This window comes from Onychomys torridus, chromosome 10, assembly GCF_903995425.1.
Source record: "Onychomys torridus chromosome 10, mOncTor1.1, whole genome shotgun sequence".
Classification (NCBI taxonomy): domain Eukaryota; kingdom Metazoa; phylum Chordata; class Mammalia; order Rodentia; family Cricetidae; genus Onychomys; species Onychomys torridus.
In genome coordinates this window covers 34,699,824-34,827,310 of record NC_050452.1, presented here as the reverse complement: position 1 = coordinate 34,827,310, position 127,487 = coordinate 34,699,824, and the positions used below count along the sequence as shown (strand labels likewise).

Below are 127,487 nucleotides of genomic sequence, written 5' to 3'. Positions count from 1 at the left end.
ATGCTAAGATTAAAGGCTTTAGCCAAATGCCCCCCCTATACTTCAGATTTCTTTCTTTCTTTCTTTCTTTTTTTGCTTTGTTTTGAGACAGGGTTTCTCTAAAACTGTCCCAGCTATCCTGTGACCTCAAACTCACAGAGATCTGCCTGCCTCTGCCTCCAGAGTACTGGGATTAAAGGCTCCACCACTGCCTGGCTTTTTTATTCTTTTCTTTCTTTTTTTTTTTCTGTAGACTTCTTATCTACATTTCCCTCCCTAGTCCCAGGATTACAGATGTGCACCATCCAGTTTTATACAGTGCTGGTGACTGACCCCACGCATGGAAGGAAGGCAAGTAGACCCCAACCCTCTACATTCTATTGGAAAATAATAATAATTTGAGGATTAGGATTAGAGCAGAGTGGCTAAGCACTTCCTAGCATGACCCAGGCCCCAAGTTCAATCCATGGGCACACAGCCACCCTCTCCTCCCCACACACAGAATATCTACCCGTTCAATTAAAGAACAAAGAAAAATCACTTTACTGGAAGGTATACTGTTGAAACCTAAGTGAACATTCAAGAAGACCATTAAACAAAACATATAAATTAATTAATAGTTTACATTTTGTAAGATGAAAGATAAAGACAAACCCAAGTTAGAAACCTCAAAATAACTGATTTCTCTCTCTCTTTCTCTCTCTCTCCCCCCCCCCCCCACATCCCAATCTTCCTCACCTCTCTAGTGAGTGCTGGACACTGTGGTGACAGTTATCTGACTAAAATAAAAATGTGATTATTCTGATGCCTTATGCAAAAGCCTTAAACAGTTCACTCTTATCTAAAAATACTATCTGACCGCCATGGGGCCCTTGGCACTCGGGACCATTCTGATTTGGCTGTAGCGTAGCTTTCTAGCCTCATTTCTTGCCAATTCCTGCTTCCTTTCACTTCTCTCAGCTCTCATGAAGCTTTAACTCCAGTCACAGCAGACCTGGTCATGTGGTGTGCATTGCCAAACTCTTCTGCGTAAATGTTCTTCACTATTTCACCCCTCAACTGAATCAGCTTTCCAGGCCAAATCACAGTGGCCAACATCTGCCCTCTGCTCTCTGTGTCACACACTCTCAATGGAGTGAGCTCAGCCAGATCCAGACTGCAGCTGTCTCTCTGTGGCTGCTCTCGTGCTGAGCCCCAGGCCTGCCTGCCTGGCTGGATGCATTACACTTCTCTCTACTGTCTTCCTACTGAGCTTGCCATCTTTGAACTCATCCTTCCCTGAGCTTCCTCATTCCCTTTTCAAAATCTTATCCCACCTGGCCACTTTAGAGTCTTTAGTAACTGTCCTCCAGAGGATGAGGGCTGCATTTCTTGGCTTATAAAGAATGTCACCCACAAGGCTCCATTTCCCTATGTGTGCTGACTCTCTTGTTCTTCACATTCCATGAGCTGTGTCTTGTCTCAGGCTCTTTGCAGGGGTGCCTCCCACTGTTTGCCCAGTCCGCCCCTCTCCTTTCTTTTCCCCTTGCCTGCTTCCTGGTCCCCGCAGAATCAAATGGCCGCCACTTTGAGGAAGTCTCTTGAGATCATCACTACATGTATGGTTTGGATGCTCCTTAGGCTTCAAATGTCATCAAGTGAGTAACGACCAGAAGACACGTCGAAGGCGTTCTTGCCACTCCCATGTGGTCTTCTTCTTCTGTTGGAAGTTTCCTGGGGTCAGCCTCTGAGGTTCACCTAACTTTGTTTTCCATGTAACCCACACAGTACATTTGGCACACCGAAGTTGTTCAATACACACTAGGTGAAAGCTGCATCAGAGACCATCCTCACAAACCATGAGGTGTTTGGTTGACAGGGTGTCTCACAGTGAGGGTCATAGATGCATGTCCTTAACTCATGGCCAGAAGACTTTCAGATGACCATTGACAAAGCAAGGACGATTGAGTAACAAAGTCGGGAAGGCTTATCCTGTTGGTGGAGGGGGCACAGCAGCGTTCAAGGTCCCTTAGGGACCATGAAGATGAAATCGATGACCGGGGTAGACCCTAACATTCCAGATGGGCATGGCCAATGACTTGGCTAACGGGCCGCCACACAGAAATGTCGAACTGCTCCTAGGAAAGCAGGACCACCGCCAGGAAGGTAGGAACATCGGCAAGAAGGCAGGACCAGCCCTAGGAAGGCGGGTTCTCCTTAAGCCACGCTAAAGAGATAGACTACTTATCCCTTTAGTAAGATAATGTACTTTTTCTTCCTAGAATTCTCACCCCCTAGCTCAGTCCCTACAGGGTCACAGACATGTAGCTTTGTAAATCTTCCAGAAAAACATGGTCTTTTTTTTTTCCTTTTCTGTTTTTCTCCTTGTTCTTTCTTTCTTTCTTTCTTTCTTTCTTTCTTTCTTTCTTTCTTTCTTTCTTTCTTTCTTTCTTTCTTTCTTTCTTTCTTTTTTTAGCTATCTCTGTAGCCCAGGCTGGCCTTGAACTCACAGAGATCTGCCTGCCTCTGCCTCCCGAGTGCTGGGATTGAAGGCGTCTGTCACCACTGCCCAGTCACCACTTTTATAGAAGAGGCTGATGGGGCAGAAAAGCTGTGTCTCCACTGGCAGTGGGAAGCTGTAAGCCTGGCTGCCTTGTAGATACAACACCAACTTGAGCAACACAGGAAAGTATCCGTGAAGGATGGAGGTGGTGGTGGGGGGGAGACAACCATTTTCATCCAACACGTGTACACACACCACTGTCACAACCGCTTTTCAAATCCTGACAACTTGGAGTCCTTGGACTCGAGAAAGTCCGGAATGCAAGCATCCTGGAGCCTTTCAGGTGCAGGCACAATCAATTCCGGTTCTTTGTTTGCTTGTTTAAATCGGTTTGAAATGTATTCCCACAGGCTGCAGCCAATAGCCTCTCACTAAAATAATGACGAAGACAGTAAAATATATAAACACACAATCATAATAGCATCTATGGCTATCGCAAAATACAGTATGCAACCTCTTCTCTCTGAGCAATAGAACAGTTCCATCTTTGAAAATGCTCAGTTGGACAGTGCTCATCTATAATATGCTTCATTCCCATAGCCCTGGGCTAATGGCACCTTACACACATCTTCTTGCAGTACAGAACAGGCAGGGGGTACTATTGAAAATAGCTAACAACCCTAAAAGCACAGGTACTGGAGGCTCTCTGCTGTGCTCAGCATTCAACCTGTAATTGCTGCATCTAAGGAGATGTGAGGTATCTCAGGAGCAGGTTGGAATAGGGTGCCACTTAGGATGTGTTTAGGGAAGCATTTTTTTTTTTTTTTTAAATCAGACCAGTAAGATTTCAATATTCTACCAGTCAGCCAATATGGCCTTGTTGGGGTATACTGGCTCAATGGGAGCTCTGTTCTCAGATATTGTTGTTTCTTATTTGAGAGACTGTTTCCGCTGTTGCACTGTGAATCCCTATAGGTAGGGATTTTGTCTTATTAATTTGTGCATAGGTCTTGGTACCAACAGGCAAGTTCAGGGCATTCGATAATGTTTGCTGAGTGATAAATAGGAATGACAGTTCAGAGTTGTATAATTCTCCATTCTTCTTTTATTTTTTTTTTCTCTGATAGAAATGTCTTGCCTGGAATTAAATTGCAATATGACTTCTTTTCACCATATTTCTGAGATGTTATCCTCTCTGTCAGGTGACTGAAGAAGAAAATTGTAATTTTTCTCTCTCAGGAGTAATGTTGATATTTTAACTCATAGTGGCTTTTTTTTTTTTTTTCTCAACACAGGATGGATTTAGAAATAAATCGAGATCCCAGAAATTTAGGATTGTTTGAGTGGTATTGCTTACCTCTGCCATCCCAAGAATAAAAGTGTAGCTTGATGCCTCCCTGCAATGTATGACCTGAACTGTCTGCTAGGACACTGGGCATGGGATTCTACCTGGACACTAAGAATTCTGAGAATAAGGCCACATCTACTCATAGCACTTAGCTCCTCCTTGCTGCCCAGTAGGCACTTCAAAAAATCCTTTGGCTGGCGGTGGTGGTGCACGCCTTTAATCCCAGCACTCAGGAGGCAGATCCAGGAGGATCTCTCTGAGTTTGAGGCCAGCCTGGTCTACAAAGGAAGATCCAGAGGCTTCAAAACTACATGGAGAAACCCTGTCTTGAAAAACCAAAAACTAAACAAACAAACAAACAAAAAAACACCCCGCTTTGAATGAAGGGACAACTGAAGCGGTTTCAGGAGAGGCAGTTATACCTGGATGACTTGATCATCCTCTAGTACTGATAAGTTTGTAAGTGAATAGCTTTAAAAATCTATTTTCTGCCGGGCGGTGGTGGTGCACGCCTGTAATCCCAGCACTTGGGAGGCAGAGGCAGGCAGATTTCTGTGAGTTCGAGGCCAGCCTGGTCTATGGACTGAGATCTAGGAAAGGTGCAAAGCTACACAGAGAAACCCTGTCTCGAAAAACAAAAACAAACAAACAAAAAACCCCAAACAAACAAACAAAAAACTATTTTCTTAAGCCAACATAGGTCCTGTCAATATCCAAAAGGACACCTTCAATATTAAATGAAGTCAGAGAGCTGAGAAGCGATATATTATTCTTATTTATTTATTTATTTATTTGAGACAGGGTTTCTCTGTATAGTTTTGGTGCTTGTCCTGGATCTCGCTCTGTAGCCCAGGCTGGCCTCGAACTCACAGAGATCCGCCTGGCTCTGCCTCCCAAGTGCTGAGACTAAAGGCATGTGCCGGCACTGCCCGGCGATATATTATTATTATTCTTGATTACTCAGAGTAAGTGATTACTCAAAGAGGCCACATGTATTTAAATTGTTATCTTCCTGATGATCATCTCCCTTTTATTTTCCTGCTTGTGGGCATGGGTCTGCCTTAAGCTCTCTGTAGGGGTGTTTTATCCACTTCTCAGAGTGCCAGTGAGACCACTCTGGGCACTTGCCACCAAGCTAGATGACTTGAGTTTGACCCAGGATCTACACAGTGGAAAGAGAGAACACACTCTCCAAAGTTGTTCTCTGACATACACATGTGGCACCTTCAATAAATAAATTAGCAAACACATAAAAATTATAAAAGTAATAAAGAGTATGTAGGGCAAGCACAATACCCAGAGGAAATCTTAGAATGAGGCCTCAAACTCTAAATCTCCCCATATTAGCTGTGTAATCTTGGGTCACTTTAAGAACTAAAATAATAAATGTTGTTCTCCCTATTTCACAAAGTTAATTGTAAGCCTGGATAATAGGGTACAGAACTATAAAAACCCTATACAGGGGGATTGTGACCACCATCCACCCATGGATAGCCACAGTGACTGTAAAATGCTCCCAAGAGGATGCTGTCTTAGCAGCATCACTTTAGGAGCTGGAGAGATAGGTCACTGGTTAAAAACAAGATGAGTTCAGAGCAGTTGGGCTCCTTGCACCCACAAGGTGAATCACAACCATCTGTAACTTCAGTTTCAGGGGATCTGATGCCTTCTTTCTGACATCCCTGGGCACTAGTCACACATGTGGTGCATATACATACATGTAGGCAAAACACTCATACACATTAAAAAAGAATCTTTAAAAGAAAAGATAATTATTTTACTTTTATCTTGCCCCTAAGGCTGGCCAGAACAGGAGAGAGGTTGGGGGAGTGTGGGGGTGTCGGGTGGAGTGGTGGTGGGTTAGATTAAAAAAAAAAAGCCCAAAAAAGAAAAAGGCACCCAAATTCGAGTGGGCTTTTAAAACCATGTTTCCAAAGCTAACTACTTCACAAGAAGCCTCTCCACACTCCACTGGCCCAGTTTCCACAAGTCTCAGCAGGAGCTTGGCTGGGCGGAGGTCCACGCTGGCCAATAGAAATCAGCTGTGTTCTTACAGGTTTCGCAGCAGGTGGAGAAACTGAGCAAGAAAAATTACTTAAACGTGGACTCAGCCTTTTCACCGCGGTGCAGGGCGCCACATTTGGTCCCCCTCTGCTATCAGGAACGGAGAACAATGTTGGGGACCCAATTTCCTAATCCTTTCGCCCATCAATCCCGATTCCTATCAGTTCCACTGCGGGCCGAGTAGATCCTTCCCGAGCCAGAGCGTGCTCGGGAGTAGGGGAGGGGGGAACCCCTGGGGTTGTCCTTTATTGTCTAGGGAGCACCTGCCAGGTGGCTGGCCGGTGCCTAATGCGCTCGTGGCGCCAGGCAGGCTTCACAAAACGCGGGCAGCACCTGCGTGGCCAGCGAGTCGCCTGGGGCGGGAGGACCACCGCTGTTGGGAGAGGGCCGGGAGGAAGAGGATCCAGGATGGAGGGAGGGCCTATGGGTGCTCCGGGTCTCGGAGGGCACAGCGCCCCGGGGCTCAGCATATCCCGAGAGTCCCGGGCACCAGGCAGCGGGAGGGAGTGCGACCCGGGAGGGAGGAGGGAGGGGCGTGGCCGCGCGCTGGGGGAGGGCTGGAGGAGGGGCTGTCGCGCGCCGCTAGTGGCTCTGGGGGCTCGGCTTTGCCGCGCTCGGTGCACTTGGGCGAGAGCTGTAGCCGAGAGAAGAGCTTAGAGTCTAGCGCAGCCACCGCGATGAGAGGCGCTCGCGGCGCCTGGGATCTGCTCTGCGTCCTGTTTGTCCTGCTCCGCGGCCAGACAGGTGGGAGAGCGCGGCAGACAAGAGGAGGGCACCCTCCACCCGGTGGGCGCAGTCCTGGGTCCGGGAGGGGTGCCACCAGCCGGGGTGCGTCCAGAGTGGTGGCTGTTGGCTTTTCCTCAGCCTGTGCGTTACCGCCAGTGCGAAGGTGGCGGGCGGCGGCGGGACTCTGTTGGCCCGCCTCGCTCACCTGCGCCAGGAGCCGGCAGCGGCGGCCGGTGGAGACCCGGAGCCGAGAGTCTTCCGGGAGCCGGGGCCGCGGGGCTGCAGGCTGCGGGCGAGTTTGGCGATGCTTTTGTGCCGGCTGAGCCCGGGTGGCAGTGGCGGCGGCCTCGGGCTTCGCACCGAGAGCGTCCCCTTTCCATGCGAGGCGCGGCCGCGGCTTCCTTTTGTTAAAAGTTGCGTGTGGGTGACCGGCATCCGCGGGGACCAGCCCGCGGGTCCCCGGACGCGCGCCGGGCAAAGTTGGAAAGCCTTTTCTCTGCTCTGCGGACGCCGCTTCCCCGCCGCGGGCGCTCTTTGTGCATAGGATTGGGGATCCAGCCGCAGTTGCTCTGGTCGTGTGCGGCGCCACCCGCGGAGACGAGTCTCGGGCTTGCTTGTGCTCCCCGCTCCCCGTTTTTTTTTTTTTTTTTTCCACGGGGAGCACGCGGCGTGCGGCTCTGGGGCAGGACCCGGCGAGCCTGTAGGTGGCGGCTACGGGGACAACTTGAGCCAGGCGTGTGGCGAGCAGCCGCTAGGTTGCAGACTTTTTCCTTTTTGTAAATCTCGTGCGAAAGGCTCGCCCCTCTCTGCAGTCGCACGGTGTTCATTGCTGCCACGCGCCGGGGAGCTGCTGCAGCCTACGTTGGCCGCCAGCTCCTGGGAAGCGGGGACCGCGTGCGGGGACGCAGCTGTTCCTTGCTACCTCGTGCGCACAGTATGAGAGACGAGCCAGCCCGCCCTAGCTTTGGAACCCCCGGGTCTCAGTGTAAGAGACTTGTAATCGCAGGTGGCCGCTTTCTTTGGGAATCCCGAGATCTAGACACCCCCTCCCACGTGATAGCCACCCTCTGGCCGCATGGGGTGGGGCAGGGGAAGAAGGGGTGAACTTCCTGCAAATCCCATTTGTTTCTTCAAGCTGTTAGGAAAACCATGGTACCTCTGCACGGGAACTTGGGTTTCCAGGTGAAGGAGGATCTGCAGGCTCCTTAGCCCTGCCCCTTTCTGCCAGGTGTCGCTGGTGCGCTGCCTATGCGGGTCGCCTGGCTAGTCCCTGAATCCTTGGTCTCTCCCGGGTCGTTTTTCAAAACAAAACCCAGAAACCCTTTAAGGTTACCCTGATGCTATAGGGTAGAGAGAATCTGCTCTCTGGAATGAGGCGTCCAACGGCCAGCAACGCTGTGACCTGTTTGGAGCCCACTGCAGGTTGCATTTTTCAGATCCCACTCCCCACTGATGCTTTTGAAAGGGCTTTCCTGTGGGGAAGGCCTTGCATCTGGACCCTTGTGCCAGAGGAGGGGTCACTAGGGATCACAAATGAGTGTCCAGATTCCTAGGCGTATTTGGCTGCTTAGCTGAAACTGACTCCTACGATTTTTATATTTTCCGCCTTGTTCTGCTTTAGACCAAGGTGGAACGCCAGAAAGATCATAGTTCCTCCTTAAAAACTGAAATGAATCAATGGTTTGCATCTTCCTCCTGATTAGTGTGCTCTGACCAATAACTTTTCGGCAAAGGGAATTGGAAGGTCTGTTTCCTTGGCAGGCAGTGTGTTCTAATGACAAACCCTTGCTCTGCCCCTCCAGTTTCAGGCCCCCCTTTCAGACCTACAGCCTCCTTGGTTTATGTGCCCTTGGGCAGGTCATTTAAATTCGGAGTTGGGGGGGGGCTTCAGTATCTCTGAAGGTACTAGAAGACATTGCATCATGAAGGATGTGGGGGGGAGGCGTGTTTCAGAATTCTAGAAAGCTGCTTTCTTGTTGAAGGGTCTCTGGGGAGTGTGTGTGTGTGTGTGTGTGTGTGTGTGTGTGTGTGTGTGTGTGTTGCTGTTCTGCTCCTGGATTAGCAGGAAGCAGTTGTGTGTTTTTGTTTATGTTGTAATCTCCCTTTGGAGGGCTAGCAAGTGCCTGCTCTGTAGTAACCCCTCCTCCTTCCCCCGGGGCATTCACAGCATGGACAGCTCAACAGGATGGTCCCCAAACAGTGAATCAGATCTTTCCCCTGTTCCTGCAGGTGCAAGACCCTAGTCATTCATGCACCTGGCATTCTGGCTTATGATCCTACTGGAAATAATCTGATAGTTCTGTGATTAAAGAGATCCCAGATAATTTCACTTCCCCCACCCATCCACACATTCTTTTTCTTGAGACGTTTTGAATCATGCATGCCTTGCTTTTGCAACATGCTTTCTAGTGTGCCTTAAATATCATATCATGGATGTGCTTTGTGCATCCATGGGGCTTTATAATGAGCAAGTGTCTGCCTGGCCCCATACTGAGGGTTTTTCCTTGCCTTTCACTACTCAGGGGGCCCAGGAGGTTGGACCACTACAGCCAGCCTCTAGTATTTTCCTATTGGAGAACAAGTCACTTGCCCAAAATAATCGGTGAAGGAGCCTGAGCTCCGCTCCATATGCCCACTGTGTATCCATTTATACAACTCGCCAGAATCTGTTGTAAAGTAAGACACATACAAAAATATTTAATGAGTGCCTACTATAAGCCCAGCCCTGTTCTGAGGTTCTGAGGCTACAGGACTGCAAATGTCTTACAACATTTGGGTTAGTTTTTTTTTCAATTTAAGTGAGTTAATCCGCCAGGAGGATTCACTGCTGTATAGCTTGGGCAGGGGCATTTGAGCCTATCATATGAGGGTTTTGGGGGCGGTTAGCTGGATCCATCTAGTTAGGCTTCCTCAGAAAGAAAGATAAGTTATCTCTAAAATGAAGTTGAAAACCATTCCCAGCCCCCCTCAAATGAAGATGACTATAAGCGTTATATATTTGACCCTGATAACTGGCGGATCTCAGAGGTTGTTTACTCTGGCTGAGCACGGTGAAATACAGTGACCATTTACTGCACTCCCAGAAGAAATTCTCATCAGAAATGTGCCAAGTGTTCTGTGGGCTTCCCTTGTAGTGCACCGAGGTTGCAGATGTTGTTTTGGTGATGGATTTTGCCACTGTTGTTGACAGCCCTTAGAAGTTACTCCTAGGATTTTGACTCATTTCCTCTAGCCGATTAAAGGACACAAGGAAATGAGGCAAATAGCTATGGTATCCAGAGCAGGATTCTTTGCTGGATCTAGGTGTGGGTGGGGTTACCCCCACGGAAGCAGGGGGCCACAGTCTCATTTCTCCAGAATGAATTAGGTTCAAGAGTTGGCGGGTGGGCGAGCGGGTGGGGGTGTGGGAAGTGCTGTAGTCATGTGTGGTAACTTTTCCAAAAGTGGGATTGGAAGACATTTGTAGGGATCCAAATATGCAAAATTTCATATGCAGTTTCAGCAGCACCCGCCGCTATTTTCCCCCCCGGCTGCAGCTCTGGGGTGAGCGGAGCTTGGAAGGGAGTCAGTGGTAGGGAAGTGTTTGAATCAAGGACAAATCCAGCATGGCTCCTGCTGAAAGTAGGAGAGACCTGGGTGCAAGCCTGGCCTCCTGGCTCGGATTGCTGCCGTTATGGGGGCATGGATGTGTGGTTCATCTTTGGACTTAATTCTCCAATAAATGAGTCGTTTTAAGCCCGTAGCCAGCCCGTGGGCATGCTTGTTTGGCTGACTGGATGCTTCTAGGAAACATGGAAGAAGGTTCCAACTAAAATGCTCCGGCCTGATCATTTCCCATCCATCTTATGCTTCGGCCGCTACCATTTTGGCCATGAGAGACACCTTGACAGAGTGTAACCTTTAAGTTCAGTTATTAGTTAGGGCGATGGCATCAGAGTTCAGAGCTTGGTTTCTGGAATTGACATCTCATTCTGCCACTCACCCGCTGTGAGATCAGGTACCAGATCCTTAACCTCTGTGTGTGGGAGGGGTAACAGGGTCAGGGTGCAGAGACTGGGGGATTGACTGCAGGAGGTTCTGTACACGGTGTGTTTAGCAAGGAGCCGCTCTCAGGAAGTGGGTGGTCTCCACTGTGCTGGGACTTTACAGGCCCTCCCCCCCTTTCAACTTAGTCTCTTAGAGGAAAAAAATGCAACTGTGGAACTGGTGTAAAACCAGATTGCACTGGTTGTTTTACGTTTTTGGATTTTTTTCTTTTGAATTAAGATGAAGTTCATTCATTGAATGACCAGGTTTTTTTTTTTTTTTTTTTTTTTTCCCCTTTTTTCCCCTGAGACAGGGTTTCTCTGTAGCTTTGAAGCCTGTCCTGGACTAGCTCTGTAGACCTGGCTGGCCTCGAACTCACAGAGATCCATCTGCCTCTGCCTCCCTAGTCCTGGGATTACAGCTGTGTGCCACCACCGCCCGGCTGAATGACTAGGTTTTGCTGCCAGTGGTGATGCATGCTGCTTTTCCTGGCTCTGTAGTTGACCTCACCTCCTTTGACTTCCCACCAAAGGGCTTACAGAGTTTGGGATAAAAGTTTAGGAAGTGAGAATCCAGGTTAATAAGCCCCTCCTCTGGTCTCAAGAGCCCTTTTCTCTACATAAAGGGGCTATGCAAACACAGGACCATAGGAGTTTTTTGGAGGGACTACTTCCCGGAGTACCCCCTGTGTGGGGGCAGGGTAACGGGATCTTGTAAACCTGCCCTTGGCTGGGTTCCGACCCACAGCAGCCTGGAAACTGCTGCTTTAACTGCCGTTCTTTGGACCATGTGTTGAATACACAGGCAAGGCTAGTGAACACTGGACCAGTTTAACGAAGTTTATCAATCCCTCACTGTGTCCTCACAGAGACAGCAGATAGGAGCTCTGGTGGGAGGGACGAGCTCAGAGTCAAACTGGGGGTGCAGAGGCATGGTGGGTGGGCAGTGTTTTCAAAGAGATGCACCCAAGTCTCATCGGGAGGGTGTTAGCAGAGACGGGGAACTGTGGATGTCCACAGAGGAGATCTTACTTTGAGATAAGACTGGACCCCGCAGAAGGGGAGCAGAATATCTGTAGTTGTGATAGTTGGGAGAATCAAGAGGAATGTGGAGCAAGATGTTCAGATCTTACTTGAGGCCCATCCAGTCTTTGGTCAGATGGCTGAGGGTAAGGAAGTGGAGGGCACAAAGGCAGAAATATTAGATAAGTCTCAAGGAACAGGGGAGGGAGGGGGAAGGACAGACGGACGGAGGGAGGGAAGTGTATTTAGTGTTGAGCTTGGTCCAGATTGTGAAGAAGGCCTTGAAGGCCAGGCCAAGGTGGACTTGACAGGGAACAAGGTCACCAGCCCAGGACCACCTGCTTTGCCTTCTGTTCAGTTAAGCAGAGCACGGAAACCAGTGTCCCCTCCTGCCCCCAGACGTGGGATAGCCTTACTCTAGGCAGTCAAGAAGAAGGGACAGTCTTATTTATTTTTTTACTTTTAAAGTAAACTTGTATATCCTAAAGCTGACCGCTTTACCACTTTGGAATGCACAGTTCAAGGGTACTAAGTACATACACATTGTTACAAACCAGCCTTATCGCTTCATCTTGCAAAACTGAAACCTGTACCACATTAGAGAACTCCTCCCCACCCATCCCCTGGCTATTACTGCCTCTGGAATGGTCTCTCTGTCTGCTGTGAGTAGACCCCACCATATTTGCCTTCTTCTGATTGGCTTATTTTAGTTACCATAATGTCCCCAAGGGTCCTCTGTGTTGTGTAAGGCCAGAATTTCATGTTTGTTTGTTTGTATTTTTGAGACAGGTCTTGCCGTGTAGACCAAACTGACTTCTTAACTCTTGATCACCTTGCTTCTGTCCCTCTGTCTGTCTGGTGCCACCACACCTGGCAGGATTTCCCCCTTTTAGGACTGGCTAGTAATGTCCTATTGTATGTGTACTCTGCATGTTGTTTCTCCCTGACGGGCAAGGGTGTCTCACCTCAGAATGAGAGCCCTGCATTAGTGGAGAGCTGGAGAGAGAGAAGGACAATTTATTTCGGCTCTTCAGCAGTACTGGACAAAGGGTGGGAAGCCCTACAGCCTAGGTATATTCTGGAGACAAGGGAGAGTGCCCAAGAGACCAAGGTGGATAAAGATGGCATCCAGTTGGCACCACCTGCTAGGTATAAAGCCTTGGCAAGGAGAGTTGGATCTCTGCTGCTGTAGGTGCCTGGGAGTAATGGTTAATGGTGGGTGTGGGATTCACAGGACAGCCTGGGAGTGGGCTCTTGGTAGGAAAGAGCATGGTGCCTGGCTTGTTCAATCATCACCTCTGGGTTGCATTTACCGGAAACTCAATTTCACAGACACAAAGCTCTATATCAATGAAGTTTTTTTTTTTTTTTTTTTTTTTTTCCCTCCCTTCAAGTCAGGTCCATGTAAGAAATAAAATTAAACCCCAAAGTCTCAAACTCTGGCTCAACACTATTATGAAAGGATTTGGGGGATTATAAAGAATTCTGTGTTAAGTGTGCACCAGCCGTAGGATGAAAAGAAAGATGTCGTGAAAGGGGCTGTCCAGTGGAAATGTGAATAAGGTGGATGCTTTGGGGTGGAAACGCAGACACAGAGCTGATGAGCACTTTGGGGGAAACAAGGACTTTGAAAGCAACTTAAAGAAATTGGATTTATTAAACCTGGCAACGATAAGGTGAGGGAGGTTGAGTGACCGTCAGTCTTCAAGTATTTGTAGTCTGTGACAGGAATGGGCAAGTTGCCGGAGGGCATGTATTGCCCTATCTGGGATTTTTTTTTTTTTTTTGAAAAAAAATTCTTTAATTGTGGGCTGAAAAAGACCACAGCTGGTTAATGGATCTCTGCAGGAGATATGAGACAAGCCAAAGGTCATTATGATATGGTCCTGTCCCACCTAACTCAGTTGGCTTGATGTTCCTTTTATGGTCAACAATCCTTGATAATGTTATTTGGAAATGAGAAAATAACTGGCCATGTTTGTTTCCTTACTCTGCTGGTGTGGAGTGGAGTATTTCTCTCATGTGCCGTGTGGCCTCATAGGTTTTGGCTCTATGGAAAACAGCCAGTGAGGAAGCCACAGCCTAAAAATAGGTTATTGATCTGTTGGGGTAGGTCATCTAACCACAGAGCAAACTGTGCTGTGCAGTGAATGGAGTGTCAAGATAAGAGAACTGAGGAAGTCTGAGGTCTAGAGAGATCCATCCTCACCTAAGGGTGGTTGGTGTGCTGTGGGGTCCCATGTGCTATGGGGCCACCCTGCCCTGTGGCTAGGTAGAAAGCTTAACTGGGATGCAGAATGCTCTGTGGAGACCAAGGATGGAACACCACCCTCCTTCCCCGCTTGACTACTCAGGGTGGATTGCTCCTTCTGTGGCTCACCCACTACTCTTCCTTCCCATCTGCCCATTCCCTTTGGTCATTTCACAGTCATGGTTCAAAGAGACACATCAGATCAACCAGGGATCTGCAGCAAAGTGGTAGAAACCGCGGGCGGCTCACCAACTTCTTTCTTTTTTAAGAAAGGATGATGTGTAAGGTGGGATTCCTGGCTCCAGGAGCTGAACTCTACAGGAAGGTCAGTGCTAGGCAGACCTTCTGGAATGTCATGTGTCATGAGACTTAGTTGACAGTCTGGTCATGTGCCTTACAAAGGGGTTGGAGGATAAGGCATCACTCCTTGAGTAGAATGGTGGGTTCAAAGACGTTTTGGGGACCAGAAATTAAATCTTTTGAAGAGTGGGTTGTGATTCAGTCAGGGTCTGAAGAGCAAAAGTGAAGTGTTGAGTGGTCCCTTAGGCTCCCTTAGAAAGAGGCTCTGGAGAGCAGAGTACAAGGTGATATGGGCTGATCTTTAGGGCACCTGGATCCTTCAGAATTCTTCAGAAATTGAAGCATTTCCCACAATGCCATATGCGATGAGATTTTTGTAAATGAAATCTGGTCCAGTAATTGCCTATTCAGAGAAATGGCTTTAAAAAATGGAAAAGCATGCATCTCACTTTTGCGTGTGATTATGTCTGTGTGTGCATCATGCAAATCCAGTTCAGGTATGAACCGAGTTGTTTTTAAGTCCAAGGCTAATTACACTACTCCTTTTCCCCTCTGCAAGCCACCCCCAGCCATGATTCCAAATATCTGAACATCTGACAAATGGCAAGAGGTGACTTCCCATTCTTCACTCATTGACAATTTTAATCTTTAGTGAAATGAGAAATAGGGTATTCAACAGGCTTCCAAAGCCCCCCCCCCCCTTATGTAAATTCTCTTGATCTAGCAAAACCAGGGATGAGCAAGACCTTGGCAAGGTCTCTGAAACCAGGGATGAGCAAGACCTTGGCAAGGTCTCTGCTTGGGCTGGGACACACAGGTTCTTTCCAGATTCTGTGGCCACTGCTGCGGTAGAAGGCTCTTAGATATACTGGTGGGCCCCCAGTATAGAAACAATATTGGAAGAGCCTTAGGTCTCTGGCAGTCCCTATGTTCAAGAATGAACTCTTTTCTGGATGTATGGATTGTGCTTTGGAGCTCGGGGAATCAGTTTCCTTTGGACCTGATGAAGAGCAGGTGGCTGTTTGTGGTGGGTGGAGTACTGGCGCCTAAGGGGAGGTGTGGGTCCTTGATACTTGCCCTCACCTTGACCTAGTGGGGGAAAGATAAATAGAAAAATGAGAAGGGCAGAAACTCATCTCCTTTGCCCGTGTCTTTAAATTGTGAAGCAAAATATTCAGCTTGCCTCAAGTGACTTGGGGTATTTCTAAGTATTAGGAAGTGGGGACTCCCTGATGTTCTGAAACTACCAGTAATTTGAAAATAATAGTCTACTCTTAAGCGATTTCTCTATGTGTTGAGAACAAAGGAATGGTGGTCACAATGGATTTGGCAGGGACTTTTGGGAGGAAGTACTCACAGAATGGAATCCAGTGCCTGTATTAGATTCAGGGGGAAAAATGTCCTGGGGATCTTAGAAGTGTGGTGGCATTGGCTGTCATTCTACAAGGCCAGCGTATGCTTAAAAAGGGAACAGACTGTATTTTTAAGGTGGTCATTAGGTCGTAGAATATTTTAAATGCATTTCCACTTGCATCCCAATTGTCCCAATGTAGATTTCCTTCATTGTTTGAATCCACAAGATCTCACTGTGGCACTCAGGCTAGCCTGGTACTTACTGTGCTGCCCAGGTGGACCTCAAACTGATCCTCCTGCCTCACCCTCCCAAGGGCTGGGATTGTAGGCATGCTCCAAACAACCAGCTTTGTTTTTGTTAATGTGAAGGCCTTAGAGGAGCTAGTCACAAATTTGTCCTTGAACGTTCTTGTATTTATTTTCTTTTAATACGTATGTTTATTGCAGGGAAATAGTAGGTACGTTTTCAGCTGAACCAGAACCATAAAGCATCATTTTGATAGGAGAGGACCAACCCCCCCCTCCCACTCCCCGTCCCAGTTTTAAAATAAGCTAGCATATGTAGAAGGGGTTGTGAGTTTTTTCCTTCAGATCCCAATGTGTTGCCTAATTTACATTTCAGCATTTTTAAGGGACATTTATTTCAAATGATCATCCAGCTTAGAACCACTGTCTTCTGAAGGGGCTGGGCGAGTGAGGTGCCCGTGGGCGAGGGGCCCCTCCTGACATAGGATGCATGGTGGGGGAGCAGGGCCCCCTGCTGTCTGTTGTAGTATGAAGAGCTATTCAAGTGTCGGGTGGAGGTGTAGCAGTGAACGTCCTTGACCTGGGGCTTATGTTCTAGTGAATTCTTTTCTTCCCAAGAGCCCAGAAAAGCAGAGAAGGAAAGAGAGTAGAAAAAGAAATTTGAAGGCCTGTTGTATAAAAATCCATTGTTTTTTGTTTAGATTTAATGACCAGCTGCTTCTGGCCAATGAAGGGAGAAGCAGAGAAAGGTCAGAGAAGGGCAGGAAAAAGAGACGGGTTTGCAAAGATGGTGGGGAGGGGACAGGATAGGGACCCACCCGGTCAGCAGGACGGATGTTTTGGGTGATTGGGGGCCATTGCCTTCCCAGAAAGGACTGACCGTGGGTTGTGGTCCCAGTGGATCGTGGTTCTTAATTCAGCTGGCGCTCATTTGACAGGGACCAAATCCGAACCGAAACACTGGGTCAGCCCTCGGCTTCAGGGCATCTTTAGTGTGCCAGGGCGACAGGCCAGGGTGCCTTGTCAGTCTGAAGGTTTGGAACCCTTTGTTGTAGAACATACTACCAGAATGCTCTTTCACAGTGGAGGGAGGTGTTGCAGGGGTCTAAACACACTGCCCTTTGGAGCTCTTAAAGGCTGGGGGTGTTTGTGGGGGTGGGGGGGGGGAGGCTGGTTCTGTACCACAGTTAAAAATCTTTTTATCTTAAGCCGGGCGGTGGTGATGCACGTCTTACCAGCACTCAGGAGGCAGAGGCAGGTGGATCTCTGTGAGTTTGAGGCCAGCCTGAGCTACAGAGTGAGTTCCAGGGAAGGCATAAAGTTATACAGAGACCCTGTCTCAACCCCCCCCCCAAAAAAAAAAAGCCCAAACAAAAAACAACAAAGAAGTTCCTTCATCTTTTTCTTATTAAGAACTTTGACATCATAACCGTATTAAAACCTGTACAACTGTACTTGGATGATGTGCAGCTTAGCCACCGACAGCCCTGAAGTTCCACTCTAGTGGCTGTGTCTGGTCTGGGTGCAGTTCCCTGCAGGGAGATGACACAGGAGGGAACATAGTGTGATTTATTTATTTTTTGCATCCTAGCCTTTGGAGCGAGTGGCCTTTCAGACATCCAGAAAGTGACCGTCTCCGAGCTAGCTCTTCAGTTTTAGAAATGGGACTTAGTGATCGGAGAATCGAGACTGGAGAATCGGGACTAGCAACTCTTCTCTGTCTGCCCTTGGATGGTGGATAGCTGTCCTCGGGGGGGGGGGGAATCTGTGGACAGATAATGCTCCCCCCACCCCCTACCCCCTCACCCCACCCCCCATCCCCCCACTGGAACTGGGAAGGAGACCCCTGAGTTGACCAACCCTGTTGAAGGTTTTAGGGAGGAAGCCTGAGGTGCTTCACCTGTGGCATCCAGAAGTGTTGAGAAAAGTCACTGGCTTCGGGCACGCACATGTGGGTTTTTACTGGTTCACAACATCAGCTGTTTGAAACGCTTGTTCCTTTTGATCCAGTGTAATTGTCATGGGTTAGACTACTGTTTGGGGCGAGAATTTCAGGGTTTAACCTGTGTTTAACCTGACCTCTGTTCTCGCTTTCTATTGTGATAAACACCATGACCAAAGCTACTTGGGGAGGAAAGGGTCAGGTTAACAGTGGGTCATCCAGGGAAGTCAAGGCAGGAACCTGGAGGCAGGAACGGAAGCAGAGACCTTGGAGGGGTGCTGCTTTCTGGCTTGCTCAGCCTGCTTTCCTTACAGCTCAGACCCACCTCCCTAGGGATGGCACCTCTTACAGTTCCTGGGCCTTCCACATCAATCGCCAATTAAGAAAAAAAAAGCCTTATAGGCACATCCACAGGACAGTTCCTCTCTCTAGGTTTCCTCTCCCCAGGTGACCCGAGGTTGTGTCAAGTTGATAATAAAAACTAGCCAGTATAACCGTGTTTAAATTTACTGTCTCTTGACTGGGAGAGAACAACAACATTTTAAAAAGCAGCAGGGAGTCAGTCTCTGATTTATACTGTTCCCTGGCCTGTTTGAAAACCTTTTGGCACCCATTTTTCTTTCAACATGGAGGAGCAGACATTAACTTTATGGTTGCATTGTTTTAAGACATTGTTTTATGTAACCCAGGCTGGTTTCAAACTCAGTAGGTAGCCAAGGATACCTCAAACTCCTCATCTTCCTGCCCTCACCTCTCAGATTTTGGGATGACAGGTGTGTGTCACCACACCTGGCTAACATGTTTTTATCAAAGGGACATCTCAAGAGTGAGCTCTCAGATCCAGTCTTTGGCCTTTCCCCCTTCCCAACTCACCTGCTCATTCCTATGAAGCTTGATTTCATCTATAAATATTCTCAGTATGTAGCTCTGAAATCCCGATTCTGTCTCTGATTATTGCACTGCCCCCCTCCCCCAAAGCCTTTAAGACATGGGGGGGGGGGGCTTTATTGAGACTTTATTGAGACAAGCCATATCTCTACCTTGCCTTGGAGTATTCAGTACTCACCTTTGTCCTGTTGCAAATAAGTAAGATAAAAATATAAACAAGTTTGTAAATGTTGGACTGAATTGAAGCGCGAGCCTCGGCTGGGGGGTATTCACCATTGCTTCTTAGTAGGGCTCACTCAGCCTTACACGCCTGTGGAAGGGGTTGTATGTTTGCCCTGTCACCGTCTGTCAGTGGGAATTATGCTGATTGCATTCCTGCAACAATTAGCATGTTTCGGTCCCTGCATTTCCGCAAATTGTTGATTGAGTGGTTTGAGCATGATCAGATTTTGTTTTTAAAGAGAATGCTGGATAGATAGTGTGTTAGTGTTTTCGATGACAATAATGGTCTTCTAATAGGTACCTTTAGACAGATAGCTTAGGTAGCCCTTCTTGTCTGCTTTTTCTGGGAGCTGTTTTCTATTCGTTTCCTACCATGAGTGACATTTAAATTAGCAACTAGTCTGCTGTCTGTTCCTTTTGTGCCAGGAGCTGGGGATTTGAAGGAGTAAGTACCCATTTTGCCCTCAGCTAATATCTGTTTGCGGAACTTGCTCTCTCCCGTTTTCTAATCAACTCTGTCAGTGACAAGGACTCACCTCTTCTCCACCATCACTTACTTTTGGTTCTGCAGGCCAGTGTGCACCTGGTGCTGGTGGAGATGTTCTGTTGAGCTCCTCCTTCTGAAGGGATGCTCCGGCAGCCATCCCAGTGATATGTTCATAGCAGCTTGCCTGCAGTCTTTATTCTAAAGGTCAGGTGTCTGATAGGAAGCCCCGGCCATCATGTCTTTGCTCAGTATTTTTGCTGTATTGTCTTTTTTTGGTAACAAAGTGCTGTCAAAGTCAGGTGCACTAATCTGATTGTCCTTGCCTGTGACTTGGCTACACCTTTACCTAGACACTCACAGGAATGCTCTATTTACCCTTTTGTAGCATAGTAGTTCCAAGTGTTGGACTATCCCAAGATGTGATTGCTGCCTTGATAAAGAATCCTAATCGAGGCTTTCGTTTTCCCTCACTAAAGAGTTGTTGATGATTAGAGGTTTCTATTCGTTCTATTATCCATTGCCTTCAGAGCCACCAGCATGCATATGTTGGATCTTCTTTGTCTGTTTTCTAGACCTTCTATTTTCTTGGAAATTCATTCAGTTCCTTTATAATTTGTTTAGATTCAAATCATCCAGTTTGTTTGAGGTATGCTGCCACCCCTGCTCCGTCCTCAGTATTTAAAACACACACACACACACACACACACACACACACACACACACACAGCCACACACACATACTGCACATACACACACATATACCCTGCCACACACACATACACACACACTGCCCTCCCCCCACACCACACACATACAAACACACACAGACACATACACATCTTGCCACACACACACCACACATATACACACATAACCTGCCACACACACATAACACACACACACACACACACACACACACACACACACACACACACACACAGCTCCTGCCCCTACTATATTGCTGCCATCACCACCACCACCACCACCAAAACAAAACAAAACAAAAAAATCCCAGGGTCTTTCTGTATAGTCCAGGGTGGCTTCAAATTCTGGGATTACAGGAAGGGCCACACTGTACTCTGCAACATATTCACTTTTATTTGTTCTTGTATTTTGTATTTTATTTCTGATTTTCTTTTTTAGTTCTTCATGTCCACTTTTAAAATTTTCATTTTTCTCAATCTTCCAAGTTTTAAAATTATTTGCTTGTGTGTGTCTGTGAGTATATGCATACCTACATGTGTGCATATGTACACGTATGCTTGTGAGTGAGATCAGAAGAGGGCACCCGGTGTTCTCTGTTGTTCTCCACCTGTTTATTCCTTTGAGGCAGGGTCTCTCCCTGCATCTATAGCTTGGATTTTCTCAGCTGGACTGCAGTAAGGCTCAGCGATCCTGTCTCCTTCCATCCCCCCTTAGGCTGTGATTACAGGTGTGTGCTGGATGCCAACTGTTACTCTCTAGAGGTGGTGAGACCTGGGAATGTGGAGCTGATAAATGAGGCAGACCAAAGTCACATGCAGTAGTCAGCTTGCTTCAGAGCCTCGTGCAATTTATACTCTAAGGGTTAAGAAGGTCACATGGGTAAAGTTCTCATAAGTTCAAGCTGTATCAATCACAGGACAAGATCTGGCTTTCCTTACCTCCTGAGTGCTAGGATTAAAACTATGCTCCACTATGCCAGTCGTGTGTGTGTGTGTGTGTGTGTGTGTGTGTGTGTGTGTGTGTGTGTTTTAAAGATAGGGTCTTATATTTCCCTGGCTGGCCTCAAACCCACTATTTAGTTGTGGCTGGCTTTGAACTCTCGATTCTTTGCCCCTCACCTCCTGCATACTGGAATTGGGGGGTGGGGTGCTGCCAGCTGAAAGACTTAGTTTTCTACACTAGAGATGTTATTCTGCTTTTAGTTTTTCTCTCTCCTGCTCTTTGAAATAGGCAGGCCAGTACTGTGTCCTAAGTATTGCAGGCCCAGCTATCCGCTCTTGTTGTCACTCAACGGTAGCCTTACTGCCATCCGGGCCTGTCCCCAGCCACTCTGTCCAGGCCTCTCTTTCTATTTCTTGCCCCTATTCTGTTAGATCCCATCCCCACCATTGTCTCTCTCGTTGGGCTTTATCTGGGGTTGTTAGTTTGTAGGGATGGAACCTCCCTCCCTCCCTCCGGAATACCCCGGCACATTGGACATGGCTTCACAGTCTCCCTGCGCTCACTGTGTCTTCTCAGAATGAGCTGTGTGGTTGAGCTACGTTTGCTGATGGTAGTTTGTCCCCACTCTGCACACTCTGGGCACCACACACCAGATCACAAGGGCTGTGATGTCATACTCTGGGTGCCCTGCCCACCGGGTCACGCAAGGCTGTGATGTCATACTCTTAGCACCACACACCAGATCACAAGGGCTGTGATGTCATACTCTGGGTGCCCTGCCCACCGGGTCACGCAGGGCTGTGATGTCATACTCTGGGCACCACACACCAGATCACAAGGGCTGTGATGTCATATTCTGGGTGCCCTGCCCACTGGGTCACGCAAGGCTGTGATGTCATACTCTTGGCACCACACACTAGATCACAAGGGCTGTGATGTCATACTCTGGGGGCCCTGCCTACTGGGTCACACAGGGCTGTGATGTCATCTAAAGTCTGGCTTCTGCTCTCTACCCAGTGTTGTGACTACCCCTGATGCTGACTCTGGGGCCCCCTTTTACCCTACTGTTTGTTAATTTATGGATTTGCCAGGCCTGGACCAAAGTGAAACATTAAAAGATTGGCTGATGCAGTTGAAAACACAATCTCCTTTTTAAAGTACAATTTAAAAACATTTGTCGGAGACAAGAGTTGCGTTTGTTAAACTATCTGAAAACAGATTAGTGTGGAAACAAATACTTCCTGGCCTCCTGACATCAGCTGTCTAAGCTTATTGTTTACAACAAAACATGGCAGTGGAAACCATCAAGGAGCAGGAAGCTCATTCCGGAGCTGTTGTCTTTGAGGAACGTTTGTAAGGTCTGACACTGCGTTTGTTGGTCTGTCTGGGAGCTCTGAAGGAGACAGTCATTTTATAGTCTTCAAAGCATTAATGCCACATCTATACTTTCAATGCCATTGAATACAGGTATCACTGCTACCTAATTGGGTGCATTTTTCCTCCCCCCCCCACCCAGTAGAAAATATTTGTGTATTTCTAATTATAGCCATTTAAAAAAAAATTGTTGCCAGGGCTTGAAAAATTACCAAATTTTTCTCCCTCCAAATGTGGTTTCTCCTAATTGTCGATTGATTTCAATCATCATATGAACAAGTAACTAGCCAGGCATAGGGGGGAGTGGGTGCATGCACCCTTGCATGACTTTAACCCCAGCACTTGAGAGGCAGAGTCAGGAGGATCTTTGTGAGTTGGAGGCCAGCCTGGTCTACATAGGGAGTGGCAGGACCGAATAGAGAGACTGTCTCAAGCAAACAAAAGCTTGCTGTTTTAGACTTGGCCTCTCTTCCCAACCCTCAGTCTATAGCCGGCCATAGTCTAAAGCAGTGTAGGAAGGGACACTTTCTCAGTGGACATACTGGAAGGTTTTGTTGTTGTTTATTGTTGTTTTTCTCGATTCTGGGCCAGTTTCAGGCATTTACTCTTGTTTCCTGCAGGCAGTGAGATCATTTTACACAAGGGACCCACCCATTAAGAATTCCTTCCAGAAGGGAAGCAGGCTTTAATGTGTTGCTCCGAGAGAATGTCACCCCAGAAAATTTAAGAGAAAAGTGAACACTCATTAAGCAAATTGACCAGCAAGCCTCCCTGATGAATGTTGAATCAAATTTGAATACACCAATTTTGTCCATTAGTGTGCTTTTAAACCAATGCAATTGTTTGGGTCTAATTATTTTCTATTCTGTGTATTTGAATGTAGAATGGCTGTAGAATTAACTGTTGCAGGACAGTTATCTGATTAGCAATGGAGGAAAAACAGTGACTGGTATCTGCCTAACCAAGAAATGCTTGCTAGGTGATGAAAGGTATCGGGAGTAGAGTTCTGAATGGACAGAGACAGATTGTTGAGGGCAGGAAGTTTATTAGACAGGTTAGCAATGCTACAGACAGACAACTGCTTGGCAAGGGCTCTGAGGAGAGTTCAGCGCCCCCCCCCCCTCCGTGTTGTTACACCAGCATGATGGGGCTCTGAAAAGAAAGTAGTTCCATATGGCAGCCGGGGTCCCTTAGAGTTCTCTGAGGAAAACATCAACTCAGGTTCTGCTTCTCCAGCAGGTAGCAGTTATTCCTATTTGCAAGAGGTAATGGTCTTGTTCAAGAGCATGGTCTGTGTAAGGGACCCCTGTCCTCCTTGATGGAAGAGAATGGGTCGGAGGTCCCCGGGGCGGGGGCGGGGGCATGGGAGGATGGATGGAGTGCCAGGCCCTCTGACTCACTGAGCCAGATTGAGGTCTGATGTGCTGCAGAAGTTGTCTTTGTCACCAGTGGCACTGTTCTGGAGTCCTGACTGGTGCGTTCTGCAACATTTCCCACTTGAAAGCTTGGGGATTTGAGAAATCTGTGCGTGACTGGCTGCCAAGGCTTGTCAGGGGGACCCAGTGCGAGGCCGATTTCTAGGTGTAAAAGCCAGGCAGATTCGCTCACTCAAGAAAATCTGTTTCTGCAGGTTTGACTTGAGTTCCAAGATAGAGATCCTGGTACAGTTTCTTGCTACGCTAATGGCCCGACTCTGGGTTTCTTCTTCTGCTAGCTGTCTGACTACTGTGTAGGGCAGGGGGCTACCAGTTCTCCGATTGCTGTCAGGACCAGCCACATCAGTAGCGCCTCGGCACCAGGTAAAGATGCCAGCACCCTCCTCCCCCAAACCTGCTGCATTGGAAACAGTAAGAGCATGGCTCCCCAGGCCCTTCAACAAGGCCATGGGGGAAGCCGTTGCAGGCTGAAGGTTGAGAACCTCTGACTACGCGTGTTAGAATGGCTGGGCTTCATCGCAGCACAGAGCTCAGAGCCATTTGAGTCCCTTGAAGTTCAGCCAGGGTGCAATTCTCAGTTCTTCTTCTGTCAGCCTAAGAAAGATAGATAGGAGTTTCAGTTAGTCCAGACAGGAAGACAGAAAACTGAAGCACTGAGGACTGAGTGTGCACAGGTTCCAGAAGCACGCATGTGCGGTGCCGGAGAAACCGAGACCTTTCTAGAGGCGATACTTTGAGAGGATAAATAAGATTGACACCTGCCTTGATTTCAAGCTTTTGGAGAGTCCTCCCCCCCCCCCCGCCCCAATTGCTCACATACATGGGGACTACAGACATCCTCTTGGGTAGCCTGGTTCTATACTGCCACACCTGCCTCCTGCTTTGCACTCAAGAGTTCCCTTGGCTTCCTCTAAGGTATGTGGCTTCCTGCCCTCTGCTCACGGCCTAGGGCACAGAGGGCACAGGGCTTCTCCCTGGCCTCCTGGTACACCCCAGTTTCCATCCCGTGCATCTCCCCTTGCTCTTCCACCCCTAGGGTGGGTCAGGCCAGCTCACTTGTGCTGCCCGATTCTTCACACTTTATCGCAAGGTAATTATACAAATGTATAATTATCGGTCTATTGCCCAACCAGGAGCTCAGTATAACCTGCACTGATCGGGGTGGGGAGGTCTTGTGCACTGTTGTTCCACGGGCCTAGCCCATAGCAAGACTTCAGTGTGGTATTTTTTGCAGGATTGAATGATGGGAATGGAGGTGAAGTACAGTCTTCACAATGATTTAAGGCTGCATGCTAATTATCTGATTTTTGCCCAGTTTCTTACAAAAGCTGGTCTAGCTTGACTGGCAGCTGGCCCCATTACGGTAGCAGTTTCTTCCTTGGTTTTAACCTTGGTTCTGGCCACGGAGTACCTAAGAGAGCACATTCTGGAGTGTCAGTCTTCCAGGGGGATGGCAGAAGGAAGAGGTTACTCTTGAGGATGACAGAGCGAGTTCCAGGTCAGCCAGGGCTGTTACACAGAAGAACCCTGTCTCCAACAACAGCCCCCCATCCCCTTCCCAAATCCCGCTGAACAAGCCACTGGAATAAGTTAGAGGTGTGCTGGTGGTTGCCCACTGTGTGCTGACCATTACTACGTGTCTCTGTTCCTCTTGTGCAGCTAAAAGCACAGAGGCAGAGAGTTACAGCCTAAGGGACAGCCATACCTAGACACACCTGCAGTTCCATCAACACCAGAACTTTAAGGAAGGAGTCATGACACAGGGCCAGAGGCCAGCAGTCTGCACCGGAAAAGGTGCGGGCAGGTTTTCATAGAAATGAGTGCTGTCTTGTCTCCCCCAGGGCTTCTGAGCACCGCCTCCTCCTTTGTGCACAGAAGTGGGGTGTTGGGGTGTCCTGTTCTTCCCACACAGTGATAGAAAAGACATGCAGGGGCTGGAGAGATGGCTCAGTGGTTAAAAGTGCTGAATGCTTCCCCAGAGGAATCAGCTGGATCCTAGCAACCAGCTCTGGTGCTCACAAACACCTCAGCTTCAGGGGATCCAATGCCCTCTTCTGGCTTCTGAGGTGTCTGCACACAGACTCACACACACACACACACACACACACACACACACACACAGACACACAAACTATACACAGACAGACAGGCACCCACACCCACACACCCACCCACCAGAGACAGACAGATATACACACACAAACTATACACAGACAGACAGGTATACACACACATAAACAAATAAAAATGAAAAGAAGAAAGATACACTTCCTCGCCTTAGTTTGTTTTGTCCTGGCTAAACCTTTGTGTTCCCTTCCTTAGAAGGTGATGGCTTGTGAGCTACATCTCAGCGACAGCAGAGCTCAAGATGGGGGCATTTGTCTAAAATAAGAGACTCGGCTTCATTGGTCTTTATGCGAAGAGTTGCCGTAACATTCACGCTCGTCATTTACAAAAACAGCATAGCCTTAAGCCTGTTTTTTTGAAGATGGTATTTCAAGACCTATAGAGTAAAAATTCTCATGCACTTGTGGGAATCTTGCTTTGGGTAGAGAAACTAGAAATCTGTTGACTATTTGAAGATTACTGGAGTGTGTGTATTTTACATTGCGGCTTCTATATACTGTTTTTGCAATGCTAAGGATGGAGCCAAGGGCTTTTAGTGTGCTAGCCAAGCCCTGCGACACTGAGTTACACATCATAGTCACCTCACCATACTTTCTTATACCTGTTGTAAACTTCCACTTGATTGAGTAAATTTAGGAACGAAAGCTCAGGTTTTTAAGAATTGTATAATAACTGTAATAACTGTGGCGTACATAGCTGACGAGGGACACTGTTACCCCAAAGGCATGTGATTTTGGTTCCTGTGTCCTTTGTTTTAGTGACTTCGTCCATCCTCAGGTACCTCAGTGCACTCTGAACCACCGTTCCCACCCCATCTTCCTGCTTGTCCTGGGCTTAGGGAGTGGTCTTCTTTGTGATTTTTGTGAGACTTCAGGTCCCTTAGCCTTTGGCTGTCACATTAGTGATCCCAGCAGCAACAGTGGGAGCTTTAACAAGTATAAGTTCTTAAAGGACTTAGGGATGATAGAAAGATCCTGAACAGCCCCATGCATGACTTGCAGACATCGCCATTGGGGCCTGAGAGGCCAGTGGGCTTCCCCAAAGCTTTGTTGCCTTGGCTTGGGATCCCTGTGTCTGGCTCTAAAATCCTCCTACCCTGAGTCACTATATTCCTGTGGGTGTCACCTGCCGTCCCAAGCTTAGGGCAGCACCTGTCACTTACACCCTCTGGTCTAGACTTTAAAAAGTGCTGTATAAAGTTACACAGTTGGACCCCGCCCTCCGCCCCTTAAAGTTCTTTATTTAGGTGGGGTGAGGTGGATAATTGCAAACGTACAGAAAAGCTGCAAGATGAGCGTAGAGAACCCCAGGCTACAACTGCTAACATCTGATACTTGCTTTTTTCTTTTTCCCGGGGAAGAGCGTCTCATCTGCTGGTTTCACGGGCACGTGCAGGCCACCCAGGCTGACCCTCTGTCCTCGACTAGAGGGTTGCTTTTCTTCTTTCTGGGAAGGACCAAGAAAGGTGCTTCCTGTTCCTTAGGGAGCCCCTTAACTTCTGTAGGTTCTGATCAGGCTCACTGTCTTCCTAGAAATCTCTCTAGCACCGACAGAACAGACTCTCCCCTTTGGCAAGGTAACAGGAAGGAAGGGTAGAGAGGGGATACCCAATGGGTCCCTGGGGAGATGCCCCAGCCTGTTAGCCAGCGCCACAGGGCACTGTTACCCTTCAAGGAACTGAAGTCTGGTGGCAGAGCAGTCACCACTGCCCTTTGCTTCAGCAACTGCCTCAGATAAAATTTCTTGTTGAAAACATTTCTGCTTTATTGCCCTCCCCCCTCCACTTCTGGAAAATGACATCTTGACGGTTGCAGTAGAAGGGAAATTTCCTGTTTGCTGTATTGTGCAGGAACAGGGAAGACACACTTTTCCTTATTTGACAGGTCCCTCAAAAGTAGATTTCAGAGTATGTTTATGAGTCAACTGTATTGACTTGCCCATTATGAAGAAAATTAGCATATTCATCTAGTTAAGTCGAGTATAATTAATTCCTAGCATCTTTTCGAAGCTAGCAAAATCAGAGAGGCGTTTCCAAAGTGTTGATCATAGTTGAAAATGCCTCAGGGAAACCGTCCAAACGTCAGGATGAGTAGGGAGAAAGAAGTGTGGCACATACATACGTGCCATGGAACATTATTCGGCCTTGAACAGGGATAGAGTTCTGACACGCCACAGAGTAATGACGAGGGAAACGAACAAGTCACACAACAGACAAGTAGTGTAGGAGTACTCTTCCTCAAGGTCCCTAGAATGCCAAATTCATGGAGGATGGAAAGAAGCTGGGGGAGAAAGGAGTAGAGAGTTAGTGGCTATCGGGCAGTGTTTCTGTTTGATAAGACGAAAATTTATAAAAATGAACGATGATAATTGCCCAACAATGTGAATGTAGTTAATGCCATTCAACCTCATACTTACAAATGGCTAGACATCATTAATTAGTACGCATATTTTATCTAATACATTTCTGAAATGCCCCAGTTGCCATATGCATGTGCATATGTATGTGTGCACACACATACACACGGATGTGTGAGCCTGTTAATCATTTCTTACCTGATGTCTCCTTGGACACCATAAGAACTTGATGCTGTAGGATTAGAACTAGAGCCTGGGGTCTCCAAAGCTTTATTTGCAAAAGTTTCTGTTTGTCACGGTCACCACCTTTCCTTTCCCTCCTCGGCCTGCAGAATTGGTATTGGGCAGATTCTAAGACTCCCGAGGGAGCACACATGCCGGGAGGGTACCAGCAGTGCTGTATCCGTGTGCACAGGCCACTCCTGCCACAGTGAAGACAGACAGCAGTCCTGACCTGGATCTGTGGCAGCGCCTGCATTGATCCCTGCGGGCATGTTTGTGCAGCTTGGGAGGCTGCTGGGAGCAGGCCTGTGCTTGGAGCTGCCTGTGGCTTGGAGTCCGACTGCCCTGTGACTCTTGCCTCTCTTCTTGACCCGTTTCCTGCTTTGCTCTTTAAGTTAAGGAAGTTAATGTTGAAAGAAATGGACGGCCCTGGACGCCATCCCCAGCTGTCTGTCTGTCTGAGCAGAAGGCTGGGTCTCTTTTTAGGGTGTTTATTAGAGACCACTCCTAACGCTTCTTATCTGGTGCACATTTCAGTGAGTGCTTTCCAGAAATCAAAACACAGAAACCTCCATATTTATAGCAGGAGCTGGGCTGGATGGGGGGTGTGTGGGGGAAACCCAGTGGAAGTGAGAAAGTTTCTCCTCTTTGTTCTGTGATACATCCACATATGTCGTCCTTGTCAAACCCAGGGCTTATCTGACTCCCCAAAGACCACGTTCATAATGACTAAGGAAGCTTCCTGTCTTTGAGTCTTTGAGATGGGGGTGGGGCGGAGCGGAGGGTCCTGCTTCCTCAGACACCCAGTTAGATTTTTCTTAGGATGACTGAGCAGGGACTATTTTAAAGGAAAATATTTTCCTAGGAAAGCCTGTACTTCTGCTAACTGTATATTTGGAAGAAGTTCTAAAAAAAACAATTAAGAATCTTCGCTGAAGTGTGGGTGTGGACCAGGAATTACTGACCTGTGGCCCTTAGCTGTGCCACAAGGCATTTATGGACCTTCTGTGTCCAGCCCCTAAGTCTTTAAGGGGAGTGAGTTCTTTACCTCTACCCCTTAGGTTCTAAGTATTTGATTATAGGTCCTGGACTTTGCAAAAAAAAATTTTAAAAATTATATTTATCTTTAATTTTTATTTCTTTACTTTGTGTGTGGTGTAAGGGCATGTGTGTGCCACAGCACATATGTGTGGAGGTCAGAAGAGAACTTCCGGAGTCAATCCCTTCCATCATGTGGGTCCCAGGATTGAATTCAGCTCACCAGGCCTCCTGCAAAGCTCCTTGCCTGCTGAGCTGTCTTTCTAGCCCCTGGAATTTTAGGCAGACACCTTAAGAGCAACGATCTAAGTTTTCTGTACCGTGAGAATGTTAGACAAGCTCTCAACAAGCCCAAGGTGGGCCAAGGGCTGGCTGAGGTCAGGGATGACCTTGAACTCCTGACTCTCCTGCTCAACCTTTTGGAGGGGCTGGGTTTCCAGGCTTGTATGCCCCACTCCAGTATAAGAGGTACTCAAGAGTTGAACCCAGGACCTTTGGCAAACTAGGCTGACATGACCCACTGAGCTATGTCCCCAGCAGACCCTGGACTTTTCTTAGTGCTCCTGAGACTTTTGAACTTCAATTCTTAGGTGAGGAGAGTTTGGTCAGGAAAGGTCAGAACATCTGTATGTCTCTACCTGGTGCATTCCCTATGATCCTTCGCTAGTTGCTTGAAAACAGACAGAGGCAGTTATTTGTTTTATTTAAAATGTACAAATATTAAATCACAGCGAAACCAAACAGTCCACATTTTGGCCCATGTCCTTCAATCAGCGCGAGGCTGTGCTGAATGCCGCAATTGTAAAAACCTCCCGGTCCTTGTCAGTCCCTTGGTAGCAGCAGAACATGTGACATGGCTTTGATCTCGGGTCTGCTCTTCAGAAGGCACAGGCAGCCCGAGGGCATCTTCTTTCTTTGCCACCAGATAGCTTGCTTAGGATTTTGGGGTGGGGGGGGGGCGGGGCACATCCCGCTCCTATGAAGCGCCCCACAGGGCTCTGTGGAGGAATCTGAGTGGAGAAATACTTAACGGCAGAGTAGGCGGTCTGCCCTGGGATCTGGAATGTCATAGCCAGGAGTTCAGCCCAATGGTGCCCGCCTGTAGTCAGTCCCTATTGCTCAAGAGACAGAGATGGAAGGGGGGGGGGGAGGTTGTCACCTGAGCTCTGGCATTGGAGACCAGCCTGAGCAACATAGCGAGATTTCATCTCAAAGGATTAAAACAACAACCAAAACAAAGCCCCATATCCCCCAGAACCAGAGATGCAAGACTACATGAACCTTACAGGAAAGGCGATTTATTAGCCTTGGACTTGTTCATGTGGTTAAGGCAGAAACTGGGGGAGCTGCTGAAGCCGAGTTCCTTCGAGTTCCTTCTCTCAACAGCCAAGGCAGGAAGGGCCCAAGCTGCAGGTGGACCCACCTAGCTGAAGTCCCCATGCAGCTGAGCAGGTAGGAGGAGGGAGGGTGGAGAGGGTAACCTCTTAGCCCTACCTCTTCAGAGCAAGGGCACTCCTGTTTTGGGTGTGTGTGTGGGGGGGGGGGGGCTTCCTTTTCTAGCCCTGGGGAACTATGCTTCTTCCAAGATCCTTGGGTCCCCCATCTCAGCCTTTTAAGCAATGGGACAGCAGGCTTGCCCCACTGGGCCCAGCTCCCCACTATTTTATGAAATCTGGGTACATCAGCCAGGCCTCATCTCCACTGTCATTTCTCCACTTGGATTCCTCTGTAGGACCAGGCAGAGAGCCTCATCTCCCTTGTACCACAGATATTTTCCTGAAAAGACTGGGTCTAAACAGTGGGAGGCTTGCCACAGTGTCGCACCCTGACTTTGGTGCCCTTGAGCCGTTAGGGACTCCTGTACCCCTGGGCCTCATGCGGCAGCCCGGGAGTCACTCTCTCCCAGCTGCCCCTGGAGTGTCTCTTCCATGTGCACCATCCACCTGAAATACCCCATCGTCAATCTCCTCCCTCCTTCAGTGTCCTTGGGTCCTGCCCTTGATAGCACGGGCCTCTGTAGTCCTCCTCCCCCCCCCCCCCCCCCCCCCCCCCCCCCCGCCACCCCAGTGATTTCACAGATACCCTTAGTTACTTTCTGGGCCAGTAAGAATGAGTGTGCCCTCGCCTCTCCTATGCTCGAATCTCTAGGGCCTGGCCATCTCACTGGTTCAAATGTTCCTAAATCTGTTTTCTTCTAATTACTTGGCACGGCCATCATCCTACCCCAGAGGCCTAAAACATGAGTGTTGTCTTGTCTCTTCACTGTCCAGGGCCAGCCCGCCTGGAGTCCCTTCAAGTACCCAGACATACCCGTCTCACCTGGCTGTCCTCCTATGGACTGCTCATGTCTCACTGGCTGTTGGCTAGGCCCTTTCTTGTTTCTAAGCTGGCTTTGTTCTAGTCCTGTTCCTGGAGTGGCAGCTAGGCTTGGCTCCCTACCCTTCCTATGGAGCGGCAGGCCCTGGGATGGCCTTCCCAGCCCTAACTTCCAGCCAAAACTCTCTTCTTCTAGAGGCTGGCTCACACTTGAGCCCCTTGTTACCCTCTGTCATCCCACCCTCAGCCTGGACATTTGCTTTCTTCCACTTGAACTCTGAACCCTAGGAACCCCTTTCTGATTTTTGCTGACACTCCATTTCTCAGGTCAATTCTCTTGAGCGTAGCTATTCCTCCAGTTACAGTAGTTATAAAACCATTAGAAGTTTCAAATATACCTGATTAATATGCTCAGCCTATCATACATCTAGCTTAGCTTATCCTATCTGAGACTAAGAACCCTGTTAGCCCACAGTTGGGCAAAAAGATCTAATACAAAGCCTATTTGATTTTTAAGCAACAATAACAAAAAATGGTTGTCTCTCTCAGGTGTCTGAGTCCTGGTAAGAAAGAACCCTACTAAGAGCCAAAGCTCAGTTTCCACTGAGGATTGCTTCTGACCCCTCCTAAGGTGAACCACCGACCATGCACAGCCAGTCCTTTGACCAGCACTAGCTTCAGGGTTTGGTAATGACCTCTGGCTGTGAGTCTGCCTCCTGCCTGGTGGGGTGTGGGCGGGGTGTTCTTGGCCCTCAGCATTCCCCTAGTTGAACAGAGTTACTGTGGAGACACAGCTCACACCTGGTGCATTGATGAGCCACGTGCCCATTTTATTATATTTAATTTCTTCCCCTTCAGCTCTCTTCTGCAAACAGGCTCATCTTTAGGCCAACCTTGACGCACACTGCCGTGGGAGCTGCTTTTAAAAGTATCCTGCCAAGATGCCTTGTCGTTTTGTGAGTTTCAAGCCGACTTGCAAGTGGTTGCATTTCTATTGCTTGAAACGTCAATTTGGCTCATAAATCCGGCAGACTTTGCACAGACTCTAAATATCCCCCCTCTAAAAGCTAAACAGAAATTTGATTTAAACAAAGGGATTGTTTTCAGGGCCTGGGCCTAGGAGATGATATCTAAGTTTATTTACAGTATTGTTTAAACCTACGTGACCTTAACAATGATTCTACCAGTTCCGCCATTATCTCTGTATGACTGGGTTGAATATTACCCAGAAAGTGTGTCCGTGTCTAATGCATGTGTGAGTGTGTTTCAGACTTGACCAGGAAGATATTTTGTAAAGTCCTAGTGGTTGGGGCATAAAGTTGTTAGTTCTATTTCAAAGTGCATGCTACCCCCAGGTACATTTGATTTTTTTTCTTATCTTTTATTGTGTAATATGTAAAACAATATAAAAGGATAAAGTTATTCGCCACAAATTGGAGCTGACCTTCAATAAACCGTGAGCAAACACACGCACTGTGATGTGCCTTCTCATTTCCCTGCCCCTCCGTGCATTTATTGAGCACGCTCTTGTCCCTGATCTCTAAGAAACTTGAGGCTGCAGAGGCAGAGAGCTCCCTGCTGAGGGCTGCTTCACATTCAGGCCCTCATAGGAGTAGCTGACCCTGAGTCCCTGGTGTCATCTACTTTGAGAAGTCACTCTTTTCCTGAAATGCATGTGCCGATTCCCCAGACTCAGATGTCATGGCCCCTTCCCCTGGAGCCTTTCTTGGTCTATCTGGGGCAGCACAATAGTCTTCATTCAGTGTGTGACATGTAGCTCACTCACCTCCTGTCTTGATTTCATTCATATTGTCTGGCTCCGCACAGGCCTCTGGGGGCCCCATCAGCAGCGAGTTTTAGTTATGCGCAGATCTGTGCCGAAGGAGCTGGCCTCTGCATACAGCATGCAGAGAGTCTAGGCCCTGTGTGGCCTGGATTCCCTTAGTTGTGTGGGTGAACCAGAGTCCCCCTACCCCGGGAGTGGTTTGAGGGCCCGTGTGACATTCACTGAGCTCTTCCTCACTGCCCCAGCTTTGTTCTATTCCCAGTATCATCTTTGTAAGGTCTCCAGGGTGTTGTGGGCAATTACTAGGATCCTTCCATCTCGGATCTTATCATGATATTCCTATGGGGCTGTAAAAGTATGTCAGAAACAATATGACACACACATCATTAGTGTTTCTTTTTATTATAAACTGTAACCAAACAGTACAGAAACTGAGGGGCAGTTGAACTACAAGGTAGAGGCTCTGTCTTCTCTTGGCCTACTTCCCCAAAACTAGACGAGGCCCCTCTGTGTGGGTTTCCTTCCAAACCATCATTTTACCTGGTTCCTTATATTCACCTCCCAAAGGTAGAAAGACTTTGAAATGACTTCCCCACTTTTAACCCCAGCTAGAAATCCAGGCTTTGCAGGCATTGTCCTTTGTCCAAGAATAAGGCCCTAGAAGTCAAGGCTAATAGGAGCCAATCACTACCGTAGGACCGGGGAACCAGCAGGCTTGGTCAGTCCATGTGGACAGTCTGGACTTGGTTTTGTTAACTGACACATTGTAACAAATGCAGCTATGCCTCAGGCATTTTATTTTTCTTAAAAAAATAAAATGAAAATGGATATACGACATACCGTATCTTCAACAGAGGACGCAATAGAGGAACAAATTCTTTTCTTTGAGATTTGGGTTGCTTTCGAGTTCCAGAGAAATCCTCAGGAACCTTCTGAGTAGCCACCCTCACAGTACATACACCAGGCTCTGGATGTTAATTTAGTTCCCCCAAGTCCTCTGCAGACACGCTGAATGCAGGCTGCAAGTTGGAGGCCCCTCTAATCATAATCTAATCTAAACGTGTCACCCACATTAAATCCAACAGTAGATCTGCTAGTGGAGGCACCTCTTACAGGTTCTACTAATCATGAGCCTTCAGCTGTTTCTCCCTTACACGCATGCCCACATTTGTGTGTGTCTGTGTGTGTGTGTGTGTGTGTGTGTGTGTGTGTGTGTGTGTGTTTACAGCACGTACTTCATACACGTAATTGATACACTATCAGTACATATCCTAAGCAGGTTTGGGGGTAAAGAGCAGGTGACCCGGGGCAGTGTGAGTAGCAGTTGGCTACCCTGGGGCACAAATGCTTTGGGCTCCAGCCTGTAACAGGGTCACCGTGAGCTTCCGGGTCTGCTCGGAGTTAAAAGAACTGTGATCAACACTGGCTACTTCCTGGAAGGTGCAGTGTGAACGTATGTGGGCAGACCAGCAGGCAGTGAGGAGTTCCATGGTTTTTTGCTTTTGTTTTTAATGACACAATGGAAGCCACACACTGGGGGCCTCATCAGGCTCCACCAGAGGTGATAATGTCATGTAGGAAAGAGGCAGGGCCGCCGGAGGAGAAAGGAGGCTTAGATGGTGCTTGTCAAGGGTGTTTGCTTGTTATGTTTTATTTTAATTTTATGTTTTTGTTTGTTTTTCAAAACAGGATTTCTCTGTCCTGAAACTGACTGTAGACCAGGCTGGCCTTGAACTCAGAGCTCCGCCTGCCTCTGTCTCCCGAGTGCTGGAGTTAAAGGTGTGCGCCACCACCACCCACGGCTTGATTTTAGGTTTTTTTTTTTAAACAAAACAAAACAACGAGGATACAATATTTATGACATAGAGTGTGTTTCTTTAAGTTACCTAGTTCAGCGATGATGAGAGCGAGTAAACAGTGTGGGACAGTCACCATTCCGTCTCAGTTCCAGAACCTCTTCATCCTCCAGACAGAGCTGTCCTCTGTTAAATGGTCTCTTCATCCCCACCCCCCTCCTCCATGCTACGGTCTGCCTCTGAACTGCCCTGCTCCGTGTACGTCATGTAAGGGAGGTCATGCATCCATGTGTGTCCTCTCCCATGTTGTGGTGTGCGTCAGCGCTGTGTTCTTTTTTTTTACGGCTTACTAATATTTCGTTGCACCAACACCCAACATTTTACCTGTTGGTAGACAACTGTGGTCTTTTTTTGCCTTTTGGCTCTGCTGAATAGTGTTAGGGATGTTGCCGTCGAGTACATTTGAACCCCTGCCTTCATCTGTTGCCTTGATTTTGGGCAAATTTTGCACAGATAATAGGAAAAGACACTGTAAGCACTTGAAGAGGCTGTGAGCAGAGGAGGTGTTGACATTCCTTTTGCACTGGTGTCTTTTCCATTGCTGTCTGTTTATGTACACACACACACACACACACACACACACACACACACACAGTCGGTCCCTAGGGTGGTGAGTTTTGTTTTGTTTTTTTTAAGATTTATTTATTTATTATGTATACTGTATGTATGACTGCAGGCCAGAAGAGGGCACCAGATCTCATTACAGATGGTTGTGAGCCACCATGTGGTTGCTGGGAATTGAACTCAGGACCTCTAGAAGAACAGTCAGTGCTCTTAACCTCTGAGCCATCTCTTCAGCCCCAGGAGTGATGAGTTTTATCATAGGTCATTTTCTTTTGGTTCATTAACATGTGCCGGGACAAGAACGTAACTCTATCTCCTAGTCACAGCCACCTGAAATTAAGGATCACATTGGGTGATAGGAAAATCCCAGTGTAGACAAAAGATGGCCAAGTTGACAAGTTGTTCAGAGTGGTTTCACAGCTCAGTTGTGTGTGTGTGTGTGTGTGTGTGTGTGTGTGTGTGTGTGTGTGTGTGTAAAAATGGGCACATACACCCCTGTGCACAGAGGTCAGAGGAGGACCTCAGGTGTTGCCTTTGCTGTTTGTCATCCACTCCCCTGAGATGGTCTCTCACTGACCTGGAGGCAGCTGCATGGGCTAGGCCAGCCGGAGAGTGAGCTCCTGGGTGGGATCTCTGCCTGCCTTGCTGGAGCTACAGGGGCAGGCGCTCTTTCATGCCTGGCTTTTTATGCTGTGCTGAGGCCTCAGACTTGTTCTACAAGCCCTCTTATCCCTGAGCATCCCTGTAAACCTGGAGTACCTTTCTGAGGGATGCTCCTTTAATGTGAATCTCTATTTCTCTAAATCTGAATCTCTGTTACTACATGATAACAATATAGAATTTAGTTTGGAAACAAAGCAATCTAAATATTACCTTCACTTGTACCCTAATAAAACTTTTTATTTTATATTGTCTATGCAGGTTGAACTTACAAGTCATTTTTGGAAATAAAACTTGAATACTTCTAGTGGCAATGATTTTTAAATTTCACAAAAGGATGTAAGGCATCAACTAAATTTTTTGGATTAAATTTGGTGTCAGTGCCTGAAGCATGCATAGTCCATTCACTAGAGCTAGTTCCTCCCTCCCTCCCTCCCTCCCTCCCACAAGAGGCTACATAAATTGGGATATAAGTAACTGAAACAGTAGCACCCCCCTTTGTGGCTACCTCTACTTTTCTTTTGAATGCTCCCCAGGCCTCTGATAACTGTCCTCACTGCTCCTTAACTGTGTCCTTAAGCAGACTGCGCCCCATTGAGGTGTGAAGCCTGGTGGCCCAGGGAGGCTTTGTCAGCCTAGAACAGCTCTCTGGTTGCTGATGCTTAGTGACATCTGATGGCTGTAATCCCTGTCATTGTTGTCCTAGGCAGAGTCTTTTGCTCTGGGGTGACTTTGGCTTGACACGGTGGGACCACAGTTGCTCTTCCAGGTGAACCGCTGGCCTGGATTTAGACAGGGGTTGAAGCTGATTGTGCATTCATGAGCCCGTAGAGTACAATTTGAGCCTTTCTCTGCAGTGCGTCCCTTCCTTCTGTGTGCACATGTGCGTAGCCCGCCTGAGTTCCTTACTTTACAGGTGTCTTCACTTGTACATTTAATTTTTTTTTCTCCAGTCTCCTGCCATGAGGAGAGCTCCGCACTTGAAGCTGCCTGCCCCAGCACAGGCAGAAATTCCCACTCCACTGAAATTGTGCCATTGAATTCCAGGAGTCTCAGGTTGTGCGTGCGTGCGTGCTGTATTTACTTTTGTTGTTCTGTTTTTGTTGTTTGAGACAGGGTCCTACTATGTAGACCAGGCAGACCTCAAATTTACAGGCATCCTCCTGCCCCTGCCTCCCAAGTGCTGGGATGAAAGGTGTGTGCCTGGCCAGCTCCCAGGAGTCTCTTTGTAACTGGCTTAGAGGATGAGTCTCTTGTCTGTGGTCTCACCATGTGGTATCTGCCTCAACCCCACCTTTTCTTTCTGGCGCTTTCTAAAGCACAATCTTGCCTTGATCTCTCTTCTCTTTCCTTCCCTCCCTCCTTCCCCCTCCTTCCTTCCTCCTTCCACCTCCCCTCATCCTTGGTGATTTAAAAACAGTGACAACAAAACCAGCTTTTTCATGACTTCCCCCACCCCCGGTTTTTGTCTGGTAGAGCCCTTGCTGTTAGGGGTTCCGTCCTGAAGTCATTCCTGTCCAGTGATCAATCGTCCTGCAGGTTGGACCAGGCTTATGCCAGGTGTGGGTCTTCCAAACTCTTCAGCCTTCCCTATCAAGGACTGTTTTCCAGCCGGGTGCTTCATATACTGGCTTTCTGGAGGCCTTCCCCCTTGCAGCCTAGTCCTCTGCAGTTTCGACCTCCACCTCATCTGATGGGGTCAAGGTCCAGCCCACCTCCTTTTCTTCAGTCTGAACTTACAGCTGTATTTCACTTAGTCTGTGCTTGAGCAGAGTCCTTTTAAAACATTTTTTATTCATTATTACTGTGCACGCACGTGTGTGTGTGTGTGTGTGTGTGTGTGTGTGTGTGTGTGTGTGTACATGCATGTACCTTCAGAGGTCAGAGGGCAACTTTTAGGGATTGGTTCTACCCCTCCACTTTTAGTTCCAATAATTTTGGCAGTGCCTTTCACCCTGGCTTCTGGAGCGGAGAGTTTTTTTTTCCTTAACTCTGAGATGTGTGTCAAAATCGTGTGCCGCACCGATGTGGGCTTCCTGGGCATTCGGTTGATCAGATTGGAAGCCGACATGTGAGGCAAACTGTCTCAGGGTCTAATCCGCAAGATACGGTCATCATTTTTACCTTGACATTTGGAGATGTGTGGATATTTATTTCTGTGAGCATTGTCACGTAAGGTGTATTGTTTGAAAATAGGTGAATTCCAACGCTTGAAAAACAGAAGGCTGTCTTCCTGTCATGTACACTCTTATTTTTAATGTACTTTTTCACAGACACATATGCACACGCACTATATATATTATAGTGTGTGTGTGTGTGTGTGTGTGTATTTATCACACCTGCCTTCTGCTTCCCCGTCTCCCCTCTCCCATTCCTGTCAACCTCCTCTTCCCTAGCCCCCCTCTTACTTATACAAAGTCTTCCTAGTTTGTCTTTGGTGACCCACTGACTTTAATGAGGACAGCTGCATGAGCAGAGCTCGCTCTTGGCTTGAGGGAGGGCAACGTATCAGTGGTCACATCACTGAGGACGCAGTCACGTCCATGCTACCCACGAAGTAGGCAGCGGATCGTTTTTGTTTCTGGTTTCCACTGTGTGAGATGTTGCCGTGTTTTTTAAGGTGAGCGTTAGCGCAGCAGTACCATCAGGACAGACCGTCAGCAGTCCAAGCCCTGTGCATGACTGACCCAAAGAAAGCACATCCAACACGGCAGCCTCTACACCAACTATGACCCGCAGGACTAATTGAAGGCTGCAGAAAATAACTTTATAGATGAATTTAAACTTTAGACAGAATTCCCTTTCCAGCCACAAATAGCAGGGCTATTTTTATTGTAGCGTACACAGAAGATGGAACTCAATATTAGAAGAACCGCTTTATTTCGCCAAGACAGCTCACACTCAACACAGTCCTTGTTTTTCTTGGCAGGAACTTCCCAGCCATCTGTGAGTCCAGGGGAGCTGTCTCCACCATCGATCCAGCCAGCACAGCCAGAGTTAATCGTCGAAGCCGGCGACACCATCAGGCTGATGTGTGTTGATCCTGCCTTCGTCAAATGGACTTTCGAGACCATCAAACGAATGAGTGAGAGTCAGCACAATGAATGGGTTCAGGAAAAAGCGGAGGCCACTCACACAGGCAAATATACGTGTATCAACAGTGCTGGACTCAGAAGCTCTGTTTACGTGTTTGTTAGAGGTAAGTGCTGGGCTTCCTGGGTCGCTGTTCCTACTTTAAGGTGACAGGTTCTAGAAGGCTCAACGTAAATGTTTTCCTTTGCTGGCCTCCTCCATCTTTAGATTCACAGTGGCTTGGAGTGTGACCCCAGCTGGGGGTTTGCAAGGCCATAACTGGATTACAATCTGGTTAGCCCATTTGTCCTGGTGCTTGGAGTCAACCCTAAGAATAAATTAGGCCCTTTGGGAAAACTGCATTTTAATGCCTCGAGATACTAAATATTCCCGCTTTAGTAAAAACACTTCAGGGAACCAAAGGCCTCTAAAGGCCTAAACAGACTAGCACTTCAAAAGACTTGGCTCACTCTTCAGGGAGGAAACCCCAGAAAACCAGCTCGGACAGCTAAGCGTCCCTTATCAGCTGTAAGTTCTTCTGGGGTCAGTTCTTCTCAACAATTACAACCTCTCGGAAACAGAAGACAAAGAGACGTGATAGTTATGTTCCTCTACCTCATTTTCTAGACCAATTCGGCAGTTTGTGTGTGTGCTTTTGCCGGGATGTCAAGAACCCCTGGCAGGGCTGTCTCCTTGGGGTGATGTAAAAACAAAGCTAATGACAGTTTAAGGGACACATGAGAAGGCAGGAAATGAAAGTCCTGGTTCCAGCACCGGTTGAGTTGGGACCGGGCCTGCCATTTATAACGTGCTCTCGGTTCTGTGAGCATACAGCAGATGTATTTCCTGTGCCTGGGAGATGTGCTGCTGCCTAGCGAGCGCCTCCATTTCTCACTGTGGTCTTTAGATAAGATGAGCAGCCCCCCTTAGGGGATTGTGAGGGGGACACAATTATACAAATCTTAGCGCGCTCCAACAGGGGTTGATAAAGCCGCCTCACAAGATTGCCATGAAATTGGCTGTGCCTCTGCCTGTTCTACCTCTCGTCCTTCCGTAAGTGGGCAGCTGAGGAGACGTGCTCAACTGAGAAGCCACAGTTGAGCTTCCGAATGGTTAAGCCCACCCCCGAGCTGCTGGTGACATTGGAGAAGGTGTTCTGTAATTTCCACGTGGTGATGAAAGCACCATTAGGCTTAATGATGGGCTGCACAGACACTTGCGTGTCTGACGAGGCTGCTGAGTTAGCCGAAGCGGTCAGAGCGCACACCCTTCCTTCACATTTAGACCCTTAGCTAGTCTGTGCCACTGTGAGGCTGGGATGATAGCTTGTTTAGTCAAATGAGTGCTTGCCACATAAGCTTGAGGACCTGCCTTTGATCCATAGTACCACAGAAAAGGCCAGTGTGTTGGAGTCTGGAGAGGAAGCTCTGTCTTTAAGAGCACATGCTGGTTTATACTGGGATTGCAGTTTGGGTCCCAGAATCCACTCTGGGGAACTCACACCATTTACAGCTCTAGCTCTGGGAGATCTGACACCCCTTCCCGTCAGTCTTCAGTCTGTGTGCACATGGTCCACATACAGACAAGCTACCACATACTCATACATGTAAATTAAAATTAAAAAAAAAAAAATTGAAAGCCATTGTGTTACATAAGCTTGTAGTGCTTTAAACATCCTTTAAAAATATTTTCCTTTGGTGGTGAAAGCCTTTAATCCCAGCCGAGGCATGTAGATCTCTGTGATTTCGAAGCCGCCCTGGTCTACATACAAGTTCCAGGCCAGCATAGTAAGACGCTGTCTTACTTAACAAACAAACATGTCCATGTCCAGCCATGCAACGCGCTGACTTTTTGTTCTGTTTCATAGATCCTGCCATTCTTTTCCTGGTCGACCCTCTCTTGTATGGTAAAGAAGACAACGACACACTGGTCCGCTGCCCTCTGACAGACCCACAGGTGTCCAATTATTCCCTCAGGGAGTGTGATGGGAAATCTCTCCCTAAGGACCTGACATTCGTCCCCAACCCCAAGACTGGCATCACCATCAAAAATGTGAAGCGGACCTACCACCGGCTCTGCCTCCGCTGTGCTGCCCATCGAGAAGGCAAATGGGTGATGTCAGACAGATTCATCCTGAAAGTGAGGGCAGGTAGGGCTCCTTTCTTACATCTTGTGGGAGACGGAGACCCTGTTCATGCGGCCATCTTCTCTCCTCCCTCTTAGCCTAGTGCATCAGGACATAAGCTACTAGTAAGATTACCAGTTTCCAAAGTCATGCCAGACTTTGGTGGATTCCCCCGAGTGACAGGTCCATGGCTGGTGCTGGCTAAGCTGGTCATTAAACTTGCTGGTTTAGGGCATCCCCAACTGACATCCTTGCCAAAAGTGTCATACTCAATGGGAAGATTTAATTTGCCATTAGTCTACAAGGGGTTTATTCTTTAATTTGCTGTGGACAAGTGACTGATTTTTTTTTTTTTCTTTAGCTGATTGATTTCTAATGCATTCCCAAGCCATTCAGGCTCTGGGAAAGAAAGTGCCCACAACCCGTGGTACTTTTCTGTGGTGTCCCATGAACCTCTCAGCAGCCAGAAGATAAACTAGGCCTGTATTTGAGACTGTCTAATTCAGCCTCACTTTGGGATTCAAGTGATGAGCATTTTTAATCTGCTTTTGAAAAAAAATGTATTCATTAAAATGAAGGGAATTTTAATTATTTAAAACCCAGAGTTTTCAGAAATAAGCAAGGTGTGATTGTATAATATATGCGAAAGAGACTCATTGGCTACGAGAATATTTTTAGTTGTAGGCTAGGTCCTCAAGAAATCAAGTGTGTTCCAGGTAAAGGATTCAATCTACTTCACTGTGTTAACTTCTCCCACCCGACTGGAAAAGCCACAAGTATCTATGATCTTCTAGTGGACACGCCTATCTTTTTTCACTCATCGTGGATGAATATACTTGTGAGATGAATGACTTAATTGGTGGTATATTTAGATATGCAAGCAATACAGATAGGTTAGTAAGTATTGTGTTTTGTATGTTATTTGATGATATAATGCAAGCTGTGCACAGTCAAGAAAAAACATGTTTGGGCCTAGAGAGGTGACGCAGAAATTGAAGGGCTTGCTGCTCTTCCAAAAGATCAGTTCAAATCCCAACCCTGACCTTGAGTGGCTTACATCTGTCTATAACTCCAGCTCCAGGGTATTCTACACTCTCCTTTTGGTTTTCTCTGATACCCACACATGGCATATACTTACACACACACACACACACACACACACACACACACACACACACACACCAAATCAAAAATAATATATATAAAGATAAGAAAAGAAGATAAGAAAAGAAGGCGTATTTAACTGATTCAGGTCCATATTTCTTTTAATTCTAGCCATCAAAGCTAATCCAGCTGTGTCTGTATCCGAAACAAGTCATCTCCTTAGGGAAGGGGACACATTTACAGTGACGTGCACCATCAAAGATGTGTCTAGTTCCGTGGGCTCGATGTGGATAAAGGGAAACACTCAGGTAAGGAGCTCTGTTCATTCCTCATGGTTTGTGGCTGTCCCTGTGTGGGAGATTGTACAGGTTCTCAACAAAACTGGTCTGTGGGTGACTCTGCTGGTAGACATGGCTGTTAGCAGCTGGCTAGAGTGTGTTCTCATGCTATTTACCTATATATATTACAACATAGGCATTTATTCTTAGTGGCAAGTAACTGCCACATTCTCACTGTATTTTGAGAAGAGTGGGCACTAGCCTCGGGTTATTACTTAACACTTTTTTTAAAAATGACTTTAGTAAGGAGATTAAAAAGCAACAAAACAAATGAATAACTTTATAACCTTCAGGTGAATATTGTCTACGTGTAAGGCCGGGTGATAGCAAGGGTGATGAGCAACCTTTTCCCCTCTTCTTGCGGGGAATAAACAGTGTCGTGTGTGGCCCACAAAACTCTTCTGATCCCCAAAGAGTGACCAGGGATGGGCTCTCTTTGCATGCAGCTCAGATTTCCTCCCTGAGGCTGGTTCCCTGAGATTAAGTTGGTAATGGTTTTCTGTTTGTTTTACTTGCTATTAATAAACTGGTTATCTTTAATGTGAAACATTTAGACATTATGTTCTCATTCAGTTGACAAATATATATTGAATGCCCACTATATGTCAGATGCTGTGTTGGGCATATCTTAAATAAATTTTAGCCAGGTACTCCACCCCCCCCATCCCCAATCTCTTTTGTTCCTGTGCTAAGGCTTGAACCCAAAGGTGTTATGCTAAGCAAGGGTACTGTCTAACCAATTTTAGACAGTTTTATGGGGCTACTTTATTTTGGCTTTTTTTTTTTTTTGTCTCAACTCAATAAAACAAGGGTTTTAAAATGCTTAATTTTCCTAATATTCTGCATTAAATTTTCCATTAACTGCATTTCTTCTCTATTTTTAAGTAATTTTAGTGAGATGCTTACCTAGCCATCAGCAGCCCCTCTTCATTTCACATATGGGAATGTGAGGTGAAAAAAAAACCACATTTTATTCCTCCTCTTCCTCCTCTTCTTGGCCAATGTTCAACATTGGCAATTTCATGCCTGCATAAAGAGCCTTGTGCTAAACACATAACCATGGTGATCCGCATAATGATGGTGTTTGTGCAGACCTTGATGGATGATATCTTACTTCGTCTATGAAGCCTGCCACTGGCCTGGAGAATGGATTGTACTGGAGGTTCATTCTTTTAAACCAATGGCTCAGAGAAACAAGTTTTAGTTTTTAGACCATCTAATGTAATAAAAATGATAGCTTCTGTATGGATTTTTGGCTAACCTTACAGAGCACAATCCCATATTAATTGGCTTTCTATAATCCTTGATTTCAGACGAGAGAACCTTTTAGACAGTGTGTGTGTATCTGAGCCTGTGTATACTTGAAAATTACCCCTTTTAAGATGAGAAATTCAATTGCCCCAGGTGGTTTTGTTCTGAGCTGGGGTTCCCAGGAGCCCTGCATGCCATTCCCAATTAACCCACTGGCGATGGTAGCTAAGTCTTTAGTGTTGGGAACTCATTGGGGAGATCCCAGTGTGTGCCTCCAAGGGTTAAAGAAAACTAAATCATGTGCAGACAGCATGCAATGTGTGACTTGCAGATGGGACTCTTGGCCCTCCGCCAGGGTTCACCATGAATCTTTTATTGATCCTTTGGCATCCTTTGGCATAATTTGGAATGCTGTTAGCACTATCAGATTTAAAAAAAAAAAAAATCCATAATGTTTGATCCTGACCATTTAGAGGAAGTTTCACTCATGAGAAATTAGATCCAATGAGATCTTCATAGTGGCTGTGATTATTTGTTCAAGCCTAAGTTTTGGGGTTTCTCTAATGGTTTTCATCTTGGCTGGCTCTCTCCTAGTGCTTGTGAACGCTAACATTTCTATTCACTTCCCCTTCTGAGCTTGGTGGGATGCTAATTATGATCTTTGACTTAGGGTATTGTTAGAACATCATTTTTGACCAAGCTGTTTTGTTCTACCCTGACCATCTCAGAGTTTGTGCTGAGCACCCTTTTGGGGACTCTCTGGCCCTAGTAGGAAGTGAAGTGGTGTTCCATCTGTCTGCTGTTGTTACCATGGCTTTGGAGAGAAGTCAGGAAGAGTTTTGTTTTGATAGTGATCCTGTGGGGGGGGGGGGGAGAAATGACAGATTTTTACCACTTAGAAACATCTAGAAGGGATAGCTTGGGATCTGTAGCATCCATATGGGGAAGGTCTTCAAAGCCCCCTCATTAGCTCAGACCTTTTAGAAACAGAGGCCAAGGCCAGCTGTGTCTTCGACTTGATCAAGAGCTCACAGCCAGTTAATGGCCACAGAGATTCTCTTCCTTTTGTTAGACCTTGGGCCATCAACTTTTCTGGATGCTAGTTCTAATGGAACAGGATTCCAAATGTGGTGGGCTGGCGGCAGCTCTGTAACAGAGCACCTGCTTTACCTTCTTTGCCTCTGTAAGGCCTGCAGTTGTCAGCCCTGAAGACAAATTCTTAAACTACAATTATAAGAGGAAAAAATGAAAGAAAGAAAAGAAAGGCATTGTCTGTGCTTGTAGTTAGCAACGGTGTAGATAGGTTAGAAATATAATGTGACCATCATATTGAAACTTCTAGTAGGCACATTCCAAAAATACGGGGTTTTAACATCGCGTTTGACCCAGTAATATGAAATACTATCATTTCTTACTAAAATTAACATAAAAGTTGTTAATAATGTATTCTGCATCTTAGGTAATTCTGAGTAACCAGAATCTAGGAGGTATTTTATGTGGACTCACAACCGCCACATTTGAAATGCTCCGTGGCCACAAGTGGCTAGTCCTTAATGCTGCGGGTGGATCACATGCTTTCCATGTTCGTTTCACTTGTCTTTTCCCTGCATGCATGCACTTTCACTTGGTTGCAGTTTTAAGATTGATGCTTTGTGATAGCTCTTCACTATTGTAGCCCAAGCTGGCCTTGAACCTGTAGCTGTCGTCCTATCTCAGCTCCCAAGTGTTGGCACTACAGATGTGAGCTACCTTGTCCCCCTTCTGTGCTTTCTGAGTATAAAAGCATTCCTCCCATTCCCTATGTAGTCACAGTCTTTATTGTGACATCGACCCTATGGATACTCAGGTTGTTTCAGGGGTGACGGCGGTCACATCCTGGAACTTTTGTCCTGTTGTCTCTTAGACACAGCTGATCTGAGGGCCCGAGTGTCCTGCCCAGCTCCCTTCCAGCATCATTCCTGGTACCAGCACCGGTTGCTGGGCCCACCCTGCTGGGGCAGTGTAGCCGGCCAGCGCCCTCGCCCTTGGTGGTTACCAGTATCACCTCCTGCTTGCTTGTTTTCTCTGGTGGATGCGTTTCCCCTCTTGTAATGGGAATGTGTGCACATTGCAGCAAATTTGGAGTCGCGTTGCCTGTATTAAAGTTTCCCCAAGATATTTCCTATGCAAGCATCTCCCCATGAGTGGTCTGCAGACAGATCACCAGAGTGCTGTCACGAGGGCAGAGCCATGGTCCTCTCTGGTCAGCCTGCCCCAACGCTGCTTTGTGATGTGGTCCTGTATGCGTCACGTGCCTCATCCCTTCGGTAGTTAAGAAAATGTGACTGGGCTGATGGCTGTGGTGGTGAACCTCCATGTCAGCTGTCTTGATTCCGATTCTCATTTCACCTTTGAAGATACTAAATGTTAAGAAGAAGGTTATTACATGTTTTCTTTCAGTCACTAGATGCACACATAAAAAAGGTAACGGGGGACTCTGGCTGGAACTCAGCTGAGCCTGCTTGCCTAGCATGTGTGAAACCCTGGGTTCAACCCACAGCACAGCGTAAACTGTGCTTGATGGTGGCCTGTGCCTGTGACCCCAGCACTCAGATGGAGGGAGGCATGTGGCTCAGAAGTTCGAGGTCATCCTTGGCTACAGAGGGAATTAGAAGCTCTCCTGGGCTACATGGAGATCCTGTCTCAAAGTGGGGCTGGGTAGGAAATGTTAATATGACATAAGTGTGCTGACTCATTATGAAATGTCAGTATTCTGTAATATTTCTTCCATGGTGACTACTAAAATCTAATACTGCAGAGAACTTGGAATGAATTTTCTCATTTTTTCTCCAATCATTCATAATGACTATCTTTCAATATGATCCTGTGATATGAAGTGTTCTAGTGACAGGCTTGTCACGACGCCTTATTATTCCTCCTCAGTAGTGTATAATGAATGCTAATATGGAGAAGTTAATTGCTGCTATTTTTAATTTAGGAAAGATCCTGAATATAAATTATATGGTAATCTTTGATATTTTTCTTTCCTCCCCTTGTGAAAACCGCAGACCAAAGCCCAGGTGAAGCGCAGTAGCTGGCATCAGGGGGACTTCAACTATGAACGCCAGGAAATGCTGACTATCAGCTCCGCCAGAGTTAATGATTCTGGAGTGTTCATGTGTTATGCCAATAATACTTTTGGATCAGCAAATGTCACAACAACCTTGAAAGTAGTAGGTAAATATCTCTATGGGAATGTATAAATTACCAGCAATAGTGAAAGAAATTACTAGAGTTTCCTTTTTATGCAAATGGGATTCTAAGAACCGATTCGTAGAATTTATTAGCGAATGAATGAAGGAAGGAATGAATGATTGTTATCCCTGGAGCTTCTTGCCAGAAGAACACCAAACCAGAGCCTACCAGTTTACCCCAGAGGACAGTGGAGACCTGTCACTCAAGTGCAGACCTGTCACTTTGCCCTCCCACCTTCTCCTCCCCCAGCAAGCAAAACATACACCGATCTTCCCCTCACTCACCTTCCAGCCCTCGCTAAGAGATTGGGCTTGGAGATGACTGGAGATGCTCTTTGTCAGGCGTCCGAGATGCCTGCAGTATCTGTCTTTCTGGTGCCTTGTGTTGGTTATGGCCTTCGGTCCCTTTGTGGTTTGTGCTGAACTGGGCTTCTCTAACCCTTTCGCTCCTCTCTGCTCTGTAGTCATCGCTCAGGCCTTCAGGAGGCGGCCTTCAGGAGGCAGCACTGGTCCTGGAGAGCCTCTGTGAGAGCAGGGTCGTACAGGCGCGCTCTCTGCCCCCAGGTCCTCATGACTGCTCTGCTCTGCTCTTCCCAATGCTGGGGATTCCACGAGTGTTGATTTCACAGGCAGCACATAGTGGGTTCCTTGTTTTTGTTTTAACCAGACTGATAATAACTATCCCCAAATTATTTTATTCATAGGTTTTTGGTTTTGTGGGGTTTTTTTTTCCTGGTTCTTGTATGTGTTTATTTAAAAACTTTGTGTCTTTATTATAATTAATATATAAAATTTTATATATATATATATATCTTTATGCCTTTTTAATGCAACCATTTCCCTGCTACTTGCTTTGAGTAACACACATGTGTCTCGGTGAAACTCCTCTTTTAAGGGGTACTAAAGCAATGCGATGTTTGTTTTCATCCCCTCCCCAGATTTCAGTAATTTATGCAACAGAGCTCTGTGATTTTTTTTAAGCCCCCTTTAGTAACATCATTTAAAAAAATGTGGTGTTTCTGCCCAAGTTCTAATGGAAAGTCTCTCAACAGAGAAGACACTTCGATTATAATTATAGAGTCCTCACACAGGAAGTGTACTCCTCTGTCCCCAAATGTGATCGTGAGCCATTTATTAATTTGAATAGAGGGCTATGCTTTTAAAATATTAAACTCCATAAGCACTAATTTGCTAAGTTGATTAGGGAGCATGTTGATATATCCTCTTCAGCTCCAGAAAGCTATTAGTAAGGATGTTTTGAACATATTGTTGTATATAATCGGATTTCAAAAATCCATTCATCAGTTTCCAAGAATTAGAAATGTGTGACTGGAAAGCCAGCCCCGTGGCTGTGAAATCCGAATCTGGTTTTGTCGTGGGTTAGGAGTGACTCGTGGTGAGACAGGAACAGGAAAAGACAATGGGAAGGGATCCAACATGGGATGGGTGTTAGAGTAAGACTTTGGGACTCTGCTAACTTGGATTTTTTTTTTTTTTTAAATATTTAGAATTGTGTACAGTGAAGGCTCACAACATGATGTTACAGGGCTGCATATAGATCATAAAAAAGTTTACTGTGGTTGAAGTGAGTGAACATACACGCCATTTCCCACAGTTACCTTTTGGTGTTTTTTTGTGGCAAGAGCTGATGGAATCTGACCTGGTTTGGGGTTAGGGGCCTGCTTACTTCACTTTTTTTACCTCAGTTTTTCTCTGCATTTCCTCTCAGAAGAAACAGCCTCCAGCTCCCCACAGCACTGGAGATGAGAAGAAGCAGATTTTTATGGGAATGTCAGACATAGAGTTTGAACCTCATTAAAAGTTAATGTACCACCAGTTTCTTAATGCAGAAGTACTTGGAAAAAAATTAAACATAGCAGTTTGTTTAGCGTTCCTTCTTCATGTTATTGTACTTAAGGCAGAGTCTTTTTTTTTTTTTTTTTTTTTTTTTCCGAGACAGGGTTTCTCTGTGTAGTTTTGCGCCTTTCCTGGATCTCACTCTGTAGACCAGGTTGGCCTTGAACTCACAGAGATCCGCCTGGCTCTGCCTCCCGAGTGCTGGGATTACCGGCGTGCGCCACCACCGCCCAGCCTTAATAATTCTTACATTATAGAAGTTTTAAGCTTTATTCTACTACACCGCATAATCCTGTTGTGTTAGGTCAGCCTTTTGTTACTATGACAGAACACCCAACACAAACAGTTCAAAGGAGCAAAGAGAGTCCTTTGGCTCATGCTTCCAGGACTGGAGACTTGAGGCAAGTCCGGAACAACAGCATGATGGGAGCAGGTGTCAGAAGAGAGATGCTTACCTTATGGCAGTCAGGAAGCAGAGAGCAAGTCAAGAAAGGTCAGACACAAGATCGACTCTTCAGGGGCATTCCCCTACTGACCTATTGTCCACTACCCCTGCACCCCCCCCCCCATTACATTCATCAGTAGAGTTAGCAATGGATACCCATTGATGAACTTAGAATCGTCATGATCCAATCACTTCCCACAAGCCCATTTGCTAGTAACCAAGCCTTTAATACATGGGCCTTTGGGGGGTATATTCTTTATAGTCAAATCATAAAGCCTATATTGAGCAAGGTAGACTACAGAAAAACCAAGACCACTTACGTAGTTGCTCTGTAGTATCGATGGCATTTTTTTTTTCATTGTGCAGTATCTGGATATGTGACCTTGTGATGCAGCGTTTACTCTTTTAACATAGCAAGATCTAACAAACAATCAGCAACCCCTCCTTGTCATAAAGAGTGGCAGGGTTATATTGTTTGTGATTCTGACCTTAGGAAAGGGCCAGCTCCAACTCCAGTTTTTATTTTGGAATATTTTTTTCATTCAACACTGAAAACAATTCCTTTTGACTTGATTCAGTAGTGAGAGGACACTGGATTGTGTTTTTGACCCTGAATTTATAGGTAACCAGAGAGCATTAAAAACTGCAGTGACAACCTCTTGTGTATATGCAGATAACTGCAAAGTTAGTGAAAATTTACAGTTAATTTTAAGCATTTGAAAATGAAATGAATAAAATTTAAACTTTAACTTGATGTAGCTGTTTTTAAAGATTTGAGTATTTTGCTTATTTTTGTATATGAGTTTTCATTATACATACAATTTTATTCATGTTCTTATTCTCTCTCACTTAAAATGGATAGAGACTAAAAAAAGAGGCCATTCTTGGCTTCTCTTAGACCTGTGTTCAAAGCTAGACTTTGCTATATGGCTTTTGGATCCAAATATAAATCATCGATTTCATCTATAAATTAGAGATTTACAAGTATCACCTATAAATTGGAGTGATCACGAAATCTCTAACCTGGGGCTGGGGAATGACTTAGTGGATAAGAGCACTTGCTCTGTAAACCTTAGGAGGTGAGTTCAAATCCTCAACACCTATGCAAAAAAAGTAAGCATGACCGTAGCCCCCCGATACTGGGGTACAGAGGCGGGCAATCCTGAGAGCTCCCCGGCCAGCTAGTCTTGCTGAAATGGTGAGTCTCTGACTTAGTGGGAGGACCTGTCTCAAGGCATTAGGGTGGACCGTGATGAGGGAGCACCTGGAGTGCTGCTCTAGCCTGACAGGCATCTCCACGCTCAATGTGCATGTCCCATCCCCACAGACACCAAATGCGACACACATACATACACAGAAAACCCATAACCCGCTTTTCATCTAAAATTAGAGGCTACAGCTCTATGTTCCAGAATGATTGTGAGCATAAATGTCGTAATTATTAAATAAAATGTGTGCTAAAGTGCCTGGGGCAGTTCTTGGCATGTAGTACGCATTCCCTAAATGGTGGCTATAAAAATAATACCTGGCAATTAGTTTATTGCTCTTTTTCAGGTGCCCTTGGATTGTTATGTAACCATTTCTAAGACTGCATTATTTACTTCGCCCATGTTCTGTCATTTCAAGAGTTATTGTAACCTATACAAATAGCACTTTGTACATCTCTAACCCATTTTAAGAAGAGTTCTCAAATGGAAATGATAGGATTTAGACTTAAAAATAGATCATTTAAAAAAAGAAAATCTCGATTGCTAACTGGTTCTGAGAAGGAGTGTGCCGGTTTGTCGTGTGTGGCTCTCCAGGCTTCTTTGAACACACTTGAGATTCTTGGGTTTATTTTAAATTAGTTTAACTATTTTTAATAAATGAAAAGTGCTATTCACATTTTAATTACTGGTTTAGCTAATTACCCCCCCACCCCGTTTTAGTTTATATCCTCTTTCCCATTACCTTAATTCAGATTTGCCCTTTCCTGTGTTTTCTTCCTTTAGTTGCTTCCAAAAACCATTCCCCCCCCCCCAATCTCACCATCTTACCGTTAGAGATAAAAGTCCAGTTTTCACATTAAGATGCTGTCTGCTTGGTGGCCCGTGGTGTGATAGCACATGGTATGAAAGGGGCCAACTCTCGTCGTCTTCAGATACACAGTGATATTTTCTGTAGCATTTTTATCACACATTAGAGCTCGTACTAGCCTTGATTCCGTGGTACTTTCTTACTGCATTTGTAACTCTTCTGCATCTACATGGGGATATTTTAGTAAAATACCCTAGAACTTGCACCCCACAAGCGTGGAGGCGAGTGGATGGAGAGGCCCTTCTAGGGAATTGCTAGTGATAAAAGCAGTATGCCAGGCAGGGACTTTGGTGTGTGCCCTGTCTCATCCAAGGATGTAGTGACGAGCAAAGGGAGGTCAGGGCATGGCTCACATCTTCTCACTGAGTGCTAGTCAACACTGGAAGCCACCGTTTTTTGTGATCCTAAGGTGACATTGTGTGCTCTTGTCAGTTGTGAATATTGATGGTTGTCTTATTCTGTTACAAACAGATAAAGGATTCATTAACATCTTCCCCGTGAAGAATACCACAGTATTTGTAAACGAGGGAGAAAATGTCGATTTGGTTGTTGAATATGAGGCCTACCCCAAACCTGAACACCAACAGTGGATATACATGAACAGGACCTCCGCTAACAAGGGGGAAGATTATCTCAAGTCGGATAACAAAAGTAACATCAGGTAAGAAAGGAACTTGTGTCCTTCTCTCCCAGCTACCTTCCCAGGTCCTGTTCTGATGACCCAGCAACGCATGGAAAGATGCCCCATGAAGAAGCTACCTCTGTGTCCTCAGCTGAGAATTCCATTTTGCTGTGGGTTTAGAACATTCATGCCACACATGCGGATGGATGTATGATGACTCAAGTTTCTCATTTGGAAAGTGGGGGTTACTTTTCTCTTAGTTTTAAGGGTAACCCAAAGCAATGACTGGCCTATCTTCAGGACACAATAATTCTCTTAGGAAGCTAGGAAAATTAGTATTGTTACAACTTTATTAAAACTCTGAGGGCAACTATGAATTATTAAGCTTTGGGCTATGTGATCAATTATTTTTCTTTATTATCAGATCTCTTAGTAGATCCTCAAAACATCATAGTTCCAATAGAAGCAGTACTAATTAATAACTTACATGCCCACATTTGTTTTTGTCTTATATACCTTACATATGTCAGCTCAAACCTTAGATGTAGCACTTAATCTTTTAAAAATTAGTTTTTTATGGTGTGGGTATGTAATGAAGCAGTAACAGAATGCATCCCAAAGTACGTGTGAAGGCCAGAGACCACCTTTGGGAGTCAGTTCTCTCCTTCCACCTTTTGCTTGCATCCCAGGGATCAAGCTCGGGTATTTGGGTTGGAAGCATCTTTACCCACTCACCCCACTGGTTCTGGAGGCACTCTCAATTCCTCCATTTTTTGTGCACAGAAGGGTGGAATGATGTGACCGAGATCAGATGACCAATAGGGGGCTGGGAACTAGGTAGAGCTTCTGTGACTCCGTTCAGGAGCTGCTGACGGTTGGTTGGGTGAACACAAGTGAACTGATAAGCTAGCCTGGATTGTGGAGGGTTGGGCTGAAGAGGGTGGAGTTGGGAAGTACCCAGATAGGGGAGGAGTGGCCGAGGCAGACGCTTGTAGGCGGGGATCTTGTGTGTGTTTGTTTAAAAAGGAATTACCATAGGGCCAGTTCTCTGTACTGAGACAGGAGCTCAGTGGCATGGGATTTATGCAGACAGAAAACTGTGAGGGGATAGGAAAGCTGCTGAGTAAGGACCTTGGGGAAGTCAAGGTGACCCTTGGGTGAAGGTTACAGATGTGAGGTGGGCTGAACTGCACCCACAACATGGGTCCGAGGGGACATGGAAATAGGCCTGTAGACGAGGCCCAGGGACACAGAGGCACCTGCATGGGAGGTTGAGGTTAGGAAGTTGGCTCTGGCAGCAGGCTGTGTGCTGAGTGGGGAGAGGAAAATGACCCAGGCCACTCACTGAGCGTGCTAAGTTGGTCATGGCCTGCTCAGCTGATCTGTCCATCTGGAGCTCACACTGACCTCGAGGGTTATATGATAGTTCATCTTCACAGCCATCCTGCAGGTCCCCAAGTAGAGCAGATGCTTGAATAACAAATATTTCAGGGGACTCTGGGAAAAGAAGTCTAGGAGTAAAAAGAATACCTAGAGATAGCATTATTGACAGGAGCAAGGTCGGGTGACAGTGGGTGGAGGGGAGTCACTATTATGTGGATCCCTAGGGCCCAAAGAGTTGACATGAAAATAGAGGGTGTGGGCAGGCCATTGAGCCAGGGTTTCCCAGGACAGAGCTCAAGGTACTGCTGCAGCATGGGCAGAATAGGACATGGTCATGAGGGTAGCCTGGGACAGTGACCCTAAAAGTTTGGCTAGCCTAGTTCTGTGTCTTCACATGCAGGTTTTTGTCCCAGGTGGTATGTCACATGTGTGTATTTTGTTACCACTGAATTAAATGATGCATTGATATTTCCCCCCAAATAGGCATTTCTTTCCAAGTAGAATCAGTGACAGAGACTTGGATTTTAGGAGAGACTGTCCACAGGGTGTTGATATATTGTCCTTCCCTTGTAGATATGTGAGCGAACTTCATCTGACCAGATTAAAAGGCACAGAAGGAGGTACCTACACCTTCCTGGTGTCCAACTCTGATGCCAGCGCTTCCGTGACATTTACTGTTTATGTGCACAGTAAGTAAATTGCAGGACTCCTTATCTTTTTATTTTGTGTTATTGCGTGCTGCAGCTCGTGTGTGTAACAGCTGCAGAGCTGCGTTTCTTGTGTACTCTGTAAATAACGTTTCATGATAATTTTGACCTTAACAAAGACCTGGTGGTTTGGTGGTTGGAAGAGAAACCGATTCCCTGTCCGACATTTCACTGGCCACATGACCTTGTAGAAGTGTGAATTTCTGAGGGTAACCTCTGAAGTAAACAGAGGAGCCGGGGAGGCTGAGATTAGGAGTTAAGAGAAAGTGTATTATTATTGATTGTGGAACTGGAAAGCCAGATGTTGAGTGGGAGCTGGGGTTTGCCATTGGGTGGGGGAGAGATACTGTCAAGCCCTGCCGTGACTTTTCTCTTCTCAGAGCTTTTTCTCTTCAGGCTGTGATATACCATTTATGTTTAAATTGCTCTCCCACTAAGATCAATGTGATATTGACCCAGCTCAATGGGTTACTCCTGAGTACTTTAGGAGTACCAAGGGAGCAGACAGCAAGTGGTTTTGGGGGAGGGGGGGCCGCAATTGTCTGTAGTCATGGGAACCTCAACACCCAAGTCCTGCACGACTGTGGTTCTTAGAGAAATCCCTAAGCAGAGGTGGAGGCCAAGCAGACAGGAGTCAATCCTTGCTGCTGCTGCTGCTGCTTCTGCCAAGTGAAGGGCGTCTCCTTGGCTCTGTTCTGGGTCCAGCCTGCATTAATAAGGAAGAGTAACAACATGGTACCTACTAGAGTGTTCCAGAAGATGGCCCAGTACAGTTAGAGTTATCCATCCTAGAAAAAACAACAGGGGAGCATTTCTAGGTTAGCTACTTGTCGCAGAAGAATACAGAACAAGTAGCTTGAGGGGAAGGGGGTTTGGGGCTTGTGTTTTCAGGAAAAGTAGCCCATCTTGGCGGGGAGGGCATGTCTGTGGGGTTAGGTCTGTGGCTGCAGGAGCTTGCAACTTATCATCAGGAAGAAGAGACCCGAGGCCAGAAGCCAAGTCTACAACCCTCAGTGACCTCCTCTGCCAGCCATGCCTCCTGTCCCAAAGGGTCCACAGTCTCCCCCAAAACAGCCTCACGTGGGGGTCAACCATTCAGATCTATGAGCCTCTTGGGGTATTTCAGATCAAACCGAAAAACAACTCAGGAACTGGGCAGCGTGCTGGACTCTGAGGGGGCTACAGATGGGTGGGAGAGGGGCAGCCTGGCAAGGGGAGCTTCTTCCCGCCCCTGGAGCAGCTTACCCGCTATGGTTTCACATCTGTTTACCCCCGGATATTTGTCCCTGCCTTGCTATGACAGCAGGTTGGGTGGGGTGAGAGCCATTTGTTCTTGAAAGAGAAGTGCTTTTTTATTGCAGTCTAGAGTTGCTCGGCTGTATCAGCATTTCTAGAACTGCTTCCTGGTGAAGATGCTGTATCAGTCAGGGTGCTAGGAACAGACCTGTTAGAACACACACACACACACACACACACACCACGGAATTATTAGATTGGCTCAAAGAATGTTGTCAGTGTAGTCCAGCAATGGTGGTCTCCTTCAGTCCACCAGGCTGAATGTCTTAGTAGTCCCAGTCTGGTGCTGAGGGCCAGGAGGATTCCTGGGGAGCCCTGATCATCAGTCTACATTGGAATCCTGAAGAAGACCCAGATTTAGGGTGGGTCTTCCTGCTTCCAATAATCTGATCAAGAAAATCCCTCTCAGGAGTGCACAGCAGCTTTGGGTTTTAGTTGATTCCTGAGGCGGTCAGGTGGACAACCAAGATGAGCCACCGCAGGCATCAGGATGCATTTGAGCTGGGTGTCATGGTTGCCTGCCTTTGATCTCAGCATTCTGGGAGGTAGAGGCTGGTAGATCTCTGTGAATTCAGGGCCAGCCTGGTTTAGACAGTGAGACTCTGTCTCAAGGGTGTGTGTGTGTGTGTGTGTGTGTGTGTGTGTGTGTGTGTGTGAGACATGCCTATTATGATTATGTACTTTTATGTGGCTGACCCTCCCAGCATTTTAAATCTGTTGATGAACGCTATACCTCCTTGGGTGTGGGGGGATGGTTTGTGGGATGGCGCTAATGATCCCAAACTCTGGACCACAGAGCTCCTCCTTTCCAGAGGAAATGTTAATTAATATTTCTGTTCCTCAGAACAGTTTTGATTATTTGCTATCTCATTGGCCCTCAATTCAAATATTTCTAGATTAATTCAGATGTTAATCAAGGGAGCTTAATATATTACACATGGGCAAAATTACCTACTTCTGAAAACCTTAATATTCAACTAATTTAAGAGACGACAGTAGGCAAATCAGTATTTTTGCAAGCATAATGTGCAAATTGTTCATGTAAAACTTGATTCCAAGTGTAGCAGGCCTCTCCCACCTACCTGCTCTCCAAGACACCCAATCCATTGTAGATCAGTATTCCCCCAAATACAGTAAGAGCCAGTTAATAGAAAAGCAAAATAAAGAAACAGGTGGACAGTGCATAAGGTCTTGTCAGATTGCACAGGCATAAGAAAGGTTTTACCAGATTGCTCCTTCCGAATGCCACTCACTTGTTCCTGTGCCTTTCCCCTGTGGACCAGAGGCAGCAGATCATAGGGGCACATTCTCCCTGGACCACATCGAGAAGCTCATCATGTCATTTTTTTGCCTGGGTCTCTCAGCCAGAGGAGCATTTAGATGCCTCTTTTCCAATGTGTCATCTGCCACTTGGGCACGAGACACTGACCCACTACAGGACATTTCTGACTTTTCTCTCTGAGGGCAGAGACTTGCTGCCGTTTGATTTATGAGGCTGCCTTGCCCCACCAGGCAGGGACAGTTACAGTCACGTCTGCTAGGGAACACCACCAACTTCCAACATGATCTCCCCCTGTCAGGAGAGGCCTTGTCTAGGGCTGGGCTCTCCAACAAGCACCTTGCCGTTGATGGAGTGCCCGCTTCATCACTCTGGGTGTGTGGAGGACACGCGATGGGCTCTGCCCTCCGAGGTCAAACTCTTCAGGAAGCCTTTCGTTCATGTCAGTTTCTTGCAAATGCTAAGTTGACAAAAGCCATTCATTCTACTCACAAGGCACATTGAGTTTACAAATGGCTCTGACAGTGAGCATATTTGTTCAAACTGTCCACCTCTTGTGAGGCATGTTGCAATTGCTCTGGACTGTTACAGTTGACAGTATTATGGGTTAGGTTTCTTTCTTTTATTTATTTATTTATTTATTTTGATTTTTGGCAGTGGACTTAAAATCAAGGGCTGGGGATGTCGTTCAGCTGGTAAAATGCATCCCTATCGTGCTGCAGTCCCCAGTACTGCATAAAGCCAAGCCTAAGCATGGTGGTACATGCTTATACTTCCAGGCAGGAAGGTCAGAAGTTCAAGGTCATTCTGAGCTATGTGGTGAGCTCAGGCCAGCCTGAGCTGTGTTTTAACCTGTCTCCAACAAACAACCAAACAAAACTGTTTTAAAAATCGAAACCCTGGGAATCATTGTGTCCATTTTGACATCCTAGGGTAATGAAGACAGTTATGGGTAATTCTATGCATGGTTTATTCTGTAAATAAGCTTAGCCTCCAGGGGGAAAGGAATTATGTACTGCAAAAATTAGAATTAATGAAAGTCAAGATAATAAATGCACCGGGTTAGCACAGAAATCCAGGCTACTTAGTGACACTGATGTGTAATTGCTTACAAGATTCAGTGCTAAGAAATGCTAATGTAAGTCCTTGATTTGCAGTGGTCTAAATTCTTGAAAAGTCCCTTTATTCCGAAATTTTCTCATGTAGATGTCAGTATAGTTAGTGGTGGGGGGTAGGGAGCCAATCCCTTACATAGGAGCCTCGGAGTTTTCATTAAAACAAAACAAAGCCACACTTTTTTCCCCATTGAATTTGCATTACTGCGATTCCACTTGGGAGTTGTGCTTGCCCAAGGTGTATGTAGAAGTCAACTTCTTAGTTCTGAAAAGTTAGATGCCCTCAGGGGGAAATGGTGATGTATTTCCCTTGCAAATGAAAATTGAGGAGAAGTGTATAATTGTAAAAACTCCAAACTTTACTCCAAAGACACTACTCTTTCCCAGAATCCTCTTGATATTGGGAAAAAATTCTATCGGCCAGCTGTGTGGGCAGCCTGTATCGCTTATTAAGACTTCTGGCGGTATAAAAGGGTCCTGGATAGCTTTCTCCAGTCTTAAGGGTATTCTCTTCAGTGTCAGACCTCAGCCATGAGGGAGGGCGGGCTGCTGAGGTCCACAGGGAGTGGGGAGGGCAAGGACTCACCTTCCTCAGGCTGCTTCCGTAGAGCCAACTTGTGTTAAGCTCCGCGACTGGAGATCGGAAGGGATGGCTGGACCACACCACATTGGCTCTCAGTGTCACCAACAGCTTCCCTCCATTTGTGGAAGGGTGCTAACCGGGCACCAGAAACAATTTAAGACAGTGCTCTTTAATGGATTAATTCTAAATCACTGCATCAAATCATTAACATCCTGCTTGGTGCTCACATGATCGTTTATATACCCAAATCAGCCAAAGTAATACATCACCCGTAATGAATGAAGCTTCTTGATGAGAAAGCTCCCCTTTGACCACTTTTGCAAAGTCCAGATTGCTTTGGATGTATTTTGGGTTATCAATAGATAAATCCAGTTACAGATGGCTAGAGCCTCGCTAGGTAGAAGCAGCTATATGTAGGACAGCCTGCAAGCCCATTTGCCAACAACAAAGGTGGGCCTGTCAAGGCAGCCATGGAGATGGCTTCAGACCGCCTGCCAGCCATCTGGGTTGCCCACCTGGCTGGCATCTCAGGGTCTTTTTACCAGTGTGAAAACAAGAATGACTGCCTGCCTTCAAGGACTGCTTCATTCGGGGGCTTGGAGCAAGTCTGCCCTTGAAGAAAATCCTCAAGGAGCAGCAAAGCTAAGAGAACACTTTCCATAACTGGAGAGATCCTTCCACCTCTTAGCACTTAGAGTTTATGTCTGTCTTCCTCTTGCTCCTCATTGGTTGATTTTTGGATACTGGGATTGAAGCCTAACACTTGCCTCTTGAGTTGGACTCCCAGCACCCCTGTTTTCTATTAAAAGGGGCGGGGGTGAAAGATTTTCCAAACAAGTGGGTGTCCAAACAAACCATCATGCAGTTCTCTGTGGGTTTTGTTTTAAAGGCTTCTGCCTTTTATTGCTGCTAGGAGGCTTGCTCTTGGACACAGTAGCTGGGATTCTGAAACAGTAATAGAGTGGTGCTTCGTGGATACCCTTACTGTTGACTTGCTTCTTGGAAGCTGTGGGGCTTCCAAGGTGACTGGAACGTATCTGATGCTTGTAACTTTACTATCTTGTTCCATTAGGAACTTCTTCAAGGACAGACTCCAAGGCCCAAACTGAGCTGTTCCTGAAGGCAAGACTTCTTGCTTTCACACTGGTAAAGGACCCTGAGAGTCTAGCCAGGTGGGCGACCCAGATGGCTGGCAGGTGGTCTGAAGCGGTCTAGATGGCTGGCTTGCCAGGTCCACCTTCACTGTTGGCAAATAGGTGTGCTGTGTGATTTATACGCAGGCTGTCCTACAGTGTAGTTGAATGTATCTACCTATATATTTTTAAGTTCAAGCTTTTCTTACCTCAGAAGTTAGGTTTGGTAAACCCAGAAAATGTATCAAGAAGCAAAAATGAAAAACAAATTTTATATTTACCATTTAAAAGTTTTTTGTTTTTATATTTCATTAACTTCCTGTTGTTAATATCCCTTATTTTTTAATCTTCTTCTAGATGGGGTGTGTGTGTGTGTGTGTGTGTATTTATTTTATATGAGGCTATCAGCTGGATGTTCTTGCAGAGAACACAGGTTTGGTTCCCAGCAGTCACATAATGGCTCACAACCATCCATTACTCTAGTTACAGGGGATCAGTTCCCCTCTTCTGCCCTACACAGGCACACACTTGGCACACATACACACATGTAGGCAAAACAGTCATATATATGAAATAAATAAATCTTAACAAAGATGAGGTTGTGTTATTTCGTATCCTGGCTTTTTAGTATTGAGTACAGATGTATTGAGAATATCTTTTCAAGTCATAAAATATTCTTCCACAGCCTCCCCTTGGTATCTCTTTGTACAGATCTTTTATGACCCCGTTAAGCCCACATCTGATACGATTTTGAGACATTATAGAGTAAGACAGTTCTAAAATGATGTGGCTGAGTTTTGTTTTGTTTTGTTTTGTTTTGTTTTTTTGAGCTGAGCATCAAACCCAGGGTCTTGCCCTTGCTAGGCAAGTGCTCTACCACTGAGCTAAATCCCCAACCAGTGGCTGAGTTTTTAAAAGGAACCTGTCAGGAGTTTATAATCATCTTGTTTAATCTCGAAGGAGTGACCTTGCCCGAGTGCCTGGAAGTTAGGAAGTCGCCATCTGTCATTATGTTTGATGTTCTTATGTCTTCCACACACTGTCAGCTCTCAGGACCATTCTAAATTAAGGGCTAATTCTCAGGTTGTCTTCAGTGTGGTAGTTAATCTATGTAAAAAATAGTTGCTGGTCTTCACATTAATCTATTAGGAGACTTCATACATTTATTTGAGATCTGGCAGTACTTGAATCTGTTTTATTGTCTCTTAAACTCAGACGGAGTATTGTTTTGATGTGACATTTTTCTTTTTTTAACGGTTGTTTTCCCATTGCGCCCAGGCGCTCACACACATCCATCCATGCCACGCTGTGCATGTAGAAGTCAGAGGACAGTTTAAGGGAGTGAGTTCTCTCCTTCCACCATGTGGCTCCTAGGGATTGGACTCAGGTTGTCAGGCTTGGAGGCAAGTGCCTTTACCCACGGAGCCATCTTACTGGCCCCATGATGTGACGTTAAAAAAATCTCTCCAGAGAAAGAGACTCTCTAGATACTAGAATGGCTAGAGATGTTGAAGTTGGAGGGGAACATATATGGAAAAGAGCCATTAACATAGAACTTGACTCTTTGACTTGAAAAAAGACAGCAGTAGATGTACTTCTAAACATCTTTCTCGGCTCCAATGTCGCCATCGTTCCTTCCCTTCTTGGGGTGTGTGTGACACTACTGCCAGTGTCTATGTGAACGCCAGACCTCTGGGGAATGCAGCCACCTTCCTGGGTCCCTGGGTCCTGTGTTGCCTATGTGCCTCATATGCCCTCACTTTTTTTCTTTTTTTAATTAAATGTGGGGAAGTCAAGAAGTAGGTTGAGTGTGTGACTGTAAACTTGGATGACGTTGCCCCCTGACTCTTGCCGACAAGAGCATGAGTAGTCCTTTTAGACTGTGGACCTTCTGCTGTGTGGAAATTTCCTTTTCATTTGAGCCAGGTGTGTTTTCACATCAAATTAGCCTTGTTCATTTATAAATGTATGCAGGGTCGCCTCTGTTTCGGTGGGAATTTCAATTAATCCAAGAATAGGTACGTAATTTTTCTGTGGGCATTATGTCAATATCCTCTGAATTATGTGGCAAAATGAATTACCTACTTTGCAGAGTAGAAAAATGACATTTCAACCCGTGCCTGTGCGTCTTGGCAGCCCACATAGCTTTGTGATGGGTGTTCAGGTCCCCCGTCCGCATCTGACTACACGGCACTGAGGGTCCGTGAATTGAGCTTCAGGGGTCTGACTGAAGACGGCTTCCTCCGAGTAGAGACGTTATGTGGGACTCCATCTTGAAACTAGGAGGGTTTTTATGTTTGTTTCTTTAGTTGTTTATGTGGCATTAGGCATGTGTGTTTGCATGTTCCCATCTGTATGCACATGCAGGTGGACAAGTGTGTGTAGAGGCCGAACATTTACTTATTAAAGCAAGGTCTCTCCCTTGAACCTCGAGCTTGCTGATTCAGCTAGCCTAGGTAGCCAGCAAGCCCTGTCTTGGCTTCCATACTGAGGTTGTCGGTGGGGCCACCAGTAGGTGCTGGGGCTCCCAACTCTAGTCACACTGTCCTTACTCTTGCACAGCAAGCGCTTGACCACTGAGCCATCCCCCCAGCTCCTAGGGTCTCTTTGGGATGGCTTTTAGAACAGGGATTCAGAAAACTACACATGTGGTCATGGATTTGAGCAGCCAATGGATCAAGAAAAAAATTTTTTGTTGTTGTTTTGTGTTTTGTTTTTCGAGACAGGGTTTCTCTGTGTAGCTTTGTTCCTTTCCTGGAACTCACTTGGTAGCCCAGGCTGGCCTCGAACTCATAGAGATCCACCTGCCTCTGCCTCCCGAGTGCTGGGATTAAAGGCGTGCACCACCACCGCCCGGCTAAGAAAAAAATTTTTAAGTAGTTAAAAAGGTCAGAAGATTTTTGAATAAAATAAAGAATAAAACTCATCATCTAGTTGGGGATACCGCTTCAATAAGGTGGCATTTGGTTGTTAAAATGAGTTCTGCATTGAAAATATATGAGTATAGGAGACTATAGTTGAAGTTTTTACTTGTGTTTGCTGGACAGAATTCTGTTTTAAAATGCCTTTTTTGGGGGTTGGCGGTGTGTGTAGGTCAGTTTGTAGAGCTTGCTTGGCATGCATGGAGGTGCCCTGGGTTTGATCTCCCCAACATAAATGAGCATGGGGGTGTACGACTGCAATTTCAGCACTCTGAAGTGAAGGCAGGAGAATTAAAAGTTCAAGGTCATCCTTAGCTACATAGGGTGTTTGAAGTCAGCCTGGGCTAGGAGAGACAAGATCAAAGTATCCATTTGCAAATTTTTAGATATCCTTAAGAAGGGACAAAATGCATTATATTTCCAAATTTCTATTCTAAGGATTTCTGTAACACATGCCTATAATATTTCTTTTAATTTTTGTAAAAATCAGCTATAGTTATTTTATACTGCTGTTGGAGGCTGGTTTACATCTCCTCTCATTATAATAAAACTGTGATCCAGACCCAACTAGAATGGTGACGTATTGTTAAAAATGGCCACTGCATCACCATTCTGCCCCAGCAAACCCAGAGGTATACAAACAAAAAATCCATCCTTCTGCCCCCCCCCCCCCCCCCGGCCTTTTATTATCTGGAGTCTCCCCTTCTCCTGCTGATTATACAGTACGGGCAAATTGTATTGGGCATGGGAGCTGGTTAAGGGGGGCAGAACCAGAAAAGGTCTACTCAGAGCAATTCCCCTGCAGGAGATGAATGGAAGAATGGAAGGCGAGTCTCCCCAGCTTCCTTCTGTGTGCCCGGAGCCTCCCAGTGCTAGCCGCCAAATCTTGTTATATGTACCACATTCTTAAAATTAATTTTGTTCTTGTTTTCCGCATGGACCTGATGGTGCTGAGAAGAATATTTTTCAAAATCACCAATCTGTGGGGTAAATCAGTGTTTAGGATTTTAATTGCATGAGCAACAAATTCTCATATTACATTAACAAATTACTGCCTACAAGCTGATCATTGTTGAGGATACCGGATGGCTTAAGTCTACAGTGCTTTTTCAAATGGAAAAGGCTATTTAAAAAAAAAAAAAAGTCTGTACAGGAAACATGTAACAGACACTTCTTAGGCTTATCAAAAACCCCAACTTGGGAGGAATTAGGGAATGTGTCATTTGATATCCTACTTATTTCAGAATGTCTAAGAAACTACAGCTCTGACTTAACCTGGAGAATTGCAGAGTTATGTATCTTTAGCAGTGAAATGCATATTTAATGCCGTATATGGTACATTGAGCCACTTTATAAAATGCAGATAAGCTCAGATTTTCATTTTAGGAATCAGTTCTACCTAATTCTTTATGCATTAAACATTTCCCTAATACAACCTGCCATGGACAGCCCACGCTGGACCAGGGGTGACTTAACCTCTTCAGAAAGAGGTATCACACCACCAGTACTGACGGCAGGGCCGGGACTAATGTAAACAGGAGGAGGCCCTCACTCATAGGTCCCCACATGCACCTTCAGGGTTAGTGCTTCTCAACTGTGGCCTGCTTCTCTGGCCCCTTCTAGTCCTGGCCTCCATTGGGTCCCTTTTAAGATACTTTGCTTAAAAAAAAACAAAACAAAACAACAACAGAAACAAAGTGCTGGGTCAGCCTTTTAGCTTACAAAAGCTGGGGGTTGGAGCAGGAATCTTCATTTAGTGTCTCAGAAAGCCTAATGCATGTCTAAGGTTGAGGGCCCTCTGAGGCCCAACAGGACAAAATCAATTCAGCTAGCCTCAGGTAATGACCCACCTGGGAGACTAGCTTCAAAAACAACCACCAAAACCTACTCAGTTAACCAACCCAGGAGCAAGTAGGCCAGTCAGACCACATCGCCGGCCTCGGCCAGCCATTATATAACTGCTACCAGGTGTCACGCTAGAAGGCTTGTCACTAAAGCAAAGAATAATTGATAATGCATGTTTGAGCTGTTCCAATTTTTTAATTAAAAACGTTTTATACATTCATTTTTGGCTCCATGTTCACTGTATGATTTAAAAAAAAAAAGGTTGGAAGAATAAAGTAGAAACAACCCATACGCCTCTTAGCCATAAAGTGCCCTTTCAGCATTTAGGAATTCTTTTTCTGTTGTCCATTTAGGACATGATGGCCCTAAGCAAGGGTGAGGGACAGAATCGGTGGACCCAGCTAATGACCTTGAGATGTTTGCGTCCTGCCATCTCTGCCACCTCTTTGTGGACTTCCCTACTCATTGTTAATGTCAGTATCTTTTTTAAACTCCACCTGTCTAAGGTGTACATGTAGATTTCCTGCCTCTTTGCTTCTCTGTTTTGAGAGTAAGGGGCCTAGGTCTCCTGGCCAGGAAAGCCACAGTTAGACTCTAGTTATCTCCTTACGACATTGATCCCTTATTCCCTTGGGTGGTCTCATTCATCCCCCAGCTCTTACTGGGTTTCTACTGCCACCAGACCTACGCCACTAGCCTAACCTGTGGCTCTTGCCATTGAAAGTCTGATGAAGGAGGCAAAGCATGAGCTGAACAACAGTCGGGTGTTCCTTGGGGGATCCAGGAACAGGGATAGAGCTTGGCTTGGAAGAAGTGTGGGGTAGCTTAGAAAAGGAGGTGACTCTTGTGCTGAGTCCAGAGGGACACACACCGTATGGCTCCTGCAGTCGCCAGCAAAATAGCATTCTCCTAAGAGTCCACTATTGTTTTGTGTCCTACTTTTCAGCCTGGTCCCACAGTTGCTCGTGATAATTAAATGAAACTTGCCAGATGGATGCTTTCGCAAGATGATGGCTCGTCTTCTTGCTCTATTTGTGAAAGCTGGCATTAGATCCAAATTCTCAAGGATGCTCCTACCTTGAGGATGGCTTTGGAGAGTAGTGGTTCTTTTGTGGTGTTTGCCAAATGGCCTGCCGTCAGCAGGACCAGGTTGAGTGACAGGTGGGTGTGTCATGCATGTGGACACCGATCCCTGCCAACCCACATTGCTTCCAAGGAGGTGGGATGCTCTGCAGAGGAGCAGTGGTCCTGCAGAGATGTCATTTATCATGGTTTCTTCCTTCAGGAAAGCAAACTCCTTAAGCTGCTGACCCGTCAGTTTTTCCATCTCTCGTCTGTTGCTCTTATTAGTTCGGGTGTAATTGATGTTGAAATGTCCCAGCCTTCAGGTTAAAACACCCTGTCACGCTGTCTTAAAGAAGCAATTTTCAGAGCATTAAAGGGAGAATGAAGGGTGGTAAATGTTGTCCATTTAATCTGTAGCCAACTTGCTTAATTGGTGTGTGTGTGTGGGGGGGGGGAGCATAGCATTCCAATAGAAAACAACTAAATCAGTAATAATAATAAAAATAACAAGTGCATCATTATACATCTGTGAGTCATTCTTGGTTCTTTTAAAAGATGTTCATCACATTTACTTATTTGTGTGTCATATGCCCCAGCATGCTTGTGAAAATAAGAGTGTGTGAATACCACAACATGCACGTGGAGGTCAAAGGGCAGCTAGTGGGAGTCGGTTCTGTCCTTCCACCATGTGGGTCCCGGAAATCAAACTCAGATAGTCGGGACTGGTGGCAGTCTTCTTTACCTGCTGGGACATCGCATTAGCCCCTCATTCTTAGTTCTTTACATGCTCCGTCACCTTTACTCACCACCCTGCAGGACGGTCGCCATTATTCCCTTTCCATAGATGAAGACATAGAGTTAGGAGAAGGATTCGGACGGAAGCTTGATCAGTTTGGATTGTCCACTACACCCCTGCCTTGCTGGTTCTTATAGCCTGGGCTTGTCTCCAGTGACGCAGGGGACCATCTCTACCTGCAGGATGTTGACTGTTAACCGCATCGATCCTCAAAGGATTAGAAGCCCTCGAGGATGTCGCCATCAGAACCATACAGCAGGAGTTCATCTTCCTTTCCCTTGAGAAGTAATTTCAAGAATTTGAAAGTGTTGAATATCAATTGATTGTTGTAGTTACACAGGACTGCCAAATTAGAGTCTTCCTGCTGGTACAATTTATGTTTTTGCTGATTATACTCAGGCTGTAGATAATATATATGAACGGAACCATGGGGCTAGTTTCCCCTTCCCATTTTCTGTCTGTGTTTTTGGTGAAATAAAGGTTTAGATGCTCACACTGTCATTCACTATTGCTTCTTAACTTTCCTGTAAGGATAAGCAATCCAACTCTTCTTCCATCAGCACCACCTCTTGCACGCCCTTAAAGGAGAGGATAGCTTCTATTTTTCCGAACAACCCCTAATTTCATCTATCCCAGCGCCCGCCATTTACCGTGAAGTGTCCGGGCAGGTAGAGCGGCTTGAACTCCTATTGGCCAGGAGTCTAAGTTGAGAATGCTGATTTTTGACCTGAAGCAGAAACCAGCCAGGTTGATGTTGGCAGCCTCTGCCATATAGGGTTCCTCAGGATCCCTATGCCTTCAGTGGATGGGGAGGGTCCATGCTGGGCCGGACAGCATCCCCACTGAACCCTCATGTCACCCTGGGTATTTCTCATCCCTGGTGTTTGGGAGAGCAGCAAGTCAGGTTCCCCGGCAGGACCTAGGGATGGGATCAGAAAGAATGGAGAGAATCATCTGGGGTTGTTGAGCAGATTGACATATGGCTATTTCTCTTCCTGCAGCAAAACCAGAGATCCTGACGTCTGACAGGCTCAAGAATGGCATGCTCCAGTGTGTGGCAGCGGGATTCCCGGAGCCCACAATAGATTGGTATTTTTGTACGGGAGCAGAGCAAAGGTAAGAGGATTATTTTTGGCACTGCTTAAGATTCAGAAGGGGAGGGCTATAATTCAGTTGCATTTCAAATGTGTTTTCAGACTTACTATTTATTTTTTAGAATAAAAAGCTGCGTTTCGATTATTTCTTTTTCTCCTATATCTTTGTGGCTTTTTAAGAAGGGATAATGGCTATATTTTTCCTGGTCGACATTAATTTTGTTTGCTGAAAAATGATTACTGAATGACTTCTCTATTTTGGTGGTTATCTTTTTGGGTTTATCATGCAATTTCTAGCCTGCAGGTAGATAAAGCAATTTCCCAGGACAGAGTAATTAGATTTCCATTCTATACACAGGAGGTAATGTGTGTGGGAAATGTGGCTGCAGTTATCATGAAAAAAAAATTACCTCAGAAGTTAATTGCCAAGTAACCAAAAAGTAATGATCGCACAATTACACCATACATATGGCGTGTGTGAGCAATGGGTCTGAAAAAGTATTTTTCCTTGATTGGGTGCCCAGCCCCCGAAACAAGGAACATCTGCCATTGTGTGGCTTTTCCCTCGCTGCCCGCACTTAAGCCTTAAACTGTCCTCTCACATTACCTGAAGATGAAATGGGGTCAGTGTACCACTTCCACACATCAAACACCACACTGTACTCCAGCTTCCAAAGCTCAGTACCTCACAAATAGCCAGAATAGCGGTGGACACTTTATTTTTCATGGGAGACGTTGCATGACGACACGTAAGGATTGCTTATGTCAGATTGCTGTTTTGATGTGGGTTTTAGCAGAATGTTTTGTTTGGGGGTTACATAAAACTTCTGAACGTTGTGCCCTCCCTGACACGGCCTGAGTGGATATCTTGTGCTCAGCAACACGTTTACACGGAAGCTAACCCTGTGCGAAACGCTGGTCTAGTGTGCCCCGTGCTCGGCTGCACCCAAGCCTCTGCCTTGGTGTATCTGAATTCTAGAGGGTGGGGAGAGAGAGCAGACCAGATGAGCAGCTGACATGTGTCGGCCTTTAGAACGCAATGGAAGAGAGGTGTCAGGGACGTCTTCTGAAGAGAGGACCCTTGCGGTCACGGTGTTCATCGTACACATGGCATGTGCTTCTGACTCTGGACCTCAGGCCCCTCCCTACTGCGCTTTCTGAGTCCTTCTTGTTTTCGTTCTTGTTAATTTCTTCTGGTCTTCTCTTCCCCACTCTTTATCTTCAGCCATCACTCCCCCTTTCCAAATTTGTTTCTTTCTAAGAGTCTGTGGTGTGGCGGGGTCTGATGCTGGGGGCCCTTTGAGTTCACTTCTTCTGGCCACCCTTGAGACGGTACGGCCATAGAAACCTAACAGTGGAGAATCGACGAAACCTGGCAGAACTCAGCGGGTCGGGCACTTGGAGTCCGGACACTTGGAGTCCAGACACAGGTCCTTGTCCAACCTCTAAACCTTCGCTCCCTCTTTCTGCTCTTCCATAGTATTTTCCACACTCATAGGGCCCCAGGGGATTCATTCTCCTCAGGCTGTCATGGCCTTGATGGCTGGGAAAGGGCGTTTTCACTGGGTCTGCATTTCTAGTCAGACGAGTGTGTCACATGGAGGTGTCACATGCTTTCATTTGGTTTCCTGGTGTGAGCCCACACACACTGTTGCTCTCTTTTGTTGTAGGTGTGCTGTTCCCGTCCCACCAGTGGATGTACAGATCCAGAACGGGTCTGTGTCACCATTTGGAAAACTGGTGGTTCAGAGTTCCATAGACTCCAGTGCCTTCCGGCACAATGGCACGGTGGAATGTAAGGCCTACAACGATGTGGGCAAGAGTTCCGCCTTCTTTAACTTTGCATTTAAAGGTAACAACAAAGGTATATTTCCTTTTAATCCAATTTGAGGGGATGCTTAGGCTCTGTGTACCATACCATGATCTTAACTCCATTCCAGTACTGGTCATATCTATCATTTCTGGGAATGCCTACATCATACCACGCTGTCATCAAACTCACAGACTCCCATTCCGTACTAGTCTGCTGATGAAGCTTAGGCTTTTACCTATGTAATCCAGACCATTTTGCTTTACCTGTTCCTTCTGTGTTTGTATGAGCTTCTTGACAAGTTACATATGTGCAGTTAAGTACTGGGAACCTTCCTGCCTTGTGCATAAAAAGTATAATTAGGAGACTTTAAAAATTTAAATTCACTGGATGTGGTGGCGCACGCCTGTAATCCCAGCACTCGGGAGGTAGAGGCAGGTGGATCTCTGTGAGTTCGAGGCCAGCCTGGTCTACAAAGCAAGTTCCAGGACAAGCCAGGGTTATACAAAGAAACCCTGTCTTAAGAAACCAACCAACCAACTAACTAACTAACTAAATAAATAAATGATTAAATTCAATTAAAAACTTTAGTTATTTAAGATGTCACACTTTGTTAAATATCTGTCTCAAAATATTAATAGTATCCTTTATATGATTTTGTCAGCAAATGATTTTATCCCCAATTTTATTTGTGTGTGTTTGTTTCTCCATGCTTGCCAGTCTGCACTGTCAGAATCATACAGAGCTTTGTGCATGCTGTGTAGATGGCCTTCTGTGAGTTACACGCCTTGTCCAGCCAGTTCTTTCTTTACATGGTGCTTCCCAAGGGACTAGCCGGCCACATGACCGAATGCACACATATAAGACAAGAGTACTGGGCACCTGAGTTTCTTTTAGTGCCCAGTTTCTGTGGTATTTAGTATTGTCCATCGGGCTCATGCCAAAAAGCTGCATGTCCTCAGCTTTTGGAGAAGAAGGGGCCTCTGCCTCCCGAGTGCTGGGATTACAGGCGTGCACCACCGCCGCCCGGCCTTTCTGCTTTCTTACACTTTCTAAATGTTCTGCACTGAGCATAAATGTCTTTTACAGAGAAGAAAGGTATTTTTGAAGCATCCTTTTCCTTGCTCTGTCTGAGAAAAATAACAACGGAGAGCAGTGTTCTGATTCTGCCCCTCCTTCTCAAAAAAAAAAAAAAAAAAGAGCAGAAAGACGAAAGCGCCAACCACCCAGAAAGGAAGTCCATTCAGATGGTGCTTCTCGTTACAAACAGCGCAACGTTCTGTGTGTGCTACAGAAAGTTCCTTTTCTCTGTAATCTGGCTTCCACTTACATCTTGAAAGATGCCCATGCATCTAGTGAGGTGGGAGGTGTGGGTATCGTGCAATGTCAGGTCACTTAGCCAGGTCCATCCCTAGCACAAAATAACAACAACAATAATAGAGCAAAGTAAAAAAGAAGGAAAGAAAGAGAGGAAGGGATGATGTATTTGAACCCCAAGAGTAGGATGTGTTCCCTGCATGCGCCATGAGAGAGGTGGTTCAGTGTGTGACAGGTGGTGGCGGCCAGGCTGTCGTCCTGCCAACCGCTGACAGTCACAATTCTCTTCCCTTGCAGAGCAAATCCAGGCCCACACCCTGTTCACACCACTGCTCATTGGTTTTGTGATCACAGCTGGCCTGATGGGCATTATTGTGATGGTTCTCGCCTACAAATATTTACAGGTGACCATTGATTTGCTCTCTCTCCCGGATGCCTGCCGCCATGGCCGAGGCATTGATTGTTAAACAGTGACGTGTCTTTCTCTTTCTCCTCCAGAAACCCATGTATGAAGTACAATGGAAGGTTGTCGAGGAGATAAATGGAAACAATTATGTTTACATAGACCCAACACAACTTCCTTATGATCACAAATGGGAGTTTCCCAGAAACAGGCTGAGTTTTGGTCAGTATGAAGCAGGGGCTTTCCACGCAGCTTTCTTGTGTATACACAACAATGGTTTTAAGGAACCTGTCGTGGCTTCCTTTGTCTTGTTTCACCTGAAACAAGAAGTGCTTTGTCAAACCTTATAGAAGTTGGCTGGGTTAGCAAAAAGAACACTAGAGTGAAGTGTCTCCAGACACATTCGCCTTCAGTTGCCTTGTTGATTTTGGAACCTTGCAATTTGTCCATCGGGTCCCTCCTGTTGACCTTGTCTTCCTTTCTAAAGGGAAGACGTTGGGTGCTGGTGCCTTCGGGAAGGTGGTTGAGGCCACTGCATATGGCTTGATTAAGTCGGATGCTGCCATGACGGTCGCTGTGAAGATGCTCAAGCGTAAGTGTCTGCAGGCCATTTGCCCGCTACCAGTTTGCCTCATGGGGTGGTTTTTCTTTTCTTTGTTTTGCTAAGATACAGTATTTTCCATTTTAGCAAGTGCCCATTTAACAGAAAGAGAGGCCCTCATGTCAGAGCTGAAGGTCCTAAGCTACCTGGGCAATCACATGAATATTGTGAATCTCCTTGGAGCCTGCACCGTGGGAGGTGAGTCTTGTGTCTACAGCACCTGCTGCTGTCTGTCAGGCTATCAAAATAGGATTTGGACAGTGCTTAATTGTAAGCTGTTTGGGGGACTTTTGGGGAGACTTTTTTTTAACCTAGTGTTTTGTTTGGTTTTGTTTTTCCCAAGAATATAGTTTTGGTTTTTTTTTTGTTTGTTTTTTTAATCATTTCTCTGTGTTGTAGCTTTCAGATTTCCTCTCCTCTTGTTATTTCGAGAAGTAAGCTATCGTCTATACATTGTGTTGTAGAGCATTGGAACCACTCCCCACAACTGTATTTTGGCACCCATTACTCAGCCTCTTGTTCCCCCTCCCCCTTGACAGTCTCAGGGACCTCTATCCATCTCTCTGCAGATCAACATTTTAACTTCCATAAATGTGTGAGAACACACAGGATTTTTCTTTGTGCAGAGCTGCTCACACTCTCCTCTGCTCATTAAACATTGCATGCATGTACTGAATTATAATACACCCCTCCTTAAACAGGTACAGGGATATAGCTTTTGGTTATATCATCCCAAGGCAGGGCATAGCCAGGATATATGTAACTTACTCTCCCGGATGCTACATCAGCATAGGCCCTTCACTGGCTCGGCTTCCCCAGAAGGCTTTTCTGGTCTTAAAGCTTTATATATTGCTGGGTCATAATTAGTCACTCAGGAGTCCATGTTCATTTGCCTTCTATAACTGAAAGTAACCCCAAGCCTCCCACTTCTCAAATGCATACCAAATAGAGCAAGCTTTTCACTTCAGTTAAAAAGAGGCTTCCAATTCTAACCCCTTAGCCAATGTTCCCATCAAGGATGTCTTGGCATTTGCAGAAGGCATTTTGTTCTAGAGAAACAAAGGTGTGTAGAGTGAGCTGTGACTGTCTATCTACAGAGAGCCATGGGACATTAGACAGGTTTAGATAGTGTCTCAAAACAGCCCCCAGAACTGGTGCTTCATCACGCCACGAATTGTTCATGAGACAGTTTCTACCCATGGTAATTAGTTGCCTGTTAACTTCGGAACTGAGTTTTTTGTTTTGTTTTGTTTTTTTGTTTTTTGTTTTTGTTTTTTAGCTGAGGATCGAACCCAGGGCCTTGCACTTGCTAGGCAAGTGCTCTACCACTGAGCTAAAACCCCAACCCCGGAACTGCACTTTTAAACATTTAGAGCACCAACCCTCTTTACAACCTGTAATGCTCAGCAAAACAGGTCGTTTCAGGTTCTTCGCCCACTTTTCCATGGAGTCTGGGCTTAGCTGACTGTTCCACGTGGTTACTTTCCTACCAGGCTACAGCTCAGGTTCTTCATTTTCATAATAACATTACAGCAAGGACACAAAAACCTGTCGTACTCAGAAGTGGATCAAAGGGTCCCTGCAGGAAGCTTGATCACAGTAGAACCTTGAAAGTCATCACTTGTGGTCGTGGAAGCCAGCAGTCACATCTGGCCCCTAATGTTCATGTCACTTAGACATCCAGATAGAAAGGGGCTTGCTTGTTTTATTTCATTGGACACAATGCTGCTTTTTTGATAAGTGATGTTAATAGATCAAATTATGTTGGGACTAAGAAGGCTTAGCCACTGAAGCTGAATGTTAATAGCCACGGTCACCCTTGGGTATTTCTACAGGAGGCAGGATTATCTATAGTGTATCTTGCATCTTCTAACATTTTATTATATCCTCATAGGGCCCACCCTGGTCATTACAGAATATTGTTGCTATGGTGATCTTCTGAATTTTTTGAGAAGAAAACGTGATTCATTTATTTTCTCAAAGCAAGAAGATCAGGCAGAGGCGGCACTTTATAAGAACCTTCTGCATTCAAAGGAGACTTCCTGGTAAGGCTGATTTGCATAAATAGCTGTAGATAGGCAGTTCATGGGGTCATGAGGGTTTGCAATCAAGGCTGATTCTTTAAAAAATGAACTGAGGTACTCTGAGGTGTGGAATCAGAATTATTAAATTATTACATGCGACTCACTGTTTCAGAAGTTCAGGTAGTACCCTTGAAGATTCAAATTGAGATTGTTACTGATTTCTTTTATTACGTGTTTCTGCTCTTCCCTAACCAAATGCCTTTTCTGCCTGTTTCTTTTTTACTGTGGCTCCGTTCTTGTGTTTCCATTTGTGTTCCTGAGCTTGGGTCTGTAGGTACCCTCACAGTGGAATTATTTATAAGGAAGAAGGTAAATGCTGTCATGCAGTCATAATAAATCTTTGGGGCTGAGCCGAATGCCCAAGAGCAGTGAGCACGTGTCCATATGTAGACTTCTTGTTGTTGGCATTGTTTTTGTGACTCTGGCATGCCCCCTCACTCTATTGTGTTGTGAAGACATCGTTATTAAAGACCATTGTTTGAATTCAATGTTTGACATTGGTCTGAAGGATGACGACCCAAAGAGGTGATGTATGTATGCAGCTTCAAATTCCTTGGAGAAAAACTAGTTGGATGTACAAACAGAATAGAGATCTCTGCCGTGGCTTGTGTCTCCTTCTCAAGTGTGCTTGAGATCCATCATAGAAGAAGCCTTCCAAGGTCCTCCAGGCCGATGGAAATCGTATGCACACCTTTAGCCCTTGTATTTCCTACAGTTGTGTGGTATAGCTTAACCTCTTTTCATTTTTTACTCTCAGCCCTGGGTTCAAATCCTTGCACCAGAAACTAAAATAGTGAAATCCCATAGGAAGTGCACTCTGTTCTTAGACGGCAGGATTTTGTCTTCTGAAGTCTTAATTCTAGACTTCTGAGGAGACTGGTATATGCTGATGGACAATCCCCTTGTGAAGCCCTTTCCCACCACTAACGTTGAAAGTATCAAGTGAAGCTTTGTCTTTCCATTTTAGTTCTGTAAGCTATAGTCATTTATCGAGGTAGCGAATGCCACAAAAGCCATCTTTCGTTAGTTTCTCTTGAACACAGACTCTTCATAAAGAGGCAGGAGTCTGGAGCCTGGGCCCTGCGTATGTTTTTTTCAACTTTCTGAAATAATGGCCTGAACTGTTCTGTCCTGTGTGATGTTCTTTGCGCTTTGGGATCCCATATGGGGTTGGAGCCACCAGCATACTCTGAAGGAGGTTGTTGTCATGGTGTTTCCATGCTAATCAGAGGCAGGAAGTACTAGAAATCTTGAAGAGTCTCCAGCCAAATGTTGCAGATTCAAGAGGTCCAGATGGTCTAGAAAATCATCCAAATTATTGGTGTTTATCTGAACCAAACTTGGTTTTCTAAAACCTCTTCCCTCAGTCGCTGGGTGCTAACCATCTCCCCCCTCACTTGTCTTGGAAGTGCCTTGTTAACTTCCCACTTGTCTGACTGGGGGCTAATTTAGAGTCTGAAGTAATGTGAGGTAACAGTTTTTGGCTCTTTTTCTCCATTAAATCCATTATAGCTGGAGATGAGTCTCTTCTAACTTGATTCCTCCCCCCCCCCCCCAAAAAAAAGATATTTCTTGAAGATTGGACCTTAATAGTTAATGGTAAATTAGACCTTAATATTGAACAGTAAATACTCATATCTTCCAGAACCCAGTTTTGAAACTTTTCCTTCAAGGGTTGCATTACCTTTCTTGACATAAAATCAGTCTGCTGTATGATGTAGCGGGTAAGAGCTATCGCCTAAGCCAACAGTGTCAGTGTTGTGTCCCCTTTCCAGTTCCGTTTAGTTCTGACTTAGATGTTTCTTCTCTCCAGCAGTGACAGTACCAATGAGTACATGGACATGAAGCCTGGCGTTTCCTACGTTGTACCAACCAAGACAGACAAAAGGAGATCTGCAAGAATAGGTAGGTCCCCATCAAGCAGCAAAAACAACCCGGCATGCAGGGACTGTAATCAAACCATGTTTTCATCTTGTCTTGGGGATAGGGGCTGGGGGTCAGGCGCTGAATTTAAAGAAATGTGGTACAAGGATTAAATGGAATGGCTACATCATTCCCAGGAATAACCTGCTGTGGCCAAGCAGGTGGTCAGTGGCACTTAGGGCTCACAAGTAGATGTTTCAGACAAATTCATGTTTTTATATCTAATCTCTTACTGTTATATGGGAGATTTTGAAAATGGACTCACCATTGTCCTAAGGATTCTGAAACCCTATCTGGGATTATTGGCTAGCTATTGGCTTTGTGACTCAGTGTCCATCTCTCCTTTTCCCTGAGGAGGTGATTGGCCTGGGAGTTCACTCTGTTCATTCATTGCTAGCCTTTGGTATTGTGACTGCTTCTGGCCTCTCCTTTACTGCTAAGATTTTTATTGCTAAGAGACCCCTGTCTTCCTCATAGACTCTTATATAGAAAGAGACGTGACTCCCGCCATCATGGAAGATGATGAGCTGGCTTTGGACCTGGACGATTTGCTGAGCTTCTCCTACCAGGTGGCCAAGGGCATGGCGTTCCTAGCCTCCAAGAATGTGAGTGGTAGTGAGTCTCCAAAGAGGCACAGAGTCGTCCCTCCCCCCCTTTTTTAAGCTTGAACATTTCGTAGTCGTAGTTAGAATGCAGAGTGTCATTTTGAAGTGTGGTAACCAAAAGCAGAGGAAATTTCGTTTCTTCACGTTCCAACTGCTGTCTCTTTGGAGTCCCTGCTCTAATTTATAAGCTTGAAAGTGCAAACCTGTCTAAGTGAGCTTCCATGAATATTCTTTTATATGCAGTGAATTCATTTAAAACTTTGGCTTTAAGATGTGGGATACACTTCTAGAAAATAGAAAGATAATGGTTTTATTAGCAAATGCAGGAGTCCAGAGTGGGCCTCGCTGTTACTGTGACACACAGCTGGGCTCCCTCAGGGTGAGCCCCACAGACAGTATGTATGGGGTATCAGGAAGTAAGAGGTCAGAGAGAGCAAAGAGCAGTTAAGAAAAGGGTGGTGGTGGGAAGAGAAGGCTGGAATATGGTCCTGGTAGGGACAGAAGTCTCCCCCAGGAGAAAGGAATCACCCAAGAGTGACATTTCCAGGCAACTACCAAACTAAGAGACGGGCTGAAATGAAGACCTCTTTCCCTATGTCCTTGGGAGATATCAAGTTGAAGCTATGAAATGGTTTTTTTTTGTTTTTTTTTTTTTTTTTTTTTTTTTTTTAGGAGAAGACATTCAAAGAGATGCATACCAAATGACTATTTATAATACATTTCGTATGAATGAAAGCAGTCGAGGGGGAGAAAGACATTTATTAGAACTGCGTTGGGAAGCAATTATAGTAATTAGAGTCCTGATCGTGTGAAACACAAAATGTGCATATCATTTTCGGCATCCTTTTTATTTTTGGTGTATTAAATACTTTAAAACAAAAGTTTTTTGTTTTTTTTTTTTTTTTATGTAAACAGCATTGTAGTATTAAAAATAGTTTTCTCTTTGAGAGCTGATGTGAATGGCTGTCATTTTCTTTCTACCCCACTAGTGTATTCACAGAGACTTGGCGGCCAGGAATATTCTCCTCACTCACGGTCGGATCACAAAGATTTGTGATTTTGGCCTAGCCAGAGACATCAGGAATGATTCGAATTATGTGGTTAAAGGAAACGTGAGTACCTTTCTCTGTTCGATGGGTCTACCTACAAAGAGCGTTTTGGTATCCTGTATCCAGTTTTGAGGCAAAATTTTTTTCTATGATCGCCATAATCCAACCCCTACCTTGTAATGCCAGCTTTTTAGCAAAATTTAAATGGAATACTGAACATTACTACCACGAACATTTGATAATAGAATTCTTAGTTATAATTGTGTAATTAGGGGGCATGTGAAGGAAACAGAAATAGCCTTAATTTTCATTGTAGTCTGAGGATAGCAATCAATTTGATTTTGCTCAACTGTAACAAATGTAGACCTGTAGGTCACAGTAGACATTTTTTTTTTTTTTTTTTTTTTTTTAGGTTGAAATACTATGTGAAAATGACTACAGTCTAAGATGGTATCAGAGTTAGCTGTGTGGAATGCTGGGTCTCGTAGTCAGTGTAGGGCTATTAAGTAGACTCATAAATAATGGTTGGTTTGTGGAACACGGTGAATTTTTCAAAGTGCTATATTTCACCACCAGCCTTTTCTGTAACCTCAAACAAATCCGTGCCTTAGAACACATTGTCTTCCAATTTTTATAGCAGGAGAAACGAAGGCGTAGTATATTTCAGTGATTTATATCTGAGATAGCATAGTCAATAGGGGGCCAATGGGTATGGAAGGCCATAACCTTCTTCTAGATATATATTCTTAGGTGCCTGTTTTTTCCCAGGGCCATTTGAACAGTCCATATTTATTCCTGGAGGTCAATTTTTGTGTCTGTCATGATGATGCAATGCCTTCTCTTTCATCACCATGGTACATCTGTTGGTAGGCTGTGCACAGCTTGCTTTTGTAAAGGTATTGCTGGCTTTGTATCCTAGCTCAATCATACGGTTCTGAAAAGGCTCTAGCAAGGTCAGATTTTTTTTGTTTTTCCAGAAGAATTGATAAAAACCACATTCTACCCATCCTGGCTTAATACTTGAAGGAAGATGGAAAATGCTTTAGTATTTCAGCCGCTGAATGTTGTTGATATAGGGGCAAGATAGGCGAAATGAAGTGTTTCAGCCCAGGCTGGCTGAGTTCTGATCTGGTCCCATTTGCAGGGTGTGTAACTGACAAGAGGTAATTTCTCAGTAGTTAAAGGAGTTAGTACTTGGCAGAGGTCTCAAAACAGGCCCAGGCCCATTCTTATTCCACTTTGTGGTTTGGAAACCACACCATCAGGATAGAGCTTGTGCCCCAGCGTCTCCCTCGCTAATTCTGCAGTTGACAAGTCAGTTGAACTAACCAATTATTTGAGGAAGTTCACAAGAAGGAAATGTACATGGCATGGTGCTGCATGGGAGTTGAAGCTATAGTCATTGTGAAGTCTCTTTGTTCTCTGAAGATTCTTTCAGTTCTGGTGAATTCTTAATTATTTTTCCACCCTGGGCTCTGAGACCAGGGTAGCCTTTGGGCCCCTTGTCAGAATACCATTTCAAATGAACGGAATACTTAGATTTAACCAAGAAAAGCAGGTATGTTGGATGACAGTTATCAGATTTTGAAAAGAGAATTTATGGTAGACAATGTACATGCTTCTTTATTGTACGGAGCAATATATCATAAAAGCTATTCTAATTTCAAATGATAGTGAGTGACAGTTTTGTTTTGAGATTCCAGTAAATACTGAGATTGAATGTGAAGGTGTCTAGCAGCTGCAGAGGACAAGTCATGAGTCCTTTTTTTTTTTTTTTTTTAACTGCTTTTTATAGTTTTAGAAAATGCTAGACTTCACTTAGAAGTTAATTTTTTAGATGCCCAGCACCCTTGAATTCAAGACACTCATCAATCTTAAATTAACAGTTCTGTTCAGAATTGCAGCATAAAATCTGGGGTTAGCTGGTAGATGAGTTTTATAGTTTGTATGTGTATCATTCCCTCCCCAAACCCCACACCTTAACTCTAGAAGAGGCTCTCTCTCCCTGTTGTTCAGTCCTAAATGGATTTCAAGGATTGATTTAGTTTCATGTGGCAGATTAATATCCAGAAATCCCGTCAGATGCTAAGAGGCGTAGTCATGGTAAGTTTGCTTTGACCTAGTGGGAGGGTCCTGAGTATCTCCTGATGTAAGCACCAATTCTGCCGCTTCCCACCTCAGAACAACCACAGCCCTCATGGGTGCGTGTTAGTCTGGGTGCGTGTCAGTGAGCTGGACACCATTAGGCATTTTTACCTGCCTTGCCTCGTTTATCATCCCATGCAACAACTCCTGGTGTTGGAAGTGTTACTTTTGTTTTGCAAAGTGATTCTGAGGCTGGCTTATCTGTACTTAGATAACTTCTCCAGCAGGCGAGTGAGGGGTAGTTTGGATTGCAGACGGCACAAGTCCGAGAGTAAAGAAAGGAAGGGATCGAGGCCAAGGGTTGGCAGAGAAGGTTCTGCAACAAAAAGTTCAGCCCTGGATCCTTTTCTCTGTCTCTGTTTTATCATTCCTGGGCAGAGCCCTCCTCATCCTGGTCAGAGATGACAGATGGATAGCTAGCAATCATGTCTCTAAAGGCAGAGGCATGAAGGGGTGCTGACCCAGCTGCATAAACCTCCAGTATTTTAAGGGTTGTTTTTGTTTTTGTTTTTGTTTTTCCTCATGTCTCTGCATAGAACTTGGATCTTAGCTGCTAAAACTAAGTGAGACGTCTGGCTCTAGCTAGCTGCAGAGCAGACTGAGAAATATAGTTCTAATCGGTAGAGGCCATATATTTTATTGGCAAAGTCTTTTCGTTGTTTGAGGCCATTATTGGAAGAAGGTTGGAACCCGTGAACTTCTATGTCCTTAGTTTATTTACTATGCTGACTCAAAGCTCCCTTTTTCAAAGGGCACTATTAGAATCCGAAGTCATAAGTGGAAGGTGTCTGGGGGTCATGAAGCTTCAAGGCCTTGTTAGGTGGTACTTATCCCTACCTTCCAGCCACGTCTGCACCAGCACAGCTGTCTGTCTTGTCATTTGAGCCTCTTCATTAACTGGTTGGATCTCTGTGTTTCCTCCTAGGCCCGATTGCCCGTCAAGTGGATGGCACCGGAAAGCATTTTCAACTGTGTGTACACATTTGAAAGTGATGTCTGGTCCTATGGGATCTTCCTGTGGGAGCTGTTCTCTTTAGGTAAGATGTTCCTTGCCAAAGACTACCTCATTGCCCAACAGTTTCTGGAGGTTTCCTTTGTCTCCCATCAACTCAGTATTAACACGGCTGTGCCACCTCTCTGTGCTCCAGGAAGCAGCCCCTACCCAGGGATGCCGGTCGATTCCAAGTTTTACAAGATGATCAAGGAAGGCTTTCGGATGCTGAGTCCAGAGCATGCACCTGCAGAAATGTAAGGACCCATGGGCCTTTTCTTCAGATAATTTCACAGATTGCAATGTCACTTGGTGCCTTTGGTGGCTAACCCGGCTCCAATGGCATGGCTGTGGTTCTTTTCATATTCTCTTGTCACCAATAGTACAGAAACTTTTGACAGTATCTCATGTACAGGGTTTTATTCTGTGTATATGGCACTGCACACATCCTGGTGCATAGCCCAGATTTGTTACTGAAGTTGTCATGTGTGTGGTGGACAGCAAACAGTAATTTAAGGCATCGTGATGGACATTGGACCCTTATTTTGCAGGTATGACGTAATGAAGACTTGCTGGGATGCTGATCCCCTAAAAAGGCCAACGTTCAAGCAGGTCGTGCAGCTCATTGAGAAGCAGATCTCAGAGAGCACCAAGCATGTGAGTGACAGGCCAAGCTGGGAATCCTCTTCCTCCTTGCCCTAGGGTCGTGGTCCCTAGGCTTCTAGGACAAGGACCCATCTCCCCCATCTCCCTGGCCTTCAGAGGGTGGAAATAAAACAACGGAAGCCCCTTCTTTCTGCTCACACCCTCCCCGACTTCCACTTCCATTCAGATCCAGGGAGATGTAAAATGGGGGAGGGGGGGCTTGTGTTCAGATCTGTGGAATTAGATGTTATCATAAGGCCAGGCCATGCTTCCTCCCTGTCTTGGAATGTCGATCATGGGACTGTCTGGTCTCCTCCTCACATGGCAGAGCCATTCATCCTGGGTGGGTTGGAGTGAGCTAGAATGGAAGCCTGGAAGAAGACAGCCTTGTTACCACAGTCAAGTGAGCTTTCAACAGCCAGAACCAGCCCATGGCAATGGCTGAGATGCCCACAGCTATGTAGAAGGGTTGTTTGAAGTTAGGACATCCCTCCCGGTGATTTGAGGAGTGTGGAATGAAATAAATCCATTCTTTCCTGTTTGGCTTTTAAGGAAGAACTAGCCATCTTTCCTGGGACTAGATTCTGTTTTAGCTGTTCCCCCCACCCCTTGGAGCTGTCTGCTGCGAGCTATCTTTTCTAATAGCATACCACTGATCTTTTGGGGTTAATGCTTGCCCTGTGGAGCATCAAAGCACATTTCAAATGAAACATCATTTTCCACCCAAGTGCTTTGATTCCTGACAAATGACCTCTGAAAGGGTCATGGGTGTCGCGGCAAATCACACCAGCAAGTCGGGCTGTAGTTGGCTCTGGGGATCAGATCCGGAAGCCTTCTTCATAGGCTAGCCAGGCTCACTCTCAGATGTGTCCCATGAGGAGAGCAGCATCGCAGACACTGTACACTTCTAGTGTAAAGTGATTTCCTTGTGTGCGTGTGTGTGTGTGCGGGGACGGAGGTGTAAACCCACTCTGGGTTTTGGTCACACCGTCTCTTGCTGAACACTTGTCTTTAACACTCTGTGAGCGCCTCTGTTTGTGGGGTTTGTCAGAGGCCATGCTGTATTTGACTGTGGGCTCTTCCTCTACAGATTTACTCCAATTTAGCCAACTGCAACCCCAATCCGGAGAACCCCGTGGTGGCGGACCATTCTGTGAGGGTCAACTCCGTCGGGAGCAGCGCTTCTTCTACCCAGCCTCTGCTCGTGCACGAAGATGCCTGAGCGGCAGTCAGATCCAACAGGCAGCCTGCTGTCTCCGTTCCCATTCTTTTGGCTTCCATGATGGTTGCTTTGTTTTCCTTTGACTTGTGTCCCACTTCAGGGTAGCCAGCCGGTCCCCCGACCCCAACCCCACTGTGATCCTGTCTTTATGAGCACACTTTAGTGGCTGATGACCTTGCTTTTCTGCCATAAGCCACCGTCCCACTGCGAAGGTCCGAACTGTATGTATATATTTTCCCAATAGCAAAGTAGCTCCTACTGTAAACAGTACTCCTGCTTTAGAGGAGGGAGGGCGGGGTGAAAGTAGGTGCCCAGAGTTCTTTGCAATGCTCCTCTGAGTCGGTCTGAAAAGTATGGCCAGTAGTTCATTTGCAGAATAGAAGTAGTCCCGTTTGGCCTCGAGAAGCCCTCCAAGATGACGGGGAAATTGTAGCAAGACCAGAAAGCGAAACCCAAGCCCTTTGTGTGGAAAGTAGACCATTATTAGAACAGAGGACACGTGAAAACATCTGGGCTTAAGAAATCTAGTAGTTCATGCTGAGAAGGAGACCTAGGCTGTGAAAGAAAGTGCCCCGGAAGCACGAACAAAGATGCTTTGCTGTGGGCTGCCGTACAGGCTTTTGTACAACTGACCTGGTTTTTAAATAGAGTTCGCTGTTAGGGAGTGGAATTGGAGACAAGGCCTCCCTAGCCAGCATTTGTATATACTCATCTATACGTTGTATGTATTCATACGTTGGGGGGGACCCCACAAGCTTTAGTTTCTGTGTACAACCCTGGCATTAGGTCTGCTGTGTGTAAGAATAGATGAAGAGCCATACAGATGTGAAGGAAACAGTTAATGCATTTTTTTTTTTTTAAAGAAAAAAAATGTTAACTGCTAAGCACAATCTTTATAAAGCCTCTTAGCCAATGTACTTGCACTGAGGATCGCCAAGAACAAGCCTCGCAGCTTCAGAGTTGCATTGCAGCCCAGGGAACTCATGCTGTTTGGAAAAGGGTACCCTTGTACCCTGTGATTCCCACAGGAGTGAGAAAACAGTGCAGTCCTGGTTTGGATTCTCACATAGCAGGAAGTGAAAGTTAGATTCAGCCTTTATTATAGGCACATCCTGGACATTGGGCCAGTATCTCAGTGTGTATGTGTGTGCGCATGTGTGTGTGTATATGCATGAGGGTGAGATATTTTGGGGACCTTGTTGCCCTGAACCTTTGAGGTCCTCCAGTGCCCAAGGAGTAACAGCTTTCTCCCCCACTCCTGTTTCCCTGCACATCGCTCACTGTGCAGAAGAGTTTACCCAAAGCCACCACAGAAGCTTAGCAGAGTGGAGTGCTGAAGGACCTATTTATTTGTAATCCATCTGCACTTAGAACACTCTTATCTATAGTCAGCATTACTGTACCCATTCCTTAGACCTTATATAGTGCAGCCATTCCAGGAAAACGTAGACTGGAAGCCTGGATCTTACCTTGTAGTTCTCATCCCCCCCCCCCCCCCCATCATCACTTTCCAGTATAAGCGATCTGTGTGTACATGGCAAGATGTCCGTGTTGTCTTGCGGGATTCAGGTATGCTGCCTTCACGGTTTCCCCCGGTTCTTTCCTCCTTAGACTACATTGAGAGACACGCGGCCATCACCTTGGAAGTGACCATTTGCACTGGAGTTCTACACTCTGGCACCTTTCCAAAGTTAACTGGTTGGGAGGTTGGGTCGTCACGTACGAGATTGTCACTGTTTGCCCCACAGTGTCTGCGACATTCCTTTGCATTCCTATTGACTTGGATTATAGTAAGGAAAGTAGCTGTTCATTATGGATGTCTAGGTACTTCAGGGGCACACCATTTTGAGAATTTGTCTTGGATATTCTTGAAAGTTTATATTTTTATAATTTTTTTTTTTTACATCAGATGTCAGATGTTTCTTTCGGTTGCTTGATGTTTGGAATTATTTTGTGGCTTTTTTTGTAAATATTGAAATGTAGCAATAATGTCTTTTGAATATTCCTAAGCCCCACGAGTCCCTGAAAATATTTTTTATATATACAGTAACTTTATGTGTAAATATATAAGCTGTGCAAGTTTAAACATGTTATGGTTCATGTGTTGTTGTTTTTTTCTGATATGTTGTCCAATTGTTGACAGTTCTGAAGAATTCTAATAAAAATGTAAATATATAAATCAAATAAGTTTTTCTGTTTTTTTTTTTTTTTTTAAAGTACATTCATCCGGTTAGAAAGTTCTGTACACGATTTGCATGAAATACATGTAGGACTCTCATATCACACTAGGGTTTATGTACTCGAAAATTGAATAGACATTTATTAGTAATTTTAGTGTGTTCTATTTATTTTTATCCTCACAACCCGGGGTCTCTATTTAAATTGAGGAAATGTTGAAAACATTTGGAAGAGTTTTCCACATAGCCATGATTAACATTAGGTTGATTCATGGGAAGTGACTATTTGTTGGCAAAATAACTGTAAATAACAGCAATTTCATGTGGTCCAAGCTAATCCACCCAGCATGTTTTCTCCTAAAACAGATTGACTAAAAATTAGCTTCAGTAGTAAATGTACCAGGTTGTATCAGGGATCTGAAGAAAGCAGTTTATGTTCTTGTTGGTGTAGGGTTTGAGGTGAGGTGACCTCATCATGAGTCAAGGTAGATTCTTTTGCTCTACTATCAGGCTTCTAATGACAGAGTTCAGTGCCCTCTCTTGGAACCCTGTGGCATGTGAGGAGGCTATTCTCCTGTGACTGGATCATTCTTTGGTACCAGAAGGCACCAAGCAGACCATTGAAACCAACTGGGACAAAGAACTTCCATGCACCATATAGCCTACTAGGAATGGGTTATGGAGACTCAGTCAGTAAAGGCATGTGTTGTCCCTGAGTTCCATGACCAGGACTCCCTTTTTATAAAGGGAAAAGAAATGCCTTGGTGAGGCAGCACACACTTATAAATCTGATACACACCTAGTGCTGGAGAGGTAGAGAGGGGGAAATGGGGTTATTGATCAGCCAGTCTAGCCCTTTGTAGTTAAGACCTAACCTGAGGTTGGCCTCTGACCTCCACGTACATGTGCCTGCACACTCAACACACATGAACCTACATGCATGCTAGAATGGGCTATATGCCCAAACACCATCTGTCTTGCCTTGCTGTATATACATGTCATGCACACCTGCTAAAGTGTGTCCCCAAAGGGGAAGGAAAAGGGGGGAAGATGAGCTGGAATGAAGACAAATCCTTCCAAATCAGGAGGGTATTTGTGGCTAGGAAGGCATCAGTGTCAATATATTGGGAAGACAGATCCACATTTCAGTCAGGTGATGCCCACTGTCTAACCACAAACAGGAATGAATGTTAATTGACCGTAGAGCAAAAAGGCCTTTTCTTTCCAAATGCTTTCATTGTCTTTAGCCTTTTGGTGTTTGAAATCTTGAGTTGGGAGCAGTTAAGGAGCTCATGTTACCAGTCTGTACTTCTTTCCACCCACTGGCCCAGGCCCTTGTCCAAGCTCAAATTGAATTCAAGTCTTGATTTAGCCCTGTCTTTACCATTTATTGCTGTGTGAATTTGAGCCGATTGGACCTTGAAATGTAGGTTTCATAGTACTACAAGTACCATGATGCACTAACAGGAAACCTTTACTAGCACCTCCCTTGTATGCTTAAACATACGTAGGTAGGCATTCAGCATGGTAAATTGGGCTTAGTAAGTAGAAAGCAGTGCTGTACTCCTTGTGATGGTATACGTCATAATCGCTTCCAATTTTATTACCTTCCTCCTAAATGCAAACAACCTTGTCCTAGTGTAAGACGGCTTTGCAGTTGGAATTTCTATGTTCTCATCAAAATTCCATCACCTTAGCCAGTAATTCAAAGCTCCTTCCCCTTCTGGACTTCACTAGCCCATACATATGCCCCATTCCCCTTTCTGCTTCCAACCTCACACATCATGTCTCCTGTTTCCTAACAAGCCCTCATCTTTCAAGGCCAGCAAAAATCATCTCAGATGGAAGTTGCCTCTCAATTCCTACAACATAACACGCTTCCAGGGCCTCTTACCATCAGATCTGTCTTGAACTAGAGTGTTTCTGGCTCTGATCTCTCTCATCTCCCCTTTATCTAGTCTTAATTAACAGAATACCTGTATGCCCACTGGGGTGTACTTGCCAAGTGTTGAGTCATGCAATCTTTTGGATATTGTTCTAGTAGGGTTTTCTGTCTGCTGTGGTAAAATACTATGATGAAAAACGACTTGGGGAAGAAAGAGTTTATTTCAGCTTACAATTGTCCATCATGAAGTGAAGACTAGGCAGGAACCTGGAGGAAGGAACTGAATCAGAGACCATGAAGGAACACTGCTTAGTGGCTTGCTCCCCATGGCTTGCTCAGTTTGCTTTCTTATACCCCCCAGGGTCACCTGGCCACAATAGGTTGGGTCCTTTTGTATCAATCATAAACCATGAAAATGTCGCACACACTTGCCTACAGACTAATCTGATGGGGACATTTTCTCAGTTGACATTCCCTCTTCTCCGATGACTCCCACTCATGTCAAGTTGACCATAAAAAAAAAAAAAAAAAAAAAAAAAAAAATCTAGCCAGCACAGATTACATTGCCCAAAAGGTTATGAGTTCCTGAAGACTTCTCCCTTAGCAGTCTATGGAACTATAATCTGCATCCAGATCCAAATCTAAACTTCAGTCAAGGCAAATGTCCAGTCTTCCTGGGCTGATATCTTCTGCTTTCCTGTCTTTGGAAGACATCACTCATCCAGCCTAGCCCTTCTCTGGTCCAGCCAAGGTGCCTTGGGACCTGCAGCCTTACCCAGGTGAACTGCACTTTGTCCTGAGGGAGGCTGAGATACCTCTCCTTGACCCCCACTCACCCTACCCCGAAATGGTCAACAAGTCCTTATGTTCTTGAGGCATGTTCCTGAAATACAGGATCCCAAAGCTGTAAGTACAATGCTCCACAAGTGGCTAATAAATAGTTCTCAAATAAATAATTAAACATCCCATCAGTTGGGAATGAAAGGGAGCCATCTGGGAAAAAATGGTCCCAGGAAAACCAAGAAAAAACTGTCTGGAGTGGGACCCGAGGAAGCAGCTTCTGGGCAGTGGGCAGGGAGGAAGAGATGCTGAGAACTCCTTTGGGCGCCTTACCAAGACCTGATCAACTGCTCCCCAGAGGGGAGGGAGGTCTACAGGGACGGCAAGGGTAGAAAGGAAAGGAATGTGGCATGGATGGGGGAAAGTAGAAAGAAAGGAAAGGAGTGTAAATTCTCTTCTACAAAATTCGGGAGAGGAGGAGGTCGGTAGCCAAGCATTCTGGAGACTACAAAGTCTGAGGGTCTGCTATATTCTCTGCCATCTTCTGGAAGATTACTGGTGATTCTTAGCTTCTGTATCTTTGTCCCTCTCACACAGCCCCCATGTGTGTGTGTGTGTCCCCAAGCTCCCCCTTATATAAGGACACACTTCTACTGTTTCAGTGCCATCTCAGATCATCTTCCTCAGTTTATTTATTGCTTATCTGAAATTCACATTGAACTTGGTGCCCCTTAGTTTGTATATTAAATCTGGTAGCCCTTGTCTGGGTGTTGAATCTCTACATTTTGATTTGGGTATTGCATTTGATTAACCATTGGATATTCAAGATTCAACACACAGGAGAAACAGTTTCAGTTATTTGTATTAAATGCAGAGGAGTGATTATTTTCTTTTATCTAGTAAAGGCCTGAAGGTGGCAAAGCTCCTTAGTCAAAATTACTTCAGCTTCCATCTTGACATTCTCACCAACACTGAATTCAAGAGTAGTCATCGTACTTTATAGCACATTCGCTTTCGTCCTCTTCTGATTTTCATCCTTACTGTTGAGAAGTCAGCTCATGGGGCTAGGAAGATTGCCCTGAAGTAAGAAGTGTTTGCAGGAGAAGCATGAGGACCTGAGTTCAATCCCCAGCACTTGCATAAAAGCCAGGTGAGACATTGTATGCCTGTAATCTCAACAGTGGGGAGGCAGAGACAGAAGGGTTTCTGGGATTTAGTGGCTAGCCAATTGGTGAGCTCCAGGTTCAGTGACAGACACTGTATTAAAAAAAGAAGGTAGAGATTGACAGACAGTAACATCAACTTTGGGTCTTTTACACTTATGTGTGCACACATGCATGTGCATTAAGTGTACACACACACACACACACACACACACACACACACACACACACACCACATGCTTAGAAGTTATCCCAGTCTATTCTGAAGATACTTACATTTTTATTTTTATATTTCTCTTTGTCTTTAGATTTTAATACTTTATTATGGTTCATCTAAACTCGAGTTTCTTTTTATATAATGGACTTCTTGAATCTATGTGCACTTTATTGGCTTGCTTTTAAACAGTACTGGAAAATGATCAGTTCTTTTTAAGTTGTCTGCGCCCCATCCTGTCTCTTTCCTTCTGGGATTCACCTGCATCTTAGATAGTCTTACTCTGTGTGCCATGCCCTGAACGTCTCATATGTTTTCCACATTTACTTTCTCCTTGTCATTCTATGCTGAATGCAACATGCTTTCTAGTCTTCTTATTTTCTTAATTCTCTTTCAAGGAAAATATTTTTAATTCTTTCATTGAGAAATAACCAATAAGCCATAAACTCTAACCAATGGCAAGTGTGTATTTAATGGTTTTATTGTATATCTGTCCCTGTGATCATCCAGTTTTAAATTACTGTCATTCCACAATTTTCCATGATACAGTTAGCAGGGATTGAGGATTTTAACCAGTTCGTTTTCAGTTATCCTTGCCTTCTGAAATGAAGCCACAGCTTCGGTTCTTGCATGGATTCACTCGCCGATGGTCGTTGGGCTCTTTCTAGGTCTGTTGGCCATTTAAACAGCAATGACAATTAATAGGTTGACTTGTTCATACAATTATCAGCGATGATGACAATTTATGTAGTACCCACAGTGCACTGCAATCTGTGTTATGTTTTGCACTCCCACACTTAAACAATCCTGGGAGAGAAGTATTGCTCATCTCTAAGGTACAAAGATTTTGTTTCTAAGAGCTTTGCTGTCTTATCCTAAACCTGATGGCTATGGTAATGTAGTTGGAAAGAATGCTCTAGTGTTTCACCCTTAAATCTTAAAAATTTATTTTATGATTATTATCATTATGCTAGACCCAGGTCCCCACATATGCTAGGCAAGCACTGTAGCATTGAGCAACGCTCCTACCCCATCCTAAGATTTTGGCAACATCCGTTCAATTTGGCATATGAGCAAGCTCTCTGTTGTCTTTTTCTCAGCCACAGGTGATCATTTTGCCATTTCATTTCACCTTCAAACATATAAAAAATGGTAAAGAAATCAGAACGGCTGCTTTGCTATCTACTGCTAACTCATCTAAGATAATGGTGAGAATGTGGTTGAACTTGACCGTTCACATGAGGGAGGTCCCGGGATTATCGGCTTTTCACTCATGGGTCTCATGACTGTCTCGTGCCCTACTGGAACCCTTCTTCCTCTGTTTTTCAAAGAACTCTCTTGTTCATTTGAGCCTCAAGAGAAAATGAATGTGCTGGATTCACGGAGGGGTGTGGGACTGACAGGGAGGACAAAGCAGGAGTCTCAGCTTCCATGCTTGCTGTGAAAGCATTGCTTTCCCCTGAAGGCAGCCGTCAGCTCTGTCATTACAGATCAACAAGCTGGCCCCCATATGTCTCCTCCACTGTTGATTATACCCTTATTGGTTGAATGCAGCTTTTATGATGTGGGTTTTCTCTGAAGGGCTTGACCTCACGAGGGCTGGGTCCTCGGCAGAGATCCTCCTGGGCGAAATGAGTGTTCTTGAGTGGTGGCTCATCCGCGTGTCTCCCTCCATGGCTGGCTTTGAAGTGTGCGTGCTTTTCTGAGCGCTTCAGTGGGACTGCGGTGTGTTTTATGAGAATGACCTTTTTCTTTGTGGTCTGTGGCTTAGCAGTTGCTCTTGTTCCGTAGCAGATGAAAAATGAGGACAGGCAAATGCCTTTCCCTCATGGCTGCTTGTTTTTGTGTGCATAGGCATTCTGGGGCAGCTGAAAACCCTGTGTCTATGCAACAGGATGCCTGGTCTGAGTGTTAAACTTCCCATTAAGGCATTGTTGCTCCTTATCAAGCTATGTGTTACTCCTACAGAGTGTTTGGTATAGAAAACAGGTATGAAGGAAATGCGTTTCTCTGTTACTTCAGCCAGATTTTCTAGTGGACCCAATGTGATATAAAAAGAGTTTCCATTTGGTGAGCCAATCAATTAGCAACTACATAAAGTAGCTTTGTTAAGAGTACAGATTTCACCAGGCAGCAGTGGTGCATGCCTTTAATCCCAGCACCTGGGAGCCAGAGCCAGAGCCAGGTGGATCTCTGGGAGTTCGAAACCAGCCTGGTCTACAGAGTGAGATCCAGGATAGGCACCAAAACTACACAGACAAACAAACCTGTTTGCAATCAACCATAATGATAATGGACTAACCCTCTGAATCTGTGAGCAAGCCCCTAATTAAATACCTTCTTTTGTAAGACTTACCTTGGTCATGGTGTCCCTTCATAACAATAGAACAGTAATTAAGACATTCCCTATAATAAAATACTTCTCTCTAAAACTCACCTGTTGTGGAATGCCATACACTCATACACATAGGAACAACACTAAATGGATTTAATAGGTTATCAAACAATCAGAGAGAAAATGAAGTTGGGAGGGACCATATTGGGAGTATTTGGCAGGGGGTGGGGTGGGGTAGAGGAGTGGTTATAGTCATGTTTCATTGCATACATGTATGACATTCTCAAGAACAAAGAAAAATTAATATAAAACCCGTTCAGGTCTCTGGAATGCACGAGAGGGAAGTTTAAAGACAATGGGATAGCCAGGGACTTCCGAGTCCACCATCTTGCCTCTTCTTGTCACTACTTATCTTGAAGGCATCTCTTCAGCCCCCTTTCTTAAAGGGACTATTTATAAGCATTTAAAGCACATTCTGGTCTCACTCCTTACAACAACCCCACGAGACAGGAATTATGTGCGTTACGAAGATGAGAAAGGTAAGGTCAAGTGAATTTGACCAGACTTCCAAGTCTATCTCAGTAGAATCTGCAAGTGTGAGTGTCAGGTTGTTCCTGTGGCTGATGAGTCCCAGGCTCCCATCCCTTTCCACAGTGACCCTCAGATTCTGGTCTTTTGCAGGCAACCTTTGGGAAACTGCTAGTTTAGCAGTTGAACAACCCATCCTCCCACTGCGTGCTTCGCTGGAAGTGACTAACCTCTCCTGTTATTGTGAGACTTCCTGTCTTTGGGGTGTTTGAGGGATAGTCCCTAGCTACCTAAACACAGACTGCTGAGCTGACTCAGACAGGAAGATGCAGAAGGATGTCACTTGTGTCTACCGGGTTTTCAGACATCTCTAGCACAAAGGCTCTTATGTCCAAATTTCTATCTAATTTTTTATTAAATATACACTTGTTTCTTCAGGATGGCAGGGAGCTAATTCCATGACCCCCTGCAGGAAGGGAAATCTAAGGATGCTCAAGCCCCTTATTTAAAATGGGTTATGTGCATATAACACGCTCACACCCTCCCATATGCTTTAAATCGTTTATCTAGATTACTTATGATACCTAATACAATGCAAATGCTATGCAAATGGTTGATATGCTGTTTGTTTAGGGATTAACAAGGAGAACAGTCTGTACAAGCTCTGTACAGGAACAGTGTGTGTGTGTGTGTGTGTGTGTGTGTGTGTGTGTGTGTGTGTGTATATGTGTGTATATGTGTGTGTGTATGTGTGTGTATGTATGTGTATGTGTATGTATGTGTGTATGTGTGTGTGTGTATGTGTGTGTATGTATGTGTATGTGTATGTATGTGTGTGTATGTGTGTATGTGTGTGTGTATGTGTGTGTATGTATGTGTGTGTATGTGTGTATGTATGTGTGTATATGTGTGTGTATGTGTGTGTATGTATGTGTATGTGTATGTATTGTGTGTGTGTATGTGTGTATGTATGTGTGTATATGTGTGTGTATGTATGTGTATGTATGTGTGTGTATGTATGTGTATGTGTATGTGTGTGTGTATGTGTGTATGTATGTGTGTATATGTGTGTGTATGTGTGTGTATGTATGTGTATGTGTATGTATTGTGTGTGTGTATGTGTGTATGTATGTGTGTATATGTGTGTGTATGTATGTGTGTGTATGTGTGTGTATGTATGTGTATGTGTGTGTGTGTATGTGTGTATGTATGTGTGTATATGTGTGTGTGTGTATGTGTGTGTATGTGTGTGTGTGTGTGTGTATGTGTATGTATGTGTGTGTATGTGTGTATGTATGTGTATATATGTGTGTGTATGTATGTGTGTGTATGTGTGTGTATGTATGTGTGTGTGTATGTATGTGTGTGTATGTGTGTATGTATGTGTGTATATGTGTGTGTGTGTATGTGTGTGTATGTTTGTGTGTGTGTGTATGTGTGTATGTGCTTTTTGCACTCTCACCAACTTGCATATATGTATGCAGGTATGTGTGCAGCATGTCTGTGTGTGTGCATGTGGAGCCCAGAGGTGGTCATTATGCTTTCCACCTTGTTTTTTTAAAGACAGACTCACTCACCGTACCTGAGGCTTACTGACTGGCTAGACTAGCTGTCCAGTAATCTCTGGGAATTCTCCTGTCTCCCTCTCCCTGTAAGCTCTCCCTGTATCCTACCAAGCCTGACTACTTCATGTGGGACCTAGGAATCCAAACTCAGTTCTTCATGCTCATTCAGCAAGCACTCTACACCCCGAGCTATCTTCCCAGACTGACAGGTACAACTTAAAATTCTCTCTATCCTTATTGGCTGGATTCACAGATATGGAACCCGAAAACTTAGAAGTCTACAATATTTGCTCAAATCACTCACCCCTGAAGGTATCAATAATAACTTTGAAATGGTTTCTCCCATCCTATTTTTATGTGTGTATTACTTAAAGAAATGGAATCATCAACTTACATTTTTTTAATTTATTTTTATTTTATGTGCATTAATATTTTGCCTGTATGTATAAGAGTGCCAGATCCCCTGGAATTGGGATTATAGATAGTTGTGAGTGCCTATGTGGGTGCTGGGAATTGAACCAGGGTCTTCTGGAAGAGCAGCCAGTGCTCTCAACATCTGAGCCATCTCTCCAGCCTCTCAACTTACATTTTAAACTCACAATGGCTCATAGTAATTATTCCATATTACCATAAGTCACTGTAATTGCCCATACCATGCTCACACAGAAAAATCCAATATTTTCAGGTAAGAGCTTACTAATTGGATATGGAAAATGTAAGATCTGTTTTTTAGTCCACTTCTACCCAACACAGAGGCTGGCACATATCTGGGTTAAAAGCTACATCAGGAGATGTAAGTAAAATTTGACTTTAGTCGTTTATTAAATAAAGATAATCCACATGAGAGAGCCTAGTGCTGTGCTGGGAGAAGTGTTTGTGCTCATTAAAAGTTAATTAAATCTGAAAATATAATCTACTTTAGGAAGTGAAAATGTCTCGAGAAAGTAGTAGGGATACTGGTGTTTCTGGGTTGATTTTTATTGAATGTATTTTAAAAGAAAATGACTAGCTCTTTTCGGGATGTGTAAAGGAAACTGGAAGAAAAGGAGTCATTTTCCAATCACACTCTTACTTCTACAATTCAACTGCCTGTGATTAAAATACACGCAAACCACACAGGGTAGCATTAGGTATTCACCCTTCTGATAACAATAGGCTATCACTTTTTTCTCCTTTGAATTGCTCTCCAATGAACCCCCCCCCCCCCATGCCAATCAATCCTTCCTTGCTCCTGTTTGGACTGATTGGGAAAGCTTTAGCGTACTCTTGATGGACAATGAAAATAGCCACCCTCCAGGTACTTGTCAGGCCGAGTAAGTTCTAACTCCCTGGTATTAGAGCCCTTCAGATGCCTCCTTGATAAAAAACAGTGCTTATGTACAGTTGTCTGAAGAACCACCATCCCTCTGACTTCTCCTTTGAAATCCCAGTTCTGTCCATGAACATAATAAGCTGTGTGTGTGATTAGGGTGTGTGATACTGGGAAAGTGCTTCACCAGATTATATTTGGGGAATCCATCAACTGCCACCTTAGATTAAGGAAACGATAAGAAAGGAATTACTGTGATCAAGGTTCCGTGGGTGGAGACAAGAAGTCTTTAGTTTTCACTCTGCTGTGGGGACCTGAGGGGAATTTTACATAGTCTCTGAACACGGGTTGTTTCCTGCTCTGGGACTGGCTGTAGAACTCACAGAGATACAGTGTTAAGGATGGGCAGTTTGGGCCTTCGTCCATGCTACCTTCCTGGAGACACCATTGATTCAATCATTGTCTTCTACTTCTCCTGCCCTTCAGACTCAAGGAATGTTCTGGGTTGATTAATTTAGTCTCTAGTTTGCCCACCCACTCGATCACAGCAGCAAAGCTGTATGCTTACCAAAGTCTATTGTGTTCTCAAACACATTTATTCCAGTTGAACCTGCCACTGTCATGACATATTATTTCTATTAAAATATTCCGAAAATAAGATTGACTTTCTTAGTTCAATTTATTCAAGGGGAATATTTGGAAAGACTTCATGAAGGTGAGCATGAGGGACATGTAGACGTAGATGTGACTGGAACAACTGTACTATAGATGTGTTGTGTAGATGTGGCTATAGCAATTACAACTGGGAAAAGATTATTTTTAAAAATTCTAGAAAAAAAATGCACTCAGAATTCTTCATGAGTGGTCAGATTTTGTGTCCCAGTTTAAACAAACAGAAAGCTCCAAATCACAGATGATGTATTGTGGATATAATTTATATAGGAAAGATGGCATTATAATTCAAATCAGAGGACTCTTAATCAGAGAAAGAAAGCTTCACCTTGTTCTGAGAGATTGGGGGATTAATGCATATTCATGGCATTAATTTAAATAGAAGTTTTCAGGTACGCCTGTATCATGGTGCTGTTTGTAAATGCCCCACTTTATCCAGCATTCTGTTTTTGTTTCTCATTAAAAAACAAACGTTAATAACCCAGATCACTTCTACTGACTTAGCACAAGCTGTACTTTCTAGATTCATAAAGGTTTTTTTTCATCCCAGAACAAATGGTACTTTTCCATGAATGAAATGCTTTTGCTTCAGATTTTGTCAAACACGCACTTGCTTCTTCCCTTTGTAAAGTCACCCGTGGAAAGCTCACAGACAATCTAGCTTCTTCTCCTTGCGGAAGGAGAATATCGATGACATGAGTTTTGTCGACTCTTGTGCTTGTTATTCTTGTCATTTCATTTTCCTTTTGTGGTTGTTTAAGGTTTGTACTGTTTTGTGTAAGTCTGTTTTATCATTCAGAGTATACATGCAAAGTCCAAGGACCTTACTGACTCCTCCAGGCAGAGAAGGATTTAATGCAGAGAACTGTGTGCATAGCTGAAGGAGCTGGGTAGTCTAGCCTGGGCTACCTCCTCATCTCTGAGACAAAAGCAGCTTCAGGATAAATGGGGTTATGTTAGCTCAGGCATCATGGCGGAGGGTGGATGAAGTGTTTGCTCACATTCACAGTGAATCTTCCTTGCTTAGCTAAAGCTCTCCAGAAACAAACCCCCCCCCACACACACACACATGGATAGAGGTGGTTTCCCAGGTCCGTTCTTTCTTTCTTTCTTTCTTTCTTCCTTCCTTTCTTTTTCTTTCTTTCTTTTTATTTCTTTCTTTTTTTAAATTATATTTGTGTTTTAATTTGACACATCAGCCATGGGTTCCCCTGTCCTCCCCCCTCTCGCCCCCACCCACCCAGGTTATTTCTAAATGCAGTCAAGCTGACAATCTAGACTAATCATCCATTACAGATGGGTTCTAGACTGGCACCCAAGAATTTAACCTGAGAAACACTGCCAAACAGACCCTGAGGGGACAACTAGGAAGTGAAAGCCAGAGGCGCCCACTGGAGCTGTTGACTTCTCAAGCTCACCTCAGAGCTGCAGCCTGAAAGGAGGAAGCTGCTCTCCTGAGGTTTGCCTGTCACTGTTGTTTTGTTCCCTTGAAACTAGGGCTGGCCATGCAGTGAGTGCAGAAGCACACATCCCCATGTCCACAGGTGCTGACAGCCGCCGAAGCAGGAGAAAAAGATGGCGTCCCTTGTGGGCATCATGGGAGTTCTCCTGGTCCATGGACTCAAATACACAACAAAAAGCTAGTTGCCTCCCGAGAGCCCAGGGAACACTTCTCCGTCAAGCACTATTCAGTGCTGTACTTAAATCAGAAGACTGAGGACACTAAGAGTCACTTAAACCACCTGTGTGCTCATGAGTTGCCGTAAATCCTTAGTTGTCCAAGGCATGAAGAATCTGATTAGAGCTACCCCCTCCCCAGACCCTTTACTATAAAAAATGCTCTGGGATGATAGCTCAGTCAGTAAAGTTGAAGGTTTCCATTTGGTCCTAACAAGCATAGCATTTGGGCTGGAGGCCTCCGAGACTGCCCTGAAATTATGCACACTGGAGAAGAATCGATGGCACTGTGCTAATCACCGGGATTAGCAGGCGTGTTTATGGGAAAGGAAGCCAAGGGGCATCTGGAGGCAAACCTCCTCTAGATCTGTCACAAGCCATCCATAGGCTGAGCTAAGCAGCCCATGATTCTGCAGGGTGTAGAAGCTCTGTGGAGTTGGATTCACCTTTGAAATGTAGTTGAGGCACACTGATGGTTTTCAATGCACTCGGTGGGCATGAGCAGGGCGGTGGAGGAGACCCCGGTGCTCTGATTTAGTTTTAACCATTGCTCCCTGGTACTTACATAGTTTATGTATCTAGTTAAAAGAAAAGAGTTCTGCTACTTAAGTCAAGAAAAAAAGGGTTTGCAAACTTCTGGCTTGGTATATTCATAGGGTCTGAGATGCATGTGTGCAGCTGGATCTGCTGAGAAGGGGTGGTGGCCTCTTTCTAGCATCTCTCATGAGAGCTTCCCTCTTAGAAACAAGCAAAAGGTGGTCATGAGGGGTTGTGGCTATTAGAACGTAACCCAGAGATGAAGCAGCGGAAAGAATCCCCCTGGACTTGGAAACTCGAGTCGAGAGAACCAGACCTCCTGTCCATTCAGCCCCCTCCCTTGCTCTTAAAATGTTTACAACACCCCCACCCCTGTCCTGATCTTGCTTTGAGCTGATAAGTTTGAGGTGGATGAATCAGGATCCTAATAGGCAATCTTACAACCTCCCTACCGGCTGCCTTAACTGCTGCTTGGGTGCCGGCACTGTCTGCGTTAGTCAAGTGAAGCCCACGGTCCTAGAAGCCGAGACATTGTCTCTGAAGTCAGAGCAGATGGTAGGAAATAATCGTTGAATCCCTACAGTCTTCCATCCAACGCTTCTCCGAGCACCTGCTCTGTGTGAGGCACACAATAGGCGCCAGGCACAGCGACAAAGTAAGGCATACATAGAGAGTGTCCTTAAGGGACTCATGGGACAGACAGATCATGAATATACAATTTGTTTTGATGGAATCTGGTGTGCACGCAACGCCTTGGGAGCACAGAGAGGAGTCCAATTGGCTTTGACATGAAGAGATTTCAAGGTAAATGGGATACAGACACTATTCAATAAAGTGATGGTTGAGATGATAGACTTTAGGTGTAGGCTGTGTAGAGCTGAATCTAGCCCCCATCTTATCAAATAAGCGACTGTGAGCAAAATCTTCTGTCTCAGTTTTTCCATCTGAAAATGGGGCTGCCTGTCCTGACCTCACCTCTGTGGTAAGGATTAAGGATTGCAGAGATTGTGGTATAGAAAAGGTGCCACATGGCCTCCAGGTGGCTGTGGCCAATGAACAGGAGGAGCTGCAGGGTGGAGAAGAGAAAGGACGGCACTTTAAATACTACTAAGAGACAGGAGGAAAGTTCCAGAACACGTAGCCACAGCTGGCCGTAGCTGCAGCTGGTCCTCCTGCTGCCATCCCTGTAAGCACTGACCCCTGAGCACCAGACAGCAGCCCCACCCCTGCTTATGCTCCATGTGAATGAGTGTCATCTTCTCTGACCCTAAGTCAAACCTTGAGTCAAAGGCAGGTCCATTAGGGCTGTCCAGAGATTTGCCAGGAGGAATTGGCTCTATGTTTATAGAGACTAAGAATCCCCAAAAATCTTCATCTGGGCAGCTGAAGTCCCAGGAACACAGATAGCATAGTTCTGGCCCAAACCTTACAACTCCAGGTCTAAGGGCAGGAGAAAACTGACATCCCAGCTTGAGGTTAGGCAAGCAGAGAGTGGATTCTTTCATTCCAAGACTTTTGTTTTTATCCTAGGCTTTCAATTGTTTAGATGAGACCCACCCATATTGAGAGGTAGGTAATCTACTTGACTCATTCTGTCTATTCAAGGGTTAAACTTATTCAAAAACACCTTCACAGACACACCTAGGATAAAGTTTAACTATAATGTGGAGATGACACATAGCCTGGGCTACCACAGTGGTGGAGTACAGCCGATTAGCTTAGAGTCATGTATTTACTTTCTGTGGATGAGGAAGCCCAGAATAGAGGGAATGTGGAATGTTCTAGAGAGGGAGGTGGACAACCAACCACCCATCAAAACTCCAAAGGCAAGCTGGAGCTTGTAGAAGCTGATTAGGATCCTGGATAACCAAGAAAACGACAAATGTCCTCTGCATCACCTCTTCTTTGAAGTGCAATGGCAAGTCACGGACGGATTTGAACAGAGAGTGGTATGAACTGCTCCATTGTTTACTTGTTTGTGGTGGTGCTGTGGTTTGAACCTAGGGCCTCGGGCATGCTGGGCAAACACTATTACTGAGCTATGTCCCCAGCTACAATTCATAGTTTTAGAAGGTCACCCTGGAAGAAATGGCTCAGCTGGTAAAGCGTATGATGCACAAATGCGAGGACCTGATTCTGACTCCTGGAACCTACATAATGGTTCCTCTGATCTTCATACATGTGCTATGGCATTTGTATGTCCTCCCAGGCACATCATATGCACACAATAATAGATTTCAGGAAACAAAAGCCTATGCTCTCAGAGGATGACAGCCAGGGCCAAGGCTGAGAAAGAATATAGGTGTGACCACCATGGCTACAGTGAGGGCTAATGAGAGATGATGACGAGGCAAGTATTTTGCAAAGATGGTTTACCAAGCTTGGACACCTACCTGCATCAATCTACGCATGCCTGCATCAATCTACACATGCCTGCATCAATCTACGCATGCCTGTACCAATCTACACATGCCTGCATCAATCTACACATGCCTGCATCAATCTACACATGCCTGTACCAATCTACACATGCCTGCATCAATCTACACATGCCTGCATCAATCTACACATGCCTGTACCAATCTACACATCCCTGCATCAATCTACACATGCCTGAATCAATCTACACATGCCTGTACCAATCTACACATGCCTGCATCAATCTACACATGCCTGCACCAATCTACACATGCGTGCATCAATCTACGCATGCCTGTACCAATCTACACATGCCTGCATCAATCTACACATGCCTGTATCAATCTACACCTACCTGCATCAATCTACGCATGCCTGCATCAATCTACACATGCCTGTACCAATCTACACATGCCTGTATCAATCCACACATGCCTGCATCAATCTACGCATGCCTGTACCAATCTACACATGCCTGCATCAATCTACACATGCCTGTACCAATCTACACATGCACCTCTGTAAACAAAGCAACTCATCGCTTCTCCCCAGCAATCCCTAGCAACTCCTACTGATTCCCTTTTGTGATCAGACACATCCTGGGTACAGAGGTAGTGTGTCCATCCAGTCTGAACTGCTTTTAGGTACCTGTGACACAAAGCAAACTGTGTCCTATGAGTGAACTTTTAGGGAGAGACTTCATAGTATGGCTATACATGCTTAGATGTGCATATGATTAAAATCAGGTGCATCATGGGAAAGGAGAGGCACAGCTAACAAACATGTATATAGTTCAAGCCTGTAGTCAAAACAGAAAATCACCTATAACCTGCCGTTAGTAACCAACCTCGCTACTGCTTGCATAAGGAAGCCCCAGGCAGTTAGTTACCAGGGCTCCTGGGAGCAGATTTCCCTCAGAACCTGTTGTCACCCTGCAGCATATCCATTTTGAGTTTTCACTGCCTTTGGACAACACCTTTTGCTCCTTTGCTATTGGCTGGTGCCTTCCATTCTTTGAAGAAGTCTCCAACAACCCGGAAAAGCCCCTGGTTCAGAGGGCCAGTACAGTGACAGTCAGGATTTATTTGGAGGTGAGACTAATGGGATTTGCTGATGGATTAAAGTAGTTTAGAGAATGGGGTTAATCAAGGATGACTTCTAATATTTTCAATTAAAATTTTTGGTGGGTGGCAATACATGTTACAGGGATGAAACAGGGACTCTGGAGGAAAGAAGGAACACTGGACTACTGGTTTTGACATGTGAATTTCAACACATGTGAAATGCCTATTAGTGGTCCAAGGGACAACATAAAGGAGACGTTTACTTATAGATGTGACTCAGGAGAAAGTCCAAGGTCAGAAACTAGCAAAATGGGCTATGGACCAGGTAGCTTTGCTTTGACCTCACATTCTCAGGAATTCTGGTTTTTGTTTGTTTTGTTTTGTTTTGTTTTGTTTTGTTTTGTTTTTGAGACAGGCTAGGCTAGAACTATATAGACTGGGCTGGCTTCAAATTCCCAGAGATCTGCCTGCCCCTGCCTCCTAAATGTGGGAATTGAAGGCATGCATCACCACGCTCTGTGGTTCCCAAGTCTTGGAGGCCCAAACTAAGGTTTTCCCAATGTCAGGATCCCACTGAAGGGTCAAAAGCAAGAACTTATCCTGCCTTTCCCCAGATTCGGGCTGGCAGCTGCTGGCGATGACTGACTTTCAGCAGCCGGAAGTGCTAGACTCTGCCATCCATGGATTCTTTCCGCACCTCTCTGTGCTTGTTTATATAATATATATTATATCTAGAACAGGGGGAGCCAGTCTTTTAGTGTCTCTGAACAACACTGGACAACAAAAGAACTGGGCAATGTTTTCATGTCTCCTCTTTGGTTTTTCTTTGCTCACTTCTCTTTGTTGTTATTTGTTTGTTTTGCTTTTTTGTTTCCCCTCTTCAGAGTCTCACTCTGTAACCCCCATCTCTCTCATGCTAGGTTCACAAGTGTGAGCCACCATGCATGTATCAGACGCTGCCATTCTTGAAGACTATGATTTTCCTTTCCCATTTCTAGTAGATAGTTCCTCTGTTGAGGTTTGAGTGATGCTTACCCATGATCAAACTCAAAGTTTTCACTGGGCTCTGGAGGGAGGTGCTGTCCAGAAACAACATGTGCTCCCCTCAAGTAGCACCCCTGTAGCAGGCCAGCCATCTGTCCCACCCTGGCCCAGTGGTTTTTACTATGCGTTCTCACTAAAGTATGGTATATGTCCAAAAAATTGCGCAAATGACATTTGGGCAGCTGTGTTAGTTACCACAAAATACTTGTCCACATGTTCTCACCACTCAGCTCTGTACAGAACACAGCTGTGCCCTCAGTCTCCTCTTGATGTTGCTCTTGACTCCTGTCTCCCCAAAGTATCAGTAGTCTGGCCTCCAATATCACAGGATAATGCTATCTTAAAACTTTACATCACAGTGGCTGGGTTCTCTGGGAGACTCCCTGATATGAATGCTTCCATAACATTCACCCCCACTACTATATAATATTCCATTTAAAATTACTATTACTATTAGCTAGGTGTGGTGGTTCATGCCTTTAATCCCAGCACTTGGGAGGCAGAATCAAATGGATCTCTGTGAGTTCAAGGCCAGCCTGGTTACAGAACTAGTTCCAGAACAGCCAGGGCTATACTGAGAAACCCTGTGTTGCTGCTGTTAATTAGCAGGGTGTGGCATTGAAACCAAGTCTCATTATATAGCCCAAGCTATCCTGGAACCCACTCCCTTCCTGTCTCCACCTCCCAAGTCTAGGGATCACAACCCATTCAGTTTGTTTTTTCTTTTTAGATCACCACAACTTGTTCATCTTATAATCAATTGATGTTTGATGGCTGATGGTTTGGGGCTGATAAGAACACTTGTTCTGGACCACATAATAATTCTCCCCATGTTCATATGTTGAAACTTCAACCCCTCGTGGGCTGTATTGGCTACTGAGGCCTTTGGAACATAGGTTTGGACAAGGTTGTGAGGGTGAGCTCCTTTGAGATTAGAGAAGATTCTTGGCTATAACAGATACATTGGGAGGTGAAGCCTTTCCGCTTACTTGGGGGTAGGTTGTGGGATTTACGGTCTGGCCACATTTCCTGTTCACATTCTGTTTCCTGATTCCTGGCGTAACGTAGCCAACTGGCTTTCTGTTCCTATGCCTTTCCTGCCATGGTGGAATCTCTCCCCTCAGACTGTAAACAGAGTAAGTCCTTCTTCCTTGAAGGACCTAAGTAAATAGGAGAAGAGGAGGAAGAGGCTGGCCCTCTCCCTCCTTCATGTGAAGAAGTACCACAGAAAAGTGCCCTTCCTAGGATCCGAGGATTAAGAATGAAACTCCCCCCCCCCAAAATAAATTAAGCCGGGCAGTGTTGGCACATGCCTTTAATCCCAGCACTCAGGAGACAGAGCCAGGCGGATCTCTGTGAGTTCGAGGCCAGCCTGGTCTACAGAGTGAGTTCCAGGACAGGCGCAAGGCTACACAGAGAAACCCTGTCTCGAAAAACCAAAAAAAAAAAAAAAAAAAAGAATGAAACTTCACGGTGATCCACCTGAAGTTAACTTCCGTCTGTGGTGTCAGGCAGGACTGAACGGTTCTTCCCTGTGAGCATCTTCAACTAGTGGGGCTCTGATTATTTCAAAGCACGGTCTCCCCCCTGCTGTCCTCTGTCGCTTCTACTGTTGACAAGTGGGACATCATGAAGTGTTTACTATCACTAAACACATGTGTAGATCCACTTTGGGTTTTTCAATGATGTTTCTTTAGCGTATGTTCACGCCTGTGCAAACATAGTGTTTTTGTTTCCGGGGTGGCTATCTGGCTATACCGCTTTCTAAGACGGACTGTGTAAGTTACTGGGGAGAGGAAGCTGCTGTTGATTCTTTATGTTTTACATAAAAATCTAAAATTGTCTTGTTGGATTTTAAATGATCTGCTGGGATTGTAATTATTGTTACATTAAACCCATAGATCAATTTGAGGATTGACATCTTCATCATACTGATCTTTTGGCTCATGAAAACTAATCTATCTGTGACTTTGCTTACAACTTCTTTACTCTCTCTGCCTGCATTGTATGCTCTCCACGCTGTAGTTATTGAAGAACTTTTATTACATGTAGTCTTAGCTATGTGATTGAGACTACTGTAAATAACCTATTTATTTAAAACGTATCTGTAGCCTGTCAGAGAAAGATACAAATGACCTTTGTCCATCTTTCACTTAGATACTTCATTAAATTAACTCATTATTTATAAAATATGGAGATTTCTTAGGTATGTGCACAATCATGCCAGCTGTAAATAATGATGACTTCATTCCATGTTTCCCAGTTCTTGCACCCTTTATACCTTTTGAGTCCTTTATTACATTAATCCTACCTGATAGCCGGGATCTCCTGTACATCCTTGGATGCAAGAGGGAAAGGATTTTCATTGCCTCATGCCAGATTCCAAGACCATTGCTCCGCAGGCTTGCTGTCAAGACTTTTCCAGGTGAAGAAAGTGTCCTCTTTCTAGGTCCCTGTGGTGCTAAATTTCTTGAGGTGCTTTGTTTTCTGCCTCTGTTAAGATGATTCTGTGGTCTCCCCGCCTCCCACTCTGTTCTGTTAACCTGCTAAATCACATCTATTGATTCTTAAATGTTAAATCAACTTTGAATCTTTGAATATGGATGGATTTCTGTGAGTTTGAGGCCAGCCTGGTCTACAGCCAGAGCTGAGCTGTTACACAAAGAAACCCTGTTTTGGAAAACAAAACAAAACAAAACAACAAAAAGAATTTAGTTTCATTTCTGTTGGTCAAACCAACAACAATAACAACATCATTCAAACAGTTGAGAAGTGTTTTTCTCTTGTTCTTTCTTAGGGAAGAATTGGATATTCGATAGTTTCTTCTTTTTCCTGTTCCTTAAATAGTTTAGATATGCAAGGAGGAAGCAAAGTCCCTGATGGTGCCATTTGTGTCTGAGTTGTCTCTGCCAGGATGGTAGAACATGTCCACACACGTGGCAGAATCAGGCCTGTTCAATGCTCTGTTTACTCCGGGGGTATTGTTGGTAGGTTTCTTTTCTACCTGTTCACCCAAGTGATGAGACAGAGAAACAGAGACAGACACAGAGACAGAGAGAGAGATATCAAGTATGGTGGTGCACTTTTAATCCTAGCACCCAGCTCAACACTCAGAATACAGAGGCAGGTGGATCTCCATGAGTGAGGTCAACCTAAACAGTGAGTTCCAGGCCAACCAAGGCTACAAAGTGAGGCCCTGACTCAAAACAAAACAAAACAAAACAAAACAAAAACAACAAATTACTCCCCCCTTCCCCCAGGCAGGGTCTCCCTATGTAACTGAGGCTGAATTTGAACTTTCAATCTTCCCATTACAGCTTCCGGGCTAACGGGTTGCAAGGATGTGCCGATATGCTTGGCTTCCTTTCATCTCAACTGTAAACTTTAATTGGCAAAAACAATATTCCTGACATCTTTTCATTATATTTTCAGTGTCTGTAAGATTCACAGTGAGAGGAACATTTTCACTACCCCCAAGATTTTATTCTTCTTTTAATTTCTTGAGTTAGCCTAAGAATAATGGTGTTATATAATGGTAACCACAACCAACCAAACAAATAAATAAATAGCAGGTCAGTTTGTATCCATTTATATTACTATTTACAGCTATTTATATTTATAAATTATCAACCTTATTAGTAATATTCAAATCTTTTATTTCTGCATTCATAGCTTTGTCTGGTTGTTAATTTCAAAAATAAGAGAAATACGCTAAATCTTACGTGTATGTTTTCTTTTGTTTCCTCTTTTAGGTGGGAAGATACATATTTTATTCTGAATTTATTGAGGGTTTGCTTCTCTTTCTCAGGCCATTTGAGGGGCATTAAATCATCTCAATTTAATGAGCTATTTCAGAGCTGACTCTTCAGGAGAACTGCTCTATCCCTGTTGTGGGTAGCCACAAGAAGAGACTGCTTGGACATGAATTTAAGCCAATAGAAAGTCTTTATTAGCCAACTAGTGACTATACTGGGTGTTCAGAAGCCCAGTGTAGCCCCCAAGCTTTTCTCAAGGTGAACTTTTAAGCACGAAAACCATGTCTTAGGTTGGCATACTTCAGTTAATAAGAACAGTTTACCAGTAGCAGAACTACAGAAGCTAAAAACAAGGTTAGTACATTGAGAGACTTTCCCAGAACCATAGACTTTGATGGATTAGATCTTTGTTTTCATTTTGGCAAGTGGTGCTGTCTACATGCTGAGTTTTACAGCCTGTATAGTTCTTCCATCATGGAGTCAGTTGTGCTAAGCTCTGGGGCCCTGATACAGCATCCTCTGGGTTACTCTTCTGAAATATTTCAAGTTGCTCACATATTAGTTCATTTGATGGCATGTCTTGCCTGCCTGACGTGTGCTGGTCACTGGAATCAGTAGTGAGCGTTGGGTAGTCTTCAAAGTGCTGCTATGCAGCACAGTGTCTTCAAGATGGCATGAGCAGAGCTAAGGTGGGTGTTTATCTGGCCTCCTAGCATCCCGGGGTTGTCCTCTCTGACCCATCCCACATTCCGTTGTTAGACAGATTTCTGTGAAGCACTTTTCTGTCTCCTCAGTTCTCAAATTCTTGTCTTTGTTTCCTAGTTCCTCAAGAGTAGAATAGAGTTTGTCTGTTTCATGTTGTTCGGTTCAATGGAGAGCGTGTGGGGGGTCACTACTTTAGATTTTTCCTGAAGGCTTTAACTAGTCTTTCAACCCCACAACCATTTTTAACTAGTAGGAAGGGTTCTGCTGCTGTTCTTGAAGAACATTGATCAATTTAAGACACTTTTTGAAGCTGAAAATTTTGTTTGGGTCTTTCCCCCAACCCGTGTGTGTGTGTGTGTGTGTGTGTGTGTGTGTGTGTGTGTGTGTGTGCATGTGTGTCCATGTGTCATGTCTCTCTGTGTGTGTATACACATACATATTCATGTGTGTACAAATGTATATGTAGAGACCTGAAGGCAGTATCAGGTGCTCTCCTCAGACTCTTACTGAACTGGGAGCTCATCAATTCAGCTAGACTGACAGCTCCGTGAGCTCCAGGGAGCCTCCCATCCTTGTCTCCCCAGCCTTGAAATCACAAGCCCGAGTCAGCACGAACTAACTACTCTATGTGTTCCCTGTAGAGGTGACAACCTACCAAACTTGCTACAACTACATGGCACAGGTGGCCTTTTCCTTAGATAGCAACACGGTTTCTTATTCTTAGCCTTGTTGCAGCTGTTCAAGCAATCTTGTACAGACCCCCTACCAGCCATTTGGTTCCAAAGCCACAGATTTTTAGCTTTTTTTTTTTTTTTATTGAAACATTCCATTCCTTGTAGCAATTGCTACTTTGATTGTTCGTTGCTGCATAACAAATTACTCCACCAATTTGAGGTTTAAAAACAACAATTTATGATTTCTCATGACTCCGTGGGTTGACTTGGCCTGTTTCCTGTCTTACATTCAGCGTCAGCTGGGTCTAGCGTCCCACAGGGGCCGGAAGGAACGGAGTCTCCAATACCGGTTGGCTCACATGCCCTGTGCCTGGGTGGGGGTGGCAGAGGAACTGGACTCTGCTGGGTTGTTGGCACGCTTGGCCATGCTCCCCGCTGCATGCAGTTCCTGGGCCACCTCCTTCCCACAAGGTCTTCCCATCAGGGTGGCAAGACGCCTTTCATCTGGTTCAAGTGTAAATGGTGCTTGCATTCCCATGGCCTGCGATTCCCTGGGAGGCTTTTTATTGGGTCCAGTGTCTCTTGGCCGCCAATAAAAGCAGCAACAGGCAAAGAATAGCGGCCTCAGCCTTTGCAGGCTTTGCTTTAGATGAGCTCTACGATGTTTTTTGAAAATGGGTTGAGTCTTTCTTGGTGACTGATGTTGGAGACATATTCGGTACTCTTCCCACTTCCTCAAGTGAGTGAGCAAAGGGGCGAGGGGAGGGAAATGGGAATCTGTGGAGGTGAATTTGTTCAGGATGCCAAGAAAAGCTTTGAGGGCATGATTATGACTACCAACTAGAAGGTGGTTTTGGTTTTTCATCCCTCTGGATTTAAAAATGCCACTACTTAAATGTTTTTCTTTTAAATTGATAAAAACACTTTATCTTTAATATGCCCCAAATATTGAGAAGATATTTCCATTTTAATTTAATAAATAACATTCCTCCAAATGATCCAGGTAATATAGCTGTTCATCTATCTCTTCTTTTAAAAAAATCTTTTATTACATGTATGTATGTGTGACTCTGTGTGGGTATGGGCATTGGGTCTCCTGGAGCTAGAGTTACAGGTGGTTCACATGGGTTCTGGGGACCAAACCTGATTCCTTTAAAACAGCAGCACATGCTCTTAACCACTGATCTATCTCTCCAGCCTGTCTTTTGTTTTGTTTTTTTTTAAATACATTAATTCATTCAGTACTGTGATAGCTGTTCTTGGTTGTCCACTTGACTACATCTGGAATTAACTAACATCTAAGCATCTGGGCACGTCAGTGAAGGCTGTTTGTTGGTTTTGTTGCTTTAATTAAATACTTTGAAGTGGGAAGACCACCTTTACCTCAGATCTTTTGAGGTGGGAAGATCCACCTTTAATCTGGGTCCCACCTTCTAATGGAAGAGTATCTGAAGGCCGTGGAAGAAGGAAGCTTGCTCTCTTTGCCTGCTTGCCCTCACTCTCAATGGCAAGTTCATTCTTTACCTGGCATTAGAGCCTACTTCTTTGGGCTACACATACTGAAGACCAGCTGAGGCATCCAGCCTCATGGACTGAACAATGACTGGATTCTTGGTAGACAGACAGCCATTGTTGGACAAACTGGACAAACTGAACAAACTGGACCACAGCCTGTAAGCCACTCTAATAATATATATATTTATATATATTCATTCTACCAGTTGTTTTTCTAGAGAACCCTGACTAATACAAATATACATTCACTGATTACCACTATCAATTGCCAGTATCAACATTTATGTCCTGATTACCCATTTATTACCTGATTACCACTTATGATGCTTTTATTATGGTTTGTGGATAAGCAGAAACTAATACTCTTTTTAAGTATCTCAGGTACTTTGTTACAGTAATGGAAAATCAACTAACATATGTGTTCTACCTCAGGGTTTGAGAACAAGCTTTCATGAGAAGTTGTAAATGTCGAATACAGAAAACCATGATATCATCTAGGTGGAGGCTAAATTGTACGTGAGGCCCAGAGGCAGACTATAAGAAGTAGAAAGCGGATGTGATTGGAAGGTGAACGGTACAGGTCCAGGAGTGGTAGGTGAGGATGGGAAGACAAAGAGATTATGTGATGGGAGCCTTAAGGGCTTACATGTAAGCTGTATGAACCTCAGCAAACCCCTTCACATGTCAAAACATCAACTTTCTTCAAGAGGGGAGAATTTTCCACATGCTAAAATTCTAACCTTGACTTCTCTTCCAAGCTCTAGGTTCTTCGGTGACATGTTGGCTCATATTCAGCAGGCACATTTAACTAACTTGGAGAGCTGATTTTTTGGTTCTTGCTCTTCCAATCCCTCGTCTCCCTTCACTTCATCCTGTGCCTCCCTCACCTGCCCAGCTCTACTGTCAGGAGCCATCCTCTGTGAATCACTTTCCTTTGTTTCTCCAGGAAGGAAGGCTTGTTGCCTCCAATGCCAGAACAGACCCCAAACCCAACCACTTCTGACCTTTCCCGCTGTCATGACTATGTCTTCTCCATCTCAATTGTGACAATAGTCCACTAGCACCCTAAGGTCTACACTTGTTCTCCTGCACCCATGACACACTCAGTAGCTGGAACATGTTATCCATTGTCATGCTGCTCCTCTACTTGAAATTCTCCTAAGTAATCTCCTGCTGTACTTGTAATGAAATGTGGGCTCTTCACATATTAAAAGTCCCTAGAGGAGGCACTCTCCATGCACTTCTCTGTGGTCACCTTGTACCTCTTCATGCTCTAGTCAGGCTGGCCTTCTGTCTGTTTGCCAAACCTGGCAAGGTCATTGACAATCTTCATGGTATTGGACCCTTCTGATAAAGTGCATCTTCAGCTAAAACAAACAAACAAACAAAAAACCCATCACATTCTTAGAGAAGTCTTCTGTGACCATTTGTCTAAATGAGTCCATCTCTAGAGGGACTCTCTGGACTAAAAGCACTATTTAGTAGTTATTACTGCTTTTAGATTCCAATAGCAACTCCCATTCTCTGGAAGAATAAATCCACTGATATGTTGCCCACCTCCACAGAAGCAGGCCTGCCCATTTCAGTTCTTCTTGCTTATCAGAGTGCTCCCTGGTGCTGGAAGATAACTTAAATATCATCTTCATAAGTGATGGATATGTAGGTGAAACCACCTTACAGGGGACCCACTCTGCTCAAGAGCCAGAAGCTGTTCCCCTAAATGGCACATTCTGGCTTCATACATGAGATACACTGAAAGCAGGCCGTTAGTGAATTAGGACCAGCCGTTTATAAGCATAGGCTCAAGTTCAGGTTTTAAGGCTCAAATCCATGGTCTTTATACAACCTTTGATATAACTATTCTCAACATCATGGTCCATGTCAACAAACTCACATAGTTTATGTTTTTCACCCAAATGTAAGTTCTGCAACAACTGGATGCTCAATAAACACACACACACACACACACACACACACACACACACACACACACACACACGCGCACACACACACGCACACACAGACATAATTATATGTATTTACAAACACATACATACATATATGTACACAAGCACACCCACATACGTTTCAGTTTAAAAACATGAAAGGTTTCAGAAAAATAATCTGTCCTAGAAGCACATAAACTTTCATGTAATGGTTTTAAGCAACTATGGATTGCTCAACAGATAATATGTAATTATAGATTACGCACTTGGTAAGTCAGTTTTTGTGGGTCTTTTGAAACTTGTTTTATTGGGCCTACAGATAATTAAGGCCCCTTATGCAGATACACCATAACTGCTTCTTAGGAGCAATTCAAGCTTGCAGGCAGGATGGATCTCCAGTTCTATTCTTGTTTGGGTGCTGCACTCCGTCTTCTGTTAGCACCAGGAAGAGCAGCAATGTGGAGGCTCAGAGGATGACAGTGTTGTGAGGGCAAGCCAGTTTGCATTCAAGACAGCTGCTGGATCCCACAGCAGCAGCCTGGCCAGACCAGGGAAGGGAAGACAGCAGCCTTCCCAGTCCTAGAGGTGCTCTGGCCTGGCTGCCTCCAGCCAGGCTGGAGCCCAGTGTACCAGGTGTGGACCACCAGCCTGCTCTGTGTCAGCCACAGCACTCTCTTTGCTGGGCAGGATGCAGCGTATTTTCAGATTACGGTTCCAAGGACCTGTTCTTGACTGATACTGTGACCACATGGCCCTTTCTTTGCTCTCTGACTCCTACCTTGAGAAATAGTTTCAAAGGCTCACCACAAAGTTTCTTTCCTTCATTATTCGGAGGAACGCCCTAGTTTGGAGGCTGGGTTCTCAGGTGTGACAGACAGGCTTGAGTCTGAACGTAGGCTCTTGCATTTGCTACCTGTGTGGTCGTGGTGAAATTACCTACCTTTCTGTAAGCTAGTAAGAGGACCAGTAGTAGCCAATTAAAAAAAATTACATTATTGTAAGGAACTCACAAAATTGGCCAGTTTTTAAAGGATGTTTGCTAAACACCAGGCACCATTCTAGGTATTTATATATTTTTTTCCTTTTTAAAGAAAGCATTAGAAATACTGAGTTTTAAAGCTGGATATGGAGACACATGCCTGCAGTCCCAGCACTCGGGAGGGAGAAGCTGAGGGACATCTTCAGCTTCTTCAAAAGTTCAAGGCTTGCTTGGGACACATGAGACTCTGTTTGGACACAAAACAACACAAGAGAAAGAAATAGCGATTTACAACTATTTTTCATCTCGACTTTGAAGAAGTTTGATCTGCCTCTGGAGTTAAACAATTTGCCTAAGGCTGGACAGGCTGTAAGCAGAAGTGAAGGGCTAGAGCTGAGGCCCGAGTGCATGGGTTCAAACTACCTACCCTCTCCTTCCCATTTGGTGGTGGTTCTCAACCTTCCTAATGCTGTGATCCTTTAATACAGTTCCTCATGATATGGTGACCCTTAACCATAAAATTATTTTGTTGCTACTTTATAACTGTAATTTTGCTACTGTTATGAATCATAATGCAAATATCTGATATGTGACCCCTTGCCCCAAAGGGATCACAACCCACAGGTTGAAAACCACTGCCCTGTGTCATAGGGTTAAGTATTCGAAAGGTGGGCATGGGTAGCACATTTCTGTAATCCCAGCACTTGGGAGGTAGAGATGGGATTCTGCAAGTCTAAGGATAGCCTGATCTATATTGAATTTCAGGTAAATAAAGACTACACAGTATTATCTTACCTTAAAAAATGGCACACACCTTTAATCTCAGCATTCAGGAGGCAGAGGCAGGTAGATCTCTGAGTTCAAGGCCATCCTGGTCTGCCAAGTGAGTTCCAGGATACCCAGGGCTGCACAAAGAAACCCTGTCTTGGGAAACAACAACAGTGGCAACCACAACATCAAGCACCTAGCATAGAAGCAAGGAAATGTTCAACATGAACTATCTGCCACTAGTCTCCCCCATCCTGTGAGGCGTCTCTTGACGCAACCATGGCCATTCTCTCATGTGTATACATTTTCTTCTGTCCACCTCCGAACTGCAATTGCCTGCTCATCTTCTTACGGCCCTTCTCAAGGCAGGAAGTAACTTATTCATCACCAGGTTCAGTGTTAGGCCGGGTAGGGAGGCAGGAGAGGGGGATGGAGAGCTGGAGGCCAAAATTAGCGTATAAAAGAAATCAATAGCAGAAAAACTAACAAGCAAGAGAGGGTATGCAAAAGAAGATCTATGGAAATCACTGAAGTCACTGCGGGCGTGCATGCACGTGTGTGTGTGTGTGTGTGTGTGTGTGTGTGTGTGTGCGCGTGCGCGCGCGCTGGAGGTATAGTGCCACTGAACTTCTGACATTTTTCTCTTAGTTCTGGCCCACTTTCACTCTTGAAAGTGGATTTTTTATTTTCTTATTGAGTCATGCCCACTTCTACCACAGAACCTCATCTGATTGTGTTTGTTTGGGGACATAAGAACCTGCACATCTCAGAAGGTGCTGACTGGACCCTGTATTTGTCTGTGATACTTCAGACTCAAGGAAAACACTTTGAATCTGTGTCACCGAGAAAGTCGAGTGTTCACGGGCACATGAAACTCTGCAGGAACCCCAGGACAGTGGAGTCCCTGTGGGACCTGTTAGGAAAGGGGTGTGGCTGGATAGTAAGAGGTGGGCAGGGGTGAGTGGTGAGAAGAGGGAGTGCTCCACACCAGGCCTGATCGACCATGTGACACTGTGGACATCACACAAGAACTGCAGGACCTGACAAGGTGCTTTAAGCCACTCTGGGCTAACTGTAGAGAACAGGCTAGGGATGATGAGGGAAACGCAGAAGCAGAGAGGCCACTTAGGAGTCTGTGGCAGTGGTCTAAGCAGAGAGTGACTGCCAACTGTGGTGTCACATTGGTAGAGAAGAGAAAGGGGCTATCTGGTGCCAGGCAGATCCTGGAACTCTTTACCAACCTGAAGAAGTTCCTCCCATGCCTTCAGTACCAGAACCCCAAAGCTGGGGTTTTCAGAAGACCAGTTGAAATGTGAGTTATTTTCTCATTTACTTCAGAGCCCAACCCATGGAACAGCAAAGGGCTGTGAATTTGTCTGCTTTGAGGTACCCTGTCTACCTCAACCTTCTGGAGGGGGCTAGCGAATTTCTAGAAGGTTCTAAGAAAGCTCATACCCAGGAGACCACTTGTTCACAGGCACCTCAAAGGAAGTTAAAAGGGAACATCTATCCTAGACTTTGGATCCACAGGTGACCTTTCTCCTTACTGACCTTTTCCCTTTCGAGTGACCTGTGTCCATTCTGTCCTGTCCCCCGGAAGTGACAGATATTATTATTTTGCAAATTCTGATGAAGAAGAAAGAGGCATTACCCAAACTTCCAGGGGAAAGTTCTAGGCAGAATCAGAAACATCTCTTTCTTCCTTTTAAATATCTACAGCAGTTAAGGAAGCCATGGCTCTCAGTGGGACAGATGAGAGCCATGTAGGACAGGGGCCTGCAGATGTATTCTTTTCCTCCATAACCAGGAGTCCTTGCAGGCCTCTGAGGACCTGTACTCTGTGGATGCCCAGCATCCCTGGGGCTTCCCCTTTGGCCCAGTGCTTTGGAGGAGAAGTCAGATAATTAGGGAAGAGGACAAGGAACTTGTAAATTGGAAGTAAGCAAGACCCAGGCTCAGCAAAGGAACTGCTGGAAGCCTTAGGGGAAGGGCTGGGTCTTTTTCACTCCTAGTGAGCCTGAGTGTCCTGGGCCTGCAGCCCAGTGGAGACCTTGTGCAAGTTGCCAGCAGGCTGTGGAAAGTTCACTCCTCCGCAAGTGGAGCCCGGCAGACGAGAGCCGCTCTTCACTTCATAAATAGTCTAAGGTTTCATGGCCCATGAAGTGTTTTATTGATTTTTATCATGTATCTCCTTCCTGTAGATCTTTGTTGCTGCTCTTATTTAGGTCCCATAAGCCCCACTGAACAGATCAAAGGACTCAGATGTGTAGAAGTTGAATATGTTTCTAAAGGTACTACAGCAGCTAGGAAGCAGATAGAAATTTAAACTGGGAGTCTCTCAACCTACTGGTGGTTTTCACTAGCATCGTATAGAGTCAGTCAGGATCTCAGGTGCAGGGGACACAATAGTAGGACTAAGAGAGAATTGTCACTTATGGAAATTCTCACAGTCTAGTCTAGTGGTTCTCAACCTGTGGGTCGTGGCCCCGTTGGCATACCATCTCCAAGAATACTTACATTACGCTTCATAACAATAGCAAAATTACAGTTAAAAACAAGATTATAAAGTAGCAACAAAATATTTTGTGGTTGGGGGTCAGCAAACATGAGGAACTGTAGTAAAGGGTCATAGCATAAGGAAGGTGGAGAACCACTGGTAGTTGGAAATATGTTCCTTACTTCCCAAAGTACTAAAAGATGGGCTGGAGAGGTAGCTCAGGCAGTGAAGTGCTCACCCTGCAAACATGGGGAACTGAGTTAGACCTCCAGAACCCACCTAAAAATACCAAGCATGGCAGTGTACACTTGTAATAGCAGCCTGGGAGAGGCAGAAACAGGAGGATCGCTGGCCAGATTGTTTACCATAATTGGGGACTTCCAAGCCAACGAGAAAAAAAAAACAGTCTCAAAGGAGTCAAACAAGTTCCTCAGGGTGAGACCTGCCTCAAGTTGTCCTCTGGCCTCCACACGCATGCGCATGCACCCTCACACCCCTCCACTCCCCACCTCCCCACCCCCCACCCCTGCCACACACAGAGTACCCCCCCACACACACACAGAGCACCCCCTACCACATGAAAATGCATTAAAAAGTAGCAAAAGGTAAACTATAAATACAGATAAGAATTATAAAGGAAAACTAGGTTGCTAGGGAGAAATGAACCCAATTGGATGTGGTGTGTGTGTAGATTTACATGAATGATTGAACACCCATGGTAACATTGGAGCCCTGAGAAGCAGAGGAAGAGATTGGGATTGGGAGCTGAGAGGGGGTCAGAGGTGAAAGCAGGAAGGTAAGAAGAACTTGTGCCTTCGGTTATGAGCAGGTGTGGCTGGGTTGGAACATGTCAGCGAGAGCGAGCGTGGTGTTGGCTGACCTCAGATCTGTGACCTGCGTCTTGTAGAGCATGCCGTCACGCGCTGTTGCAGTCTAAGTGACAGAAGCAATGGCGATTTTCAACAGGGACATTGCCTTGGCTTTATACTTTGACAATCATTCTAAATCCTCGGTCCATCAGGCTACGGGAACAAGGAGACCAACTAGGAGCACGCTGCACAAATTCAGGGCAAAGATGACAGCTTCACGTCTTCAGGTCCGGGAAGTTTGGACTGCAGTGTGTGTCCGTGGTTATAACTCTAGATAAATGGCCAGTAGTTGCGGTTTGTCATCATTTTCTGTCTTTGACAAAGTCACTCTTGATGTTGTTGTTTTGTTTTGTTTTAAATAAAGGTGTTAAGGGATAATGCCGCTCTTGACACATCTAACAATTATCAAAGATTCCAGTTACATATTCCCTTCTTCCCAAGTTCTTCATGATCTGGTCTTTTCTCACTCGAGATTATGGGTGTCAGGAGAGCCAGTGGACAGAGAGAGAGTGTGTCTCCACAGGGACCGAACATGTCACATCCCCCAAAGGGCTGGATGTTTGGGCTCTGTGATCTCCTGGGTGTGATGCTGGAGTGTGGTCAGTTTGTTTCGGGTGCTATGGCTCAGGTCATTGGCACCTTATTGATTGCATTCAGTCATTTCTTTGTGGTAAAATGAAGAGGAACAGGGGGTTATGAAATGGGACCGAGGCCAGCTGTGCTTGTCCTGAGGGAGTTGGAAGTATGGGAAACAGGGTCTCCTATCAGCTGAGTACCGGAGAAAGGAAAAATAGAGGGAGGTGGGAGCCATTGAAGAGAACAGAGGTGTTGGAAGGGACTGGAGCAGGCTCCAACAGGTGGAGCAGGAAGTCAAGAAGACACAGGATACAGACAAAGGTGATGGAATCCTTAGGCAATGGTCACTGGATTTCCAGTCTAGAGAACTGGATATAATGGCAGAGAGGATCTGCCAGGAGCAGATTTCTGAACAGCAACTTAAGGTTGCTGCCAAGAGACACTGAGATAATAATCAGAAATGTCTCTTGGCTGTGAATAGCTGAGGTAGCCTGCATGGGAGACATCCCAGATCCTGAGCAGATATGCCACACTTCTGCGCTACTCATACCCACCTCATGGTGCTTTAGAAACCTCCAGAGTTTCCAGTTCAGCTTCCCAGACATCTATGTAGAGAATCTCCACTGCCATGACTGAACTGACTGACCTGAAACAGCAGTTAATGTAGGAGAACGCTTAGAGACCGTCCATGTTTGCTTTCTATTACTGTGATAAAGACCATGACCAAAAGCAATTTGGAGCAGAAAGGGTTCATTTGGCTTCCATAGTCTGATTGCAGTCCATCATAGGCTGGAACTCAAGCAAGGCAGGAGCTGGAACAGAGACCATGGAGGAATGCTGCTTCCTGGCTAGATCCCCCTGGCTGGCTCAGCTTGCTTTCTTATACCATCCAGGACTACATGTCCAGAGGTGAAACCACTTACAATGGGCTGGGTCTTCCCATATCAATCATCAATCAGGAAAATAATACCCTGCAGACTTGCCTACAGGCCAATCTGATGAAGGTGTTTCTCAACCAAAGTTCTGTCTTTCCAGAACTTTCCTTCTTTTAGATTTGGGAAAGTGAAGACCAGGGTGGCCACCTAACAACACCCTACAAATCCTGCTTCTGAAGTTGGGTCCTCAGCTCCTGGTCTTCAAGGGATGTGGAAGTGAATTCTGCAGTGTCTCCAGGTTGACAAACAGGACACCAGGACACGGTAGACAATGAAGACAGCATTTCTATGCCCATTGTCCTTTTCAATCCTTAGAACAGGCAATGATAAGAATAGTGGGCCTGGTTCATTTTGAAGATGAAGAAGAAGAGTTCTGACCTTTTAGGCGTCTGCAGATAATAGGGAGGGGACATCACTCTGCAGTGGTAAATGCTGTACCACCCTGAAAGGCTGACTCTACTTGTGGGAATGGCTTAGCTGAGTGTGGGGGGACACATCTATAGAGCCAGCAGTTTGGAGGATGGTGCTGCCAAGGATGGGGCAAATGGAGTCCTGTTACCTCAACTGCTGTTGAGTTTTGATACTGAAATCAGAGAGCTCCCTATGGCATCCATCATTTGTAGAACTACGCAAAAGGCAAAATGTAGAAAAGAGAAATGGGTAAGAACACCACAGAAAAATGAAGAGGAGAATAAAAGTTATGGTATCTTTCTTCACTCTTACCTTCTACCTGTGGTCACTTTTCCCCTAGGGAAGGCCTTTGGAATCCACAATGGCAGAGCACTAAGCTATATAGGGTAATACCCACCCACCTCAGGAGGCCGGCCATGAGTTAAATAGAGCAGAGCTGGAGTCTCAGGGATGCCTCTTCAGCACACACTGCCCAAAATATTTCACCAAGTCTGACCTCCAGGAGATAGGAGGGCTCTGGTCTCCATCTCAGCTTACAATATTTTACGTACATGTGACAAAGTAAAATCATTAACAGATGTGGATGGCCCAATATGCCTCCCATCATCCTCCACTGTTTGATAGGGTGCTGTCTTTGGCTGCTGGACCATGCAGGTATGTGCAAGCCCTTGGTCATGAAGCATGATACTGCCATCTACAAATTCATTCTCCAAAACGCCACTAGTGAGTGGCCATCTTTCTCAGTACTCCCCACAAATGCATAATGTTGTAAGTTAGTTTATGGATTTTTGTTGGGCTGTATTAGAAGTTGTCTGGGCCACACCACATGGAGCGTTCTACTTTATTCTGGATTGTCTAAAGCTCCACAGGTGATTCTCCACCTAGATGATTAAGGGTTTTTCTCCCACAGCTCCCATGCTTCTCACCCCTAGCTTGCCTCTCCTAATCCTCTCACTCTCTTGCATGTGTTTTCGGGGACATCCTCACTCTGTAGCTCAGGCAGGCCTTGACCTCCCAATCCTCCTGCCTCAGCCTCCCAGAATGCTAGGCTGACAAGCAAGTACCACCACCACCACTTAAACTCCTATTCCAAGTTTTCATTAAAAAACATACATATTTTTTCAATTATGAGGTCAAAATTCACTTTTTAAAAAAAATGAATAAGCACAGATAAGAAAAATAGTCTCTTCCCCCAATAAGCCCAGTATAGTTTCAGGGGAGTTCAGCACTGACAGTGGGAAGTGTCCCAGAGATTGGCATCCTATCCACTAAAACCAGGCTGTTGTTTTTGGATCATAAGCTGTGAACTAATTTGTTTGAAATGATGAAAAAGGTATTCAGGGTGGTGGTGGTGGGGTCCTACCCATTTGCCTGCTCAGAGCCTCTGAACCATTTCAAGCTAGGGAATGCTACTGTTTTGGTAGCTGTTAGCAGGAATTGGCTACAGTCTGTATGTTAAATAAATACAAACTGCCTATTTAATTATTTAACAACAAGGACAGGCGTCCCACTATTGGCAAGCAGAGAGCAGTCAACAGAACCCTCTGCAGAATCCGGGCTGGTTCCCATGATACCATCTGACCGCTTGCACGCCAGTCCTCGCTGGCCCTGCGGGGCATCTCATCACTGCCTTGATGGAGTGGGGGCTTTGGCTGCAAAGGGAGTACTAGTTTCCTTATGCAAGGCAATTGCTGGAGAAGCAAGAGCCGCTTAAACTCCAGATGGGATCCAAGGCAACTGCTGTGTTGGAACTTCCCTTAACTTCACTGGTCTTTTCTTTTCTTTCTTCCTCTCCCGCCTCTACTTCTGCCAAATTGTTGATGTCCTTCCTGGATGCCTGGAAAACACAGCACTTGAGCAACCAGACACAAGTAGCCTCTTTACTTAAGAACTACTACAGCAAGGAATATCATGCTTTGTTTTTGAGAAAATAGCTTGTGAGGCCATGTTGATCCTACTGTTTTTAAAGAAAAAGGAGGAGGAGGAGGAAGAGGAGGAGGAGGACCTTCAAAGGCTAATTTCTATAAACACGCAGTGTGGCTAGGAGTCGGCTAGCTTTTCTATGACACATCTAAATTGCTGTTGTGGTTGATAGCAATAGTTGTTCTAATTTAGAGACTGTGGGGACTGGGCAGGGGACCAGGAGGAACATAATTAGAGGCTTTCTTCTGTCATCTCCTAAGTTTCTCAGTGTCATGTACACGTTTGAAATTTTGGAACGAGGAGGTTAATTGGGCATCATTTAACAAGGTCAAGACTGGAGAATGGGCTGCTAATTCGTCAGTGAAAGATAAAGAGGACAGAGGAAACAGAAAAGGGATAGATGTCGGGAAGGTAGAAGGGAGAGACGGGAGGAAGGAAACACCAAAAGTTACCTCGTTCTGGGAGTCACGATTACACCTGCATCTCGACAACATCTTTCTGCTGCTTCCAACGGACAGAGCCAACATGCACTCCGCTGTCACTCTCACGTGCACGCTGCTCTCACCTGCACGCCGCTGTTGCTTTCATGGAACGCTTCCCTCTCTTGTGGGTTGGTTTGTTAGTTTTTAGTGCTGGGGGTTGAACTCAAGGCCTTGCACATGTTAGATACGTGGTCTACCACCCAGCTATCCCCAGTCTTTTCTGGAGTGTTAATTTATGGCGAGATAGGAAGCCTGGGATCAGGTCAGGTTTATGAACAGGTGAAATCAGTAAGGTCCACTCAGGGCACGGAACAAGTTGACGCTGCTGCTGATCCAGCCGTCGCTGTCCTGTCGTGCCACCCAAGGGAGGTGGGAACCAAACTGCATGCCACGCTTCTCCACCCTGCTCTGACCAGCCCAAGAGAGAGTGCGACCGAACTTCCCACCTATGGGTTCTTTAGGGGGCACTTATCTCCAGAGAAGGCCACACCCACTGGGCCAAATCACTCCATTTAATTGATCATTGGACCAAATGGCAGAATTCCCACAACATTAATTATTCCAAATAATTATTGCAATTGCATGTTTTCATTTTTTATCTTTTAATTCAGGTTGAGAATTATTGTTTTTATGAAACCGCCCCCCTCCCTCCTTTTTTTCCTGATTGTTTGAGACAGGGTCTCTCTATGTAGCTCTGGCTTACCTGGAACTTGTTACATAGACCAGGCTGGCCTCAAACTTATGTCAAACCTTATGCCTCTCCCTCATGAGTACTGGGATTATAGGTATGCACCAGCACACCCAGCCATGAACTGGAAAGTTTTAAAAGACATCCTTTTACTCCTCTGTGCCTAATGAAACTACCATCAACATCAGCACCATCAGCAATGGCACCATCAACATCAGCACCATCAACATCAGCACCATCAGCATCAGCACCATCAGCAATGGCAGTTTTCATTTCTAGATTCAAACAGTATGCACATGTCCTGGGACATACTGCTTTTCTAGATAGTTCAGCTCCCGGGCTTCCTCCCAGGGAAGACATCCTAGTAAGCTAGGCAGGGCCAGTCCCGTGCTGTTATATCCCTCACAGTCCCTTTTACCCCTCTTCTACAGTATTCACCCCAGACTCTGTCATCTGTCCCTGTTGAAACTGCTTGGCATTTCTTCCTAGCTGGACTCTGAGTTCCAGGAAGGCTGGACCAATATTTGTATTATCCCTTTATCCTCATAGTTACAATAACTATATACTATGTAGAATCTAATTACTACCCAATGAGTAATTATTGAATGAATGATTGTGTTATATGTGCACATATATACTGACAGTATTATAGTTCATATATGTGTATGTAATTCGTAATAAACACACAAATAAATGTTTGCATATATCAAGCAGAACGTGTATACATACACATGCATCTCAGATGTTCACTTATTTTCTCTGAGCCTCACTCATTTGCCAAGTAAAGTAAGTTTAAGTTTTATTGCAAGTCCAATGTGCTGGACTAACAGAATAGGTTCAGAGTGAACTTCAGCGTTAAACACAGGATAAAGGACTCACAAATGCTCCTCGCTTACAGAATATGTGCGAGCATCTCTTAGCCAAACTCACTCCATTCTCTTCTTGAGTAAGTCCGTCATTCTAAATTTAGGGTCATTTCCAAATATAGTGCACTCTGCCATTCCTCAAACGCCAGCTACGTCCAGCCAGAAGTGAGCCTACTGCCTCCCATTAGCCTGGTGGCGTTTCTGTCTCCCTCTTGGCTTAGGCATGTGAGTTGATTGGAGCCCACGTGACTGCATTCACGTCCAAGCTTAGTCAGATGAATTTTTCAAGCATGATTTGCAAGTCGGCTCTCACAGGCCTCCCGAGTCCAGCTGTGCGGCAGCTGCCGCTCCTGTGCATCCGCTTAGCTTGCGCTTGGATCAGGAGCATTTCGCCTAGACTGACTGGGTCTCGGCCCAGCGGCTGGCTCCTGTGGTCAGGATGTTTACAGCTCTGCTGCAGTTCTGCTGTGTTTGTCTCATCACCACACATGGGTCTGAAGACCGTGTTGACACGTGGCCATGGCCGCGGTGGGCAATTTGGATGGCATTCATCAGCCACGACACTTCTCTGAGGCATTTGCCGCAGCCCTTCCTGTCCACATGTGGGTGCACACATTGCCACTGTAGTGACAAGAAGAGGTCCCAGGGCTACCTACCCTTTAGTGATGGCGCCATGCATGTCATCATATCACATGATGTGGTCCTGACACTTGGCATGAGAGATCACAATCAGCCTGCAGCAAGGCTGGATTAGAGGCAGAAATCCATCCTTCCTTCTCCAATTTGGGCAAGCGTTGTGTAGTATTTTCCCTTTACTGTTCTGTCAGCTTGATGATGGCTGCCACACCCGAGCAGAGATTTTTGTGGCATAGACTGTGCTGGAAAGGTGGTCCGTGGTGGGTGTGTGATTATGGGAGGAAGCCTGATCAGTCAGGTAACCCCTAACCAAGAAAGCCTCAGTGAGTTGCCTGTTCTCTAAGCTTCAACTCCTCAATGATAATAGGCTCTGTTTGTTATCACATTAAACCTCTAGCTAAAAAATCTGCTTTAGAGACACTGGTTTCCAGGCTCACCCCAGAGATCTTGCTTCTGTGTGGTTGTAGCAGGGCCAGAGTCTGTGCATCCTGGTGCACACTGATAATATATACTCTATAACTGTTTTAAATGTAGAATGATGGATCTACTGGCAGAGCAGAGAGTGAGCTAGACTGAGAGATGCTCAAATATATTCTATAAGCAAGGGGCATCTGCTGTGGAATAATCTTCTTGTACACTGTAAAGATTTGTCACTTGAATTGGTTTAACAAAACATTGATTAGCCAGTAGCCAGGCAGGAAGTGTAGGCAGGGTGACCAAACTAAGAATGCTGGGAAGAGGAAGGGCGGAGTCAGGAGTCACCAGCCAGATGCAGAGGAAGCAAGATGAGAATGCCGCACTGAGAAAAGGTACCAAGCCACATGGCTAAACATAGATAAGAATTATGGGTTAATTTAAATATAAAAGTTAGTAGTAAGCCTGAGCTACTGGCTGAGCATTTATAAGTAACATTAAGCCTCCAGCTCAATTATTTTGGAAGCAGCTGCTGGGTATTTGGGAGTTGCTGGTGGGGCAGAAACTTCCACCTACAGGCATCTGTGATGTCCTCATCATTGTTTTCAGTATGAAGCTTCTATCCCACCCAGGACACAACAGAGCTCTCCTCAAATGCTCTATTTTGACAAAGAGCATGCTTTTTATTTCCTAGAAGCTCCATGCATCAACAGAAATACACTTTCATACATAATGTGGAACATCATTAATGCCTCTGGGTGGGCTTTGGCACTACAGTCTCTCACACATTGGCCATGACTACATGCTATTGAGCATCTGATAGAGCTTTTTCATGTGCATGGTGTCACATGTCTATAATCCTAGCACTTTGGAGATGGAGGGAGAAGGATGTAGAGTTCTAGGCAGCACTGAATGAGTTCAAGGCCAGCCTGAGTTTCATACCAAGACTTTATCTCAATTCCTTTCCCCTATTCCAAAAAAGAAACACAGCTCTTTGGAACTGGGATGCACTGTAAATGTAAAATATGTATCAGACTTCAAAGGTGTCATTGCAAAAGGGTATGTAAAATCTATATATTTTTATGATCTTTATATAATTAAGTGGTACATTTTATATAATAACAAATGACATATTAAAGTTAGCTCATTTTAAATACCTTTTTATTAATTAGGTTACTAGTTTTATGTATATGGAGGTTTTTTTCTGCATGTATGCCTGTACACCTTGTATTTGACTATTTCCCACAAAGGTCAGAAGAGGATGTCAGATCTCTTGGAGCTGGAGTGACAGATGGCTGTGAGCCTCTATGTTGGTGCTGGGAATTAAACAAGGCTCCTCTGGAAGAGCAGGCAGTTCTCTTAACTGCTGAGCCATCTTCCAGCCCCTTAACTCACTTGGTCATTTGTATATGTATGTGCTGCCCATGCATGTGTACATATATGCTACATATGTGTGGGAGCATTTGTGTATGCAGGTGTGCATGAATATGTGTACACATGGAGGTCATAGGTTGACATCAGTGTCCTTGATTGCTCTCCACTTTATATATTGAGGCTAGGTCTCTCCAAGGCCCAGAGTTAACTGATTTGGCTGGTCTAGGTAGCCAGATTGCCCAGGATACCTGTTGTCTCTGGGCCTGAATGTTGCTAAACTCTGGGGTTTCAGGTGCCCTGCCTACACCTGCCTGGCATCTACCTTCATTCTGGAAATCCAAATTCAATTCTTCACACTTGTGTGTCAAGTGCCATATCTACTGAAACATCTTTCTGGTCCCCTAATGTTGCTCCATTTATTATTTTTTTCTGAGACAGGGTTTCTCTGTAGCTTTGAAGCCTGTCCTGGAACTCACTCTGTAAACCAGGCTGGCCTCAAACTCATAGAGATCCAACTGTCTCTGCCTCCTGAGTGCTGGGATTAAAGGCATGTGCCACCACCGCCTGGCATGTTAGCTTAATTTTAAAAAGCAGTTTTATGGAAATATTATATTAAAAATCCCTACATATTTGATGCATGCTATTTGATGAATTTGAGCATATAAAATCATCTCCACAATCATAATAATAGACATGCCCATGACCTTTAAACTTTTCACAGTGCACCCCAATAACTTTTTGTGCTAAAAAAAGAGATTTACCAAAAACTTAAAAACAACCTGCTAAATATATGTGTTCTGAACTCACTTAAAAGTTTTTTTTAAAGAATCTACTTATTAAAAAATGTTAATAATACTATATATATATATATATATATATATATATATATATATATATATATTATTGTCTACAGACGTCAAGCTGCACAGCTGAGCTCTGAAGCCCCACCCCTCTGGATACTAGGAATTGAGCCATGTTCTTGAATGTCCTAGTGGTATGCCCACCCTCCTTTTACTTTTTCCTTTGAGACAGGGTGTCACTAAACTGTCCAGACTGGCCTTGAACTCCCTCTATAGCCCAGACAGGCCTTGAACTTTTGATCTTCCTGCCTCAGCCTCTGGAGGCTACATGCCTGAGCCATCTGGCCTAGCTCATGATGCCTTCTTGAATAACTGAAATTCTATCGGAACAGCTCTCGGCCCCCCACCCTCAACCCCTTGGTCACTTCCATTTTATTCTCTGCTTCTGTGAACCTGAACTCACGTAGTCTTTGTCATTCTGTGACTTCCATTGTTTCCTGTCGCCCAGGTTCAGTCACGGCCTACCTACAGACAGCAAGAGTTCCTTCTTTTCGGAGTGTTGACTGTCATGTTGTTGTATGGATATGTCATATTTTTCTCATCAGTTCATCTGTTGATTGGGTGGTTTCTATCTTAAACGGTCTTAATAAAAAAAAAAAATCCTGAGCCAGATATAGGATAAATTCTGAAAGATCAGAGAGACAGAACAAGCCACAGCCAACCTCACCTCGCCAACTCCTCAGCCTATCTTGCTTTCTCGGACTGAAAGCCTCTGAGTCTTCACTGGAATGAATTTCAGCTGAACTGCTGCTAAAAGCCTCTAGTTCCTGGTCCTCATGCCTTATATACCTTTCTGCTTCCTGCCATCACTTTCTGGGATTAAAGGTGTGCATCCTTCCCAAGCAAAGACATGAGATCTCAAGTACTGGGATTAAAGGCATGTGCCACCATGCCTGGCTCTGTTCCCAGTGTGGCCTTGAACTCACCAAGATCCAGACAGATCAGTGCCTCCCAGTGATAGGATTAAAGGCATGTGCCACCACTGTTTGCTCTCTATGTCTAATCTAGTGGCTGTTCTGTTTTCTGATCCCTAGAGAAGTTTATTGGGGTACACAATATATCAACCACAGGTTTCCATATCTTAGTTATTATAAAAAATGCTGCAATAAAGGTGCAGAAATGAAGGTGCAGAAATCTTTCCAAGAATTAATTCAATTCTTTTGAAAAAAAAATATATCCCAAAGATGGGCTATTGGCTCATATAGCAATTTTTATTTTATCTTATGCTGTTTTGTTTTGTTTTTACAAGATCCCATGTATCCAAGGTTGGCCTCAAGCTCCCTATGTAGCTGAACATGACTTTGAACCTGCAATCCTCATGCCCTCACCTCCAGAGTGCTTAGATTATAGGCATATACTACCACACTTGTTTTATGTGGTACTGGGGATCCTACTCAGGGCTTCATGCATGTTAGACAAGCACTCTACTAATTGAGGTATATCCCTAGATTGCATTTTAATATTTTTTGAGACATCTCCATGCTGTTTTCCATATCAGTTGTGCCATTTTACATGCAATCCAGCAGCATATGACCTCTCCATATCCTCACTGCACTTGATATCTTTTATAGTCTTGGTTTTGATAACAGCCATGCTAACTCTTAGGAAGGGATGTGTCATTGTGGTTTTGATTTGCATTTTCTTGCTGGATAGTGATGTGGAGCATCTTTTCATATGCCTGCTGGCTATTTGTATGTCTTCTTTGGAGAAATGTCTACTCAATTTTGCCCATTCTTGAATTGGATTGTTTATGTTTCATTATTGAGTCATAGGTGGTATGCCTTACACCTGATCCATACCATATTTGATATGTGGTTTGGAAATATTTTCACCTGTTCTGTAGGATGTGTTTTTAGTTTGTTCATTATCTTCTTTGCTGACTAAACCTTTTCAGTATGACGAAGTACCATGTGTAAAAATTTGCTTTTGGTGTTGTGTTGAGGAAATCACCATTAAGCTTAGTGTTTAAAAAGCTTCCCACCTACATTTTCTTTGAGGAGTTTTAGGTGTCAGGTTAGTGAATCTTAATCCACTTTGCACTGAGTGTGTGTGTGTGTGTGTGTGTGTGTGTGTGTGTGTGTGTGTGTATAACATAAGGATCTAATTCCCTTTGGTTGTAGTGGAGATCCAGTTTTCCTAGCCCCATTTGTTGAAGAGACTGCTTTTATCCATTGTGTGTTCCTGGCTGCTGTGTGGAAGAGCAGTTGGCTTTACCCACGTGGTTCCCTTCTGGACTATCTGTTTCATTGGTTTAAATGACTGCCTTTATGCCAGTACCATCATATTTTAGTAACGGCAGCTTTGTAATCGATTTTGAAATCAAGACGCTTGCGTTTCCTCTTGCTTTTGGAAAAAAAAGTCACGGACACATTGAAAGTCACTCACGTGCTTGCA

At 45.1% G+C, this 127,487-nt stretch overlaps 1 protein-coding gene across 2 annotated transcripts; it reads left to right on the top strand.

Moving 5' to 3' along the window:
- Window positions 1-6,466: 6,466 nt before the first annotated feature.
- Kit (KIT proto-oncogene, receptor tyrosine kinase) lies at window positions 6,467-85,033 on the top strand. Of its 2 annotated transcripts, none has more exons than XM_036201129.1 (21): window positions 6,467-6,617; window positions 39,647-39,916; window positions 41,657-41,938; window positions 43,190-43,326; window positions 47,655-47,823; window positions 52,690-52,879; window positions 54,797-54,912; window positions 67,965-68,079; window positions 69,728-69,909; window positions 71,482-71,588; window positions 71,683-71,809; window positions 72,075-72,179; window positions 72,276-72,386; window positions 74,083-74,233; window positions 76,086-76,177; window positions 76,673-76,800; window positions 77,790-77,912; window positions 80,920-81,031; window positions 81,143-81,242; window positions 81,537-81,642; window positions 82,721-85,033. In XM_036201129.1, exons 1-21 carry the CDS (start codon window positions 6,551-6,553, stop codon window positions 82,850-82,852), a joined length of 2,922 nt encoding a protein of 973 aa, XP_036057022.1. In that variant the 5' UTR covers window positions 6,467-6,550; the 3' UTR covers window positions 82,853-85,033. The 2 variants fall into 2 exon arrangements, with proteins under 2 accessions (XP_036057022.1, XP_036057021.1); XM_036201128.1 differs by having other exon boundaries at window positions 69,728-69,921.
- Window positions 85,034-127,487: the final 42,454 nt, after the last annotated feature.

What these genes read in the sequence shown, in the direction of transcription:
- Kit (XM_036201128.1), top strand. Translation starts at nt 6,551, where the DNA reads ATGAGAGGCGCTCGCGGCGCCTGGGATCTGCTCTGCGTCCTGTTTGTC. An exon ending in CAGAAACAGGCTGAGTTTTG is followed by an intron (nt 71,810 to 72,074) that starts GTCAGTATGAAG and finishes TCCTTTCTAAAG; the next exon opens with GGAAGACGTTGGGTGCTGGT. An exon ending in CGTTCCTAGCCTCCAAGAAT is followed by an intron (nt 76,801 to 77,789) that starts GTGAGTGGTAGT and finishes CTACCCCACTAG; the next exon opens with TGTATTCACAGAGACTTGGC.